The sequence below is a fragment of the Parasteatoda tepidariorum genome, chromosome 4 (assembly GCF_982258835.1).
Source record: "Parasteatoda tepidariorum strain Cologne lab strain chromosome 4, Ptep-v5.0, whole genome shotgun sequence".
Classification (NCBI taxonomy): domain Eukaryota; kingdom Metazoa; phylum Arthropoda; class Arachnida; order Araneae; family Theridiidae; genus Parasteatoda; species Parasteatoda tepidariorum.
In genome coordinates, this window is record NC_141758.1 from 121512304 (window position 1) to 121646286 (window position 133983).

At 30.3% G+C, this 133983-nt stretch overlaps 3 protein-coding genes and 1 long non-coding RNA gene across 16 annotated transcripts; 3 read left to right on the forward strand and 1 right to left on the reverse strand.

The window, feature by feature from the left end:
• The first annotated feature begins 2428 nt into the window (after positions 1 to 2428).
• On the forward strand, positions 2429 to 13536 carry LOC122271793 (uncharacterized). 2 transcript variants are annotated; one of them, XR_015433369.1, is made up of 7 exons: positions 2429 to 6428; positions 6504 to 6903; positions 6979 to 7378; positions 7454 to 7853; positions 7929 to 8328; positions 8404 to 11645; positions 11714 to 13536. It is a non-coding gene; the product is annotated as an uncharacterized LOC122271793 (long non-coding RNA). The 2 variants fall into 2 exon arrangements; XR_015433368.1 differs by having other exon boundaries at positions 11717 to 13536.
• A 5536-nt stretch (positions 13537 to 19072) lies between these two features.
• Positions 19073 to 36399, forward strand: LOC107442029 (uncharacterized). Its single transcript, XM_021145256.4, has 2 exons — positions 19073 to 19369; positions 34076 to 36399. Exons 1-2 carry the CDS (start codon positions 19283 to 19285, stop codon positions 34973 to 34975), a joined length of 987 nt encoding a protein of 328 aa, XP_021000915.1. The 5' UTR covers positions 19073 to 19282; the 3' UTR covers positions 34976 to 36399.
• Positions 36400 to 39623: 3224 nt separating this feature from the next.
• LOC107442033 (RNA-binding protein 48) lies at positions 39624 to 56885 on the reverse strand. 3 transcript variants are annotated; one of them, XM_087162039.1, is made up of 7 exons: positions 56647 to 56885; positions 52654 to 52844; positions 50581 to 50750; positions 47782 to 48134; positions 45935 to 46082; positions 45205 to 45274; positions 39624 to 43634 (listed from the first exon to the last, which is right to left on the reverse strand). In XM_087162039.1, the coding sequence occupies exons 1-5, from the start codon at positions 56758 to 56760 to the stop codon at positions 46032 to 46034; spliced, it is 879 nt and encodes a 292-aa protein (XP_087018165.1). In that variant the 5' UTR covers positions 56761 to 56885; the 3' UTR covers positions 39624 to 43634; positions 45205 to 45274; positions 45935 to 46031. The 3 variants fall into 3 exon arrangements, with proteins under 3 accessions (XP_087018165.1, XP_087018167.1, XP_087018166.1); XM_087162041.1 differs by having other exon boundaries at positions 50608 to 50750; positions 56647 to 56884; XM_087162040.1 differs by lacking the exons at positions 39624 to 43634; positions 45205 to 45274 and having other exon boundaries at positions 45730 to 46082.
• Positions 56886 to 57051: 166 nt separating this feature from the next.
• On the forward strand, positions 57052 to 103868 carry LOC107442031 (uncharacterized). 10 transcript variants are annotated; one of them, XM_087162032.1, is made up of 17 exons: positions 57052 to 57336; positions 63833 to 63951; positions 66977 to 67096; positions 71731 to 71813; positions 71891 to 71943; positions 73793 to 73950; positions 76373 to 76459; positions 78486 to 78610; positions 80888 to 80948; positions 83693 to 83798; positions 88609 to 88698; positions 89514 to 89612; positions 90438 to 90658; positions 91973 to 92154; positions 96862 to 97019; positions 99443 to 99505; positions 103562 to 103868. In XM_087162032.1, exons 2-17 carry the CDS (start codon positions 63844 to 63846, stop codon positions 103630 to 103632), a joined length of 1785 nt encoding a protein of 594 aa, XP_087018158.1. In that variant the 5' UTR covers positions 57052 to 57336; positions 63833 to 63843; the 3' UTR covers positions 103633 to 103868. The 10 variants fall into 10 exon arrangements, 6 of the variants coding, with proteins under 6 accessions (XP_087018158.1, XP_087018164.1, XP_087018162.1 ...); XR_015433370.1 differs by having other exon boundaries at positions 57062 to 57336; positions 96869 to 97019; XR_015433372.1 differs by having other exon boundaries at positions 57062 to 57336; positions 96894 to 97019.
• The last annotated feature ends 30115 nt before the right edge of the window (positions 103869 to 133983 follow it).

Here is a 133983-nt window from a genome sequence, read left to right on the forward strand (position 1 = left end):
TAGTGTTATTGTCAAACTTTTTCTATTTTAAGCATTGTGAATCTAGCAATCAGTTTACTACATTAATGATAGTTTCTACTAAGCAAATTAATTATAGTTTCTATGAAGCAGAAAATACCATGAAACAAATAATTCATACTGGTACTTGTTCAATAGTCTTATTGTAAAACTTTTTCTATTTTACGCATTGTGAATCTTGCAATCAGTTTAGCAAATTAATTATAGATTCTATGAAGCAGAAAATACCACGAAGCAAATATTTCATACTGGTACTTGTTCAATAGTGTTATTGTCAAACTTTTTCTATTTTACGCATTGTGAATCTAGCAATCAGTTTACTACATTAATGATAGTTTCTATTAAGCAAATTAATTATAGTTTCTATTAAGCAAATTAATTATAGTTTCTATTAAGCAAATTAATTATAGTTTCTATTAAGCAAATTAATTATAGTTTCTATTAAGCAAATTAATTATAGTTTCTATGAAGCAGAAAATACCATGAAACAAATAATTCATACTGGTACTTGTTCAATAGTCTTATTGTCAAACTTTTTCTATTTTACGCATTGTGAATCTAGCAATCAGTTTACTACACTGATACGCTGGAGTTTATGACAATTGAAACCTGCATTTAAAAACTCAGACTAGTTAGAGCATTGATAGCTCTAGGGCTCAAAGTCCAATGACAATGTAATTCTAAATAGTTTCTTGACCTATTCAAGGAGAATTTATCACCCTATAATCACGAAAGCGATTTAATCTTCAGTGTACATTTGACTCTATTTCTACATAAGCTAGAGTTCTTAACTAAATCACAGTGCTTGTTGACAATACAGAATTTCTAGGGTTTCAGGACTATCAAATTGTTGACAATTTTTTTCACCAAATTAAAATTGTTTAATCTAAATTTAGAACACATTGCGAACACCTGGAGTGCTCAAATTTCAACTGTGCCTAATAAAAAGCTGAACTTTCCTATACTAGAAAAAACTGGTAGAAAAATTTCTAAATTTTACAGCTGTTCAAATCAAATAGTTCCTTCAATTTATTTCTATTTGTACTGATTAACCCTATTAAAGTACACATCAATCAGCACCCGTTCTTTCATTTTATGCAATTACATCAGTTGAATATTATCGTAAATTAAAGTTATGCGGCTTAAATTATTTTTACAAATTGTTCACTTCTCTGCAAGAAATGTTGGTTAATATCTGTGTTCTATGGTACAAAGAACAAATATATAGAAATTTTCAAATAAAAATTACCCGAAGTCTTAAATTAGAATCTTTTAAATGTCTGTATTAATTTTTTTAAATATCTTACATCTGCAATAGAAAACCTCAATGGATTAGCTTTAACACCACTTTATACACTATTTGAGAATTGTCGTTAACAACTTTTATTTTACATAGTTTGGATACCGCTAGTAGTTTGCTTACATTAAAGTAGGACATAGCTTAAATTTCTTCCATGCTGCTGAAATTCTAAGTAAAAAAATTCACTGTTTCAAAATGTGTGTTTTGAGTTACATAATAAGGATAATTATAATTTTCGAACAGCTGTAAATTTTATTCATTATATAACTTCCTGTTAAGCTTAATTCGAATTCATATCTGTATGCAGGCCTCATTTCTAAAATTGTAAATTTTTAAATTGTGTGTTTGCCTCCTATGCTATTATTTTAAGTTGATAAATTTGAGTAATGTGCATCTTATCATACTGTCGTAAGTTTTAGTATTTACTTAACAGCTAAGTTGGTGTCAACTACTTTACATCAAAAGTAGAATATCGGAACATTCAAAGTACTTCTTTTAGTAACTTTTAGTGTTGAGATACACTTTAAGGGTTGAGATTTTATGAGTCGTTAAATGGGTTATAACTATTCAGATTAGCTACTCTAAACAATCTACGGCAACACTCTGTGATGCGTTAAAGTGTTTTAGATGCCTGATAGATGTCCTCTTTCTCGCCAAGATGTTGTAACTGTTCCCTTCTATTGCTTTAACGTTTCCATTAATGCAGCCAACCCACGTGAGTCTGGTTCATGTTTCAATCTGTTTAAAATGAGACTCTGGACATTCTCAAACTATATTTGATTTTTTTTGCAGCCGTACTTTTGTGTGCCCCCAAATTTTAGAAATGTTATAGTAAAAAATTATAACTTTTTTATTGCGTGAGCAGATCAAATTAAAGTAAATATACTTTTCCGCGCTTTAAAGGCGTAAACATCTTTATCGGCGATAGTTCTGTCTCTGCCAATATTCAAATATTTAGGAAAGTTAATGACTATTAAAATTACAAATAAACAAAAGCAAGTTAAATAGTAGCTCGAAAAAGGAAATAAATGCTAACTATTGAAATAAACTATGCAATTAATAGTTATGAACAGGATAACTAACGAAAAAGCTAACAATAATTAGAAGAAAACAAGAAATCACAGAAATAATATAAAAAAAACTAACAATTAATAACTATAAAAAACAAGCTAATCTATAAATAGCAAAAAAAATAACAGTTAACCTGTAATTAATCCTTTCATAAACGTACTGTTTGAGTAGTACATATTTAATTTCACATTCTAAATTATAATCATAGACTATTTTATAAGTTTTTAAGTAAGCAAATTTTAAACTTATTTTTTTTCTTTGTGTGCCGTCAATTTTTCGAAATAGTTAAAAGTGTACCGCGACGAAAAAAAGGTTGAGAATTTCACTGCTCTAAATGTTGAGTGAGATAAATCAGATGTACGATTGTTACTTAATGTGCACAGAATCCAACTTATCTCTCGAATATGACTAGCTTACTTTGATTTTCACATAGCCCAGGTTTTTGAGCCACATGCGAGCACATGTCTAATGATATTTTAATCTAACACGATTTCTGTTTTTCAATCATTTGATAAAAAAAAAAAATTCTTTTGGTGGCTCAGGGGATGCCATTCAAATGAGGTGATCGATACGAATTATCCGGCATGCACAAACCCCTGTGTTGACGTTAAATATTCTCAGTGGTAGACGGATCGTGGTTTAGAGCGCCTTTGCCGTCAAGCTAACAGTAGAAGGATTTCGTGATATTCCTCTTGACTTAACTCAAATGCGAGTTAGTTCCATTAAAAAAAAGTCCTCCACGAAAGCAAATTTCACCCGATGATTGATTCAGGAGTTCCCTTGTCTTTCGGGTACAAAACTACAAGGATACGGAGTTGAACATTAGTAGTCGTAAACCCAAAATTAGGTTTACTATTCAACGACGGTTAAGATGTAAAAAGTTATAAAATCCATTTAGAGAACAATTAGCAACAGCAATGCGTTGTCTTATCTCAGTATTTCACTTTCAGTAAATAGTTGAAGTGCCTGCCTACTTATGTCTGTATCTCATCATAATTAAAATTAATAACTATTTGAGTAGCAAGTGCACAACTCCCTTTTTAGGCATTAAGGTTTTTTAGCACTATAAACGTTCTCAATTAAAACTTTCGTGTCTTGCGTTTTTGTCTGATATTTACTAAACTCCTGACTTGGCGATGTCGTTGTAAAACACAGATGAGCGTGTTATGAAACGGAAATATTCAATGGAGTGGCCTGAACAAGTGTGACATCCGAATTGGGAGTGGTAGACGGCCGTTCTGCTCCCTCTTCGAGCTTCACACTTGATCAGCCGTTTCGGAACTTTTCCGTTCTTTCGACTACGGTGCAGTAAGAACCAGGGTGTCAAACGAACTGGGTGGTCCTGGACATGTGATGCTAGCCCACATGTCCGTGACCCTAAGTCACTGAAGAACTCTGGTGCTTACAGCTAAATATATTTGTCTTTAAAATTATCTAAATTATTATCCCGCTCAAATTAAAATCTTAAGAGCTGAGGTAGGATAGAGTAAGGTCCTGGATTGTAACTAAAGATTGCCAATCCGTGCCCTGAAAAACCACCCGGCCCTTTACTAACGTTTAATCTTAGAGAAAAAGAACGTTTATAGGTGCTTCAAATTCATTAATTTCGACGTTCACACTATTTTCCGGTCGAAAGGGATATTTTTTGTTCTTAGATGAGATTAGATAACGGATAGGATGCAACATTTTGAAAATATTAATTATGATTATATTCCAATTTTGAGCTCAACTTGAATCGGACTCTTAAGATTAGCTTTTAAGGGCTTCAGATTTTTATGTGCGGACAACACTTTCTTAATACCGAAATGTTTTTAGTTTAATGTTAGAAAATATAAATATTGAAGATTAAAATTACCAAGAACTTCTATAACCTGTTCTTGTATAGGGTTCAAAATCTTGGGCTATATCAAAATTGTCTGAAAATGTACTAGCTTTTTTTAAAAAAAAAAAAAAAATAGTTGTGAGGATTCTAGACGTAATATATTAATATTAAATGAAATCACGCATGCAATGAGCTATACATGCTGTACAGAGCTGAGTATTCACAACCACGATAAATTGCATACAATTTGCTGGACAAATCTGTCGAATGGACAAATTCTTAATATCCGGAGTCTTTAAACAAATTGGGTCCCGCACTCGACTGATCGTCAAGACACTGTTCCCAGTAGACTATCGAAGTCAAACATCACTCAGGTCAACCTGCAGTCAGTAAGTGGGTGGGTGTTCACTTGGATCAACCTGCAAAAGGATCGAGGGTGCACGGTATCAGACCTCTTTAAGCTGTTCTACCGCAAAGTGCTCGATTTCGCGTGCCGGTTGTTGGTATATCAAAGCAGAGGAGCCATCCCCACTGCAGAGGATCAAAATTGCGATGGCATGTCTTTTGATTATCATCAGGGATTTTCCCCAGTTCGTCGCCATTGTGCAGTTCTATTGCTACGTAAATAAAGTACCCACCTTTTAAAGGAACCCGAACAAGAGGCAGGCCTAGAGAATAAGGTGAGTTGATTGCATTAATGAGGATTTCAAAGCACTTGGAAGAGTAGAACTAAAATAAGATTCGTTAGTACTCGATTCACAAAAAGCTGTCTAGGAATTTTACAATAGATTCACGTTGAGACAAAACAAACTTTGATTAATTTTTACGGAAAAGTTCATTTCTGATTTGTTTTGGGAGACATTTTAGTTTGCCAAGGATTACCGTAAATTACATTTGCTAGAACTCACTATTTCAAGGAGGTATTCAAAAAAAATTTTTTCCCTTTTCCATTGATCAAAAGAATGCATCCAATTTTTTTCAGTAATTTTGTAAAAGTTGAATTCTTAATGTTAAACCATTATATGCCATCAAAATGTTTCAGTTCTGTTAGTGTTTTACTGAACTTAATTTCTTCGTTTCTCATTTTTGTTATTTTATAAAGCATCAAAACATAGTGTAATAATGTGTAGTTTATTTTAAAACTTGTCATATTTACATTTTTAGCATAATATTGGAAGACTTTTGCCTGTGATGAATATAAATTAATCCTAAATTTCTAGATTTATACTAAATATGTATCTAATTAGATTTCATGTAAAATTTCGACTTTTTACGAAAGGAAAAATAAATAATTTAAAAACTCCATTTTTCTCGCATTACAATAAAATATATGAATACTGTTTACATAGAAAGCATTTAGATCTGGTATAAAATTTAAACTTTTAAATCTAATTTAATATTTTATTTTAAAAACTTGTTCCATATAGCTGAAGATAGCCAAATTTCCTTTTAGTAACACCTTAGAATATTAAGTTAATTTTTTATTTTTCGCATGCTAGTACAAAGATACGCATGTTAGCACAAACAATACTTCATCAGGGGACTATTTTTAATTTAACCACTGACTAAAAAAAAAGGCTTCAGCATGTTAGCATGGCTGTCTCCCCTGAGGAAGTACTGTTTTTTGCTAACATGCGCATCTTTAAAATTTGTTTGGTTTTAAGTTCAATTCTCCCATTTTTTTTTTTAAATTAAAATTGTGCACTTTATTTCAAACTATTGGTTTAAATATCTGCAAGTTCCGCGTGATCGGATTAGATGATCTCGATTAATTTATCATTTTTGTTATGTGTTTAGGTGCTGTTTTTTTCTCTTGTAATTTTCAGAATTTTCTTACTAATTGATATGCTTCTGATGAAATTTCAGATAGCTAGAACTGAACGGGATCAATTTTTTGATAATGCCAAGAGCTTGCAGCGCCTCCTAGTGTAGAAAACGCGATCCATAATATCGGCTTTAAATATACTCGTTTATTCTACCCTATTGGTTTATATTGTTTAATTTGTCCTTTTGTTTTGTGCATAGGTACTGCTTTTGTGTCTTGTATTTTTCAGAATTGTCTTGCTATGCTGCTGATGAACACGTTTCGAGGAGATAAAACTGTACAGGATCATTTTTAGATAAAGCCTCACACGAGTCTATGAACGAAAAAATTTGAAGACATTAAATGACTGTTTTACACACAAAGCAATGCTCAATCGCTTTCTTGCTGGCCTAGTAAGTGAGACGATAAGCATTTCTGGTCCTTGTTCTTCTAAGAACTTTTAAATTAATGCACTTTTCATTTTTCAGAGTCTCAAAACATCGTATTGATCAACACATTGTGATCCAAGTGGCTTCAAAGCACTCCAAAAGCAGTAACCAGGAAGTATAGACAGTTGGGAGCTTTCTGCGCTCCCTAGTGTAGAAAACACGATCCATAATATCGGCTTTAAATATACTCGTTTATTCTACCCTATTGGTTTATATTGTTTAATTTGTCCTTTTGTTTTGTGCATAGGTACTGCTTTTGTGTCTTGTATTTTTCAGAATTGTCTTGCTATGCTGCTGATGAACACGTTTCGAGGAGATAAAACTGTACAGGATCATTTTTAGATAAAGTCTCAGACGAGTCTATGAACGGAAAAATTTGAAGACATTAAATGACTGTTTTACACACAAAGCAATGCTCAATCGCTTTCTTGCTGGCCTAGTAAGTGAGACGATAAGCATTTCTGGTCCTTGTTCTTCTAAGAACTTTTAAATTAATGCACTTTTCATTTTTCAGAGTCTCAAAACATCGTATTGATCAACACATTGTGATCCAAGTGGCTTCAAAGCACTCCAAAAGCAGTAACCAGGAAGTATAGACAGTTGGGAGCTTTCTGCGCTCCCTAGTGTAGAAAACACGATCCATAATATCGGCTTTAAATATACTCGTTTATTCTACCCTATTGGTTTATATTGTTTAATTTGTCCTTTTGTTTTGTGCATAGGTACTGCTTTTGTGTCTTGTATTTTTCAGAATTGTCTTGCTATGCTGCTGATGAACACGTTTCGAGGAGATAAAACTGTACAGGATCATTTTTAGATAAAGCCTCTGACGAGTCTATGAACGGAAAAATTTGAAGGCATTAAATGACTGTTTTACACACAAAGCAATGCTCAATCGCTTTCTTGCTGGCCTAGTAAGTGAGACGATAAGCATTTCTGGTCCTTGTTCTTCTAAGAACTTTTAAATTAATGCACTTTTCATTTTTCAGAGTCTCAAAACATCGTATTGATCAACACATTGTGATCCAAGTGGCTTCAAAGCACTCCAAAAGCAGTAACCAGGAAGTATAGACAGTTGGGAGCTTTCTGCGCTCCCTAGTGTAGAAAACACGATCCATAATATCGGCTTTAAATATACTCGTTTATTCTACCCTATTGGTTTATATTGTTTAATTTGTCCTTTTGTTTTGTGCATAGGTACTGCTTTTGTGTCCTGTATTTTTCAGAATTGTCTTGCTATGCTGCTGATGAACACGTTTCGAGGAGATAAAACTGTACAGGATCATTTTTAGATAAAGCCTCAGACGAGTCTATGAACGGAGAAATTTGAAGACATTAAATGACTGTTTTACACACAAAGCAATGCTCAATCGCTTTCTTGCTGGCCTAGTAAGTGAGACGATAAGCATTTCTGGTCCTTGTTCTTCTAAGAACTTTTAAATTAATGCACTTTTCATTTTTCAGAGTCTCAAAACATCGTATTGATCAACACATTGTGATCCAAGTGGCTTCAAAGCACTCCAAAAGCAGTAACCAGGAAGTATAGACAGTTGGGAGCTTTCTGCGCTCCCTAGTGTAGAAAACACGATCCATAATATCGGCTTTAAATATACTCGTTTATTCTACCCTATTGGTTTATATTGTTTAATTTGTCCTTTTGTTTTGTGCATAGGTACTGCTTTTGTGTCTTGTATTTTTCAGAATTGTCTTGCTATGCTGCTGATGAACACGTTTCGAGGAGATAAAACTGTACAGGATCATTTTTAGATAAAGTCTCAGACGAGTCTATGAACGGAAAAATTTGAAGACATTAAATGACTGTTTTACACACAAAGCAATGCTCAATCGCTTTCTTGCTGGCCTAGTAAGTGAGACGATAAGCATTTCTGGTCCTTGTTCTTCTAAGAACTTTTAAATTAATGCACTTTTCATTTTTCAGAGTCTCAAAACATCGTATTGATCAACACATTGTGATCCAAGTGGCTTCAAAGCACTCCAAAAGCAGTAACCAGGAAGTATAGACAGTTGGGAGCTTTCTGCGCTCCCTAGTGTAGAAAACACGATCCATAATATCGGCTTTAAATATACTCGTTTATTCTACCCTATTGGTTTATATTGTTTAATTTGTCCTTTTGTTTTGTGCATAGGTACTGCTTTTGTGTCTTGTATTTTTCAGAATTGATTTGACAGTCTACTTGATATCCTGATGATGGACACGTTTTGGGAAGCTAAAACTGTATAGGAATAAAGAATCAGACGAGTCTAGGAAAGGCTGCACTAATTAAAGATATGAAGGACTTCTTTTCACAAAAAATCTTTTGTTTCCTTGCTGGTCTAGTAGGTGAGACTGTAACCTTTATTTTTATCGTATCCAAAGCCATTTCTATTTAAACTGGAGATTTGACTGAATCCTTGGTTTCATGTAAGGTTGATATTCATTGTGCACAGAATCCTAAACTTTTCTCTCGAATAGGACTAATCTATTTGGTTTTGACGTAGTCCAGGCTTCTGAGCCACACAATAACAAAAGTATAATGATGATTTTATGAAACATTTCCGTTTTTCTTTTTTATTCATTTCGATTGACAGAAAAATTGTTAATCCTTTAAGGCAGGGATGGACAAACTTTTTTGGTCGTGGGCCAAAAATCTAGAAAAAAAAGTTTGGTGGGCTGAGTAAAAACTTCTGAAATAAAATAAAGTCAAATCATCATTGAGTGCATGTCACTCTACATCAATTTTGCGATTTTTAGTTGCCATTTTGGGATAAAAAATGTTTACAAATAACTCAATCAGGCAGTAGCCATTTTATACATTTAATAATTTCACCATTATTTACAATGACGTTGCATGTGAGCAACCTTTCCATACGCAGTAAAATATGCTAGAGCTCGAGCCGACAGAAAAGTCCGTTCGTTGGAACTTAAAACGCGTAGTCAGCCTCATGTGAAGTACAATTCACCTATATTAGATTCCATATGTCTGCTCCTCGAGAAAGACAAATACTTGTTGGAGCTAATCTACAGCTATTCTATAAAGAACTTTTGCTTTTAACATTTTACCAGTTAAAGCTGTTTTTGCTAACTATTTTAATTAATTTATGTTTTGTAGAACAAAAATAGAGAAAGTGGAAAGGTCATCAGTACTTTGTTAAAAAAGAAAGAACAAAAATAGCTTTAAACAAAGTAGATATATTCGCCACTGATCAGCTAGTTAAAATTCTGTCCGCGGGCCGGATAAAATCTTCCGGCGGGCCACAGTTGGCCCGCGGGCCGTAGTTTCCCCATCCCTGCTTTAAGGGAACGATTTCCAGCAACAATGCGTCGTTTTATTTCCAGTAATGTTTAATGCACGCACAATTTGTGTGGGGTCACACTAATAACAGTAAATAAACGAAGAACCTTCTTAAATCGGTTTATTAAATAGTGCATAGCCTTAAAATTAATGTGAGCATGTTAAACTTTTTAAGCATCGAGGATTGTTAACACTATGAACGTTCACAATTAAAACTTTCGTGTCTTGCGTTTTTGTCTGATATTTACTAAAACCTCCTGACTTTTCGCAATTACGTTGCGATGTCGTTGCAAAACACAGATGAACGTGTTATGACTTTCAATGACTGAACAAGTCTGAAATCCGAATTGGGAGTGGTAAACGGCCGTTCTTCTCCCTCTTCGAGCTTCACACTTGCTCAGCCGTTTCGGAACTTTTCCGTTCTTTCGACTACGGTGCAGTAAGAACCAGGGTGTCAAAAGAACTGGGTGGTCCTGGACAGTGATGCTAGCCCACATGTCCGTGACCCTAAGTCACTGAACTCTGGTGCTTACAGCTAAATATATTTGGCTTTAAAATTATTTAAATTATTATCCCGATCAAATTAAAATCTAAAGGGCTGAGGTAGGATAGAGTAAGGTCCTGGACTGTAACTAAAGCTTGCAAGTCCGTGCCCTGAAAAACCACTCAGCTCTTCACTAACGTTTAATCTTAGAGCAAGAACGTTTAATCTTAGAACAAGAACGTTTATAGTGCTTGTAATTTATCAGTTTCGACTTTCATAATATTTTTCTCTCTAAGGGGAAAAGCGTTGCTCTTGTGTTAGATTAGTTAAGTGATAGTTGCATTGTGAGAATGTTAACGATGTTATTTTAAATTTGAATTAACCTTTAATCGGTTTCTTTATATTAACTTCTAAATCTGTACGATATATCTGTACGATTAAGAATTTTTTGACACAGAAATTATTAATTTAAAATCTAGTTTTGAAGATTCTGGAAGCAGTGTAAAGCAACCATTCATGAAAGCACATGTGTACAATGAGCTTCGTAAGCTGTATAAATCTGTTATTAACAACTGCATTGAACTGTATAGAATTTGCGGTATGCATCTGCCAAGTGAACAAATCCTCCTTAATGTTCAGAATATTAAAATAAATTGTAAACTGAACAAGAAGCAGGCCGAGTGAATAATATATAGTTAAATTTAAAACTTGTTCGATTTAAAGAGTATTCAAAGTGTTTACCATTATTTTTATATATTGATTTATACTTCTGATCGTTTCATTTCTAAATTAAAACTAAACTGGATTTCTATCTTTGTTCGCTTTTTTTTGATTTTTGTTAAAATCAACATCTTTTGGAATTGATAAAAGAGTTAAAATATGGATAAAAATTAAAGCGCAAAATAAAAATTTATAATATGTAAGCCAATGAAGCATTTTCTCATATTCTGATAACATAAAAAGTACTTCTTATTATATTTAACATTGTATATATATACTAATATACTAATTAGTATGCTACAAATATATAATATATACTAACTATACTATAACTTGTATTTAACTAATCTACTGTGATACGTTTATTACTGCAGATATTCAAATATTGTTCAATGATTTAATTTATCTCAAACAATATTAGTTTTGAATATAGGTTTTATCTGCCTTATTATTGGATTAGATTGTGTTTAATTTAGCCTTTTTTTTGGAACATCGGTACTGCTTCTGTCTCTGGTATTTTTCAGAATCTTCTTCTTGATATGCTGCTCATGTGGACACGTTTAGGGGAGCTGAAATTGCAAACGATGGAAAGTTTCGAAGAAAGCATCTGACTAATCTCTGAAAACCGGAAGTTGTTTTCAGATGTGTTGCTGCCTACTTTCCATTAACTTGCTGGCCTAGTAGGTGAGATGAACTTTTATTTTTTCTATTGTTCCTCCAAGCCCTTTTTACTTATAATAAATTTAATTTAGCAGAGAATGAATTATGCGCCATTCTCCAGATTCAAGTGTTGCCGAGATTTAAAAGGAAATTGAAAGGGCCATTTTGTATTTGTCAAATGAGATGAGACTGATCTGTTCCTCGAAGATGATTTCATTCCCAAAGATGTGGCTCAAGTTAATCTCAGAACTTTCTGGTCTACGTAAAATATCCTGATTCGTGCGTTAAAATTCCCATACCGTCGAGCTAACCGTGGAAGGTTTTCATGGTTCCCTCTCCATGTAACGCAAATGCGGGTTAGTTGCAGCATAAGTCCTCCATGAAGGCTATTTCGATCCAGGAGTTCTCTCGTCTTCTGGTTTCGTTTCAAGTGTGCGATCGTATGGAGCTGAACAGTCATAATCGTAAACCCAGAAATGGGTCTGCCATCCAACCCTGGTTGAGCAGCAAATTAAATTCAGTTGGATATCTCTTTTTGCACTAAGCTAACTTGTTGAAAGTTTTCGAGAACAGACCTCCGTGGTTCCTACTCTAAACCCTGCAATGACAATTTCTTTCGAATTAAATGTTTACATAATTGTCATACTGACCGTGACCTATTTTTATTGTAGGAAAGTAAAATTATTTTTTAAAGAAACGTAAACATAATCTTGTCAAATGTTTCAAAGTTCATGTATTTCCAGAGATTTTATTTTGTGTTATTCAATGTAATAGCAGTACCTGTTTTTTACTGTTAGAATGAAGCAGTAAAAGCTTTGGTGGCCAAGAACCGACCTGCGCTCACAGAGTGAGGTTATTAAGTGCGGCAATCGGTAATAATGTACGAATAATTTAATGGTTTAAAAGTTTTCTATACTTTTTGTATCTTAAATGTTTTTGGAAATAACTCGTTTCTGTAGTAAAAAAGATAAATGTAGATCCAATCAGTATTTATGAAATTAAAATTTCCGACGAAAATTTCTTAACTTTTATTTTAAAATCCATTTAAAAAGTATTTAATTCATGGAAATATCTTTATTTGCGAGACAAAATGAAATTCCAAATTTATGTTGAATTATACTGTCAAATATTTTTGTATTCACTACTGGTTATAAAAGTCAAATTTTCATTAGAAACCTCAAATCCTTGATATTTTTTCTAACCTTAATTAAAAATGCGTATCTGATAAGTAAACCCTTAAACTCATTTAAAGAATTAATAAGCAATTTTAATTCACTCTTTATAGATACTCCGGCAAATCGAATTTTTCGCACCGAATTTGTTTTAAATGATTTAAACATCTAAAATATATCATTCTCACTTTGTAAGAGCATGAAGGTTATAGTAAATTTATAACAAGTATATTTATTAAACTAAAAAATGAGATTGCTTAAGTTGTCATTTTGTATCAAAATAAATTCAGTCATGATTTCCCGAAGCTTTTACTGTTCCAGTTTTTTGTCTGTTCTTTCAGAAAAAAGTTTCAAGATTTGAATTTCATTTACTGTAATATACTTCCATTCAGAACTAAGCTTTTTAAATCCTTACTTTGTCATTTAAACTTTACAGTTTTTTAAAAATACTTTATTAGTAAACGAGTTGTGTATAAAACCAAAGGTTATAGCTATGTGAAAGTTCTAAAAGTGTGGTGTTTTTTTCTTCATAGTTTGCTGTTTTACTTATTCTACTTTAAAGTGGTAGCAAATATTTGTATTGTATGATGATACTTTTGATAATGTGTTAATTTTTTCGAGCTTGCATTGTAGATGTTGTTCCGTTTTGTTACTTATGTAAGACTTCTTTTACATAATGCATAGTTACATGCAATTCTGTGTCTTGTTCTACTCTTAGCCATGAATAAATAGCTTATTCTTGATATTTGGGTTTCGTCTTTTTCGTTGGCTCTCATTTTTCAAGGATGAATTTAAAGTTGCATTAAAGTTACCCAGTAAGGGTATATAGTTAAACTTCGATAATATGATTGCTTTCAGATTAACCAGATTTCGGAGGTCTTCTATGTTAAGACTCTTACTCAAACACTAGCTTACATATTTTGTGAACGACGCGAAAAGTGTTTCTGTGGCATCTGTTTCAATGCAATTGCGCAAAATGAACTATATCACATTGAGTAACTTTTTGTTCCAGTGTCCGGATTTTCACAAACTGTGTAACAATCTTAATTTCTCAAAAGAATGACTTCATTAGCTAGCAATAACTAAGTATTTGTGACAAATACTGTAGCTGAATAGTTAGCTCCAATTCTCTTATCTGAGGCTCCCCGTTTGAACTGCTACGTTTGGAACTTAGTAAAAATCTGATCTTTAGAAAAAGATATTCAGGACTTTATTTTGAGTACTGCTTTTACTTTTTATACTTAGTTAAATTAAAAGTGCCATTTTAGGCAAAATTGTAATTTTCATTGACATCAAATACAGAGACCTAGTTTCAAATGTAAGTAATATAGCTAGTCTGAAATTAGTCTAATTTTGATTGGTAATAAGGTTTATTTGCAGCATACAAGAAAATGGCAAATTTTATGGTCGCAAGGTAAAGAATACCAGTTGAAAATTAATTACAATTCACTAAATTGTTAGAAATGCGATCGAGGATAAGTTCTATTTAGCGACGCTTTTTTTTTAGTGGAAAAGAATTAGAATTTCTTTTGCATAAAGCTTTAGTGAAATGATATTCGTTGAAGTCGCTAAATTAAATTACAATAAGTGAAAGTTTAAGCACTTGGGCTGCGGCGATAATGTAGGACACATACAATTAGATTCTTGAAAATGTTTGTTCGTTTTTTGGTGATGCTTAACTTGAGATTTTTTTTTCACTATTTTAATTTTTTTTTTCATTAAAAATGTATAACGCATTAACTTTGCTGTTTTAGAATTTTTCCTTTCAAGCACGGATAAATAAATTGCAGAAATAAGGAGAAAAAATAGCAATAACCATACTTTGTTAATACTATTTTATTGCAGAAAAAGGAATTAAATTTTATAAGTTTAGAAATAGAAAACTACTAGGAAACTTCGCCCCCTCGCTCTCGCCAACCCCCGGAACTGTTTTTGCAGTTCATTTCGGATTGCTTCGCAATCCGTTACTCGCTTTGCTCGCTCATTGGATACGTTCTTAGCGTCTAGCTTTTGTATACTTTTTTGAACACTGAAGTTCCGAAAACTTTTCACTGTAGAAAATTCTAAACCTGTGCATTTCAATATTAATTTGAAATTGCAAACAGTTCGCATATTTTTCTTAATCACACTATTCTAAATTTCAGCTGTTGAGAAAAAAAAACTGTAAGTTTTGTTTTAAAGTCTTTCCCACCAGAGGACTAAAACCATGTGTTGTAAAGCAATATGAAATAGTACTGAACGCCGGATGAAAAGCATCGGCTTCGATGAAGATAATTTTGTGAGAATTTTTTTGATAATTCGGTGAGAATTCACCCGATTAGACATATGATGCTCACTACGTGCTCTTGCGGACCGAATCCAATCAATTAAAAATGAAAACTGTTGCCAGCGCGAGAAAAGAAATATCATCGGTTTTATTGATACATACGTATGTATTAGCGTTTTATATAACACAAGTTACAATTTAATCTTCTTTCATGAATTTTAATATTTACTAGGAGGCTTCGCCTCCTGCTCGCTGGCGCTCGCCAACCCCCGAAACTGCTTTCGCAGTTCATTTCGGATTGCTTTGCAATCCGATGCTCGCTTTGCTCGCTCAATGGATACGTTCTTATCGTCTAGCTTTTGTATACTTTTTTTGAACACTGAAGTTCCGAAAACTTTTCACTGTAGAAAATTCTAAACCTGTGCATTTCAATATTAATTAGAAATTGCAAACAGTTCGCATATTTTTCTTAATCACACTATTCTAAATTTCAGTTGTTGAGAAAAGTAACTGTTGTAAGTTTTGTTTTAAAGTCTTTAATAATTTTGCGAGATAATTTTGTGAGAATTTTTTTGATAATTCGGTGAGAATTCACCCGATTAGACATATGATGCTCACTACGTGCTCTTGCGCGCCGAAGCCTATCAATTAAAACGTATTAGCGTTTTATATAATATAGATTAGACATATGATGCTCACTACGTGCTCTTGCGCGCCGAATCCTATCAATTAAAAATGAAAACTGTTGCCAGCGCGAGAAAAGAAATATCATTGGTTTTATTGATACATACGTACGTATTAGCGTTTTATATAATATAGAAGATAGATTTACTCATAATACTGAAGTACTAGAAAAGAATAATAATGACAATAGATATGGGAATTTAAATATTTAATACATAGAAAAAAAACGATGAAATGAACTTTAACTAGTAAATATTACTTAATATAAATATAACTTAACATAATCTAGTAAATATTTACTTAAAAAGAAAATCATTCAACTCTAATTTTTTTTTTTTATCTGAAGGTTTTTTAGCATTGGCACATTGTAACAATAATGAAAAGATATTTTTAAATAGATTATATTTAAGAAAACATTGATTTTTATGATGTAATATCGAATAATAAAATCATCCCCTCTATATCTAGATGTATACTATTTCTATCCAATCTGTGACTGATTTCAATTAAGTTTTAGGCTGTAATTGAGCATTATTTTAACTTAAACATGATGCGTAGCGTTTTTAAAGTGCTTATCCATTTAAATTGTTTCCTTTTTGATAGTTAGGTTGCTACTTCCAGTAGTGCTTTCACATGGTGAGTTTGCCATTTCTTGTTAATGGTTTTCTTTTGCTGTGATAATACTTTTAGTAATCTAATGAGGTTATAACCTATTTTATTTCACCTTAAAGTATTTTTCTTCAAATATTAATCGAGCTATGACATTAGCAGCTAGGTTCTGTCGTTTTAACTCAAAAATAAACCACACAAAGGAACTGACATGTTTTTTTTTTATGATGGAAGGGTTGCTATAATAGGGGTCATATCAAAAAAATTAGACTATTACAATTTATGCAAATTCAATATAGCATTTAATCATATAATTAAACAAATTTAGAAACTTACAATATTTATGAAAAATAACGAATATAGTTTAGTTTTTCTTCATACTTAGAAGATTTTCTTGTTCTTTCTTTACAGAAGTGGAATTAAATTCAGTACTTCCCATTTTTTTTAGTATCTTTTTTTTCCTGATCCAAAGTTCGAATAATTTCCTCGTGGTGGTGAATGCTAGCTATGTAACTTGCTAATTCTTTTTCGACATTCTTTCTCTTTATACATTCTTTCTTGCTTTTATTTAAAAGATAAATACACTTCTAACAATTTTTTTTAAAGAACAAGATATTACTATTTAAGGTTGTTTAAATAAATAGCTACCCTTAGAATGAAAAAAAGAGCCCTATTGACCTTACTCAAGGCCAACATGAACTCAGATTAAGTGAATCAGTTTAACGTAAAATTAATAATGCACCAAGGAAATTTCTATTTTAGGAGACTATAGATTTTACGATTTTAAAACAAAATATACAGAATTACAATCACATATTATGAACCGTTCATATCCAAATCATCATTTGGGTTTTATGCTCCGGTATCCATTGTAATGCGATACGTTAAAAATAAATACAAATAGGAAGTACATCAAAAAGATCTCCTGAATTGAAACCCTTTTACATGTATGTTTAAATATAAAAGTATTGCCTATGCAAAGCATGTCATTATTAAAATACTGAAGTGCGTCTCAAAATTTGATCTAATCATTACAACATACTAATATAATGCTTGATATAATAAATATTCTATATATAATATATCGTCTAATTTAACCCATTGATACACGAACGTAAACAAGTGCAAACCGGTTTCAGTCGCATAAAAACACTAAAGCTGTATAGAGTATCATTAAGATTTTACATAGAGTGCGTCTAATAGTTTGGCCAGGGACAGTAAACTTGTAACTAAATGTAAGGAAAATCACGAATAAATTAAACAAGTCAAACTGGTACGTTGAAAAAAAAATCTGAAAAATGATTTCAGATGAAGTACATTAACGAAGCGACAAATGGCCGTTTTCTTAAAATAAAAAAATAATGACACTGTTCATTAAACGAAGGAATGAAACTCTCGATTGCAGATTCATAAAGGATAAAAACTAATCTACTATTAGTTCACAGGCCTGCATATTACTATCCTTATTTTTCCTGCATATTACTATCCTAAATCTTTTTCATTCTGTTCACCTAAAAATGACTAAAACGTTTTCAACTACATATGGAGGGTGCACTCTTAGCAACCCTACATGAATAAACGAACTGCTAAGGAATCATTTTTACCCTATTTCAGTTTTTAATTGAAATACTATGCTGCTTTCTTAAGTTATGTTAATTTGTCTGAAATAACTAAACAAAATATGAAATATACTTGTTTTTAATTCAAAGTCTAGGAGTCGAACGATTAGTCGTCACTCACTCATTAAAACTGATTATTTCATTCAAGTGACCAAGGTTAAAGGAATACTTTTTTTTAAAGACTATACATTTATGTTTGAAACTTTTTGTTCTAATATTAATGACATACTTTTCAGCGATTTTTTTTTTATTTTTTAAATTGAGTTTTTTTCGAGTAGAGTTCGCACCAAGCGGGAAAAAAACGTCTGCAGTATTTTCTCTTCTGTTTAATATTTCTCAAACAGCCTAAAATGTCTTTAGGTTATTAAAGAAATATGCGAAGAATTAATGAATCACACTAAACTTGTTTGTTACGACAAACCTTTAACAATGAACCAATAAGCCTTCACTGAGTGAACCAATTGGAGGCTTATTGAAGCAATGAATGTATTTTCCAGTTAGTCTAATGGCATATGAACTTACTGTGTCAAAGTGATTCAAAAAATTCTGAAAACTTTTCAAATTTGTCTTATGACACCTTTCTAAATAATGACTCCGAATCATTCAACAAGATTACGAGATATGCGCCAAATTTTTGATTTATTACAATTAGAGTTTTGAATAAAATATTTGCAATTTACAGTTGTAAGAAAAAACCACATCAAGGGACAGGTAGCTGTGTTAGAAAATAGCAAAAATAATTTGTTTTTTTTTTAAGCATGAAAATATTTTTAGTTCAGCTAAAAATAAGACTGTTTTTAAACTATTTATCCACTCTTATTTTCAACACTTTTCTTTTAAAGGCGAGAAGAAATTTGACCCCCTTTCACCCAGTGAGAACAACAATAAGAAAATTCCCGCCCGCCTTTCTATAAAAAAAATTTTATGGACTGTGAGAATCATATTAGAAAGTGAAATTGAAACATCAACGTTCAAAATAATAGTAAAAAAAAAAAATCACCGAAACTATTAAAATTCAAAATAATAAATAAGAAGGAAATGTGCGCATCGGTGGGTGGAGAAACAATCTGGTATATAAAGAGTTTCCTTTCGCATATCTTTGATAGTTTGTTCGAAGTGACTGTTTTAGGAAGATCCGTTATATTCTATGGTGGAAGAATCTAAAGTGGGTCGGCTGTATATTTATTTCGGTGTGTGAGTGTTTCGGTTGAGTTGAGCTCTACTTTTCTTAGCAGATCTAGAGGTCTCTGGCGAAAATCTTAAACTTTCCAAAAATAAAAAGCCATAACGTCAAGAGCAAGGACGATAGTGATGTTGTTCATGGTCTTCATGAAGGACATATTTGCTGTCAACTCGAGCAAACGATTTCTGTGGATGCGTACCATGGCGGATACGCAGGTAAGCGAACTTTTCGGATCGTCTGCTTTTCCGGCCGTCGCTTGATTTCTCTTGGATATTATCTTTAAGATCGTTTGTGTACTTTTATAGACTTCATTAAAAAAAAAAAATTTTTAACTGTAAAAATACACTAACTATGCGTAAAACATTTATGAATATCTGGGTGATATAATATCGATAGTATACTATTATATCGTTATATACTATTATATCGTTTAATTAAGATACAGTAACCTGCGAAAAACGATTTTTCTAACATTAAAGTAAAGACAACTTCGTCCGTAATAAATATATTAAGGTATTTTATTTTGTTGAATAATAATGTCTGAAAGTTATTATTATAACAATAAGGTTCTTTGAGCAAACGATTTTATAATTCTTATTTAGTATATATTTGACTTTACCCCATTACTAATTTTAATTTTTTTTAGACTAAAATAAGGAATGTATCATAAAAATTTCAGCTCGATAATTAATTAGTATTAAAATAATTTAGGTGTACAGTCCGCCAAAAGAAAAAGAAACAGAATATCATTTGATCTAATGCTAGGATTTTTCCCTTTCTAGGACTCAACCTCAAATATGCTAATTAATTAGAATAGTAAGAAGAAAATAAATATTAGTGACACAAAATGAATGTTTCTTTCATATCATTTACTGCAACTGGAGTAATGTTTTCACTGAAACTGAAATAATCATAGATGCAAAATATCTTATAATACTTTATGTTGCATAAAGAAAAATATATTTTTTAAATTAAAAAAATCAAAAATAATAACATTATTCAAGCAGACGAGTACTAAGAAATATTAATTATATAAAATTCCTTTTTCTTAGCTAAAAATATTTTTTGAAATTGACTATGAACAACCGTACTTTTTTTTTTAGCTCTTCTAAAATATTATTTTTTTGTTGGTGCTAATAACTTTTATGATTGTGACAATATTCCTTTTTTTTAATATCATTCAGAAAATTACTTTTAAAGGAAAATATTTTTGATAGAAAACATATCCTGGTACATACTTTCAATATTAGAAAGGACAAAATTATTCCTTTGTAATTTCAAGTCTTTGATATATGCACAATTCTTGAAGGATTCAGTCATTTTTTTTTATTATTTATTGTATAAACATGAGTCAAAAAATTTAATAAAGCAAGAATTTGAACTCGGTAAGATTTCAAAAAATTAAGAAATGAACTAATTTAAACTGATTAAGTTTTAAAATTTAAAAAAAAAATTTGTAAAGAAATTTAAGCATCATTTTAGAATACAATTTAATTTATTAAAATTCGTTTTTATATCATGAAATGTTTTTAAATGAACACATAAAATTTAAAAAATTAATAACCCGGAAAAAAAAAAGAAATCATACTCCTTTTTAAAAATATTTTATTTATTCGCTCATAGCCAATGTAATATTTAATATTTTGCTACAAAAATGATAATTCGTAATACGATATGCATAAAAAAAGAACATTATACTATAATTAAATTTATTCAACATTTAGATAAGTAATTCTACAAGAAGAAAGTCTTATGCGCACATTAAATAAATTGTATTATTTGTAATATTACTGAAAGATAAGTTTTTCCTTTTGTTAATGCTTTCTCCCTTAAATTAGAACATTCGAGAATACTAAAAAAAGTCTCAGATCGTAGTTTTAATTTATCGCTACCATAAGAAAGTTACACATTTGCAAAATTAGTTCTTTTAAATGCACAATTATATATTTTCATTTTAAGTTCTGACAATTATATATTTTAAATTCTAATACAAACATAAATATGTTAAAATAATTTTAATAATATTTCAGAACAATCTATGCGAAAATAAGTGCACTCATATATTTTCCTTTTTTTAAATAATTGGATGGAATTTCATTCAAAATATATTTGAGAATAATTAAATTCTATTTTGGCACAATTTATGAAAAATGTTTTTAAAGATAGAGCAGTAAAAGTACATTCTAATAACTAATTTATGAACATTAGATATGAGTAACAATTAATAGTAATAAGTATTCGAAATATAATTCTGTGTATCAAGTGTTTAAAACTAAAATGCAACTATATATTTTCCTGTTTAAGTGATACACTTTTATGCAACAAAACTTTGATACAATAATGATCTTTAATACAATTTCACCAAAAAACATTTTAAAATAATTGAAATATTATTTCGGAGAAATCGATAAAGAAAATTATAAGAAATGAAACAACAAAAATGCACGTCAGTTCCTCATTTATTATATCTATAACAGTGGTTACCAACTGGCGGCTCGGGGGCCGCATCCGGCTCGCGAAGCCCTTTTTTGTGGCCCGCGAACTAAACCATATTAGTTCTAGTTTTTTGCAGACAATTTTCGAAAAAAATTAATATGGGCTAAAAACACTTTTCTTTCGTTTGAAAAAACTTAATTTCTTCATTTCTGTGAAATTTAGCATACCAACGGTGCAAAAAAAATTATTTCTCAGGTTTTGCATCCAAGAAAATATTTATTCAAATACAAAAATAATCATGTATATTGCTCTTTTTTATTTCGTTTTTTTGTATTTTGTGAATATAATTTATCATGTGTGTATCAGAAATTTTCTCGAAGAAATTCTCCCTTTTAACTTTTTGAAACCACTTATTTTGGACGAAATTTACATTTGTAAATTTTAAAACACATAAAAGAATTTTCGTGATTTTTTTTTTTGTTGCTATAATTCCTAATAAGTCGAAAAAAATCTTAATTTATCACAGAATTAAATTTAGAAGAAGAAAAAAAATCTTGTCACTAAGTTTCTGATTAAGAGAAGATTCAAAATGATACGTAACAAGCATTATTTGTAATGCTTGTTATTTTGCTTTTTAATATTAAAAAAACTTTGATAAAAATCTGACAATAATATTTAATGTTTTTTCAAAAATAAAGGAGTCCTATATAAAATTTTGATAAAGTTGCAGCCCGCCATTTGACTGGCGTTTTCAATTACGGCCCCCACCCACACGTAAGTTGGAAACCCCTGATCAATAACATCCGATAAGAGCTAATTACCATATGAAGTATCAGGCATATAAATCGCTACTACTTTATAGAATTCCTTTTCTAAAAATAATTTGATATAATTTCATTAAAAAATGTGTTAAAATGATAAATATTGCTATAGAATTATTTGTAAAAAAAAAAAAGTTGTGAAACTTAAGCTGTACAAATCAATTTTAATACTTCATTTTCAATTCAACCTAAATTAAAATTCATTCACACTCTAATTCTTAAAAGCAATTTAAATTTTAACTCGAGTTCGTAAGTTAAAATAATTTACATACAATTTCGGTACCTTTTATAAAAAAAAAATTAAAAAAAAAAAAAAAAAATAGGTATTAAAAATACATTTCAATCCTTCATTTTGTATATTAATGTAAGAATCATAGTAAAAATGTATACTTCAAATTATTCTAAATTGTATTACTATGCATCAAGTCGAGTGTTTCATTTAAAATGCAGTTACGCATAGATTTTTCCCTTTTTAAATTGCTTTAAATCAAATGATACGCATTTTTTTTAAGAATATTTTTAAATAATTAAAAACTATTTCAGAATCATTTATTAAAAAAGTAGTATTATAAAATGTGAAAATTTGTTCAAAATACATTATAAAGCTTATTTTACTGTCAACTACTGTGTAAAGTGTCAACATTATCTTTACACGAACAAATGCACAAATACACTCAATTGTTATTACGTCTTTCTCTTTTCAAAATATTTAAAATTTTATGTCCTTTGATCCTTTGTAGAGGTTTGCAAGTATTTTAATAGTTGAAAAAATCGATACAATAAAGTAAAGTATCGCAATTCGTTTTTTTATGGTCATCCCCATATTAATACGGGAAAAAATATGTATGGAGAAGAAAAAATAATAAGAGAGCAGATGAGGTGACCAAGATTCAAATCCCGGCGATGGCTAGTGAGTACGAATTAAGCTGCCGAAAAAAAGTATCCTTAGTGGGTAATAGAGGGTGGTAGGGGGACAATGGGTGAAAATATCCTTGCTCTTTGGCTAACCGTGAGAGATTTTCGTCTTTTTTCTCTCTATGTAGCTTTCGTTCCATCAAAAAGTCATCCACAAAGGATAGTGCTCTTCTGAGTAGCGTTGAAAGGCAAAGGAGTCAACAGAGTGATTGTTATTAAATAGGTTACAACACGTTACCCATTTTCATTTCTTAAAAAAAAAAAAAAAATCTAAATTTTGATTTATTATTTATGCAGATTTTGTTATTTCGTTCATAAAAGAAATTCTATTTCCATTTCTTTGAACAAATATAAAAATAAATCCAATCGACATCACTCTCCCCTAAAGTGAGCAGTTATATCAGTTTTATGACAAACGTCTTAATAAGTTCAAAATTTTGCAAAGCTTTTATTAGCTATTGCAGCCTTTGTTGTTTACTTTCATGGCGACACCGCAGCACTAAAATCGATACCTGTAAAACCTTTTACTTCAAAAAAAAACTAATGAATAAAGGAATATTCCTGAAAGACGAGTTATCTCGCACTGAAAGAATTAAAAAAGGGAGAATTTGATGCATTTCGAATTTTCATATTTGTTTTGAATAAAACAGTTTTCAGGTTGTGAAAACGATTTAACAACAAGAGCGGTGGTAGAAAATTATTTTTGACATTATTTATTCTACAACAACTTTGTTACTACTACTACTTTCCCTTTTAACGTAGTGACTACGAAGTACTTTTGAAATGTACTTCACTTTGCTGGAGAACTTAACTATGTTCAGAATTGTTTTGAATAAAAAGTTAGCTTTTATTAAACGCGAAGAATTTTTAAGAAATATTTATTCGTGCTTACACGAGCCAGCTTATTATTCCAATACACTCTTTTTCGAATTTATTCATCAAACTTTTAATGTCTTTCCCAACAGCGAATATTTAATTTAAGAAATGCTAGAGAATGAATGATCAAATGCTCTTTTATTTCCTCTACTAAATTAAATGCATCGAAAATATGTTCTTTTGAAATAGCATTCATTTTTCAGAAGTGTATATTCGCAGTGAGACCAGAGAGATACATTATCTATTATATAAAAATATAATATAACAATATAATAGTGTTCCCTTGTCCTCTGTATTGGGTTCAAAATGACAAGACTACGGAGTTGAACATTAGTAGTTGTAAACCCACAAATTAGGCCGGCTGTTCATCGACGAATATATAAAATTAAAAAAAAGGTAGTATTGCTTGATTAAAAACTTGATTCGCTTCGAGTTTAGTAATTGCATTAAATGTATTTCATCAAACAGGTACTGAAATTCAAAAATAAATAACACGATTTTATTAAATTAAACTTAAAATTTGCATTTTTATGGAATAATAATGTAAAGTAAAATGATTGTTTTGATAAAAAGCAAAAAAAGAGAGCAAAATTCAATTTTTGATCCAAGTGTAAGAAAAAAAGAGAAACTTAAAAAAAGATTCAGTTGGTTTTGAAAATAAAGGCAACAAATACTCAAAATAATAATAAATGTTCATTCAAAAACCTAATTTTATTGGAAATGTCTATGTTTAGAATTAAAAATGAACCCTCCGCTTGATTATTCGAGCGAAACGGGAATCATTTTTTTTTTTCGCTCGATATACGTTCAAGTACTTTTGCAACTCAATTACTCTCCTAACAATTATGTCTCATTTTCGAAATCGAATTCAATAACCTAAAAAACAAAAGTCATAAAAATTAATTTATCTGTATAACTTATGACAAAAAAGGGTTAAATTCTGATTAGTTTCTCCTTCATGCTCATTTAATCCATCATAAATCAAACTAATAACATTCAGGTAATCATAAATGCTTATCATCTGAAGTAAAATAAATGACTCGTTTGTTTACGACACTTTCTGAATTTTTTGTCTCTTACATGCTCACGCTCTGCTCTCATTTTTTAAGGGGGTCGATCACGAAAGTTACGAACAAAACAGGAGATCCCCACCACCATGACCGTCAAAGTCAACTGATCATCGCATTCTTTTGACTATTAATGGCTGAGATGAGAAAAAACCCACGGCGCTCATCTCCGACGTTTAGTAAACAACCGAAATTTACTCGCTATTTAATTATGGGCTATCCATATTTTTTTCCTTCAAAATTTTCGACTCCTTCCACTTTTTTGTCTGAACACCCTTTGTCTCCCTACATATGCATGAGAGTTCAGAAACACTAAAAGATCCTATTTCAATCCTTCATTTTTAAATGACATTCGTTTGCATAACAACAACAATACTGGTTGTGTGATAAAAATACCTCAAACTAATTGCTTAATGAGTTGAAAACAAAATGTGTGATATTCTCAGTCCTTGGTAACCCCCAGCAATTTTAAAAACTATTTTCCTTTTTGTAACATGCAGATTATTTTTATCTTTTTGGATAAGAAGTGCCTCTCATAAATATGTGAGCCGCTCACGGGATTCGTTTTCCAATGAGAAGAACCCGGGTTTGAATCCCGGCTTGCACCCACCACAGTGCGGACGTAAAATATCCTCAGTGGATCATGACTTGCCTAACAATGGAAGCTTATGTGGTTTTCCTCTCCGCGTAACGCAAATCGGTTAGTTCCATCAAAAAGTCCTCCACGTAGGCACATTTCTCCCAATACTTGATCCACGAGTTCCCTTGTCTTCTGGATTGGGTTCAAAATGACAAGGCTACGGAGTTGAACGTAAGTAGTCGTAAACCCATGAAATTGGGTCGGCTGTTCAACGACGGTTATAAAATAAAATATAATTCAATTCAGATTAACTTGACTCAATTGAAATTCTTTTCTTCGCTTCTTCTTGTTTTTTGCTTCCGGCCGAGTATAAACGTGCTGACACATTCTGCTACGCCCCGAGTTATCTCGGGATAATAAATATTTACAATATCTACATACCCGAGTTCACTCGGGATTCTCAAAGCATAGTGGAATAATGACCAAAAAATGAAACTTTTGATAACTATCAACTTGAACGTTCTCTAAATCTAGAAGCGTCAACACAGATATCGATTTTCTGGAAGATTAAAAAAAAAAAAAATTATATTTTTTGAAAGAACGTCTAAGAACATGAACTATGAGACAATTGTTTATCGATTTTCAATAATAAAATGATACTCTAAGAAAGGCTTTTGTTTTACCATCATTGTCTGAATGTCGTCGCCTATGAAAATGTATCGTCGATTTACTACGGAAGAGCACGCTCTGATTGCAGGTTTGTTTCTGAAATAAGATACATTTTGGTGGAATTTCGCATGAATTATTATTGTTCAGTGGAGCGTGGATACTTCTGATAACATTGTAACCTATAAAAATGAATACATCCGACTGGATGAGCAATGGTTTAATGTGTCATTCGGTTTTTTCCCCCCAACATCTTTTGCAAATTTGTGAGATAATTCATTCGAATTATCAGTGGTAACCCGAATTATAGATATTTTCCTCCATTCTTCGCAGTTTTGTACACTCCCTGGCCATATTCGATAATGATCAGGTGACAGCAGTATTGTTTTCAACTCGGATGAAACTAGTTTGCATTCCTGCATCCATGGGGTTAACATTGCAATGCAATACGTTAAAACTAAATACAAATAGGAGGTATATATAAAAACCCATTACGTGTGTGTTTAAATATAAAAGTATGGCCTATAAACTCGTACAAAACATGTCATTATCAAAACACTTCAGTGAGTCTAATTATTATAATATACTATAATATAATGCTCGATATTATAAATATTCTATATTTATATAATATATATATTCTAATTTAACCTATCGTCAAACTTGTATTATATATATTGTCTCATTTAACCAATGAATTCAGGAGCAAGTGCAAACCGCGTAAAAATAATAAAGCTATCGTGTCATTAGTCGCGAATTGTAGAGCTTTGACTTCTATGACTCCCCCCAAACCTACTACGGGCTGCAGAGCAAATGCTTTACTTTTTACACGATAAGCTCTTCAATGACCAAAGTCGTTCAGTTTCACAATCACCATTATGTAGAATCTTTGTTTAAATCGAAAAACTTCCATACATCAATTTTTAATAATAAGCTAAAAGAAAGAAGAACTGCATCTTTTAATCTAATCTGACAGATTACTGTTTTTTATGGGTCTACACGCTAAACATATTTTTTTTCACTTTTTTTTTAATTAAATTACGTTAAAATAAGGAAAAAATATTTAGCATTTTAATAGTTTATGGTTAAGAAATACAGCAAGAAACATCGTTGTCTTTTTCTGCGTTAAGAGTGAAAATTTTCAAACACGGCTCACTTTCGAACAATAATTTTTCTTATTTGCAGGGAAACAGTTATTCATCGTTGAAATTTCTTTCATTTACAAAATCATTTACTGCTAAATTTATGAATGGGAATGGAAAAAAAATTTAAAGCTTTCTTTTTTTCTTTTTTTTGATTTTATATTTTAGTACAAATATAATTCCGATAATCTAACAGATTTTTTTAGTTTAGGCTGTTATTTAAAATTGCCAAAATATATTTTTGCTCGTAATTAGAAAGACAGAAAAAAATATATATCAGATGGACCCATGTGCATCAAAGGGTTGTTTGGTAATGATACAAACGAGTACAACGTTAAATACATTTGAATAGTAAAATAATTGCATCAAATTATCTATTTTGAGCATATGTCTGGTACAACCAATACATCTTGTGCCACAAAATTAAAAATTTGCAAAGAGACTATCGAAGGTTGCTATCGGCAACCCTCGGAACTCCGAAGTTCGAGCTCGAATCGTTGACTTATGTTAGGCCAACTTTGAATTTCAATACTACTTGAAAATAATATTTGGAACAAATAATTCGCGAATTTTTTCTAAATTTCATGAATGATTACAATTATTAAATTTCCCGAATATTACAATTACAAATTCAGTGATTGGAGACAGCTTTAAGCCATTTTTCCTAATATAAATTCATAAAATATATAAAAACCAAAACATGGGAGAAGTATGCTAGACTTATAAAAAATTTTTTTAAAAAAAGTAGGTTGAATTAATGAGCAGCGTATTTCTGCCTCACCTTCGTTGATAAAATGCATTTTTCGCATTGCTCTTAATGATTGTATTACTTGCGAAAATTAATAAAAATATATTAACTTTTAATTTATCACGGCAACCACATTGATTTTTTTAACTATCGATAGTGCTTTCCTTCGCTTAAATATCAATTTGTGATCACTAACATACATATATATATAAAGTGTCCCCCCGAATAACTTTTGATCTAATGAACGGGTCTTAATGTACAGGAACTCAAGCTTAATGGCTCGAGGGGGTGACCCAAATATCCTAATTTGCAGACGATATTGAATGTGCAGACGATATTTGAAATCAGACGCAAAATCGTACTTACTCAGAATAGACATACTTTTTTTAGACGGATTTTGATTATTGACCCCAAAACTAATAAAACGCTTGAAAGAAACAATCTGCTCTAAATTAATTAAAAAAATATATTTATCTTATTTATACATACAAAAGAAAATATTTCGTTTATATTCTTTATGAATTTTTGTTATTCAATTTACTAATGATTAAAATAAAAATTGAATTCTAAGGTATGAAAATTTTATACCACAATTATAAAAAAAAAATCTACAAGATAAAATTTAAAATTTTATGTAATTTTACAAGACTTGAAAAGAAATGGGTCGAATGATTGTTGAGCATTAAAAATAACACCTTCTTTGGAATGATAAAATAGCCCCCAAAAAATACATGAATTCTTCCGCCCTAAACTAAGGTATTTTGAAGGCAATTCAAAAGAATGTTCTGATATTTCGTAACTTAAAATATCATTTGCACACATCCTATTTAAGGCTAGCCATTCGTTGTAAAACGTGAAAATCCGATGATCGAATCAAAAGTTATTAAGCTGTCTGCTTTTTTATTCCATGAGCAAAAAAAATAAGCGGACCTGAATAACTTTTGTCCCACTGTTCAGGGACTCAGTCTTACTGTTTCGACCACAAATATGCTAATGCAAACAATATTTTTTTTTAAGTTACGAAATCATACACCCAGACGTTCTTTTCCCGAATAAACATACCTTTTTTTTCTTCTTTCTCCTCCAGACGGATTTTTGACTTTCAAAATATCTGGGAAATAGGCTCTCTCCCCCCCCCCCCATACTTTGATTCTTAGTTGGAACCCCTTATCGGTCTCGAAAACTTTTTAAGAGAAATGTCTGCGCACACATTTATGAAATTCGTTTATCCAAAGATAATCGTAGCTTTTAGCATTTTTTAAAATTTTATTATCTTTTTTAACAATAGTCGAAAAAGTTTTTAATGGTAAGATATAAAAATTTTTTTATACATTTTAAAGAATGTATTTTTAAATGGCAAAATACAAAATGGGAGCAAAATCGATCGAATAGTTCCTGCGAAAACGAATTTTAAAAATACCGTCTCTTTCGAACTCGATGTTTTAATACATATCTGAAAGGAGAATGATCCTATTTTGAATTAATCCTTCAATAAAACCCACATTTATGGGTTAGAAAAAAGCTATGAATTGAAAATGAATTATTCATAATTATGATCATAGTAGTCAATATGTACATTCCGGGCATTAAAACAAAGAGATTTTGTGTAGTGAATCCTAATATTAGTAACGGACGACCGGCGGCGGCACCGATAAGCTCAAAACGTCGGCTAACCGCTAGAGTGGATTTGAGGGTCACTCAGAAAACGTTACTTTTAAAGCACTCCATTTATTTCTACTCTCCCCCCCTTCTTTTTTTAAAGCATTTTTGGATGAGACTGGGTTTTTTTTTTATTTGTTACTAAATGGAGATGGATCCGTGCCTTCTGGCGACATGCATGGAGGATACGCAGATTTGATCATCTGAGCTAGAATAATGTCACTTTTTCGGATGAAAGTGGGGAAGAACATTGATCCTTTTTTTTTAAAGGTATGAAATAACTTTTTTTGTTTTAAGTAAACGGCGAGTAAATAAGGAAAATGAACTCTTTTAACTTTCATTTAAAAACAGTAGAATTACTTTTAATGTTTTTTTTGTTTATTTAACGTAAGGGCTCAAAAAAAATATGAATACATTTAAAACTAAATAATGGTAAAATTATTCTAGTTTTTATGAGAAACGTGCAAGAAGGAAGTTGAAGGGAACTTCGACCTGCAGGCATTCAGACTAAGAAAGCTTCCAAGCTATACAACAACAACAAAAAAAAAAGGGGGGGGGGGCAGGGCTCGATAAAACTCAGAAATTTTACCCGTCCCCGAGGACGGCTTGTCCAACAATGTACCCGTCCTCCTTTGAAACTAACCCGTCGCTTCTAAATAAATAAAAATATTATTTTTTCTTATTTATTACAAACATTTATATAAATTACACAATGAGTTAGTAGCTACTAGGATTACATTATACAGTAATAAAAGAAATACTAGGTTACTAATAGTAAAACCTAGTATTTCTTTTATGAAATAATTTAAATGACAAAGGTCAAGTTATCTGGAATGTCAATTTATCCGAGGGTACTGCGTTTTTTAAATTAATCAAATATGGCGTTTCAAGCCTATGATTGCCAATCAAGCCTATGATTTACGGAGGTTTCTGTAAATCATAGGCTTAAAGGGAAATCAGAAGTCACAAGGGGGTTTTCCATTTAGGTACATGTTCGTAATTGCGTTTAACGCTTAGTCCCGCAGTGGACTCATCGTTAAGACACGGTTCCCAGCAGATCACCGAAGTCAAGCATTACTCACTACGGTCAGTGTGCGGGTGGGTGACCACTTGGATCAGTCTGCGTAGGGACCGAGGGTGTGCGGTGTTGGCTCTCGTAAAACTGTGCTACCGTAAAGTGCTCTACTTCGCGCAGGTCGTCGGGCTACCGAAGCGGGGGTGCATCCCCTCCGCAGAGGATCAAAATTGTGATGGCATGTCCTCGGATCATCCTCCGGGATGTTTCCCAGACCGTCGCCAATAGCCCATTGTGTAGCTCTAGTGCGACGTAAATTAACAACAACAGCGTTTAACGCTTACGTAATGTGTTTTTTTTTTTGTAAGTTCATTGCTGAAAAGTCCCTTTCAACTGCTGCAGTACTCCCAGACGGAAAAAACATCAATCCACCATGCGCAGTATGTTGCTGTACGGGATTTCTAGATTGGAGGATCATTTTAGAAGTGAGGCGCTAGACTCTTGTAAGATAACAAAAATTGAAAGTGTATCACGAACATTAACGGGAAAACGACCGTCCGCGCGGACATCCGATTCGAGAAATTCGTTGTCCGCGGGAAATTTTTGACCACCGAGGAAGGGCGGTTTTTCGAGCCCTGGGGGGGGGGTGCTTTTATTTTTAATTCAAATTTTCTTTTCCTTATGAAATTAAATTGTACTCACTATTTGACTCCAGTAAAGTACTTCTAAATAAATTGGATGACGACGTCTTTAAGAATTAAAATACAGTCGGGCTTCTATTTAACGAACTGCCATTGTACGAATTTCTCTATTATGCGAATTTTTTCCGATGAACCAAGAACATTTTGGAAATTTCTTCGTAAAATAACTTCCAAATAGCGAAGTGAATTTTCTATTGAACGAACTTTTTCATTGAGATCCACTTTTGAGATCCACATTTCAAACTTGTTAACGCATTTTACGGCGGAAATGACCTGGAATTAAATTTCCAAACCACTTAACTTTTAGAGAGAGCAGTAAAATCTCTTTCCCTTTTTGTTTGCATTTCAAACGAAAAATCCGACAAAATCAATCGATTTTATCAGTAGCCATTAAACTTAAGAACGCATGTAATAATGTATGTTTAAAAGTGCTCGATTCTCGGGCCGGGCAAGGTTGTCTCAGCCTTTCATCCCTTCAGTGGGTCGATAAATGAGTACCAAGCATGCTTGGGAACTAAACACTGGGGGTTCCGGGTTCGGCCGACCACCTGACCGGAACATCTGCTCCTGCACCCCAGAAAACTGAGATGGGCACAGTAGGCCTTGGCCCTCTAGGGCTGTCGCGCCACTGAGTTTAGTTTATTAAACTTAAGAACGCATGTTTAAAATTACTTTGCAGTCATAATTTTATACATAAATTTAGCTTTTTTTAGTTGAAAAAGTATGTAGCATGTAGTGGATAATGTTTTGCTCTATTCTTATGCACATTTCTTTTATGGCTAAGATTTATAAAATGAATAGTAGATACTAGTTTACAATATAAAGTTGTATCCATTGCTGTTTTAATTATGTCTAGTGTTTATGAATTTAAAACCTGCTTTGTGTCGTTTAAGCATTTTTAAAGGTGATTTTCTATTTAGCGAATTTTCCCTATAACGAACTTATTACCGGGATTTATCAACTTCGTTAAATAGAGGTCCGACTGCATGTACTGAAGGAAGATCAACAATAACATTATTATATATATATATTTATTTATTTGAAGGGGAAGAAACTTATATTTTTGGAAATTATAATTTTATGTACCTTAGCATAATTTATGCTAACATCCACTATGAAAAATAATTAAAAATGATAGATTCAGATTTTAATAAATGCATATTTTTCCAGTTTTGTCTTTTTGACAATAATTTGGTGTTAAATGAAGAAAGAAAAAAAAAACGTGTTCATTGTAAAGCTGGTCGAAAACGTAATACTGTGATTTAAATATTTTTCTTCATTTAAAGAAAAGTATAGTTAATAAGTTTCACAACTAGGCTACTCATTTAAAATATGCGATCATTTTGATTCTATAGATGCTTGCAAAATAATAACAGGGTATTTGCTAAAATTTAGATTTTCAAAGCCATGATTTTTCATGAATAATTCCATGACTTGCCGAAGTGACTATTTTATCCGACAAAAACAAGACACTAAATTTAAAAAAGCATTATAATAACATTCATGGAAATGATAGATATAACCAAAACTGTTGTACTCTGCATCTTCATATGTATTGATTTTCCACTAAAAAAAAAGAGTTGAAGCAATAAAATAGCTGGGGAAAAAAATACAAAAGCAAATAATTAAATACAGTCAGATATATGTTATTTAAAATTTTTTTATTTCTTCTTAAAACTAAGTGTACTATAAAAAGCCTAAACTAGAATTTTAAATTGACAAAATAAAAAAGCAATAAACAAATAAAATAATTCTGAAATCAGGGAAGTTTAAAACCTAAATTTAAAAGATAATTCGCTCTAGAAATGATTTTCTTTCCTTCAATTTTTGAAAGAACACCCTAATTTTTAAAGAACAGGTTAAAAACATTTTATATTTTAATAAAATATGACTGTGAGTGGGGATTTTGTTACCAATTCAGATATTCGGAACACTGCAGTGGCGTAGTTTTAATGTATTTTCGAGGGGAAGTATCGGCTATCTCCTTCATATATATATTCATTCTAACCGTTTAAATTACAAAAAACGAAAACTTTTTTCATAAATAAATCCTACTTACCTTACAACACTTCATTCATCAAGTAGTATATATAATTTCAGAGGGGGTTTTGTCCCCCCAAAACTACTCCACTAGAACACTGTGAAATTGGGAGGGGGGGGCAAATTCCATTTTAAAAATGATATTTTTAGGCGACCTAAATCCATGATTTTCTTTAAAAAAAATATTTATAATCATGATAAATTTTGTTCAATAGCGAATGTAAGCCTAATCAAAATTTCAATTCTTTTTTTCAGTTGTTGTGTTGTTTCCTCCTCCTGAGTGCGTGTGTTGTTGCAACAAATGGCCACCTCAACAGATTCAAAGTGGCTCGTCACAGAGTGGGTACTTCAAAATTCTCTCTGAATCCATTAAAGCCTTTCATCAATTTGATGAGGCCCGATCCAATGAAGGCAGCCGCCCAAAGGCATCATCCAAAATATCTACCTCCACCCCCTGGCATGTACCACCCTCCCATGCACCATCATCCAGCCAGAGCATCTTCTGTAGGCTATGGGATGCACCCATACCGACCCTATCCATCGCAGTACACTCGTTACCTACCCCCTTCCACCATGTCCCTTGTACCCCCCTTATCAGCAGCACCTTCCACTCTCATGTACTCCACTCTCATGAATGATCATCATCATCATTCATACAGACCTATGGCATCTGATCTGCAGATTAAGGCTGTGAGGATACCTTCCAAAAATCGCAGGCCGACAGCGGATTCTTTGAACATAGCGGACAGTGTCGTTCGCCAGTTGCTGGACTTCCCCCATCAGCAGCAGCAACAACCGCTGGACCAGAATTACCCGTCCGTTCTCGTCATTGAAGACCCGGACGTGACGTCCTCCAGCGCTCAAACCGAAATGGTGAGTGATTCGTTGTCACAATCCTCACCCAAACTGGTGATATCTCCACCCGTTCATGCAGATTTCGCATCTGACTCGTCCGTGGACTCTTCCAGCAGCGCGTCCAACAACCCGGAAGTATTCGTCATCGTGTCAAAAAATAAGAACAAAAATAATTATTACGTGGATGAGAAAAAATCGTCCGATATGATGACGTCTTCAGGTGGTTCCAAGTTAAAGAAATATAAAATAACGTCGGCTTATGACGAGAATGGTGGACGACAGGTTTGGATCATAAAGTGAAAAAGTCTTTTTGGATGTTTTAAATATGGAGTTGCTTGATGCAATTGTTTTATAAGAATCCCCTATGGGTGAACAAACATTCAGTACACTCCTGGTGAGAGGTGCTGCAAACATGAGAGGTGCTGGTACATTTCTACAAAAAGTTCATTCACTAGATAGGCCAACACAGCCAAAAATAAAAAAAATCTACAAATGTTTATGGAGTGAAAATTATAAGGAGATGAATATATTTAAATCTGAACATTAATCTTTATGGAGTATATTGGCAAACGACACAAGCAAAGTGAAGAGGACGCCATACCAAGGGAGAAACTCAACGTCGACAATTCTCTTTCACCTCCATTACTAATTTGAAATTTAAAAGTAAGCTCAGGCAATTCTAAAGTAAGCCATGAATTTTCAATGGCTGAAAATATAATTTCAAAATGCAAGCAAATGATAGGAAGAGAACTTTTCCTTGTCATTTATTTTCATTTTCAGAATTTTAAAAATTTCTTTTCAATGTTTGAATCTTTCTCTAAGTTAGCCTGAACTCACTTTATCTATACTTTAAATGAGTTATTGAGGTAAACGAGAGCTTGCGACGAAACGTTACTACCGCGGTGTCCTCTTAATAGTTTCGTTGGAGAAATAATTTCCTTTTTTATACAAAAAATGAATTAGCAAGAAAATTTTGGAACCATAACTTAAAATAGATATTTTTAAAGCAATTTCAAATTTAAAAAATCTAATTTGTTAAAAATACTTTTAAAAAAAAAGAAAATAGTTTATATAAGATTTTTTTTGCTTAAGACATTTTTTGTGTAATTCCCTTTCATAGTTTTTGTTTATGACAATGTTGTAAATTTAACAAGTTGATAAATTATTGAACATCAAGTAATTAAGGATCATTAATAAAACAAATAATTAATAAGACAATTCAAAGTGAAAGTTTTTCTTTTTTTTAAAAATAAAAGTCATATTTTACTGAATTACAATGCATAACATAAGAAACTTTCTTTTAATTAAAATTTTTTACAGAAGAGATAATTCGAAATAATAAATTATAATTTAAATATAATTCTTTTTAATTGAAATGTATTTCTATTTAATCGATATAATTTAATTGAATGAAATAAAATTCCTTTATTACAAAAGTTTTCTTTATTTTATAAAACACATTCCCAAAAACTTTGTTAATACAATATGATGTGATAGATGTTTTATTTTCCTTTCTTTTTATCTTCAATAAGCTAAATTACATATTATTTCTTTGTTTCCATTGTATTGCACACCTTGTGAAGGTGCCAAACATTTTTATATTTATTTTGCTCAGTGCAATGAAATAAACAACTTATTTTTGTAGCAACATGTTTTATGTAAAACTGTTAAATGCTTTGAAGAAAATTTGTAAATTTTAATAAATATTTTTTTTAAATATAAAATAATGTTTATTTATATAGTTATAAAAGATATAATCATTTATTTTTATACCAACAAAAATGGGAAAAGAAACATAAAATTCATTTTAAGAATAAAAATTTTCTAAAAATAAAAATGCTAAACAAAAACATGACATCTAAAATCACAAAATAATTACAATATGTGTGACTTTTCAGATTGTGTTTTCTACTAAAAATGTATTTAGTTATTTTTTTTTTTTTTTAATTTTTCAAAATGAAAACAAAAAATTGACACATAATTTTTAAATAAAAAAATTTCTGCATTCACATTTCCATCAAGAATAAAGAAAACACCCTAAAACAGGGGTGATTGTGAGCCCAAGTCAAAGTTCCGGAAAAATTTCAAAAAAAAAAAGAAGTTTTAATTGAAAAATTAAAAAATAATTTAAACAAGTTTTTTTTCCCTTTTCTCAGTATTTCTTAGTTTGATTAAAATATATTTAAAATTTTACGCATACCTATACCATTTACACATACCTATGATGACCTGGAGAAGTAATTAATATTTACAAATATGTCTTTCTTTCTTGAGTTTATGATTATAACAACTACTTACTGATAAAAAATGAATATTAATCATGAATATAAGCTTATTAAGTATCTCTCTGGCTCTCCCTTACAAACAAATAAAATAAACTGTGTTTTTAAGTTCCACCTTTGAAAATTTGATTTCCGGAAGCTTTTGTGATCAAGGATTTTTTGAAACGTCTGAACCTTCGATCTCCGGAAACTTCCGGATGACTGTTAGCAAAAATTCCGGAAATCCGGATTTTTTCCGGAGCACAATCAGCCCTGCTAAAAAGAAATTTAACACTGAACTTTTTGGAGTCATTAACAAGGTCTAGCTTTGTTTAGAAGAAATGAATAGCTCACCGATTGCATATTTCCACAAGAATGACCCACACATTATACGAATGACTTGTTTTCTTTCTTCCAATTCCTACTGTTATTTCGTATTAAAATTTTCAGTTGTCAAAATAATATTTTTTATTCATCCACTCAGAAGTTCAAATACAATTTTTAACACTTGTAGTGACGTTAACACGCTTTTTTCAAATATTAATTACTTCATTAAATTTAATTAACTAAATTTAGTTTTATATGAGAGAAAAAACTTTAATTATTTAATAAAAAAGTAACTAAAATAAAAATTTTCTTTGCTGACCTAAGTAGGAATTGACTTTTTTTTAATATTATTTGTTTTAAAAAAAGAAAATATTTCTTTTTTTTTTTCATTTTATTAGAAACAGTTAACTTATTATAACCATATTACAATAATCACTGAATAAATACACTTTATGGGAGTCATTTATATCTTTACTTACTTTTCACTTCATCATCATTCATTTCTTTTTTTTTAATCTCAACTCTATAAATTTCATTTAAAAAAAAATCAACCTTAATTGAACTTTTCAAAACATCAGGTCGGGAATACTGTGAAAAATAATTAAAATATATGTTGTTTTTTAAGAAAAAACTTTTCCCTGAAAAATTTATTTAAAAAACAAATTTAAAATAGATATCACAGAGTCCGTAGTCAAGTCTTTCAACAAAAGAATAAGCACCTTTTAGGTACTCAAAAAATATTTTTTTAAGTACTATGTACATTAACAAAATAATTTTCAAAGACTTTACATGATCATGATAAAATAACTAGTTTTTGACATAAAGAAATCCTTTCTTGATTATATTAGCCATCATAAAATAGATCGAAAGATTTTTTGGTTCGATATCAGAGTGTGGCAAATGGAGAATATCTTGCAAAATGTAGCAGAGTTGCACACGAGATTGAAATAATCTCACCGAACCCAGCTCAGCACCTTTAAGGGCTTTTAAAAAACGAAAATCAGCACCTCCAAACACTTTTTAAAAACGCTACGCACCATGTATGAATTAGAGGTCTAAATTTAAACCACTGACTTTTCTAAAGACTGATTTCAGTCCCGAGGACTGAAAAGTTGCAGTCATGAAAGTAGTTGTTGACCAACAGCCAGTTGATGGTCAAGGGAGGTTGAGACTTTCTTTTTAAGCTCCTGGGGAAAATTGAACAGAAATTCCACTGCCAGGCACTTCTCCCCTATTGAATAACCAGGGAGAAAACATTTCTTTTTATGCAGGAAAGCTTGTAGATAAAAATTCAGAAAAGGCCAGGACTATTACTCAGAGAGTTAAACTATATAAAAATAAATTAGCTATATTCTAATTGAGTTAAAAATAAATAAAACAAAAATACTCGAGAGAGAAAGAATCCTCTATTTTTTCAGTTTGCATGTTCATGGGATAAATGGCACTTTTTGGAAATCAATTTTTAATTTTAGAATAGTAATTAATAGAATCATAATTAAAAATTTTGCTCAATTATATACAGGAAAAGTTATTTTTAATTTTTTAGAAGAAAAAAAAATTACTCTTAAATAAGGTCAAAATATTTTACTTCGGCCAAATTTTTAAAATTGAATTGGCTTATGATAAAAACTATATTCTAATTCCGAACTTGCATTTCTTAATAAAATATGTAACTTTTTATTGCTCCAAAAGTTAAATTATCAAAACAACTTGTCAATTATACATAAGAAGCGTTAAACTATGCATACAAGAAAAAAAATACTTTCTGGCAGATTTTTATATTATTTTACTTAGGCCAATTTTCTTATAATAGGCATGTGATCAAAATTATTTTCTTACATTTTTATTTTAATTAAAATAAATAACTTTTTGTCACTTCAAGAATAAACTTGTCAGTTTGACATAAATCTCAGTAAATTATACATGCGTTAAAAAGATAATACTTTAAATTAAAAGCAGAATTTTCAATTTTTGTCCACTTTTCTTTATAAAGGACAGAAATCATTTTCTTATTCTTAAACTTAATATTTTAAGCAGCTTTTTATTGCTAAAAAGTTAAATTGATAAAATAAACTTGTTAAATATACATAAAAAGTGTTAAATCTTACATAAAAAAATGCACTTCTTTAAAGGTGGGAGAATTATTTTTTCTGTAGCGCAAGTTCAAAATGATTTTACAGATTCCTATTAGAACTTTTAATTCCTTTCATTGCCTAGGTGATAAATTATTTTGTATCAAAAGCTCATAAATATTGAAAAAAAATTATCATAGAGAATGAAAAGCAGACTTTTCATACATTTTAACATTAATTAACTTCGAGAAAGAATGCAAAACAAAAATATTAATAAAAACTACAAAATGGAAAAAATACATATTTTATTATAAAAATTCATTTGGTAACAAATGTTTTAACACACTCAAAACATTTTTTATATACATTAAGTAATATAAAAGAGAAAGTTTTTGATTTAAACAAAACCTTAACATTTCCTAAAATTATTTGATTTGTCATATTTATAGATATGGTGAAATCTTAATGGAATGTCTTTCAATTTAAAATTCTTAAAACTTATGCAGTATTTATGAACTTCTATAAAATATTTACAAAAAAACATTGAAAAATTGTATATATATACTTAATAACTACAGGGTATCTGCTACATTTTCAAATCCATGACTAATTCCAAGAGATTTTCATGACTTGACGAAGTTACTATTTTCTCCGACAAAAACAGAATAAATTTAAAAAATCATTCAAATAACGTTAATTGAAATGATAGGTATAACCAAAACTTATACTCTGCATCCTCATATTTATAGATTTTAAATTTAAAAAACAGAGTAAACAAAGAGTTGAAGCAATAAAATGGCTGAAAAAAATATAAAAGCAAATAATTTTCTTTCTTTCTTTTTTTCTGTAGAATTAATTCTAAAGATACTTTTCTTGTTCATCGAAAAGGAAAGAAATACTCCTGATTTTTCTGTACTCACTTCGGAATAAAAAAAATTTGCCAATGACTGGCTTGCTTCAGTCAGAATTTTAAATTTATAAAATGAAAAAAATAAATAATAAAAATTCTAAAATCACAGAAGTTTAAAAGATAATTTGCTCTAGAAATAATGTTTTTTCTTTCATTTTTTTAAAGAACACCATAATTTTTAAAGATCATGATAAAAACATTTTATATTCTAATAAAATATGACTGCAAGTGGGGATTTTATTACAAATTCAGATATTCGGAACACCATGAAATTGGGAGGGGGGAGGTAAATGCCATTTTAAAAATTAGATTTTTTGGCTGCCTTAATCCATGACTTTCCATGAATTTTTTTTTTTTTTTTTTAAAGTTGAAATCATGACATTTCATGACAAATTTTGTTCAGTGGCGAAATTCATCACTTCCCAGGTGCACAGATACCCTGTAATTAAAATCAACTAATTCAAGTAAGAGAGAAAAACTGTAAAACTATATAAATGTGTTTTAAGACATTAACAAAAGTTTTGATAATAAATAATTCTAAAAAATAAGGAAAAACTACATACAAAAAATATTAACCACAATAAATATTCATATGAGGCACTGTGACTATTCACCAATTTTTAAGACTAGTTGAAAAAGGAGGGTAAAGATAATATGCAAAACAGGTTTATTAAACTTGCATAAAAATACATACATAGTCAATGAATAATGATAGAAATGAAATCATGTGTATAAAGAAAATCCTTTTAACAATTTCAAAACCACTAAAATAAGAGAGACCATTTGCTGACCCTATAAATATTTACAACATTTTAATTTTATTGAAGAGTTACATACACTTCAAGAAGTGGTAAAAAAAAATTCTTTGCACATAACTTTAAAGACTTAGAATTTGTTTTTAGAAAAGGGAAAAATCATTTATTTAATGACTTTCATATTAACTAAACATTTATTAAACAACCTTTTACCAGTTTTGCGGATTATGAATGTTACGGTAGCACTTTGTGATCTTTTAAAGATTGTCATTTCTAAATTGCCTGAAATAAATAAAGGCAGAGATTTAATCAATGACCCATGGGTCAAAAGTGGCCACCAAAGCATTTTAGTTTGGCCCTGCATAAAGTATTATGCAACTCAATAAGATAAAGAAAAAACAATTATGATTTTAACATTCAAGAAACAGTCATCAAAACTAATACTGGATTAGTAATGAATTCTGTTTTCTGAATAACAATGAAAGTTAACTTCCAGGACAAATGTAAATTTAAGTTATATTCTTTGCTTGATGCCTATAAATTTACCATAATTTACCTTGTAATCTAATAAGTATGTTTAGTTTTATTTACATTGTTTTTATTATCTATACAGGATCAATTATACATTTAAGTTTCAAACAGAATCTAGAGCAATTTCATGATTACATATTAATGTTGGCCCCTATAATTGAAAGTTTTTATGGTCTATTGCCTAAAAATGGTCGTGCATTCTTGTTAAAGGAAATAACATAACTTTTAATTTATAGTCTAAGAGTAAAATTATTAGCCACAGAGTAACACTGATATAAGTTATTTAGGGTTAAATAATTCCTAATATTAAATATTTCAGGTTTTCAATAGATTTTGATTGGACACATCTACTTAAAATTTTTAAAAAATTAACACGATAATATACGATAGTGCCGTCTGATCATCAATACTTTTGTTTGATACAAAGTACAATTTAAGTTAAGTTATAAAATACCATTTAAGTTGCAATTATCAAAACGTTCACTTGACAAAAAAGCTTTAAAATTTATTATTTCAAATTATATTAGTCATATGCTTGATTGTTTCAGTCGAAAAAAAATTTATTTACATAAATAAATACTTACACGAATTTAAGAATGTAATCACGTTTAAAAATAATAACTTCCAAGAAAAGCTCATACAATTCACTTTTGAACGAGAAATTTAACTTGCCTGAGAAATTTTAAAAAATGCTTAACGGTAGACTTTTGAGTCGATACTCATGACACAAATCACATATTATTTATAGATAAAAATTATAAAAAGGAAAGAAGCAGAGAAATTCTGGGAGGCGACAGCCTATAAAAGACTTTTGAAAATAACCAATCAAACAATAACGCTTCGGATACCCAACAATAGAGATTATGTTTTTAAAAAAATATACTGTCTTAAAGAACAGTTAGTTTGATTAAATTTTGCATAGCTTGAATAAAATTATACACCTCAAACTAGCTCAGGGGTAATTGTGACAACAAAAACAAAAAAAACCTGAAAATTTGAGGGGCAAAAAATGAATATCAATTTATATACAATACAAGTTTTACATTTAACATAATTTTGAGAACTAACGCTCATAATTAAATGACCTACGAATGAAGAATATCACACCTTTATAGTAACTCATTGAAGAAAAAAACTGACTTCTAACAAGAATCACGATATTGAATTGTAAAATCGCTTGAATACGAATCGAGAAACTAGATTTTAAAATCGGGTGAACATGAATTTCGATAACGGATTTCAAACTCGCGGAAAAACAAATTACGATATTGAATTTTTGAACGGTGTAAATACGCATCGAGGAGCAAAATGTTTTGATCACAAGAATAGGAATAGCAATGCGTAGTGCTTGAGTCACATACAAATATGAAAATTGATATTAAAACCGTTTGAATACAAATCGCAATATTAGATTTTAAAAGAGCATGAATATAAATAGCGACATTGGATTTTAAACCAGCGTGAATACGAATCGCAAGAATGGGCTTTATAAACGCGTACATACAAGTCGCAATATTGTATTTTCAAATCACGCAAATATGAAACGCACCACATAACTTCAAGATAAGGTTCACGCGAAATTCAATGTTCGGTAGTAAAATTGCATGAATGAGAATCGCAATACTAACGTATTCCAAATGACAAGAATCTGCAGAACCAAAAAAAAATATTTATTTGAAGAAGATGTCTTGTTAATGGGTTTTAGCAAAAGTTTTACAATTTTGTCAGATTATATGTTTTTGATGTGTATAAGTCAAAAAATCACCTGCCCTGCTTTTTTCAGACCCTAAATACAATCACCCCCTGCTAGTTATAAGTAAAATCACATCCAATTATAAAAATGTTCAGTGAGTGTTATTTGGTACGACTCTGTGAGATTTTTTGTGCCTGGCCAAACTGCTACTGTGACGGAAACTTTTGTAACACATTGGACATCTGTAGTGTGCAACTGCGTCATGAGAGTGTAAATGACTCTGCAAATGATGACGTTCTTTGAAAACTCTTGGGCAATGAGAACACTTGAAAGGATCTTTCTCAAAGTGAAGGTTTTCGTGTCGGCCGAGAGCTATTTTGCTGGGAGTAGAAAATCCACAGAATCTGCAACTGAATGATGAACATAAATCAATATTTGATTGTGACAACACAAGGTGAAAATTCCTAAAAATTTTATAAGTGAAATCACGATATCAATTTATATACTATTTATGTTTAATATAATTTTGTGAACTAACATTTATAACTAAATTAACAACTAATGAAGAACATCACACTTTTATAGTAACTAATTTAAGAAAAAACGTACATTTTACAAGAATTGCGACATAGGATTTTAAAATTGCGAAAATACAAATCATGGTGTTAGATTTTTAAATTACGTTAACATGAAAATCAATGTTCGATATTACAAATGCGTGCGATATTACAAATGCGACTTTAGATTTTAAACTCACGTGAATACAAATCGTGATATGGATTTTAAAAACGCATAAATGCAAATTGTGATATTGGATTTTTAAATCACGTTAACACGATTCACAATGTGTATAACTTTTAAATCTGGTAAATACGAAAACTGATGTTTGATATTAAAATTATGCTCATACGATTTGCGTTATCTGCAGATTCCAATGTAGTTTTAAGTATTAAAAACAATGAAAATCCGACAAATACAAAGAAAAAAATCAAATAAATTGGCAGGAGAATCACATGTATGCAAATAATCTCGTTAAGGCAATTTAGCAAATTTTTCCAAATTTAAATTCCAGTACTCATAATTCATACTTTCAGTCTTGACTCTGACTTTAAATGTTAGATTGCAGTGAAAATTTTGTCAGACTATAAGTTTTGATTTACGGATGTACCCAAAGCAACGGTCTTGAAAAACTAAAATAGAAGTAAAACACAAAGAAAAACTAAATACCATTATGGAAACAATTAAAAACAGCTATTTATTTTATTCTTCTCAATCTCCATTATTCTTTCTTCACTCATCTGAGAGTGTAAAATATATAAGAAAATTAAGACACTTGTCTGTAGGACCAGTAACTAAAGGTCCATCTGTGTTAGATTTATTTTCAAAAAAAAAGTCAATAAAGTGGATTAAAATGAAAAACTACTATACACAGAATGTGTAATGCCACAATTATAGTGAAGTATGCTATTTACTGACAAAAACACAAACCAAAACATGAAAGCTGGTTTAAAGAACCACTCATCATTTTATGATGGTTAGAGTGAAATTTTAGTGGTCTTTAGCCAATGGACTATCATTAATTTCAGGCCCTACTAAACATGAAACGCTTTTTTTTTCTTTTCATTTAAACAATTTATGAACATAATAATTCTATAAAAATGAATCTACGATATGAAACTTGCAAAAAAATTTAAAAGTAACATAAAGTCAAAGCAAACTTTAAACTAATTCTTTACGTAAATAAATTCTTAAATAATTCTCCATACATTAGTATCTATGCTAATGTTTTCACAGAAATTACTTAAAAGAACTTTTCTTCTTCAATTAACTTTTAGAATAATTTTTATTCCTATCTCTTGAGCAATGCGCTTTCTATATGTCAGCAATTTTATTTTATAATCAGCCTGCAAATGAAAGACGTTGATAATGAAATATTAAAATAAATCTACAAAGAAAGACTGAGAAATGTGCGAAACATACCAGTAATTATTAATAGGAACAGTTGGGACTTCCTCCAATACTTCTATCATATCATAAATTGCTATAGTTTCTGAAAAACAAATAACGATAATAAGCTAAATCATCAGAAATGTTGGCAAATAAGTTTTGAAAAAAAATCATTACATGTTTATAGAAGTGAAACATAAACAATAATTCATTGAATTCACAAAAAAAATATGTAAAATTTTTCTAATATTTAAACTAGGAAGGTATAATATTTTTAAAATATAGCATAAAATGTACCAATTTTAGTAAAATTCTCTAGAAATTAATGATAGTTTTAGACTGATTTTACTAGATGCAAAAAAACAGGTGTGAAATAGTATCGACGACAAACATATGAATATTTTAAAATAATAAATACCAACTTAGTGTTTTTAACTAATTATCATAAAATATAACTTAGTAACTAAAACTAATTATTGAAAATAAAAAATGTTGAGATTTAAAACTAATGGTATGCATCAAACAGAACAAAACAAAAAAAAAAGTATATACAGACTGTTTCCAGAAAACACACACAATTTATTTAGCAGCAACATAACATAATAAGAAACAGCACACATAATACTATGAAATGTTATTCTAAGATCTAAAAGAGATGTTAATAAATAAATTGATATGCTTTTCAAAAGTGGGAAATTTAAAAACATAAGAGACATTGTATCGTACATTTGTGTTTACATTTAATATGAAAAGGAAATAATACATTTATAAAATACAGCAGATTTAGATAAAACAGTCTTAGGAGTTAAAACAGTAGCTCCTGGTTGCAGTTTCATCAACACGGAATATTCAAAAAGGTATCAGAGCCGCTTCTTTCTCTTCAGACTAAATCGCACATTTGGAACTGAAACCTAAGTGTATAAAAGGCATTTCATATTTTAAAAATAACAACACAAAGCAAATAAGATAACACTGTTAAAAATTTTAGACATAATTTTAGAATAGTTTAAAAAAAAAAAAAACACTATTAAAATTCTTTTTTTTTTAAAATTTCATGGAAACTATACATTAAAATCTCTTTAAAAGTAAAATGTATAATTTTAATGCTTATTTTTATTTCAATGATTTCAATTACGGATGGACAACTTATGGCACATAGGCCAACCAAGAAATTTAAACTGTTTCTTAAAAAATAATATTTGTCCTTAATTTTACGATTAGGTAATAAAAATTTTAGAAAAATTTAAAATGAAAAATTACTATCAAAAAATATGCATTTAAAAAATTGTGGTTAACTTTAATAAACTGTGGAAAAAGAAAATTATAAAATCAAGGCTATAACAATTTTTTTAAAAAATGAATATCCAGTCATTACATTTATCTAATAATTGTAATGAAAAATTTTGCTTTTAGAAGAGTTACATATTTTTCTACATTAAATACTTAGCTCTAATTAAGTATATTAATACTCTTAATAATTATTAGAATTTATGTGTGGACTAATCGTTAAGACAGGGTTTCCAGCAGATCACAGAAGTCAAGCATCACTGGCTACGGTCAGTGTGCGGGTGGGTGACCACTTGGATCAGTCTGCGTAGGGACCGAGGGTGTGCGGTATGGGTCCTCGTTTAACTGTTCTACCATAAAGTGCTCAACTTCGAGTGCAGGTCGTCGGGCTACCGAAGCGGGGGTGACATCCCCTCTGCAGAGGATCAAAATTGTGATGGCATGTCTTCGGATCATCCTCAGGGATGTTTCCCAGACCGTCGCCAATAGCCCATTCTGCAGCTCTAGTGCGACGTAAATGAACAACAACAACAATAGAATTTAAGTTAAATATGAAACAAATATTTTCATAAAATAATAATTTTTTAAAACTATTACTTTTATCTATGTCTAGGAAAAGGAACAATTCACATATAAGTTAAAAATATTTTAAATAAAAAAACTAAATACATTACTGCATTAGCCCCAACACATTTCCTATTTTTTTTTTTTTTTTTTTTTCTTGTTACCCATTATACAAAAAAGTTTGGGCATGGATGAATTAAACTGATAAATAGAATTTTTTGATGTTTTTCTTTCACAATGATTTGCATTTGATTAGAATCATAGGAAACTAATCTTAATAATTATAAACTGAATTAATTATAGCTGGTAGTTTCTTTCAATGTATACAATTCATTCAACGTTATTATAGCCTAACATATGATCTTTAAAAGTAAAATAAATGAATAACAACAAGACGTAACATGAAAATAATTCAAACTTTTTATAATCTGCACCTCTTTTCAAACAGTTTTTAATTCAATAATAATTTCAAAAAATACTAACAAAACAAAAATATCTTTTAAAAATTTTTTTAATAAAAATTTAAGAGAGATAATTAATAAGTTAAAAATAATCCAAATTATATTGCAATAAGATATTACAATTTGCTTGCTAAATATTTCAATTTAATATTTTTTTTTTTAACCAAAATGATTATTTGTATACAATTTTAATATAATACAAGTTATAAATACGAAAAAGTTTTACAAATACTATTATATTTTTATGAGTAAAAAACAAGTAACATTATATTACATTAATCATTAAAGCTTTACTTACACTCGCAATTTTTGATCTCACTTGTGATATAGTGTTAAGATATGATGAATCTTGTTTAGTCGAAGTTGACATGCCCGAACTAGAGCTTTGACCATAGTGTGACATAGCTTTGTAAGAGTCCCCACTTGACTTACACTGTCGTGGCACAAATAGACCAGTAGATTTTGGTCTGGAATGAGTCTCGATTTCACGGGTCGACGAAGTCGGAGGCATTACAGTGTATTCTTTTCCAGCCCAAACATAAGTCACAGGTTCTTCTTCAGATGGAGAATAACTATGGAATGAAGTATGAGAACCTTCACATTCTCTTCCATGGGAAGAACTTTGCTTTAATGTAGAATTCGATTTTTTACCTAAAACAAGTTTAAACAATGTTATCCGCTTCCCTTACATATTTTTTTTTGAAAGAAAAAAAAATTGACAATTTTTTTCATTTCACTAATCAATACAAAAAACTAAAACAAAACATAATACACAAGTTTTAAGTTGAAATTTTAATTTATTTTATGTATAAAAAACATTTAATTTACCATCCCAATCTATCTTGGCGGCAAATGAAAAAAAGTTAAATATGAGTCTTGGTATGATAGTTTTTTAAGGGATAACACAAAGTTTCCAAATGCCACCGAAAAGATACGCCCCTTTTTTAACTTTTTTTTTCTATGTAAATTCATCAACCATCTATACAATCACACAAACACACGTGTGCAGCCCCACAAATAGCAAAACTCCCAAACAAATATCGGCAAACTGCTAATCACAACAGATTATTATTATTCTTTGCTTCCGACAGAGTTAAAACCTGATAATACAAAACGTACAGACAAATTCTGCAATGCCCGAGTTAACTGGGTATAATCAAAGAAGCGGTTAAGAAAGTGTTCACCAAAACATTGTTGAGTTTGAAAGAGGATAATTATGTCGACATATCATTCGGTCAATCCTTACTCTCGAGGGACATAATCTATTTTGTACCAAGGTTGGGGTTTTGGATGTCCTAAACTGGTTTTGGATAGGGCATTTGGGTTTTATTGTCTTAAACTGACTGAAACAGTCTTTAAGTGTCCAAAACCTTGAACATTGGTAAAAGGTAAAAATTCTACATGTGTAACCATTGTACATATAGTAATTACATACATTAATAAATAATTGATACTTTTTATACAATTTTCTTTAACTAATTAAAAGAAGGAAAAGATTCTTATAACTTTTGAAGCTCCAGAATTCAGTGAACAACAAATATATATTTTTTGCATAAGGATAAATAATGCAATATTAAAAATAATAAACTTTTTTAATAAAATTCAAACTTGTATTTATTTTGTTTCTTGTTCAAAAAATAACATTTTATTTCTCACAATATTTTTTTTAAAATTGTGGCATAATTTGAGTGAATAGGTTTTAGACTGTGATGGTTTAAACTGCGGATTAATCCATTCTGTTCTAAATTTTGCCAACTCTGTTATATGCCTCCAACCATAAAATTAAATGAAGTCTCCAAATCATTTTGATTGAAGAAAAAATCCTCATTAAAAAAAATAAACTAATTGGCAATTTATATAAGAGTAAAAGCTGAATTTTTTGTTTGTAAATTTCTTTAATTAAAAAAATGAAATTTCTACTAACAGTGCTGGTTCAGAAAAGTTTTGTCGGGCATGCTTCTCCTATTCATAAAGCAAAAATAATGGGACAAAACACGATTAAGTTTGCATGTTTTTACTAAAACGCTTAAGTGTTTTGAAATGAAAATATCATGACCTAAAAGCAAAATTAGGTTTTGAGGGTATTTTATGTCAAAGTTTTTTTTTTATTATTTGCTTAATTAAAGTGCAGCATAATTGAAGAAATATCAACATTTGAGAAAAAAATCAAAATTAACAATTTGTAAAGGAGTTAAAGCTAAATTTTTTATACTAACTACATTAAAAAAAAAATTACTACAATTATACAGTTACTATTAAATATTACTAAATTAGCACTATTTCAGAAAAAATTTTACATTTAAAAAAAAATGGGACAAAAAATAATTATTTAAATTTGAATATTTTTTCAGCAAAATGCATATGGTATATTTTGATATAAAAATAAGTTTTTGAGGCACATTACGTCAAAATTTAAGCTATTTTTGAGGTTGTTTAATTCAAGAGCTGCCTAGTTAAGAAAGGTGCTATACAATCTTAATCAGAAAACAGGGTGCATAGCCTAATCTTTCAACAAAAAAATAAGCCCCTTTTAAGTATTTTTTAAGCACTCAAAAAATATTTTTAAGCACTATATACATTAAAAAAACATTCAATTTTCTAAGACTTTATATGATCCTTATAAACTAACTAGTTTTTTTGATTATATTAGTCATTAAAAAATGATTAAGAGATTTTTCGATTTGATTTCAGAGGGTGGAAAATGAAGCTTGAAATTTGGAATATCTTGCAAAATGCAGCAGAGTTGCACACGAGAGAGCAATAATCTCACCGAACCCAGCTCACTACATGCACATGCAGACCCGCAAGTATTTCATCAAACTTGTAAAATGATTTGCACTTTCATAGGCTATGGACCTAAGGTACGCTGAAATTGATCGTAGTGGAATGAATTGTGAAAACAATGAATAGAATAATGTGAAAAGCACGCTTTTGCATAATACGCAGCGAAAAGACACGGTAAAGAAAAAAAATCTCATTTTCGAAAAGGGAAAATGAAGCACCTTTTAAAAACACCCAATGAGAAAAAGCACCTTTAAAGGCTTTTAAAAAAGGAAAATATAATTTAAATCTACTGCTGAAATATGACATTGCATACTTAGTTGCATGCAATGAGAGCACGCACCAGAGTTTGTTTTCCAGGCAACATATTTCCGTCTCTCCTGAAGCTTTGACCGAGTTTCTGTAACTGTTTCAAATTCTGGAGCATAACAACAATGAAGAATACCTCCAAAGAAAGATTTATCATCCAGTTGCTTTTTTGCAATCCTATTAAAAACAGATTTCTTTTAAAATATTATAACAAAGATACTGTGAGATTATGCAATTACAAAATATATATTAAAATTGAAATATCCCTCTATAGTGTACATGGCTTATACTCCTGGATATAGTGAACTAAATGTTCCTTGCTATACACTAATAATACTAATTTCTGTGAATAGAGTGAACCAAAAGAAGAGAGTCTTTGACTGATTTTTTCTTCTTCATTTTTTGGTCATTTTGAAATGTCTACATAAAATACATATATTGATTTTTAAAACCATCTATTGAGGGAAATGTTTTTCTTGTTTGCTTCTTCTATCTCAGCTTCCCATCCCTAAATAAAGACTATCTCTTAATGCTTTGTACACAAGACGAACAGTCATAAAAAATAAAAGTGAACACATTTTTTGTTACTACGTATTGTTTTTTAATCATTTTTATATTTCTTTTTATGGGTCATTTATTTAAATGATGTGTCACATAAAAGGGAGCAGTTTGGAAAAATGAGTTAAAATTGTTTGCAGTGCGGATATAGTGAACTCCCGGTCTACTGAAATTTCGGTCCCCTAAAAGGTTCACTATAGCGGGGTTTGACTGTATTAAACTTAACCTTTTTATTCCTATGAGGGGCAGAAATTAAGAGGATCTAGTCACTGGTTCGAAGAACCAGTAACCACAAGGTATAGATAGTGTCTGTGCATTTATCTTCCCCTGTTTACATAACTATATTAGAATTTTAATTTTATTTAATAAAAACTCGAATTTTAATGAAAAATTAAAATATAAAGAATACATAATGTTCACATTTAAGATGCAATGTGCTATTTTGTGATAATAAGACATGCCAAAATATGAAACTAAAAGTCAAAAAAGCAATCGCTGGTTTTAATTATTTTATGGTGGTTGGAGTCTAATCGTCATCTTGGGTAAACCATTAATATTGGAACGAATAATAACGAATAATAATTCCAAAACCAATTACTTTTAAAATACAAATTTCTGAAACATACTTTTGAACATAAATATAACATATTTCTATAAGCAATGATACCTACACAGTTCTTAGAGTATTATAAAAAATTTGGCAAATGTCAATATAATATAAATACCTCTATATATAATATAAATACAGCAACAACAAAAAATGTGCTTATTAATATAAACTGAACCAAAATCAAGGAACACAAACAGTTTTCAGAGTTAGTATACAGTCTCTCGGGAGTCTGCAATAGCTATAAATCTTTAAAAATTATTTTACTTCTAAAAAGGGTTAATTTTAAAATGTATTAGCCAAATCTTTCAACAAAAAATAAGTATTTTTCAAGCACTCAAAAAATATTTTCAAGCATTATATACATTAACAAAATGCAAAATAATTTTCAAAGACATTACATGATCAGGATAAAATAATTAGTTTTTGACACATAGAACTTTTTTCTAGATTATATTAGCCATTATAAAAAGATTGAGAGGCTTTTTAGTTCGATATCAGAGGGTGGAAAATAAAGTCTGAAATTGAGAATATCTTGCAAAATGCAGCAGAGTTGCATATTGAGATTGCAATAATCTCACCGAACCCAGCTCAGTAGACACATATGCAGACTCACAAGTATTACGCCAAACACGTAAAATGATTAGCACTTTCATATGCTAACGACCGACGGTACACCAAAATAGACTGTGGTTGAATGAATTGTGAAAAAGTTGAATAGAACAATGTGAAAAGCACCCTTTAAAATACTACATGGCGAAGATCGAAATTCTCCATTCGAAAAGGGAAAATTAAGTACTTTATAAAAGCACAATAAAAATAAGTAACTTTAGGACTTTTAAATAATGAAAATAAGCACCTTTACACACTTTTTAAAAACACTATGCACCATGAAAATTATATAAATAATCTTACCTAGCAGGAGAAAGGGCATCATATTTGACTAAATAAACTTCGGTAAATTCTTCAGATGGATATTCATCTAATGGTCGAAAATCTACTACATTTCCATATTGATCACAGATTGCTTGCAATTGTTCTGATGCACCAACTGTTGGCACATTACTTATGATTAAATAAACTGATTCTTGATTTATAGTATAAACCTATTATAAAACATGCAAAATCACTAAATGGTCAAGATAAATAACAAAAAAAAAAATCAATATATATTGTTAGTGAGACATGTGGATCCTGGAATAGCCCATGCTGTGGCAATTTTTTGAAACCTCGCCATACTATGTTTCAGGAAGATATTTAAAAAAAATATGTCAACTTACTACTTTTTGCCTAAACTTTTCAGAGTTCGCTCCAAAATTTTTAAACTTGATTGGTTAATTGATACGTATACCTACGCAAAAGTAAGATTTCGTTAGAAAAGAGGTAAAAAGGTTTATTTTTTCACCATTTATACTCCTGATCTCTTATTGTGTTACCTTTATTATTATTTTTCTTTTTTTAAGTGTGATACTGGTTGAAAATGGAGCGCGAATGGACAAGTGAATTTTTAACTTTATTGAATGCAAGAGGTAAGAAAGCAATGATTGAATGGTGTAGGAATCAAAATTTAATTTCGAAAACGTATGAATGCCCTAAATGTGAAGAACAAATGAGTTTGATAGATTGAAAGGATAGGTTGGATAGTTTTTAATGGAGATGTTGAAAGCGTGGATTGAACGAAGTTGCGCATGACTTTTGTTGAAGTGTTGAAAGAGGAGCCATCAGAGTATAAGGTAAGTTATTTTTTATTAAAAAAGTTGTAATCAATTTTGATAATTCAATTTTTTTTTGGTAATAAAAAAACAACGTTCAGTCAAGTAATAATCGCCAACTTGACGAGATTTCAAAAAGTCCCCGAGGGGTGGGCTATTCTAGGATTTTACCTTGTGTAACTGTCATAGCGTAAATCCTAAAAAAACAGAAAAGTTGAAAAATCACTTAAAGAAAAATAGAAATTGTTAGTAATGTACAGCTTATTGCTTTCTACCAAAAAAACCAGGTTTTTTTCCTGAACAAGTTTGCCAATTGATGGAACTAGAAAAAGTATTAATCAATGTTTTCTGCTGTATGTCAGACCATTCAAGTTAAAATGTTTATATTAGTGCCCACATTCTGATATAAATATCGCTTAATTTAACATTTTGTTTTATAATTTTCTCAACAGTGCCATCTGTTAATGCATTTTTAACTCATTTATTATTTTTAATACTTCCTAAGAATAAAATCTTAGTTTCTTAAACAGAAAGTAGAAAATTTTACTTTTCCAGAGCATTTTATTTTTTTAAATCAATATTTTGAATTATCATTCATTTTTGGGACACATGTCAACAGAGTTACAGGAGGCATTTTTGACCGGAATGTCGTAAAATAAAATTTGATATCACTTGAACTGAACATAAATATTTTTTTAAAAAATTAAAGTTATTGACATAATTAATTTAGAAATAATTAATTTCATTTAGAAATCTCATTGTTGTGTATAAGTGAGTACATGATGTGATTAGGTGCTTGCTGTTTTAAAACAGAACAATACAGATGAACAAACTTGAAGGCTATAATTCATAACAGTAAAACTCTAGTTAAACCGTGTCCTAGATGCCATTGTGAAAGTTGCCAATTAAGTATGTTTTTGCTGAAGTGAGCAAGTTCACATTGTAAATCAAAAATCTATATTTCCACATCGTGATTTGTTGCACCCGTTACAAACACCAAGGCACTAAAATGGATTTTAAACTTCCAATTAAAAAAAAAACAACAAAAAAACATGAATGGGTGACCTGGGGTAGTTCCTGATCAAAAAATACAAACATCTATTTTGTAAGAAAACTATTCAAGATAGAATTATAATATTTACTGGAAGTTTGAGGCTATATGAGATGAGTCCTTGGCTACCTTGTTTTGTTTGAAAATCTAATTAGAATTTAAAATATTTTAAATTTTTAGTGATCAGGAATTACCCCTTCTCTTGATCCTTTCTGGGGTAATTCCTGATCACTTCTTCATTAAGGGAGAGTGTAAAGTTAAGTAAGGTATGTCAACAGCTCTGGCAGCAGCTCTCATACTGAAATTTTCATTTTTAATCATTAAAAGAAATTCACTAATTAAGAAATTTTAATTACTTGAACTAATTTTGCTTTCTAGAAGCTTAGTATCCTTTTTAGGCTTATAATTTCTCACCATATTTATATTAGGCTAATTTATAAATCTAAAAATTATTCTAACAATGTACACACATAAAATTAAGGTAGAAGCAAGGTAAGACAAATCGGAACACATTTGTCTAGCATTCGGTTAAAAACAAATTTCGTGATTAAATTGAGTTAAAATATATTTTATAGTGTTTCCACTTGATAAATATGAACTGTTACTTAAAAGACAATTAGCTATTTATTAGCTTATTTTAATACTATTTATGAAGAGAAATGACAATGATCAGGAATTACCCCAGTGATCAATAATTACCCCATCTGTAGGGGGCAACATTTGATATAGTTTCCTATAATCAATTCTAATGTTTACAGTAGATGTGAAACAATTAAACAACAGCTTACACTATTTTCATATCAAAGAAAAAGAAAGTTACTCAAAATATTTATTATTAAGAGAAGGAGGGAGATCTTTGCAGAAATGTGCACTTTTTGAAACCCATCTTTGAAATGGAAAATATAGAAAGCAGTTTAAAAGATACTTATTTTGTTAGATTAAACAAAAAACTATTATTAAGTAAATGTAGTTATATTTTAGTAAAATGTACAAGCATTCTTGTCCATGCCTCAAATTTAGAAAAAAAAACATTTTTTTAAAATAATACTTAGGTGATCATTATTTACCCCAGAAACAGAGAGATCGTGAATTACCCCGGGTCACCCTAAATGTTTGCCAGTGGGTTGTTAAGAGTTATACCCTTTGAGTTGGTCCCCTTCTGTGTACTTATTTAATTTTATTCTCTACAAGCCATTGACCGGAAGTTGCCAAGTTTTATCCATTATTCGGTTGCATATCATAATACGGAAACCTTTTCAATCAAAACAACTAAACAGAAAATTATTCCAAAATTATAAAAATTAATAAATGACTAAGAAAACCTTTTTAAATCTAAGTAACTAAACAAAAGATTAATAATATTTTATGTCAAAAAAGAAAATAAAACTTACCTATTTTGAAAGTTAATTAATTAGAAAAATAATAAGAACATTTTGAAAATGAGAAGTTTTTCATATCATGATCTGCAGCAAAATAATTGTCAAGTCTTGGCAACTTCCTGCACACGCTGTAAGAAACTTTAATAAAAAACATCACAAAAGGAAACGAATTCAAAGGGCATAACTCATAGCTACCCCTGAGCAAACCTCAACAAGCTTTTTAAAAAAAAAATTCAAGCTTGAAATCCCTTTGGCACCTTAGAGATTGCAATTGGAGAAACCGATCCACAAATATACCCTTGCAAAACAAAATAACTCTAGTTTAGATTTACACACAACATCAATGAATAAAAATATTTTTGTCGCTAAGGGTGAGGTTAAAAGAAACTACAGTTCAACCCTCATAGCAAACCAAAAAAAAAAAATTCCCTTAAAAAATAAATAAATTTAGTGCGTACAATATATTCTTGGAGATAGTAATTGGCACCAACAGATTAATATTAAAATGTAAATTAGAACTTTTACCAGCAATTACATTTACAGCAACAACAAAAAATGGAAAAAACATAATCGCAATTAATTAGAATGAGAAATCCTGTTCTGAAGAAATATCTGCTCCTGTTTTGAAGCAGCTAGAGGAAAATTTTTATTTCGGAGAACAATTTAGGTACATTTGATCAAATATTAAGTACAATATGGATAATTATTGTTCGACGAATGAATTTTATAAGCTATAGCTAAAAATAGTAAGTATAAATGGTCTTACTTTAACAGCGGTATCTTTTCGTCCATCTCGATACTTAGCACGGGTTCCACAAATACTTTTTTTAATATGATGAGGATAAACATTTATAGTTTGAAATGCATAGTTACAACTCATAATCAATAAATTAATCGTTAGTAACTAATCAATATTAAGAGCGAACAACAGACAATTACAATCGAAAACTTACGGAAACCAGGACACAACAACAACATCAACAACCATAAAGGATCACTTCCGTTCAGTTTCTGAGAACTAACGGACCAGAAATAAAAATAAATTTTTAACAAATTCAGCTGAATTAAGGGATTAAGCATCCATTTTTTATAGGTTTCTTCAATCCTCATTATTCTCAAAATTTTCATAAGTTACAATTTTTAAAAGAAATTATGTCATTTCTTAGCTCTTGTCTGCAGGTGGCAACAAAAAATAACCGATCTCGTCCCTTGTAGTAGTGTGGATAAAATTTTCCTTAAATTTCAAAATTTTAGAATTATTACTGTAAAAGTCAATCAAAATTGTGGAAAGAAAATTTTTAAAAGAATGCAATGATTCTCTGGGAACTTTGTTTAAGATTTCATTTCATCACTAAAAGCATATTGTTAGTATCTCATTCATTATGTTTAGACAACGCGACATCAAGGATTTGAATTTTTATGAATGAACACAATTGTTTTGATGTGTGATTTATAGGTAATGGAAAAAAATATTTATTTTTAAAAAAGCAAAGTACAAAATTGTTGTTGCCGTGTAAGAATTATTTCCATTTGCGATTATTTTTTATTCTTTGTAAACATATAATAATAGCAGTTTTTTATTATTAAATGTTAATAAAGCTATGGCGGAAGTTAATGTTTCGAACTCGTAGTTAGTTATAATTTTAATCTATTAAACACAGTATAGAATTAAATAGTTATTAAAATAATTGAATTTAGTCACCTTACTTTTATTTAGTTTTTCTCCCATCGTATTTTTGCAACCCTTTTTTAAAATAAAATACGCATTGAATTGATCGAACCGAGTTCCTTGTTAAGAAAATGTAATCATTTAGTTGCAAGTCCTGTTTCAGAAATTTTTTTATTAGATTGGCCCGAAGGTGAGACAGTATTATTTGATATATTTATTTTTGTCTGGTATTTTCGAAGTACACTCAAAACAAATTTTTTATTCTGGATCCTTAGTCAGATATTAAAATAACTGAAAGCAAGAAAAATTATTTATTTATTTTGATTACTAATTTTATCCTGTGTATGGCCTCTGCCAAATTAATAGCTAAATTTCTGCAACTTCGAAGTAGTACCCCATGAAAACTAATAAAAAAATATCGGACCAACTTGAAAAGTAAAACTTGTACACACTCCTAGGTAAACCTATAAATCTTCTTTTTTTTTTTTTTTAATTCTAGCGATTTAAAATCTCTTTTGCATCATGTTGATTGTAGTTAGTATGAACAGGTATTCGGAAATATGGCCCGCTGTGTTGACATACTTATATTTTATTGAAAGAGCAGTCGGTGATTGAATATAAATTTAGAATCTTGTTTCTTATTTAGAAAATATGATTCATTTTGTGTTAAGTCCTAAAGTAGAAATATTCCCATTATTTTTATGAATAGTTGAAAATTAGATCATTTGTTTAGTCTAATATGTTCAAAGAACATTATCTTATTTTCATTAGAATAGCAGATTGATATAATAATAGCTGAAAAGGATATAACTTATTTGTTCTATTTATTTTTTAATATTGGCGATCAAAATAGGCGACAGGTGGCGTATAGAAGAACTCTCTACCTATTGGCAACACTTTGCATGCTTTCACCATTAGCATGTTTGAAGTCATAGGAAGAAGGAAGTACATTAGTTTCTTTCTTGATTTTCAAATAGATTAAAATCTATTAAGTTGGGAAACCAGAGGTCTGTGCAGAGTATATTTACTGCCATTTAGCGGTACCTTCACATATTCAACTGTTGGAAAAATGCTATTTTCACAAAATACTTTTAATAAACCAAGTTCTCATGAAGACCCCATTCTCGTTGTAATCTAGGGATTTTTGCCAGATGTCTTTTACAAAAAAGTAGCACATGTTTGGTCAGCGTCAGATGCTGCTATATGGTAAACCTGAACCGTCGCTCACACCATATCAAAGCGAGCTTTTGTTTTTTAGCTGAATTTTTTTAAATGAAACAACAATGGTCTCCTTTTGTAAACTCTACTGAAAGTCAAAATTTGAACAATATTCTAAACGTTCGAACATTATCTTAAACCCTATTAAAAATTTATTCTTACAGACCTACATTTTTTATGAAACATTTTTTTTTCTCTGTGAAACTTTTTTCTGTATAACCTAGTCGAAAATGTTCTCACAATGAAAATAACTTTTTGTGCTAGTACTGTTGAATGCATGTTTTGTTTTTTTTTAATTCAAGTTGAAATTTAATTTAACTATCAGTGTTTTCACTACAGCACGAGAACGTGAGAATCTCGCATATTTTTTTCCTTTCTCGCATTAAAAAATGGTTAACGCGAGAATTTCTCACACTCTATTAATCAATTTTAAAATGCTCGAATTCTGGAAACAATTTCGTCTTCCGCCATTCTGAAAAAGACGTGTTAGAAAAGAACAACTTCGACAAGTGTTGAGAAAAAAAAGTGAGTCCTTTATATTAAGTTGTTTAAAGTTGCTCTATTTTTAGTTGTTAATGAATTACCAAACTCACTCATCTACAATTTACAGCAATTTGTAAAAGTTGAAGTCTGTGAAAACTATGCTGGAAGACCTAACAAGAAGTATGAACATGGAAATAACTTCAACGAACCTCATTATTCTAGAGCAGAAATAACTGAAAAGCCTATGCTGGCAGTTGTAGAGGATAGGAAAGTGTGTGCACAATGCTACAAATTTAATTAGTGATTCCGAATAGTTCAGCATCTGTTGTAAGGTCATTTAGCACCCAAAACCGTATTAAGACAAAATATTGTAACAGATTGACTGATAAGCATTTGAGCAACCTAATGAGAATAGCTGATGAAAAAGTAGATATAGAACCTTTTCCATGTGATAATGCAGCAAAAATATTCAATGCTTTAAAAATTAGAAGATGTTAAAAATTTATTATAATTAAAGAAATATTTTTTTTTCCCAAGTCTATTCGTGTTTTTCTTAATTTTTAAAAATCTCACCCAGTTTTTGAGAAATTCTGTCTCGTTTTTTTTTTTTTTTTTTTTCTGTAATGAAAACACTAACTATGGACAATAATTTTTATGGAATTCTAAAATTGGAGATAATTTTAAGCCTATAATTTTACAATAGCAAAATGATCTTTTTTATATGGGGAAAGCCAGAGTATGACCCGAGCAATAGGATTTAATCGCACTGCAGTTAAGCAGTTTTTTTTTAAATTCTCTGTTAAGTAAATGTAAGATTACTGCAAATCATATTTATAATGTTGATGAAACAGGAATTCTAACAGTGCCAAACAAGCCTTCAAAAGTGTTGAGTCTACGAGGCAAAAAGCAAGTGGGTAGTTCACCCGAGTTTTGGTCACTGTTGAGACATGCAGCTGGGGTATTCGTCCCTCCTATGTTTGTATTTTCTCGAGTGAAGGAAAACCAAAGACTCATGGATAGTTTGAAGTGTATCACTAAGAAGACCTTCATTGTTAGGTTTTAAAAGTTCGTAGAATTTTCCAACACTAGGCCAGTGCTGTTGCTGCTTGATGGAACAACAGTCACACCAAAGTTTGGTGTAACTTGTGAATTTAGCAAGAGAAAATAATGTCCCCACATACAACTCATCGCCTTCAGCCCCTGGATGTCAGTTTCATGGCTCCGCTGAGCACGTATTATATACAAGGAGTTCGAAAGTGGCTGTTCAACCATCCAGGTAGGTGCGTTGCAATTTACGAGGTTACAAAGCTGTTCAACGCAACCTACTCACTGGCAGCCGTTGCAGAAACTACCATTAAAGGGTTTAGCAAAACTGGTATAAGTCCTTACAATCCTGACGTCTTCCCAGATCACCTGTTTGCATTGTCTGTCACCACTGATCTAACAGCAAGAACCTCCAGGCATTTTACACCAGACTGATGTGTGCAGTTTTAGGATTATTACTCTCTTGTTATCGACCTAAGCGACCCTTTTCCATCCTTCCAAAGTGTGTTCTACCTGTACCTCAAGTAAAAGTACCGCTCCCAGAAAAAATGGCTGATAAGAGAAAGAAGAAAACTGTAGTAATAACACCATCTCCATATTAAAGTGAATTATAAATGGAAGAAAAAGAAAGGGCTAGAGCTACAAGAATTAACCAAGAGAATCGAAGAAAGGACTGCTAAGAAATCCCTCTTAAGGGCACCAGGCATATTTTGACAGTGAAAATTATGGAATAAGCGTTCATGTTTAAAAACTCATAAAATCTTTAAAAACATATGTAGCATCGTAATTTTTGTGTGCTTAATTATAAAACAACAGTCTATATAAAAATGTTAGAAGCAATAAAATCCCATAAATACAGTTTTTAGAAATTTGGCTTTACAGTTTTCTGTCAGTTAATTATGTTTTTTAGTTAGTTTTACACAAAAAATTAAACATTGTAAACCCTATCCCGTTTTGTCCAACCCAGGTATTCTAAAACGGAATGTATAAGAGTTTGGAAAATGAAATTTTTTTCTATTCACAGTCATTAAATTTAGTTTAAAATATGTTTCTTCTGTGCTTCAATAAGTAATATAGCTATTAAAAAAAAAACGTGGTTCTCTTTAACAGATTTTCCGTAATAAATAAAAACAATAATGGTGTCCCGTTTTGTCCAACTTTCCCCTACATTTCTGCAGGAAAGAAAACTAAAAAATTTTTCAAAGGAAAATTTTTTCTGCAAGAACTCTGTAATGTTCTGCGACAATGACCCCATGTCGCTGCTATTTTTCCCATTGGGCAGAAAGTATTTCAATTGAGATTTTGTGTTTGCAGAAAGTTTTTCATTTTATCGAAGTCTGTGTCAGTAAATATCAGTTATTTAATTGAGCATGTTAAACAAAAACTAGGTTCTATGAAATTGTCAGAGATACTCATGCTTTACTTTTAACTTTCATCCTCATCATAGTCCTAGAAGCAGAAAGTGCCTAAAACTGTGACGTACGTCGCAGAACAAACGGAAGTCCTGCAGAACAATTTGTATCTTGAATACTTCTGTAACCATTTTGATCAAGAGAGCTTCTAAAGCAAGCCGTAAATGAATTAAATTCAGAGATTTCAAATTTCATAAAGTTTATGTCTTTTTATATTTTAAATTCCCACTTCAGAAGCAATTTGTGAATCGTGGGGATCCATGATTGAGAGAATTGCTTCTAAAAGACCAAATGCTTTCGATGGAGAGGAAGAAGCTGTTGGAACAACAGACCAAGGAATGTTTGTATTTGCAAATGGTACACCATCCTTGCACCTTTGTCCCTTCGAAATATTTTTAAGGCAGCCCTTATTTTAATGTTTGGACCTTCATATCATAGGCATTTTATTAATAATTCATCATCACCGTCATTAACAAAATTTTTTACTTCAAAAGTGATTGAAAAAGTAACAAATCAAGAATGTTCGCCTTGGTTTAAAAAATAATGTAGTGTATCTGTGTATGATCCTATAATTGAATAAATGAAAATATAGTATTTTAACATAAAGTTGGCTTTTTTTTCGATGTGAAATGCTTGCAGAACATTTGTTTAAATTGATAAGTCCTGTTGCAGAACATTTGAAAATATTCAGCTTCTGGGATCATAGTTAGCCAGACAGTCCAATGTGGGTCAATGCCTTCCTCTGAAGATTTTTCTCCATAATGACGTCAGATTTATCTTTGATCTCCAATTCTTTGCATTAATTGCAAGAAACTCAGACTCCACCAATTCAGCCCTTCTCAACCGCGACCTTACCAGCTTTCTTGTTCCAGTAGGTTTAAAAAGCAGCATCTTTTTTATTGTATTTTCATCACTCATTCGAATCATGTGGGCCATACACAGTTCAAAGTTATTTTGTATAATCTCCTTCTCTAGTTATTGTTTTCATTTACACCACCAAGTATACTCCGCAAAATCTTTCTCTCAAATATTGTGATACAATTTTCCTCCAGTTTTGTCATTGCCCAAGTTTCAGAAGCATATGTCAAAACTGGCCTGACAAAAGTTTTGTAGATTAAGAATTTTGTTTTTCTTGAACGAAACGCAGATTTGATAAATCTTCGCAGCCCATAGAGAGCCCTATTTGCCAGATAGTTGATTTTTTTGTTTCAGGAGTCATTCTGTTGTCAATAGTAATAATTGATCCTAAGTAAGTAAAACTCCTTACTGTTTCAAATCTGTAAGAATTTATTTCAAGATAGGGGTCTGGGGCTCTGTTTCTTGAGATCAACATATATTTTGTTTTCTCTCCATTAATGACTAAGCCCATTTGTTATTTAACTTTATTATTTTATAAATAGCCTTTTTTTAAATTTACTTTAAATACTTAGCTTTTTGAGAATGAAAAAAAAAAAGAAAACACTTGCCTTTGAAATTTAAAAATCCAAAAGAAAACTTAGTAAAAAAAATTGCTGATTCTTACTATTTTTACAAGAAAATATTCTGCAAATTTCAAAAAGAAAAACAAACTAAGAGTAAATCATTTTAAGGCATCAAATAGATGGCAAGAAAAATTATTTTGAAAGGTGTAACATCGTAAATTTATATTTTCATTTTAAGAAGAAAAAACTGAGGTTTTTTTCTAATCTTAATTTTACAGGTAATAAATTGTGGGTTAGTCTTTTTGTTTGTAATTTTTTAACTTATCGTTTCATATTGTTTCTGTTTCTAATATTATTTGAACACCCAATTCATTTATAATTATGAATAGCGGCCACTCCTTAACATCTGTCACATTCGCACAGTCCCGCAATGAACTGAGGTTTCCCTCTATTTAATGTATAAAATTGTTTTAATAATTCAGGATGGGATGGGAAATTTTGATATTAGTCTTATAAGGTATAGATAATTAAAAAAAATTTTCAATGATTGAAGCTGATGGAATTATCTTAATTTTTATTTTATTTTTTAGTGTTGTATTAGTAATGTGAGTTTTATAATTCTTGATCAAAGTTAATTTGAGCCTAAAATTTGTTGCCTAAAATTATTTTTGTTTAATTTTCTTTCTGTTTATGTCTTTATTTAAGGTACTTAAAATATGAGTAAAAGCAGTTTAGAAGCTGCTGCTGAGGCCGCAGCAAAAGTGAATGCCATGCTGATTGCTAAAGGAAAATTAAAATTGTCAACTTCACAAATAAAACCTAAAGTAAGTTCTCTTGTTTTGTTTTTTAATTTTGATAAAAAATTATGATCTTTCTCCTTTTAATTTCAAATCTTTATACTAAGATGAAACATACTTTTAAGAAAATCTAAAAAAAATTATAATGATAACAATTCAAAGAAATTAATTATAGGTTGTGCATTTGTATAACTTACTGTGATATAGCAGATCTTAAAAATTTTTTTAAAAAAACACGGAAAGTCATGGGTTTTGGTCATCGCGAAATCTAATTTTTTAAATGGAATCCCCCCCCCTTAATTTCACACTGTTCCGAGTATCTGAATTTGTGACAAAATCTCCACTCACAGTAATATTTTATTAAAATATGAATTGTTTATATACTGTTCTTTAGAAATTAAGGTGCTCTTTCAAAAAATGAAAGAAAGAATGTCATTTCTAGAGCGAATTGTCTTTTAAACTTCTCTGATTTCAGAATTTTTTTTTATTTATTTATTAGTTTTTTTTTATTCTATTAATTTAAAATTCTAGCTGAAACAAGCCAGTCATTGGCTAATTTTTGCTTTAATTCTGAAAGGCGAACAAAAAAATCGGGAGTATTTCTTTCCTTTCCCATGAAAAAGAAAACTATCTTTAGAATATAATTCTACAGAAAAATATTTTTAAAAAAATTTATTTGCTTTTGTAATTTTTTAGCTATTTTATTGCTTCAACTCTTTCTATACTCGTTTTTTGAATTTAAATCTATAAATATGAAGATGCAGAGTATAACAGATTTGATTTACTTATCATTTCAATTAATGTTATTTTAATGTTTTTTTTTAAATTTGTTCTTGTGTTTTTTGTCTGAGAAAATAGTAACTTCGTTCAGTCAGGAAAAGTCATGGATTTGAAAATCTAAATTTTAGCAGATACCTTGTATTTATAATTAATCTTGAAATGTGTTCATTAAATTATTGTTAATTAAATTATTTAACCTTGTTGACCTTTTAATTGAATGGTTATTTGTTTTCCAGATAAATTAGGTAGCTTTTAGGTTAAAAGCATGTTTAACATAGCCCTTTATTATTTAATATGTTTGTTAATTAGTGTTAAGATATAGAGATACCTCAAATTTGGTGTGCTTTTAAATAAAATAAAAGGTATGACTTTAAAATAAACGGTATGACTTTGAAATAAATGGTATGACCAAAATCAAGATACTAAACTTTCTTCTATTCTAAATAGCTTAATTTCTAATTATGCCTCAGCCACTGACCTAGATTTCGGGGAATCATTTCATATTTTAAAAAATTCTATTAATTTAGTCAATGATCTTTCTAGTATCTATTTTTTTCATCTTTCAACATCTGGGGTACTCATTTGTGGAACACACCCTTTTTTTTTTTTTTTTTTTTTTTTTTTTTTTCAGTTTACTTATGCTTGATTAAATTATTCTATCTTGTTTTCCTACCCTATTGGCTAATTAATTTTTTTTTCCCTTGTGAATTACTCTGCATCTCTGTTGTTTCTCACTTTTATTTAATGTTTCAGCACTGAACAAGTTTCTTCATTATAGTACCATATCATATGTCTGTTTATGTGATATTTCTTTTTGTTTCCTGTTATAAATTTATTCATTCAGAGCAATGTATCTAAAAGCAGCACAGTAATTGTTGAACTTCTATTTTGTAAGTTTGTGTAGACAGATCAACTGGTCGTACCTGATAAGTGGTGAATAAGTACCTGAATATTTAGGTACTTATTCTGAGGTATATATTAAATTTGACACTAGTCCACAGGGCATAACAGATATAACTAGTATGTTTGCATGCATCTATTTGACTTTTTCTTTTAAAAAATGTTAAAGTGAATTTTAATGATAATTTAATGTACGGAAAATGTGAAATGTTTAAAATTATTATGAAACAGGGTGCATAGCTTTTTTTTAAAAGTGCTTACAGGTGTTTACTTTTGATTTTCGTTTTTTAAAAGCCGTTAAAGGTGCTTTTTTTTTATTCAAGGTTTGTAAAAAGTGCTTAATTGTCTATATTTTTAAAAAATATTTTTTCTTTGTGGTGGTTGTCTTTTTAAATTACAAAAAATGCATGGTTTTCACAATTTTCTCAGAAACAGGTTCTTTTATCATAATTATGTAAAGTATTGAAAAAGGTTTTGATTTTATCTTTATAAATTAGGAACTTCAAATGATAAAAAAATATTTTTTATTATTGCACAGGTCCTAATTATAATATTTTTTTTTTTTTTTTTAGAAAGTGATTATAAATATTTTTTGAGTGCTTGAAAAGTACTTAAAGGGTGCTTATTTTTTTTGGGTGAGAAATCTGGCTATGTGCCCTGCAAAATATGCTGTTTCGTGACAATAACTCAGACCAAAACAGAAAACTAAAAATTAGTTGCCAAAAAAGCACCTTTTTTTTAGTGCTTGATTTTCCCTTTTTGAAAATTAGATCTTTTTTTTTTTCATTACACTGTCAATTTTTGCCTTGTATTGTGCAAAAGCGTGCTTTTCACATTGTTCTATTCATTCAACCGTGATCGATTTCACCCTACTGTAGTCGTAGTGTATGAATGTGCTAATTATTTTACATGTTTAATGAATTACTTGCAGGTTTGCATGTGCGTCTACTGAGCCGAGTTCGGTGACATTCTAGCATTCTCTCATGCAACTCTACTGCATTTTAATGATAGTCTCAATTTAAGGCTCCATTTTCCACTTTCTGAAATCGAACCAAAAAATCTCTCTATTTTTTTATGGTGGCTAATATAATCAGGAAAAGAGTTCTTTGTCAGAAACTAGTTATTTTATCATGGTCATGTAAAGTCTTTGAAAATAATTTTTCATTTTATTAATGTATATAGTGTTTAGAAAGTACTTGAATGGTGCTTATTTTTTGTTGAGAGATATGGCTATGCACCCTGTAAAAGCGAATTTTAAAAACTTATTTTAAATTTATGTTCTGATGAAGTTTATTTATCTTTCATTCATTTTCCCCACTTATATCGTTATTGAAAAAGAGAGAGTAATAATGCAGCATTTATTACTTAATAGATTGGGAACAACGTACTGGGGAGAGCCAAAGGTGGAGATTTAGTTACAGCAGAAATTGATATAAATGATGCTCCTCTTAGTGCAAGAAATTTACTGACTAGAGGACATATGCAAGATGAGGTAAATCACAATTCATTAGCTTGTTTTTTTTTTTTTTTTTTTTTTTTAATATTAATGAAGTTCGGTTTTGCTTTTTATATTTAACTTTTTATTATTATTGATAGGCATTATGTGTGGTGAATTTTAATAAAATATTTGCAACTCTTAAATATCTCAATTCTTATTTTAATAAATAATTATTAAAAATTGCTTATAAACAAATTATTTTTTAATTCTGTGTAAGTATTTTACAGTTTGCTTAAACAGTTCTTGAAATATCGTATTATATGCAAAATTAATAGTATGAGGATAAAGTACTTTTCTAGCTAATATATTTTGACCAGAGAGAATACTTCTTTTGTCTACTGCTTGTTGAGTGAGTTACTTATCTTTGTTCTTTATAAAACACAAAAATGTTTAAACAACAAATTTCTGAGAAAGTAAAATAAAATGAATAAGCAATACCTTTTACGGTCATTGTAAGCAATGATTTTTAATTTTAATATTAAGTTGTTAATAAAGGAAATAATAGAGTATGATATGTAATCAACGGAAGAGGCATTCTTTTGAAGTGCATGGTAAGAATTTTTTAAAAAAATGTCAGTATTTTTATTTTATTTTATTGATTTTTTTTTTTAAAGTGCACATGCTGGTGTACTTGCACTTTACATAAAAATTAGGGGTTAAAATAAAAATATCTTCTTTTTTTTATTTTATGTTGTAACCAGAAATAAATAACAATGTCTTCTATCTAAGCCTAATATTAAGATTTTGAACGTGACTTGGAAACGGATTTAATAACGAATCTCTTGTAAAATATGCTATATTCCGCAAGGCATTTTCGAGGTGACATTGTAGCAGAATGTTTCAGAGCTCTTGCAGAAAGAATTTCCCTTCAGAAAGTAAAAAAAAAAAAAAATTGTTTTCTTTTCTGGAAAAATTTTTACACTTTTTTTTTCTTCTCTAAAATTATATTTAAAAGACGCCTTTTTTACACATCGGTGGGAAGGAAATCTTCTTAATTTTTAGCTTCTTATTTGAGAAGAATGAAAAATGAGGAATATTGAAGCAAACAATTTCTTTTCTGCAGAAATGTTTGAAAGTTTTTTTCCCCTCCACAATTATACTCAAGAGATACCTTTTTCACTCATTGGGGGGGGGGGGAGAAATGCTCTTGATTTTTTTTTATTCCCTTTTGGACAGGAAAAATATTTGGTTTTCTTTTCTTTCACTGATTTTATAATTTTTAATTATTATTTTTTTATGTGATAATGATGATTTACGAAATGCGAAAAAAGAAATAATGAGTGTGTTTTCCTCTTACAAAATGTGAGATTATCGCCCATGATATTAGAATAAAAAAATATCACATATTCATTTGAAAAAATGCATACAATTTTAATTTATCCAGAAAAGCTTTTCTTTGTAAATTCAATGTTTCTGTTACTTTAAATTTAATTAATAACAACATTTATATTATTATCAAAAGTATCTTGCAGAAAGATATAAGTGCTAGAGAAGTTTGCCTCTTGAATAATCAATGAGTCACTGAGATAGTACTTTCAGGCATGAAAATATAATCATTAGATAAATAAATAATTTAGAGTAATATGTTTTTAATTTTGTTTCGAAATTATTTTTTACAAATCTCATACTCTAAAGAAGCTCCAGTTTCTCAAAGTTACAGGTTTTCTTCATATGTGATCACTAAATTCAGCAACTTTTCTTTTTTTGAATTCAAAAAATAATGATTGTAAAAAAAACCTAAAAATATGTCATAGGGAATTATTAAATTTAAAAAACTAAATCTGAACAATCTGGAATATTTTCAACAGTAAGGGTAGGGTTGTGATTAAAATATTATATATTTTCTCTAGACAAATTTGTTATACAAATATTTTGCTTAACCAAGATAAATGCTAATTAAAATAAATATTTTACAACCAATGCGTATCTTTTCCTAGAAATTATTATTATTCTGGGTGCAACAATTCTTTTCATATTTAGTTTGCATTTGAGGACAATACAAGAGGTAGTCTTCATAAACAGACTTTTTTAATCAAAACTGAAAGAGATTGTTCTCCTGGTGAATTGAAATGGGGCGAGTTGTGTCTGAGGTGAATTTTGTGAGATAAATTGTCCAACATTAACACTAAAGATACTATCACTTAATATATACCTATTTCTACCCTTAGCCAGTCAAATGACCGGACTTTATGATTCTTGATTGAATGTATGAAATTTGGATGTTAGGAAGGAAATAAACTAAAAAAATAACTTCACTATAATTAAGCAAAATTGTATATTGCCAATTTGTAAGTATTACAAACACAAGGAATAAGAATTTTTAATTCATTGCTCAACGCATTTTTACGTATACAGAGTGTTTCCACTGTACATTTTCCGTAAACATATTTCTTCCAATTATTATTGTTTCTATGATTCTTATAAGAATTATAATTATCCTTATAATTAATATTATTTTTTCTAAGAACTTGTGCTGTCTCGATTGTTTTTGACATTTTTCTGGGTAAAAACTAACACTTAGTTTGAAATGAAGTGAAGCTATCAAAATAAAATATAAGCTTCTTACCAAAACATTTAGTTTTTGTCTCTTTTTCTGAGACAAAAATGCCAATGTAAAATGTTAGGTACTTTCTTGAAGTTTGAATTCACAGTTATTCTGATTGAACTCACTTTGCAACAGTCTTAGCAGAAATGTGCAACTCAAGGAATGCAATACATTGAACACGCATGACATTGTAATTTCTGATCCGATAACCTTATAAGGCAATAAATTGTTCACCAGGTTAAATGACCGGTTGTGGTAGAAATAGGTATACCACATGTATTATTCGAAATAAATAAAATACAAAAAAAAAAAACAATAATAATAGATTATTAGCTGTATATAATTTTTAGAAAAAGTCATGAAGTCAAATGTGCAAAGATGATAATCACATTTTCGAAGAAATAGTTCTTAAAGGGTCATTCGACCGGTTATTGTATGTTTAGTGTTAAATTAACATAACACTCTACCATTCTAATCTGTATACCCATCAACTGATTCTTTTCTTTTTCCTGGGTGAGAAAGACAAAAATCAGTCTCTAGAAGGTTTTTTTTTTTTTTTTTTAAACCTTTAAAAATTGAAGGTAAGTATTTATATTTTGGCTATAAAGTCACAAAATGAAAAGAAAAATCCAGCTTTGTCTTTTACCACCTTTCCAGGGGTCTATCTAGGTTTTTTTTTATAAGGTACCTATTTTGTGAAAATTGTATTAAAAATTCAACACAAAAAAAGTATTTATATTTTGGCTATAAAGTCACAAAATGAAAAGAAAAATCCAGCTTTGTCTTTTACCACCTTTCCAGGGGTCTATCTAGGTTTTTTTTTATAAGGTACCTATTTTGTGAAAATTGTATTAAAAATTCAACACAAAAATATGGTAAAATAAGAAAATATTTTCATAAATTGTCTCTACAAATAAAAATCATTTATGACTGGTAAATTTCTATACTTATTTCTCCCATATGTTCAAAAACAATTATGCTATTGTAAAATTGGTTTTAGCTGCCTAGTGCGCTGTTCCAGTTTGAATTATTGTAGTAATGGTTATTTATTTTTCCTACCTCCTGTTTAATATTTTTTACTTAAGAATTTGAATTTATATTTAGAATAATGTTTAAATAATAGTTCGAATTTAGACTTCCTGTGAACTTTATAGAGCTCTACATTTTAAAAAAACTCTGGGGGGAAAAAAGGTCACTATAATATACCATAAGCGACCCGTTAGGCTTACCACACTGCGCTATCTGACAGGGCTCCCACAGGTCAAGGAAAACCTGGAATTGTCAGGGAATTTTAATTTAATTACAAAAATCAAGCAATAGTCCGGGAAAGTTGCAATTTTTTACAAAAACCTGGAATATTTTGATATCATACCTGGAAAATAACCAGTCTTAAAATTGTCTGTAACAGCAATCAGTTATTGAGATTTAGAGTTAATTCTAGCATCTATTTCAATTATTTGTTTTAAAAGTTTCACATTTTAGTCAAACTGAAATGTTCCCTTCCTGATTTAATATTTTTTTACGCAGAAAATCTAACAAATTAGAAATAAAATAATCAAAGTTTTCTGATGAAAATATGGTTTCAATTTTCATTGAAATTTACCTAGTATACCTGGAAAAGTCAGGGAATATTTTTTTCTGAAATTGAGTGGGATCCTTGTATCTGACCAAACACATGCTACGTATTTGTAGAGCTCTTTTTTCCTCAGAAAAGCAATCATAATAGCAATCCACGGGAGTGATCCATTGCAAATCAAAATGGGTAATTAAGCCCAGGGCTTATCATTTTTACAGGAATACAACAACAAATTTTAAAAGGCAGAGGGAGAGAATCTTAGAACTTCTGCTTTTTTGAAAGTTTATTGTGAAACTATTATTTTTCAATAGGTTGAATTTGTGAAGGTACCGCTAAACGGTAGTAAATTTTCCCTACACAGACACCTGCATTAGAAATATTTATGTCACTTGACTTATAAGATTGGAAAACCAATTAGAAGAGTACATTTATTATTTGAATAATTATTCTGATTTATTATGTTGCTGCTCTCCCTTACTTAGAATCATCTAAAATGTGTCTTTATAGATCTGTAAAGATAGTGGGGCTGCTATTTCTACAAGAGGGAGGTATATGACCCCTGAAGAACGTCAAAATATTGCTACCCCTGAGTATGTATACTTAATTATGAAATTTTGTATAAATAGTTTTTATTGCTCTTTCATGATCTGATTGTTTTTTTATTCAGGTGTCGTCCTTTATATTTAAATCTACAAGCTTCAGACTATCGTGCTGTTAAAAGTGAGTAGACTATTGTTTGATTATGTTTGTGGTGCATAGTGTTTTTAAAAAGTGATTGTATTTGATTTTTGTTTCCTAAAAGCCCTTTACCGTATTGATTTTCGGCACGTATCGTGCAAAAGCGTGGTTTTCACATTGTTCTCTTCTACATTTTTACAATTCATTCAAACACTGCATTTCGTCTTGACGGCGATCCGTAGCATACGAAAACGCCTATTGATAACGTACGTTTGATGAAATACTTGTGGCTCCACAAAAGCCGTATACTGTGCTGGGTTCTGTGAGATTCTAACAGTCTCATCTGCAACTCCGCTGCATTTTGCAAGATATTCTCCAACATTTCTGGCTTCATTTTCCACCCTCTGAAATTGTACCGAAAAATCTCTGTATCTTCTTACGGTATCTAATATAATCAAGAAAAAGAGTTCTTTGTCAGAAAGTAGTTATTTTATCATGATCATGATAAAATAACTTTTAAAATTATTTTACATTTTGTTATTGTATATAGTGCTTGAAAGGTGGTTGTTTTTTTTGTAGATAGATTTGGCTATGCATCCTGATATTGTACGCAGATAACAACTTAATTATAACTGCATATTTAGGATTAATTAATTGTATGGGGCTTGAAATCCACTCTAATGATTATGACCCTTTTCAGATCTTGAAAAGTCAGTGCACAATCGGGCTGTTGGGGAGCGTGGTGCAAAAGCTAGGAGATAACTGCCAGCCTATGACCGCCTCCTCTTAGTTGTGGTGGTGTAGTGTACACGTGCACCACTATTGTCTTTGGATCATTATTAAGGTTAAATCCCACACAGTCATTAGTTGTGGGAAGTTTACAGCTGAACCGAAAGAAAAAAATCACCTTCCGAAAGAAAACCAGTTATGACCTAGATCAGTGTTCCCCAATCCTCGGTCCGGGGATCAAATGATACCGGGCTGCCCATTTCATTGAAACTGAATTTAAATTCCTAGGTTTATACCGCAAATTAAAAATATCTGTGTTCCATTAAAATTTTGGCAGTAACAGCAACCAAAACATAGCAACAGAATAAACTGGACATAAGCAACACACTTTCAGTGTCATTGTCTCCGATGACCCCCAGATGGAACCGTCTCATTACAAGGAAACAAGCTCAGGGTTCTCATTGATGTAACGTTCTAGTAAGTTAAAACGTTAAATCACTTTATATTTATTTTTTGGTGTAACAGTATTTTATTTTGAAGGCTTGTTTAAATGCAATTAAATTAAAATTTATAAATCAAAATAATCTAAAATATAAACAATCAACGTCCCCTCCCCTATCTGGCCACGGTAAAATTATCAAACGTTGACAGATGATAAAAAGGTTGGGGAACACAGACCTAGATCATAAACTTGACTGTCACTTGAAAGTTTATTAAATTTTATCGAAATAAAACTACATTAAATTATTTTAAAAAGGCACTTTAGCTTTGATCTAATTAAGGGTGTGGGGAGTGGATGGTTATCGACCCTGTCGACCTTCGTCTACGTAAAGGTACCCCGTCATAGAATCGAGTTAACGTGTCTTATGTGCTAGTGAATTGGAATTGTATTCTTGTAGTGGTAGACACACTACAAGGCATTAGTTTTGATTCCTCAGTCTGGCTGCTGTTATTTATAATATTGATCTTCCACTACATTGTTCAATAGTAAGTGTTTGTTTTTTTTTCTGTTAATGATCCTATACAAAGTTGTTTGTTGCTTATATTGCTCAAAAAGCTAATCACACACTTGGTTTCCTCTGTAACAAACTAACTAATTTAGGAGAAAATTTTATGTCAACAGTTTTGTCTTTTACTTAAGAGAGTTTTATTTTATTTTCAGTTGCTGTAAGAAAAATCTTGGAAATTATTGATCACCATGTAACTCTTTCTGGTAAACCTAAAAGTCCAACTGTAGGTGTTGTTACATATCCTTCTACTGGTGCTAACGGTATTGTCAACGCTGTACCCAATCATCAAAATAGCCACATCCCCTCAGGGGTAAGCGGCATTTGTTTTATTAAGGTTAAATTAAAAATTATTCTGCTGATTTTGGTAGGAAGTAGCATCGGCATGAAATTAAATAGGTAAATAATATTGCCTGTACAGGGGTCTGTCCAACATTTTGTGAAAGGTCCTGTTTTTGCAAAATTGTGAAAAAACTACCCTGCCCATAATTTGTAAATCTAAAATAAATGTGAAGTCACATTCTTTCAACCAGGGTTTTGCTTTGGTGAATTTGTGCAAATAGGATCCTGTCATTGCAAAAAACACTTTTCAAGGAGTTTTTAAATTATAAATAGATACAATATTATACTCAGCACTATAAAATTGTAATAAAAAAAATTTTATTTTCAAAAAGAAATGCTAATTGCTGCCTCTAAATTAGAAATGAAACAGACTAATATTCTGTATTTAGCCTATACTGCTCAAATGACGAATATTTGTCTTGAACGAATATTGAAAACAAAATCACTTAAATTTTTAATTATTTCAATTGATATATTTTAACTAAATTTTAATATTTTAACAGCTAATGGATGTTTTTACACACTTCAACACTTTTAATGTGTTCATATTAAGTAAATTTATAACATTTATTTTTAAAGAAATTGGTATAAAATAGTTCTTTTTTTTTAATAATATTTTATTAATAAATTTTATGAATAAATATAAATTATTTATTTACTAAAAAAATTACTTATCTTATGTAATATTAATAAAAATGTACTGAGTGAAAAAAAAAACGGAACACCCTGAATAACTTTTGATCGTATCTTTAGGTTCTAGAACTTAATCTTAATGACTTGAGGGGGTTAACTCAAATATGCAATTAATAAGTGCAGACTATATTTTCAGTTAAAAAGTCAAACACAAAAAAGGAACTTTCTCTGAATGAACATACCCTTTTTTTTTTCCCCGACGGTTTCGGATTTCTGACCCCCCACCCTTCCTCAAAAAGTCGTATTGTTAAAATTCGACTTCTCAGGATCTATTCGACCAATTTTGATCAAATTTTCTGTATTACCATGTAACGAATTTTAGAATTATATGCAAAAAATTTTCACTTCGCATGGTTAAAAAGTTCTCAAGATATAGTGAAATAGACAAGAAGTAAAATTAACATTAGGGGATCCAAACTTTAGAACGCTCTCCTAACGAAACTATTGAGACCATATTTGCCAGATTGCAGATTAGAATTTATAAATTTACTATTTGAGTATAAAGGAGTTAAGCTACTAAATAAAAGACAATAGCAAGAAAGATAAATTTGCAAAATCAGGGAAATAAATAAAATGTGATGGGACGAGCATTGCCTGTTCTGCTACATGCTGAGTCAGAGTGCCGATGACTGAAGTAATCCGCTTCCGCATGGTCTTGAAGAGAGGAAAGGTCGGCGGAGGAGAAGAAATGGTGGGGAGAGAGGGAAGAAGGGTGCGGGCAGAGACTTCACAAAAACTTAGTGGTTCTTTTAGATCCGTCTTCCTTTTTTTATTATTATTTTCGATCTACAAAACATTAATCATGAAGATAAACAAATTTGGGAACAGTGTGAATAAAAACTAAAATATTTTGTGAAGAGTCCGTTTTTAAGTTAAAATATATCGTCGAGGGTCTGTTTTTATAAAAAAGTATTTTCTGAAGGTTTCATTAATGAACCCAAATTTCTTTTAAACAGACCCCTGCTGTACATCACATACATGGTCACTGTTAGATATATACATATATTATAGCTTTCTATTTAAAAATGTATTCAAAACAAATTATAAGTGTTCAAAACAATATTTGGAAAGTGAAAGAATCTTATATTTCTTGCGATATTTATTTAAATGTGACAATCTAAAATCTCTCGATCGTCTACGAGAAATTAAAAACTTTTTTTTTATTACTGTCTAACTTTTTAATATATGGTTATAGAAAATCTTTATAATGGAAACTAGAGGCTTTGCCATTTATAGTATTTTCTGTTATATAGCTTATTTCACATATCATTAAATAAACTTACCTACCAGTATGGCATTATCTATTTGTATCAGTTTAATATTAATACTATAAAATAGTTTTTTAAGTCAAATAGTTTAGATTATAAAAATGTGCACTTAAGTATTTTTTTTATTTACAAAACAAATTTAAACTATCAAGAACATTTGATCTAAAAACAAGTAAATTTATCAATTTTGATTTGCTTTAGAGATTGGAAAGTTATCAAGAAATTCAGTTTATAGAATTGTTCTGATGACACAATTAACTCTGCTTATGCACTCTAATGCGTCAAATAGAGAGAACGTGGCAATTAAGTTAAGATTTGTTCCGTGTGACACTACTTCTCCAGGGCATGAAAAAAAAAGTTTATGTTGTTAAAATTGTACCCAAACTGTTAATATTTATAAAAATCAAACTAATAAATTTATTTTCATTTTAGACTCATTTTGTTCAAGACAAAGTATTTGTTGGTCTAGAACAAGCTCCTCCTGATTATCCTGTTAGAGACAAAATTTTAGGACCTGCTGTAAGTCTTCATTTTAATTTCCCTGCTTAAGAGTATGTTGTACACATTATGGAATGAAATAACTAGTGCAATTTGCTTGGAAATCAGTGTAGTTGAGTCTTTTTTTCCTGATTTTGTAAATTTTAATGGATTTGTTCATTTTCTTTCTAGTTTTTGAAGGAAGAAAAATTTTAAAATTTTTCCAGTCATTTTTGGTAATCATCTTCTTAGGCTCATCTATTTTGCACTATATTTCTCCATCTGTTAACTCCCAAATCCTTTAACCATTTCTCTACTCTATCTAACTTACTTATTTTAGATTTTCCTCTTTTTCCCTCTGGTGTTTGGAAGGTTAATTTTTTTAACAGAATTTTCATCGCGACATCAAAATATCTAGCCACCTTGTTTGAGAAAACTAAATAACTTTTACTATGTTGTGTTTTTTTTTTTTTTTTTTATATTATGATTGTAATTCATAGTTGTAATGAATTCTCCAGGTTCCATTTTCTCTTACTCTACCAAAAAAATTTTCTTAATATTTTTCTCTCATTCGTTTCTCTTTGTCTGCCTCGTTTTGTTAATTGCCTACAATTCCCTTTCACGTAAAAGTTTTCGTCTCACTAGTGTCAACTGTATTTTTGTTTCGCAACTTATGTATTTAGATTTGAACTGGTTTCTCAATCCATAATAATATCTATTAGCCATTTTTGATTTCAATTTTCATATCTTTATTATTATTGATTATTGTGCCTAAATATTTAAATGGAACTGCTTGTTCAAACTCACATTTATTAATTTTCAGTGATTGCAGATTTGTCATTCTGTTTGTTATTGCTGTGAATTTAGTTTTTTAATTGATTTTTGACAATCCTGTTGTATCTTAAATTCCAGTGATGACTGCAAATTTTTGTATAGGATTAATAACATTATTGATAAATAAATAGTAATTATTATCCAGGTTAATTTGATCAAAATTCATTTAGGCCAAAAATCATTTGAATTGCGTTGCGTCAAAATTGAGTTTTAATTTTTAGAAAAAAAAATATATTTTAGTTAATTAGATTATTATAATATTAGCAATCAATCACCCACTAACAATGCAACAGTCTTTGCAGAAATTTGCAACTCATCGAATGCAATACGTTGAACACGCATTGCATCGTCATTTCTGATCCAATAACCTTATAAAGCAATAAATTATTCACCCAGTCAAATGGTCTAATACGTGGTAGAAATGGGTATACGACAAGTATTATTCAAAACAAACAAAATACAAAGGAAAAAAATAATAATAGAATATTAACTGTATATAATTCAGGATGCGTAGTGTTTTTAAAATGTGCTTAAAGGTAATTATTTTCATTTCTTAAAACCCTTAAAGGTGCTTTTTTCTATGGGTGTTTTTAAAAAGTGCTTAATTTTCCCTTTTTCAAAATTAGATTTTTCCTTTATCATGTTGATTTTCGCTATGCATTACGCAAAAAGACACAGTTCACATTGTTCTATTCAACGTTTTCACAATTAATTCGACCCTAATCTATTTTAGCGTATTGTCAGTTTGTAGCGTACGAAAACGCCATTCATTTTACATGATTTAAAATCTCATGATTTTTGACAATTGTCAAAAACAATGCCTAAAGTTTTTTTTTTTAGCATGACAGTAAAACAAAATAAACCGTCAATTGTCAATAACTTACCAACCCTGCCTGATTATGATATTTTTTTAAAGTGCTTAATTTTTGTTGAATAATTTGGCTACGCACCCTGATAATTGTTAGAAAAAGTCAGGAAGTCAAATGTGCAAAAACGATAAGATGATAAACATATTTTCGATGCAAAAGTTCTTAAACGGTCATTTGACCGGCTATGGTATGTTTAGTGTTGAAAATATTTTTTGAGCGCTTAAGAAGTACTCAGAAGGTGCTTATTTTTTGTTGAAATATTTGGCTAGGCACCCTGAATAAGTAAATTTGAGTTGTCTAAATGTGTATTTGATATATTTTAATGATTTTACAAATGAAGAAAGTTAATGTATTGAAATCTACAGGGCTCATTCCTTCAGCACATTAGAACAGAAACAGGAGCTACTGTGACACTTCGTGGCAAAGGCTCAGGTTTCATCGAGCCTACTTCAGGTCGAGAAGCATTTGAACCCCTCTACATTCACATAACGTAAGATATGTTGTTTCATTGCAGTATTTTGGTATATTTGAAAAGGTGCTGCACTATTAAATTCAGGGTGGCCACCCACCTGGAAAACCTGGAATTATCAGGGAATTTTTTTATACTGGAAAAAACCTGGAAATATCAGGGAAATTTGGATAAAAACCTGGAAAAATCAGGGAATTTTAAAGAAAAGCTGGAAATTTTTCTTTGATAATTTTTTTAATTTCACTAATTTAAATTATTTACTAATTTTCTTAATTTAAATTATTTCATCCATTATACCCACTTTTTTTTTAACGAAAATGTATCGGCAAACAGTTGAAATATCATCAACTTAGCGATACTTTGCTTGCATCAAAATTTGCTCCATTATAGTTCTGTTAAACTAGAATGCCATATAAAATTCTCCCACGGTTGCTAAACAAATGTGGAAACCTTTGACCGCTATGGGAATTTAGGAAAGATTCTGGTGGAAAAAGGGATTAGGATATGAGCTTCTGTTTTTAAATTTTGTCCTTGGGCTGAATCCATTTATGGCTCAACTTTGTTCCAATGCTTTGGTGGTAAATTTTTTTTCTATTTTGACAAAATGTTTTTGTATTTTTAACTTTATAAAATTCTCCAAAAATTAGTTGGTTATAATTTAATAATAGATTTTATATCGCAGTCTTTTTCTGAAAGCTTTTCTACTCCCAATCAAAGAAATCTGAATTATTTTTCTCAGCAAACCAACCAATCACACATTTTTTTACAATCGCTAACAGCAATGTTTGTCGACAAATCGTTACAATTGTTGCATTAATGCTAATTTTTTCTATTTCATTTTAACCTTTTATAACATATTTTAATTTTAAAAAAATGTTTTTTTGAGAACCAACTATATATTTATATTTAATTTTACTCTTTTGTTGGTCAATATGATTTTTGATTCGATATTTTGTACCAAAACATTAAAAAATAAATTTTAAAAAATCTTGAAAATTGTCAAAAAAAATTATTTTTTTCAAGACGATATGTTAAAAAAATAACATTTTGAATAAAATATTTTATAATATCGACACTTTTCTTGAACACATCCTATACTTAATATGAAAAAAGAAACAAAAACCTGGAAATTTTATGATTTTTATCTGGAAAACATGGAAAAATCAGGGAAATTTGAAATCGGATTTGAGTGGCCACCCTGTAAATTAGACAGCAAAGAAATAATAATGTAACTATCTGCTACCTTCTTTATTTAATCTAATAGTGTTATATTTGATGAAAATAAACTCACATAACTGACTCCACCACAAAACATTACTTTTTACTGCACCCCATGACGTGGCGACATTGTCGCAAAACTTTAGAATTCTTGCAGAAATATTTTGCGAGGTAAAAAGAATTTGGATTGCTTTTCTGAAGAAATTTACTCATACAATTTGAAGTGCTCAATTTATGCCTATATCGTAAATCCATTTTGATTGTATTTTTGACAGTTATTGACAAAGATTTTTATGTGGCGTTTTAGATATCCCGATACATTAAAGTCTATGTGGGAAATTCGAATTGTGCATTTGATCGTTTACTTTTTAAGGCAATGATTCTATCGATTTTTTTTTTGTCAGTTATTGCTTTTGATTTCCACATAGTCTTTAAAACCCGATGTTTTCAATACAGTATTATTTATTGCGACAATCAAATCTGGAAACGAAACACGCATTCGAGTAACAGCTTTCTGAATGTTCATGTTTTTTTTTTTTTTTTTTTTTTTTTTTTTTTTTTTTTGTTTATGTGATGAGGATTTGTAAAATGCGCTAAAGGAAATAATTGGTGCTCCCCCCAACAAAATGCGAGATATTTCTCATAATATTAGAATTTTAAAAAATACTGCATATTCGAGTAAAAAAATTACATTGATTTTGTAAACACAGTGTATTTGTTATCTTAAATTAGTAACATACATATTTGTTGTTGAAAATATCTTGCAGAAAAATATTAGTGCTAGAGAGTTTTGTCGCAGAAAGCCACAGGGTTACTGAATTCGTATACTTACTATTGTATTAAATATTGTTGTAGCAATTGTTTACTTTAAAATGAAAATAAAATAATCGATTCTGCATTGTATACATTTTAAAGTTTTATTTTAAACGAATTATTTATATTTTATTAACCTTACTTGCATTTTTTTATATTTTAAAAAAAATTTCTAAATTACTTTTAAGCTATGCCTTAATCATACTTAATTAATGGTGCTAATATTCATTTCCAATTTGAATAAAATATTGAAAAACTTTATTTTAGACATCCAAAGCCTGAGGGATTGCAAGCAGCCAAAGCATTAGCTATCAACTTAGTTGAAACAGTAAGTTTCAAGTACTTATATTCTTTATTTAAAATAAGATAAACTCTTTTGAATATACTTTTTTTTCTTCATAATTACTTTTTTGATTTAGGTTTCAATCGCTAATTTAAATTAGAAAATTTGATGAACATTGTGCTGGAAACATGAGATCCCAAATCAATAATTTATATTCAGACAAAATTTTCTATGAGTTGTGCTAATATAAAATTTAAATCTTCTTAATTCTTGGAAACAAGACGTTTTTTAAGCCCTTACCAGGATTTCCTTTTTTTTTTTTTTTCTTAAGTTTTCATTCACGCACGGTAACAATTTTTTATGCAGATCTATTTGAGAAAAACTTCGTAAACATGAGGCTGAAAAAAAATTCCATGATCACTTCATCTAGAATGGATGAACTACCGAAATAAGTGCTAATGTATAAGATTCATAATCTGAAAAGTAATTTCGGAATGGTGAACATTTAAAAAAATTTGGTTCATTAGAAAAAAAAATTTTATTTTTCCTCATTTTTTTAAAATTTTATATTTTAATGATTAGCAATTTTGTTGTTAACTACCGAAGAATTATTTAATCAGTATTATATATGTTTCCCTCCTATTTTATTTGCCTACAATTCTATTGAATAAATGTTTGATACCATTCTTAGTTATGGAAATTTAAAAACCACACAATTCATTGATCACTTTTCAATGTGCTCGATGTCATTGTAAATCCTTGTCTATAAGTTCTATAATTTTATTTATATTATTGTTTAGAGACGCAAAATTTAATTTGTGTTTATTATTTGTCACTTTTTGATATGACGATGTTACTTTTTTTGCCGATTGACTTTTTCACAGTTATTGTTACTCAAATCCTCATGATGTCTTAAATTTGATATTTTCATACGATATTATTAAGAATTAAGAAATTCAAATTGTGCTTATGAGTAGTAAATACTTTTTGACACGATCAATTTGCTCTAAATCCATAAAGCTTTTTGTTTTAAAAAAAAAATTATTTTTTTTTGTTAGTTAATGTTGTTAATTTACTCGTGATATTTTAAAAATCCTGATATTCTTACGGTACGAGAAATTAAAATAGCGCACTTGTTTTTTCATTATTTGACATAATTTTATCATTGTTTTAATCAATTGTTTGGCAGTTATTACTTTTTTGCGTCTTTTTTTATTTATGCTTCTTTTTCTTTTTAAATCTCAATATTTTTTATACAATATTATTAATTATAGTATGTGAATCTCAAAAACACATTTAACTAACCCCTTTTTGACTTGTCTGATTCGTGCAATTACGTTGTAAATGCACTTGGTTTTACCATTAATCTTTTTTAAATTATTTCAGGTTTTAAAATCTTCTTTTTTTTTTCTATGTGATGATGAAATTGCCAAGTGCAAAAAAAGAGGAATATGCAGTTTTTTTTTTTAATATATGTATTCTTTTATGTACACATAAAAATGAGTCTTTTATTTATCTTCTTTGTGCAGAAAGATAAATAAAAAACATGAAACAAAAATATTAGTAATAAAACAACTAAATTGTTAAAAAAAAATTCATATAATTTCTTCTCTGTGCAATCACATACATGTTTACAGAATAGTTTGTATTATTATCTCTATTTTCTTCAGATTTTTTTTACTTTATCTTTGCTACTTTTAATATCAGAAACGATGCTATTTTTGAGCCTGTGGTCTAATAAAGCAACTATTTTTGAGTGCTAACTTCTTCAGTAGAGGTTCTTGACCTAAAAAATAAATTTCATCTTGATCATTTTGTACAAAAAAATAATTATAAACTATGGTTTTATTTAAATAAAATATTCTGGAGAGAGATTTTACATGTGAAATTTAATAGAATGTTAAGTTATTATCCTAATTCAATTGAAAAGTCATAATTTTACTTTAAATATATGTTTTAAAGATAAAATTTATTTATTACCCATTGGCGAAATGGATCTTGGTTTAGATTGCATGGCGTCCTCACTTTTCAACAACAGTAATCAAAAGTACATAGTGTGTGTGCGTTACTATGGCGACCGTTGCTGTTAGATATTTTTTTTAGAATTCTCTTTTTCACTTTTAATTTTGTTATGCATTAAGTTGGTGAGTTTATTTTTGAGATATGGGACCAGAGAGATCCCATACATACTTCTTGAATTGTGAATAAAAGAGAATTACATCATTTGACCGATATGTTTGTTTTTATTTTTAATAATTGTTCTTTTTAATAACTGTCTTTTTAATAATTGTTTTAATAATTGTTGTTCTTTAAATTTAATAATTTTTAATAATTGTTCTTTATTTTTAATAACTGTAATCGATTTTATCATTTAAATTATAAAAAAAATAAATATTAAGCCATCGAGTTCATAGCCTACAACTACAGTGTGATATTTGTTTATAAAATCTGAGGTCTTTGATTTAATAATCATTTTTAACCATTTACAGTTATAAATAAATCTAAAATAATATAAACAAAAATGTCTACGTGTGAAAAAAATTATAAACGGCTGTTGATTTCAATCATAATTTCAAGATGCTGAACAACATGAATTTAAAATGGAACAAAATTGCTTCAAAACCTAACATGTATTACAATTTTAAAAAAATATTCATGGTAGACGCTTTAAAGACACACAAAAAAACAATATGATTAAAACTGTAAGACACAAAGTAACGTTTTCAAGAATTTAAATCTTAAGTCAAAATTTCTAGTTTAAAATAATGAAGTATTTTATTTTTATTTAGGCGCATGTGGAATTTGCGACATGGCAGCAAACTCAACAATCTGTTTTGCAACCTTTAACCTCAGTTGTCTTACCTCAACCTGCCCCCGTTGCTTATCAAAATCAAGGTAAGTGGATCTGACTGATTAGTGATTTGTTCTAATATGTATAATTTTCATTAAAATTCTTATTTATAAAGAAATTTTGCAAATGAGAGTTGATTGCTTTTAGTATAAAATAGTTATTTTGCTATTCTTAAAAAAAATTGTATTTTTAAACTTCATACAAAGATAGTGTATTTGTCATAGTTTAATTTTGTTCTTTACTTTAATTCATGGAAAGATAAGTAGGGGACACATGTGTTAGTTTCCTACATTATGTAACATGTCTTAGAGAACATGTTTATCAATTAAAGTTTGTTGTGGAATCCATACATTCAAGGCAACAAAATTATTTATGTTGAGTCTCTTTTAGAAATTTGGTTTGGCAAATACTAGTTTAATTTTACTTGAAACAGTCTGTTGGTACTTGGTTAGTTTCTGCTGTCATATTAATGTAAACTTATCTTACTCAGTACTTAATATTTGTATTTATTTATTTTAAGTTAAGTGATAAAACAATGTTGGTTTTGAAACCATTTTTGTTTGTTTTTTGTATTGTATCTATTATCAAAATGCATTTTATTTGTATAAAACAGCTCCCTTCCAAACAAAGTCAGTATATATGAAAATGTTATGTTTTAGACCTTGTTTGTATCTGAAAATTTAAGGCCTATGAATTTAGTAAAATATGTTCCAGAGTTTTTGAAGTAATTCTAAGTAGATGAAGTTATGTAGGTGACACATTGAATTTCTTTTTTTTTTTTTGTAATTAGTTTTACAAACCTAGCCTAGAACTTCTGTATTTCTATTGATTGTTTTTTTTAATGTTTTTAGTTTCAGTTTCAAGTAAAATTTAAAAGAAAAATAAGTACAGAAATAGTATTACAGTAATTTATAACATTAAAAATTACTAATAAGAGATTTGTAATAGTTTTAAAAAAAATTATTGTATAGATTAACTTCATTAGGGTTATTTTTCTGCTCAAACTTGTTTTTTAATTTTTTTCATATGTTGAAATTTATCTATTGTTTGTTTTATTTAGGAGCTCTTCTAAATTGTTATTTATAGAGATGCAATTCATCCTATTTACTTTAAAAACCAGCCCAACATCACTCTAATTGTGTTACAGTCATATTTTAAAACATTCCAACTATATTTTAAATTGTTGTAGCTCAGTGGTTTCCAACTTACACGAGGCCGGGAGCCGCAGTTAAAAAACACCAGTCAAATAGCGGGCGGCAACTTAACCAAAATTTTATACTTTTTATGTTTGAAGGGAAATTAAATATTACTGTCAGATTTTTATCAAGTTGTACAAAACAAAAGTATTGAATTACAAATTAAAATAAGAAGTAGATTTTTAAAAATATTTTATAGCATATTAAAAAATTCTGGCTACAATAACTTTAATGTGCACCTATGTATTAAACAATTAATGTGCAACAGACATCAAACTGTCAAGATATAAAACTTAAAAGTATTTAAAACCCATATAGATTTTTTACAAAAATTGTCCACAAAAAATGACAACTAATATATTTTAGTTCGATGGCTGCACCCAGCCCATGGGCCGATAGTTGGTAACCACTGTTCTAGCTGTAACAATTTTCAAAAATTGGGCTCAATTTTTTTTTTTTTTTTCTTAATATGGAATTTTCTATGAAACTGTTAGATTTGTCCCAAATAAATGTGTCTGTTTGTCAAAGGTAAGAGATTACGTCGTAATTAAAATTCCAAGTTGTTTAAAAATTATTATTTTTAATGCTTAAAGTTCAGGGCTTTTTTTTTTTTTATCTAGTTTGCTGTTCCATCTTGTTCATAATACCACTGTCAACAAGCCTTGATTGCATTAATAATTTTTTATAAGTTTTTTATTTCTTCATGGAAAGATAAGAAGAAAGTGCATGTATAGGTTTTGCACTTTCGATACAGCTTTCCTAAATTAAATGAGTCTCGAAGAACATGTTTATCCATTAAAGTTTGTTGTTGAACCTACATTCGAGACAACAAAATCTTTTATTATAATATTAAAACGTTAGTGTTTTATGAAATCAAATAAATAAGTGGTTCTTTGTGGAACTTTAAACATGGAATCTAGCATTTTTAAAAAGTGCTTATTTTTGATTTTGGTTTTTTAAAAGCACTTAAAGGTGCTTTTGTCATTGGGTGTGTTTAAAAAGGACTTAATTTTCCAGTTTTGAAAATATCTTTTTCTTTCCCATGTTGATTTTCGCCATGTATTATGCAAAAGCGAGCTTTTCACAATTCATTCGTCCACAATCGATTTCGGCTCACCATCGGTCCATAGTGTTTGACAGTGCCCATCATTTTACATGTTTGATGAAATACTTGCGAGTCCGCATGGGCGTCTACTTAACTGAGTTCGATGAGATTATTGCACTCTCGTGTGCTACTCTACTGCATTTTCCAAGATATTCTCAATTTCAAACTTAATTTCCACCCTCCGATATCGAACCAAAAATTCTCTCGATCATTTTATAACGGCTAATATAATCAAGAAAAGAGTTATTTGTCAGAAACTTTTTATTTTATCATGATCATGTACATTCTTTGAGAATTATTTTGCATTTTGTTAATGTACATAGTGCTTAAAAATATTTTTTGAGTGCTTATAAAGTACTTCAAAGGTGCTTATTTTTTGTTGAAAGATTTGACTACTCACCGTGTTCTTTTGGCGGCACCCCCACATTACTAAGGAAAAGTTCATTATCAGCTGTAAATGTATTGACCCATAAAAGAAAATACTACTAATTGTTTTGAGATTATTTAATGCGAAAAATTAAATACATTAAATTTTTCTTGATGCTTGTTTATGCTCAACGTGAATGAAATAGACTATATTATAGTTTTCAAAAAAGAACTTTTATAATATTTGTTGAGAATAGTTAGTTATCAGAGAAACGTAATTGTTTATTCTTGAATTTAATTTTGAATGGAAAAGCTTGATGGAAATGCTTTTTAAATCTTTTATAAATTACGTATCTTTTCTAATATTTACATATCTATTTATGACCATTTCATATTTCTTTCTATGTATTGTTATAGAGAAAAAAAAATTAATTTTACATTTACACAAATAACATAATCATGTAAACCAGTGTTTCCCAAACTTTTGACTTTTGTGTACTCCTTCTAAATTTTTTTGTTACGCTGTGTACCACTAATAAAAAAATGAATGTATTTTATACTATTAAAAAAATTACACTAAAGTTAAAAATCACAACTGGCTGTTGAAACAACTAATTATTAACTGTTAACTCTGCAAAAACTAGCCAATTGAAAAATACGCAATCGTAGATTTTCCTTTCTAGCTTTGTTTTTGTTTTTTTTTTTTTTTTAAATTGAAATTTTCGTTTGTGGCAAGATATTTCGCATAAGAACGCGTACCCCCACTAAACTGTTCCCGTACCCCTGGGGGTACGGGAACCACACTTTGGGAAACACTAATTTAGACTATATTATTAAATTATACTATATTATATAATTATTGTTGACTATATTATATAATTATTGTTTATATTATAAACAATCAAATATTAAATGAATTATGAATTATTGGTTTGCTATAAATAATAAATATAAATATTACTAGTTCAACAAAAAGAAATCCCTGTAATCCTTCCATGGAACCCTTTCACAGAACGCCTTTTGGGAATTGTTGCATAAATCATTATTGTAGGAACTCCAACTGCTACACATTATCTCAAGTTTCAAAAGAGAATTCCCCCCCCCCTGCCCACTAAGCACAAGTAATTCGAGCAGTGAGTTCATATAGGCAAAAAGCTTCAGATCCTAAATTCTAATAATTATTTTTAAAAAAATCTGTTGTTTTTAAAAAAAATTCTACTTTAGTTCATTACCACTGAAAAAAAATAATTTGCAACAGCCTCAAATAATTCAAGCATGCCTGCCAAGTCTCCTGTTTTTTAACGAAAAGTCCTATATTTTATGACTATCTTCTGTTTTCCTGTATATTCTCTAATTTCTCCTTACATGTTGAAGAATTTTTTTTAAAAAAAATGGCGACAAAATATCTGCTAATGGCAAAAATGCTTCTCTTATTCCTCAACTTATGGTGCTATTGCCGGTACTACAGTATGTTGAGTGTTCACAGTTTGAGTAGGCCAAGATAGCCTGGTTGGTAGGGCATTGGGCCCATCTCGAAGAGATAGTGGGTTTGATTCTCGCCGGCCAAAAACCCCTGTGTTCCCGTAACAAATCAATACCTCTGGGGGTACTAATCCAGGAGTTCTCTTATCTTCTGGATTGGGAGCAAAATTACAAGGATACTGAGTCGGACATGGGTCGTAAACCCAGAATTGGGTCGGCTACTCGACGACGGTTGTAATACAGTTTGAGTCATTATAAATGATCATTTTAATAAACAATGATAATGACAAGAATCTTAATTAGATTAAGATTTATATACATACTTTTTACTTCACACTAAATGTAAGTGCTTATATTATTTCCAATTTTGTCTTTCTCTTTTTAACTTACATGATTATGCATGATGTAGCAAAACTCTAAGTGTAGCCCATAAAATGTTGCTAGTAAAATAAAAGTTATTTTATTTCTCCTATCTTGGCAGGTCTGGTTCAAGTCATTGTGATTATATTAATTTTTTTATCTATAAAAAAGAAAGCAAACTTATGTTTTTGTGCGTTAAATACAATTTTCCTGCATTGAATTAAGAACATGTCATGTTGAAAAGTTTTCTTCAACCTCCATAAACAGCTCTCATTAAATAATTTTGAAGTGCAAAAATTATCATATTTCTTAATAATGTCTTGTTTTTGTCCATTTTCTTTTAAGTGGTTGTTACTCCTACTGTTTTACCTGGAGCTTTGCCTGCGGGTACTGGAGTAGTTGCTACTGGTATACAAATTCCTTCTTCTGTACCAGGTAATTTTATTTCCTAATATATATACAGTAGAGAACCAATTATCCAGGATGCTCGGTACCATCGCTATCCCGAATGTCTGAATTTCCCGGTTTTCTGGATCGACCAAAAAGTGTCGTTAATCTATGTTTTATCGAACCCGAATTGCAAGGAAAAAGTGTAATGCATAAAGTAAGAGAAAAAAGAAAGGCTCTCCTAAATTTAAAAAAAAAAAAGAAAAGAAAAGAAAAGCGATAGAAAAATAACATTTAAAAGAATAAAAAAAAGTTCAAGTTTAGACAAGAAAAACAAGTTTAAAAAAATTCAAAGCTTTCATATTTATTTTTTAAAAATAATTACAATTCCTAAATTAACTAATATAAACAAAGCCAATAATTAAACAACGCAATATATTTCATACCTAATTATATGGAGGGAAACGATAAAATAAAAGGAAAACTTATTAATCTAAATAAAAACACTTGAAAATTATCGAAACGATAGTTATAAAAGGCACTAGCATAAATATTAAAACCCGAAACAAGGCAAGATCAAATATAAGCAGCCCCAAATTTCACAAATAATTCGCAGTAATAGGCTGAGATTGCTGGGGCCATCTGTTAAGAAGCTCTGAAAATAGCACCATGAAAATTGTCACCTTTAAGAACCCAAAGGGCTCACGCCCCCAGAGGCAGAGCCCCTACTACATGATGAAACTGATTTGAAAACCCTAAAGATTAGAAACTGGAAGAGAGTCATTATCGTAACCATGATTTTATTCTATTCTTGTGAATGGTTGATCAAAATTTAAGTTTCTTTTTTTTCTTCTTCTGGTTAGGTACTATGACAGCTGGTATCCCAAGCTTAATGCATGCAAATGTACCTACACTTGTATCTCCTGTCTCAGTTGCATCCATTGTACCTGTATCAGTGCAAGGTAAAATATTTTTTTAAGTAGTTAATGATTCAAAGCACATTAAAATTCAAAAATATACCTGCTTTTATATTTAAGATCTATTAAACAGGGTATCTGCGCGCCTAGAAAGTCATGGATTTTGGTATTGAATAAAATTTTTCATGATTTTAACTATTTTTTTTTTAAAAAAAATCATAGAAAGTCATTGATTTAGGTTGCCGAATAATTAAATTTGTGAAATGAAATTTACCCTCCTCCGCCCCAATTTCATGGTGCTCCGAATATCTGAATTTGTAGCAAAATCCACACTCACGGTCATATTTTATTAAAATAGGAAATGCTTTTATCATGTTCTTTCAAGAAATGAAAGAAAAAAACATTTCTAGAGCAAATTATCGTTTAAACTTCGGTGATTTCGGAATTTTTGTTTTCATTGTATCAATTTAAAGTTCTAGCTGAAGCAAGCCAGCCATTGGGGAATTATTTTTTTATGCCGAAATGAGAACCGAAAAATCCGGAGTATTTGTTTCCTTTCCGATGAACAAGAAAGGAATCTTAGGAATATAATTCTGCAGTAAAAAGGGGGGAGAGAATTCGCTTTTGTATTTTTTTCAGCTACTTTAGCTAATTCCACTCTTTCTTTACTCTGTTTTCTAAATTTAAAAATCTATAAATATGAAGATAAAGAGTATAAAAGTTTTCGATTATACCTATTATTTCAATGATTTTTTTAATGTGTTTTTGTCAGAAAAATTGTTGGAATGAATCATGAAAATGTAACAGATACCCTGATTAAATCGTGTTACAAGTGTGCTATTAATTTTTTTTTCCTTTTTAAATTTTTAGCAATTCCTTCCCAAACAGTTATTACATATCCTACCTATGTAGCCAGTACTGCACCTGTCATTGCTCGATCAGCCGCACCCGTCCTCACGCGTCAAGCTGCTCCTGCAGTTAGCATTTTTGGTGTTGTACCCACCCTCCCGGCAGCTGCTGCTTACACTGCTGCAAGACCTAGGACACCCTTTCAAATACAACCTGTTGTATATACAAATCTTACTCCACAGGTAAATTAAATATTTCCACTATATAATTAAAATTTTCGACTCGTCTGATGCAAAAGTGTTGTTTTCACATTGTTCCATTTGACATTTTTACGATTCATTCAAACTATGCGTTTCGGTGTACCGTCAGTCCGTAGCATATGAAGGCGACAATCATTTTGCGTGTTTGAAGAAATACTTTCGTGTCCCGATGTGCATATACTGAGCTGGGTTCGAGGAGATTCTTGCAGTCTTATGTGCGTCTTTTTTTGCATTTTGCAAGATATTCTCCCTTTCAGGCTTCATTTTCCACCCTCTGAAATCGAACCGAAAAATCTCTCGATCTTTCTATGGTGGCTAATATAATCGAGAAAGGAGCTCTTTGTCAGAAATTAGTTATTTTATCATGATCATGTAAAGTCTTTAAAAATCATTTTGCATTTTGATATTGTATATAGTGCTTAAAAAGTACTTATTTTTTGTTGAAAGATTTGGCTATGCATCCTGCTTTTAATTAATTTGCAATGATTTCTCGATGTGTAACTTCTTAGGTAGCAAGCTAACATGTTATCAAAAAATTAACTATGTACTTGGCATAATATATTTTGTGTTACCTGAGGAATGTGAAAAGTAAAGTGTCATCTAATTTTTTGAAACGTTAATTTTAGCACAAAATGTGTGCTTTTGTAACCAGGGTTCTGTCAAGGCCACATTTACTACCGTTTATCGGTACCTTCACAAATTCAACTTTACGAAAAACAATAGTTTCACAAAAATATTTTTTCTTAAAATTTTATTTTTGTATCCTGTTAGAAACAATAAATCCATATTTTTGTATTGGTTTTTTAATTTTCACAAATTATGTCTACATTTTCACGAAATAGGTACCTCTCAGAAAAACCTAGACAGGCCCCTGGTAACATTAATTTTCCATATGAGTGATGCTTTTTGTAAAAGCAAGGGAAAAAAAGATAACATCAGTATAATTTTAACATTCCGACGGATAAAAACAGACTTAACATAGATCAAATTACAATATAAAGTGAAGGAAAATTTTATTTTTTGAAATTTTATCTCACGTATTGTTACTTGTACTGTCGTCCCCAGTTAATTGCATATTGGATAATCAAATAACCCGCTTATACGATTAAAATTTAATGGAGTTAAATAATTTTACATTAAATTAATGTTAAACTTCCCCGCCTAGTTGCATAAAGAAGGGGTACTGACATGAAAAAATTTTTTTATTGTAATGGAAGTTCGTTGAAGAGAGGTCCGACTGTTTTTCAAACCTCTGATATTTATAGTTTATTGTTATAGTTTATTATTTCTCTGTAGACTCATTTGGCTCAACCTGTTCAACAAACTCCAACTTCAATGGTGATGACCATTACTGAGCCAACAAACTATCCAATAACATCCCGATATATGCAGCTTTCTCAAATGCAATCTGAAATGGCTAAACATAGATATTATGGAAGCATAGATGTTTCTGCTGTTAACAGGATACAGCCAAATTGGTGAGCCCTTTTAAATTAGGCTTAATACTTTTTATATGAATCAATTTAATTATTTCAGATCCCATTTATTAGCTCAGTGGCTACTAAACATTTCTGCTTTTCGTAATGGTTTTCCAATTTTTTTTTTCCTTTTGGTTTCTTTAGATTTGCATCAAAGCAGTAAATTTGTATTAATTGGGTTTTATCTGTTGATGAATTGCAGTTTTCCAAGTTTTAATTTTGAAGTATCTGATATTCTTTATTCTGTTCCTTCAGTTCCAACAATTCAAGAAATCTTTGCTGTGGACTTTTTAGCTCTGATTTCTTGCTCGCGTTCAACCTGCATTTTTTTTAATGACTTTAAATATTTTCACCATTTAAGTGAAGTGATAACATATTTTCTAAGATATCAAAGCTTCCATTGATATGCATTTGCAGAAGCTAATCTAAACCTAAGAGGATGCACACAAAAAATTCTCTTTTTCCTTCATTACTGAATTTTAGAGTAGAAAAAGTGACTTCAGACAAACCTAGAGTAAGCCATGAAGTTTCAAATACCGGAAAGAAAATTAATTATGAGAAGGTAACTCAGGTTCCCTGTGATAGAATTGTGACAACATAATCACAGAAAGATTTTTTCCTTAGGGAAGTAAAAAATTTTGCTTTTATTTAGCTGCATAAATTTTCAAAAGATGTTTATCTTTTATTCGAAATTATATTAAAAAGATAACTTTCTTGCCCATCGGAGTGGGAGAAAAATGCTTGTGATTTTTTCATTTGAGAATAATTAAAAATAAAGAGTAATAAAGTAAAAAATTTATTTTTCTTTTTCGTCGAAATTGTTCTATTTTTTATCCAGTTTTTACTATTGATTTCCTCATAGCTTTTAAAATCAGAAATTTTTAAAACGGTATTATTTATTACAACAACTGAATCTCGAAATGTAAACGCGCATTTAGTAACCCCTTTTCGAAGAGTCCGATTAGCTCGATTTCATCGTCAATCTTCTTTTTTTTTTATTTGGTAGTGACTGCTAAGGATTTCATTATTTTTTTTAACTTATTTTTTTATGTGATGATGAATTACAAAATGCAAAAAGGAAATAATTAGTGTGTTATTCCCCTACAAAAAGTGAGAATATCACAAAAAATATTAGAATAAAGAAATATTACATATTCAATTAAAATCTTATTATTTGATCTTTTTTTTTTATTAAGTTGATGCTTTTGTTAATTTAAATTAGTAACGTGCATATTTGTTATTTTTGTAAGCATCTTGTAAAAAGATATGAGCATTGGAGAGGTATGTTGCAGAATGCTTGAAAAAATTCTGACACATGGCTTAGGATTATGCAAATGTGAAGTACTCTTCCAATAATTTGTTAGCAGTTTAATATTTTGAAGTTTTTTTTTTTTTTTTTTTTCATCAATTGAAATTTCATGACTTACTCTAGGTTTGCCTAAACTTTTTTTGTGTGTTTTAAATTAGTAATGAAGAAACAAGAATTTGCGACTAAATTTTTCTTCCTCTCTATGGCTTCCTCTTAATAAAGATCATTTAATGGAAAACATTCTCTTTATGGATTCCAAATTATTATCAATTTAAGGAGATTTCACCTTAACTGTAACCAATTCTGAAACAACTAATTACAGAATTTCAATTTAACATTAAAAAAAAACCTGTTATTAATAAAAATGTACAGTGGGCAAAAAACAAAAAAAGACCATCCTGAATAACTTTTGATCCAATGATCGTATTTTAACCTTCTGGGACTCAATCTTAACCCCTTACCTGGTTATCCCGAGAAAACTCGAATGTAGGGCGAAGCCACGAACTGATAAATGTAGTCCAAAGTGTGCTCAAATGAGCACTCCAAGACCCCGTAATGTTAATCTTCCTTTTGGGGGTATTTCGCTGTATCTCAACTATTAAAGCGAAAAATTTTTGCACTCAATTATAAAATTCGTTTATCAAGAGATAATTCCATGCAAGAAATGACTTTTAGTAAATATATATTATTTTTTATCATTTTTTTCAACAATGGCCGAAAAGGTATGCATTTTTTTGCATAATTTTAAAGAATGTCATTTTACATGGGAAAATACAAAATTTGAACCAGATCGGTCTATTAGTTCCTGAGACATTGAATATCAAAAAAAAATACGCTACTTGATTTCTCAGAAACTATTATACCTATTTTGCACCAATTTTGTGTTTTGCCATGTAAAATGACATTCTTTAAAATGATACAAAAAACTGTGCACCTTACAATTCAAAATTTTTCTGTCCATTATTGAATAAAATGCTTTTAAAACAAAATATGTTTTAATTGTGCGTTAAAAATTTTCATTTTTCTTAAAAAGTTCTTGAGATATTACAAAATACACAAAAAAATAACATTAACATTAAATGGTTTAAACTTTAGGCCGCTCTCCCGACTTAACTGTTGGAACCATATTTCCCAGATTGTGCCCCCCCCCCCAAGTCAGAAAATTTCATTGTTATTTAGAGAAGTATGTTTTTTTTTTTTTTTTTGTCTGATTTCGTAACATAAGATATCATGTGTACATATTAATTATCATATTTGAGGTCACCCCCTCGAGCCATTGAGATTGAGTCCTAGAACGTGAAGATCCAATCATTTGATCAAAAGTTAGTTCAGGGTGGCTCTTTTTTTGCACTCTGTACTTTAGATATCTTATCTGCAATTAACTTTTAAAATTTGTGTCGTAAAAGTTGTAGTTTCATTTTGAGGTAGTTGTGCAACTTTGCGAAAGGTGCAAAAGTTTTGAATTCTATTTTCTTCCTCCACAAAATGCCTTCGGCATTTGTAGGAACAACGTTTGCAGGCTCTTTTTCTAAATTTCTATTATATGAAAATTATTTCACTCCAAACCGCTTCAGTGGCTGAAACAATTTTATTAATAACACATCTATGCCCACTCAATACAAACAAAAAACATAATATTAAAATAAAGAAACAATTGTAATTCACATCGTGACCGCCAGCTCCACGACTACTAAACCATTTTCATTATGCATTTTTTTTCCCATGCTAGTCCCCTTCAATTGTTTTGTTTTTTAGCTCGCTCGTGGCACCGTCTAGATGTGGCAAACCTTACAGTACGTTATTGATGATTCAATAAGTGACTGTGAGTTTGCTTAATTTACAAACCTGTAGCGGTTTTTTTTTTTTTTTTTTGTTTTTTTTTTTTTGTTGAAAGGTGTCATAAAAAGTTCTTTTTAGATTTTTCTCATTAGATTATATTTTACCATAATCTTGTTTATTTTAATCTTCAGTTATGAAACTGAAAAATTAAATGTCTTCTATATTTCGGTTGATGGCTATTGAATAGAAATGCATTTCAAGCATTGACTTAAATACAATTACTTCGTTGAATTTTAAATATACTTAAAATTATTGAATTTTATATATTAAGTGGATGATAAAAATTCCAATATGTTTCTAGCGACTGCAAATAAATCATTATAATAAACAGATATTAATTTTTCAGAGTGTAGAAATTTGTAAAACATTTATTTTTTTCTGAAATGTGTAATTTATTTTTTTTCTAATTTATCTAGCACATTAAAACATGAATAGTCTCTTTAGACTTAAATCTTGATTGTTTTTAAAAATTAATTTACTTCTATTCCATTATTTTAAAGTTATTACCCTCTGAAACTCTCTATTAATTTTAAATTATTATTGACAGTTTAACTATGTATAAAGTAACAGTTAATATGATCCTAGGTCACATAATTAAGATACTTAAAGATCTTTCACCACTTTGACAAAATACAAATATTCCATCTACGCAATACTACCTATGAAAACTGTAAAAATTAGCTTTTAACATTTACAGTCACTGAGTTATTATTATAATTTTTCTGAATAAAAAAAAGTGTGTTAACATGCTTTATTTAACATGGTGCATAGCATCATTTAAAAGTGCTTATATTCGATTTTCACCACGTATTATGCAAAAGCGTGTGTTCAACATTTTCATTCAACCGCAATCGATTTCGGCTCATCGTCGGTCCATAGTGTGCGAAAGCGCCAATCGTTTTACATGTTTAATGAAATACTTGCGAGACCGCGCAGGTGTCGACTGAGCTGGGTTCGATGAGATTATTGCACTCTCGTGTGCGACTCTGCTGCATGTTGCAAGATATTCTCCATTTCAGACTTCATTTTCCACCCTCGATGTCAGACCGAAAAATATCGCGATCTTTTTATGGTGTCTAATATAATCAAGAAAAGGAGTTCTTTGTCAGAAACTAGTTATTTTATTATGATCATGTAAAGTCTTTGAAAATTATTTTGCCTTTTGTTAATGTATATAGTGCTTAAAAGGTACTTATTCTTTGTTGAAAGATTTGGCTAAGCACCCTGTTTATGTATATGTAAGAAGAAATAAAAACAACCGACTTTTCTATCAACATAATACTGTTCTACAGCATTAAATCATGATTAATGTAGAATTTGAAAGCTAATTTTTACATATTTCATGTAAAAAGTGTAAAGTTGAAAGCTAATTTTTACATATTTCATGTAAAAAGTGTAAAGTTTAAAATTTCCTTGGGATAATAACAACATTTTTTTAATTAATTATTAAATGTGAGAAGAATGTCGGTTGTAGGGGGAACATCTGTAAGCAAGGTATTAGATTCGGTTTCTTGGATGGTGTTAACACCTTTTTTCTGTTTGTTGTACTAACACTCTAGCTTGCAGGAGTCTAATGTAAACCATCCAACAGAGTTACAGTCCAGAGAAGAAGCCGGTCGACATCCCTCAGAAGTGCCCCTCAAAGATCGGGAACTGATGCCGCCACCCCTTTCCATGCCAGCCACTAGTCCACCTCATCATAGTATAGTTAGAAAAAGTAAGATGTTCTTAACTTGGATGGTTTTTGAGGAGATGCTTTTTGAAATGAATTAAATTAGTTTTACGAACCAAACTTCTCTATTTCTTTCCTATTTCTGTTGATAGTTCTTTTTATGTTTTTAGTTTCAATTTGAAATAAAATGGTAGCTTTGTAGAATTACTTTTTAATAAGTACAGAAATAGTAAATACTTCTTTTTTTTTTTGAATTTATACTATTAAAAATTACTAATACAAGATTGCCACTCCACAGGTAGAACAGGGAAAATACAAGAAATTTGATCTTTTCTTTACAAACTGGGAAAATAAAGGGAATTTTGTTTCTTATTTTTGACTTTTAAAAAATGGTGACCACTCAGAGCGTCACCTATCCTATGGAATATTTAAGCATGATATTTCAAATGTACTATAGCATTTAAGTATGTCCTGTTGTTTTTATATCAAATAAAACTAATAAATATAGTTAGCCCACTATGGCTCACACAAGAGCACAGTCATTGTTGTTTCCCTCTTAATATATTGCGTTTAATATGTGCAGGGAAAACAGAGACTTTTTTTTCCAGATTTGAGTGGCAACTCTAATAAGATACTTGATTTTAGTTAAAATAATTTATTGAACAGAAACAAAGTTATTTTTCTGCTCAAATTTGTTTTTTTTTTTTTTTTTTTTTTTTTCATGATGGAAGTTAATTTATTTTTTGTTTTATTTACAGAGATGCAATTCATCCTAATTACTTTAAAAAACCAGCCCAACATCGCTCTAAACATGTTACAGTCATATTCTGAAAAGCATTCCAGCTATATTTTAAATTGTTCTAGCTGTGACATTTTTCAAAAATTGGGCTTCATCTTTTTTTTTTTTTTTTTTTAATATGGAATTTTCTATGACACTATTAGTTTTGTCCAAAAAAAATATGTCTGGTTGTCATAAGTGAGAATTTCGTAATTACAATTTCAAGTTGTTTAAAAATTATTGTTTGTAATGCTTAAAGTTCAAGACTGTATCTTTAACTAGTTTTGCTGTTCCATCTTGTTTGTAATACCACTGTCAACAAGTCTTGATTGTGTTAATATTCTTTTATTTCTTCATGGAAAGATAAGAAGAAAGTGCATGTATAGGTTTTGCTCTTTCGATACAGCTTTCCTAAATTAAATGAGTCTCGAAGAACATGTTTATCCATTAAAGTTTGTTGTTGAACCTACATTCGAGACAACAAAATCTTTTATTATAATATTAAAAAGTTGGTCTTATTTATGAAACAGACATGATAATATTCTGGAAAAAATCAAGATTTTTCGCTAACCATGATCCGGAAGTTTACGGAAATCCAAGGTCCTGAAATTTCGAGAAATCATGGATCAGATTTATGTATAAAAATTCTTTGGTATTTTATTAAAAAATATTAGAACTAGATTTTATACTTGGCATCTCTTTCATTTGTAAATATTTTTTCTGGTAGAATAATAAATTTGTTTAGAGATAAAAGTGAACTTATACATAATTATTCATTTAAATTATACTGTATATAATTTATTTAGAATTTCATGTTTCGAAAACATAGACGATTTAAATTTATAAAGACGTTAATATTTTGAAATACATCATTAATGATTTTATTCAAGATTCTTGAGTTGGGCTCACAATTACCCCTGATGAAATCAAATATAAATCAATGGTTCTTTGTGGAACTTTAAATGATCTGTCTTCTTTTGGCGGCACCCCCACATTACTAAAGAAAAGTCCATTGTGAGCTGTAAATGTACTAACCCATAAAAGAAAAGACTACTGATTGTTTTGTGACTATTTAATGTGAAAAACTAACATTAAATTTTCCTTGATGCGTGCATATGCTTAAGGTGAATAAAATAGACTAAGAGTTTTTTTTTTAAAGGGGATGCTTTTTGAAGTAAATTAAATTAGATTGAATGAACCTGTTGCATATAACGCAGGTTTTGTGTCCAAAGTTTTATAAAGCTTATTTCAAACAAATTTAATGTTTAATAAACGATCGGTAGTACTTAAAAATGTTAGTTTCTTCTTTGGAGCACTATTCGTTTGTTTTCTGAAAAAGAATACAAAGATGAAACAGTTCCCATATTCTAAAATTTTTTATAAAAATATGATCGAAACTCTCTCAATTGTATAAGGAGAAAAGATTAAATTGCTATATGTGTATCACCATGTTTTCTTTAACCTTAAAAATTGTGATTAAATGCACTATATTATAGCAGAAGGCTTTATGGCAGTAAGAAGACACCTTAAATTTTGTTCTATTAAACCAAAAGCTGAATAGCTTAAGTTATTTGTACCATAAAAAGTTGCATGCAATCTGTTACTGCAAGAAATAGGTAATTTAAAAAAGTGAATATGAGGTTGAGTCCTAATGAAAAGGAAACTTTCATCTGAATTCTTATGTTTACAGATGTTCCAAATGATGAGGGACCACAGAAGAAGAAATTAAAAGGTGCTCTTGTTGGCCTTGCTTGTAAGTTTATCTTTTATTCCTTTCTATAATTGGGCCCTCAATTAAATTCTTTAGTTGAGAAATTATATAATGGGTGTGATCACTTTACTGACTTGAAAGCAAAACATTTTATGTCGTATCCATATTTAACAAAGAGCCCCAGAAACAAAAAAAATGTTCAATAAATTGGGTTGTTTACCAATCCAAGTGCGTCTAAAAAAATTGAATACATAAACAATAAGAATACACATTCATTAAAATAAGTGTAACAGTAAACGAAAACAGTGAATATTAAATTAATAAAAATAATAAGATTTTTTTTAAATTAGTTTTTTTCTTTTCATGGAGAGATTTAGATTTCTAACCTATAACTATTATTTTGGTTATTATATGCTATAACTGTACGAAATTTCGAAATCTACATTAAATATTTATATGGATATTAACATTTTTATAGAAAAAAATTAATTTGTCTTATGTTTCTTTGTAAACATTGATTAAAATGAAACAAAACTTTTGGATACATTTAAAATGGATTCCAAAATAATTTCTTTATAATTTGAGAAAAGAATCGTTAAAAACGGCTCAAGATACGAGTCATTAAAAGAGTTTTTATACTGAGCAATAAAAATTTAAAATAAATTTTCTTAATTTTGTACCGAATTTTATTTTTCGACTCATAAAGTCCGATTTGAATATCTTAAAAAGTTTCAAACAACTTCTTATTTTTTAAAAGAAAGCTCAAAATGATAATAATAAGGGATAAAATGATAAGGGATTTTCCGATAGTATTATTTTGAACTTTTAAACAAGATTTAGCAAATGTATTAGCATTTTTAAAATGACACTGGCATTGTTGGGAGATAATCCCCCATAAAAGTATCTTTTCTTTTGCATGTTTTATTTCTTAATAGCATCAGTGGAAGGGCATTGTTTGGTATAGGGTGTTCAAAAGCACTATTTCATGTTTGTGATTTATTATTGTCAATCCGTCAAACCTCTAAAAGCTTTAAAACTTCATTGATAATTATGAGACATCACATAACCTAAACACTTCTGAATTTAGAAAATGATTCTCTAAGTGCTGTTTAAATTAGATCACAAAATGTGTTTCCGTTATTTTGTGCAACCCATATATATATATACATACACAGCGAAACCTCGGTTAAGTGGACACTCTTGGGGCCGAAAAAAATTTCCGTTTGCGGGAATGGTACCCTAATAACGAAGTTTAACACCATAAATTGTTTTTAGAATATTTTCAAAGATAAAGAAACAATTAAATAATCTACAGTAACTATCTACAAGGATATTTATTTAAAGTTTGATATAAATACATAATTCTAGATGTAGCTACAGATAAATGAATATAATTTTTCTTATTAGTGCAGATACTCAAGTTAAACATATGATACTGAATAGGAGCTTTTAGTCCAAAGTCAGTTTCAGTTATTAGGTTTACATCCCCTAACACTTACCTATCATTTGATAAGGAACATGGTGGTCAATACTTCCTTGAAAGTAAACCTCCCACTATTCACAGAAAGAAGAAAAAAAAGCAATGCATACCTGTAAGCCACGAGGATGTATGTAGTTGATTATTCACAACTCATCATCTATCGGGTGTCTGAATAAATGTTTCCTTTATATAAACACCTCAAAGATTATACTTCTGTTCTCTCTGTTATACTTCTGTGTTAAATACAGTCTTCAAATTTCTAAAAAAATGAAGAAATTTTCAATGGGGAAGACGCATTGAGAGCATTTAAGACTTCATTTCAACTTGAGGTTCTTATTTATAACCTGAGTCGTCCAGATGAAAAGATCAAAAGATGCTGCTGTCCGAATTATTTCACAAGAGCAGTATCATTTTTCCTCCTTTCTTTACAAAAATAAGGTAAGGTGACAGAAGAAAGATTGATTCTTTAGTACTGAAGTAGCTTAACAATATTTTTAGTTATGGGTAAAAAATTTACATTCTTTAAAAATGGTGAAAAGTTGCATTTTTTTCTTCCTGCAATTCTGAGCAGAAATAGTTTTTTTTTTTTTTCCAAACTTATAAAAAGTGGTGATTGGTTTGAAGAGATAGAAAATAATGTTTCAGGGCAAAAATGACTGTCCACGTCGGGTTGCGGAAGTGTCTGCTTTGCGGAGAATGTACATAATGGTTTATTTATAGAAGATTCCTGGGGAATTAAAAATATGTTCGCATTTTGAGGTGTCCGTTTTGCAGGAGTGTCCATAACAGGAGATTTCACTGCATATGGGTGATTCTCACGAAACATGACAATTCGGACCAAAAAATTTCTTCAAATTTAAAGTCTTCAAAATATTCTAAACTTTTTTTGTATACTTCTTTATTAATATTTTATAGACAGCACTGTAGTTTATTGACATTTGCTCGAGAAAAAAAATAAAATAGAAATTCACCAAATCTTAAATGCCAGGAAAATGACACATTACCTTAGAAGTTTAAAAAACAGTCATTTTAAGTTAATAGTAAGTAACTCAACTTAAGCCTTTATGTTAGATGGACCATAAGTTGCTTAAATTAATTCTTTTTATCTACTGTAGAACGAAACAAAAAAAAAATTTGTTGCTCATATGTACAGAATAAAATTTTGTATAATAATCAATCATTAAATAAATAAATAACTTAGATTACATCCAAGCATATTACAATCATACATAAACTTGGTATTAGGTTAATATTTGCTTTCCCTCTTTACAGTATTAGCAGTTAAAAAGAATTTCTGGTAACACTTCAATGTCCTGGCATTCATAAGCCAGGAAAATGACAGCCAGGATAATGACAAATATATTTTATAGCATATAACTCTACTTTAGTTTAATATTTTGGCCGAAGACGTTTATATTCTGCAGAAAACAACAGTATTTCTTAAAATAACTCAGATAAATCTATGTAGTTTATGTTATTAATGATTTCAAGAAGCCAGAAAAATGACAGCATAAAAACCTACTCATTTTGAAAAAATTTTTGAAATAGATTTTGAGCCAGAAAATTGGTTCTTTATTCATGCAACAAGACATGTTCATATAGGAGGGTATCTAATCAATCTATTAACATAAGATATTGATTCCTGGCATTATCTATTTTGGTTATAAATCACTAAATAAAAGTAGCCAGGAAAATGGGCAGATTTTCATGGGACAAACAAACTATTGACAGAAAAAATTATTTTAAACGAAGTTTTAGTAAACAATACGCTCTGCGTATATTCTAGAAATGCTTACATAGGATAAGATTTAAAAAAAAAAAAATTTGATTTTGAAAAATGTATGGGAAGTTTTGAAACTAGTTATTATTGGAAACATTGTTTGGGACATGCCAGGAAAATGACATTTTGATATTCAATTAAATTTTTTAAGTATACAAAACAGTCAAAGCTGTGCAAAGTCATTTTAAAATGCTAACAGCAATGCTATTTATTAATTTTTTTTAAAAAAAAAAGTTCGCTTAGTATTATAGTATTAGATCTTGGAGCAAGGGACTGTGAATTGTCATGTTTCGTGAGAATCACCCATATATATGTTTAAAAAAAAATTGTAATTTAATGTCTATTTCTCAATAAGCTTTAAACTTTATTGATATGTATGAGATTTAAAAAGTGATTCTTTAAGTACTTTTTTAGAAATATCAAAGTATGTGTTAGTATCGAAGTCAAAGTGTTAACATTATTTTGTCTAACCCATGTGTATGTATGTATATATATATATATTTACATTTAAGGTGAATTAGTAGGTAAAAAAATATATATATTTTGTTAATTTCAAAATTTAATGTCATTTGAATTTCAATCAAGTGTTTTTAACAAGCTAAGAAATCAGTCGGAAAAAAAGTTTTTTAAATTCTGTCTAGTAATTCCTTTAAAAAAAAACTACCTCCAAAGTAAATCTGTTTTACACTTTCAAGATTTTTGTGATCACGCTTTATTATCCTTTAATGTTTCCTATTTGATTTATAAGTTATTAGATAATAAGTTTATTATCTAATAAATTATAAACCTAATTAGATAATAAGATTTTCAATGAATGAATAAATGTTCCTATTTGTAGCTATGTATGGCTCTGATGACTCTGATGATAATGAGGATGAAGGCCAAGGCATGCCAACATCTCGCCAATAGCTGTTGAACACCTCAAGTCTAGTTTCTCAGTGCCATAGAACTTTCGAATTTTACTTATTGGAAGTGCCTTTTGTGTGTACATAGCTTTGTAAATAATTCCAAAATATTTCCCATTGTATATATATTGTAAATAGCTATGCTGTTAATGACCAGCAAATTTTGAGCTTTGTTTTGTTATGGAAGGAGATGATTGTGTGCCTATGTTTATCTGAAAATAAATAATTTTTTTTATGACATTCAACTTTTTAATTCTGCTAATAGGATTACTTTTATGTATGCTTTAAATATATATATATATCTAATTGGGAACCAATGGTGTTGGGTAATTTCAAAAAGATTCTGGAATCTTTTCGTAATTCAAAATAAAAATTCAGTTCATTAAATTTTCATGTCTTCCATGCTTTGTTTAAATTGAACTGATTATAAATATAAATCATCTTTTGCTCAATTGGTAAAATAGAACTATTTTAAAAAGATCGAGCTCGGTAATTTATTTATTTATTTATTTTTTTTAATTATTTGAAAATGTGTTTGAAGTTGAAAAAATTATTTGTTTTATGTGGATCTAAAGTTCTCGTAAGAGCTAACGCGAAAGGTCAATTTTCCACTTGCGGAAATTGTGCTCTCGATCAGAAAAATGATTGGTTGATTCCTCTGAATGGCTTAGAAAAAAAATATTATTTGTTAATAAGTATAGCCTCAAACTGTTACAGTTATTAATAAGGGTTTTTAAAAAGCACTTCAAGGTGCTTGTTTTCATTTTTTTAAAAACCTTTAAAGGTGCTTTTTTCCTTGGGCGCTTTTAAAAAGTGCTTGATTTCTTTTTATTTGAAATAATATTTTTTTTACTATGTCAATTTTCGTTACTAATTATACAAAAAGCGTGGTTTTCACATTGTTCCTTTTAACATTTTCACAATTCATTTAACCACGATCCATTTCGGCAAGCTGTCGAATGAAAAGTCCCATTTATTTTACATGTTTGGAAAGAAAAAAAATTTTTTTCAGGCCCACATGTGCTTGCACTGAGCTGGTGCGGTGTAAAGGATTTTTGCACTCTCACATGCAACTCTGCTTCATTTTGCAGGAGATTTTCAATTTTAGGTTTCATTTTCTACCCTCGAACCGAAAAATCTGTCTTTTTCTTGATAGTGGGGATCGACTAAGTGTTGCCAAATATTTTCCCTAATAGCAAAATAAAATTTTATTTCTCTTGTTGATTTCATCGCTGGTAAAGTGCCATCGTTTTTGTCATTGGCAAACCATTGACCTTCTTCTGCTATTCTATTTATAGATCCCTATCATTAATACTTGAACTTAACTTGGGGATCATTCACTAATTATGCATTTTCGTGTGGGTGCATAGTGGTTGAGAATCACAAATCTCCGTCACCTCAAAATTACCATCTCGGTTTTATTCATTAAATATAAGAACTAGTTGAGATTTCTAATTGTAGGATTTTTTGCCTGTGGGGACCGTCTACGAATTGCATTAAAAAAAATTTACATTTATTATTGTATTTCATTATTTTTAAAATTTTCAGTTCTCTTAAATTATATTATGAAAAAACTCGATAATATTTAAAGGCAAGATTTTAAAAGAGGTATGAAGTGAGGGGATTTTCATTATTTTATCATTTAGCTAATGCAGTAAAAATTCTTATGTTAATTCAGATTTGTCATTCCAAAAAACTTTTAATTTGATTTTAATACAATTGAAATAATAAATTCAATTATCTCGGATTTGTTAAACTTTATAATGTAGGAACCATATAATGATTTATTGCTGACAAGAATGTTTTGCTTCCTTATTGTATTACATTTCAAAATTATTGAATGTTTTTTTTTTTTGTTTCATTGAGGAAATACTAGACAAAGTAACAAATTTTGCTAAAAAAATATTAGGCCTCTCAATAATTTACATTAGTAATATGAATTTATTAAACTTTCTTAGTCTGATTATTCTTTACTTTATAAATTCAGTATGACCAATAATATTAATTCTGTTAATGTTTTGTTGAATATACTTTTATAAATAGCTTTTATTTAAATTTTAAGAAATACACCCGATAACTTTTTTAAATTATAGTTTGACTAATTATAATTTGGAATTAAAACTTGTCTCTTTCACATATTCAATTAAAGTAATTATTAATTTCAAAATAGAATTATGGACTCAATATTGAATATATTTAAAATTTTACATAAGTTATTTCTATGGTGAATAATATAATAAAAAAAATAGTTCTCTGTCAGAAACTAGCTATTTTATTAAGATCATGTGAAGTTTTTAAAAAAATTTTGGCATTTTGTAAATATGTATGTGTATTTACATATGAATTTTCAACAATAGGAAGGAAATTTTTGGCTGCTCAGATTTTCTTTTTAAAAAATTACTTAAAAATATTTTTTGAGTGCTTTAAATGTACCTATTTTTTTGTTTAAAAATTTAGTTATGCGCCTTGTCAAGATTAAGTATCTGAACCAAAAAAAAAGGAAAAAATAATTCATAAGCGAAGTTTGGAAAAAATTGTAAAGTAAGCATTTAATAAGTTTTCTCTTATAAATTTTTTTTTATTTGATTTGAAAATTATTATATACATTATAAATTACCCTTACATTAAATTATATAAATGTGCATGTGTATGTCTAATACATTTTAAAGTACATAATGCAACAAGATTGAAAAAGAAAATAAGCCATAAACAATTCCAAGTAAACCACCAACTGAAGGTGTGGTAATGCCTTTTGCTGACCTTGCCACGTTGGTCAGTATTTCCATTTTGTGTTCTTTGGTTTTTGGAAATTTTTATTTTGTGTAGTGTTTAGATGCTTAGTTATTTGCGTACCTGCCAAGTCTCTTTTTTTTTATTATTGAAGACTCCTGTGTTTTACCACTATCTTCTCTTTACCCGTATATTCTCCAATTTATCCTTATTTGTTGAAGAAATTTTTTAAACAAAAATTTTTCCCGTTAAAATAACCGTTTGTGGCGAAAATACTTCTCGTATTCCTCAACAGATGATGCTGTTGCCAGTACTGTAGTATGTTGAGTGTTTTATAGTTTAAGTAATTATATATATAATGGTTTAAAAAAATCTTCTTTAGATTAAGATTTATATACATAATTGTTACTTAAGTAAATATAAGTGCTTATATTATTTTGAATTTCTCTTTTTGACTTACGTGATTATGCATAATGTATCAAAACTTTACTCATAACCTAAAAAATGTTACTAGTAAAATCTCCTGATCCTGGGTTAGAGTCCCTTTGTTGTCAGGCTAACCATGGGACGACTTTGTGGTTTTCTTGTCCTTGTAACGCAAATGCGGGTTAGTTCCTTCAAGAAGTCCTCCACAAAGGTGCATTTCTCCTAATACTTGATCCAGAAGTTCACTTGTCTTCTGGATTCAAAATGACAAGGCTGGGGATTTGAACATTGGTAGTCGTGAAAAGGGTCGGCTGTTCGACGACAGTTATAAAATAAAATATTTTATGTTATTATAAATAATGTTTCTTTACATTAAGATTTATATACATATTTTTTACTTCGCTAAATGTAAGTGCTTACATTATTTCTGGTTTTAAATATCTTTTTTTTTTTTTTTTTTTGACAATCAAATGATGTTCATCATGATGTATCAAAACTTTACTCGTAGCCCACAAAATTTTGCTAATAAAATCTCCATTATTTCAGTTTAAAAAAATGTTGCTACCACTTTAAATATGTAATGTAAAATCTTTGGAATATTGGGAGGAATTGACAGTTATGGAAAATATAATTGAATTATTTTTATAACTATCTGTGTGCTGGATGACAATCGGCGATCGAAAAGGGCTACAGGTGGCGTTCTCTCTGCCCATAGCAACACTTTACATGCTTTCACCATTAGAGTCATAGAAGAAGGAAGTACGTTATTTTCTGTCTTGATTTTCATGTAAATATTAAAATCTTTTAAGTTGGATATTGAAAAGAGAAGGGCCAATGGCGTATTCGAGCGTTGCGATCGCCTATCAGGGATGAGATTCTTTCGCGGATTTCAGCCTTTTCTCAGATTTTTCCGCTAATTTCCGCTGAAATTGTTATTTGCACAAGTTAAAATATTTTATTAGAAATTTAATTTTCCGCGGAGCGAAATTATTGAAGTCTTCATTCCTCCATCTGAAGTTTCTCTAAAAATCATTTCCTTGGGATAAAACTGGTTGACCTTTATACAGGGATGAGGTTTTTTTCGCTTTTGTCTCTCGAATTTCAGCCTTTTTATCAAAAACTCAGATTCTCTAAAAGTTTCGTTTTTTTTTTATTTATTTATAAATATCCCGTTTTTTTTTTTTTAATTCAGTCGTTGAAGTCAAATAATTATATTTATTTACGATTTTCAACGAAAAACAGAAAATTCAAACTACGTCCTAGCTGCTAACCCTTCCGCATGTTTACTTATATTAGCTATTTTCTCTGATTTCACGTACAGAAAATAAGATTTTCCGTATTTTTTATCCATCAGCGGGATAGCTCGTATTTTCGTAATTTAGACGTCGCTGCTTCTTGTATTCTGGAGTGAAAGCAAACAAAAAAAGCGAAAAAAAATAGAGGTGAATTTGCGGTGAAAATATTTATTTGCTCATTCAATTAATCTTGTAAATTTTTATTTATTGTGTAAACAAAAAACAATTCAAACAAGCCTTTTAGAAATCCAAAGTCCAGACTCTGCAAATATCTCGGATTTTTATTCACGCGATTTTAATATCAATCATCGATTTGTCATCTCTCCCACGATTGTATGACGGCGCGTCTCATTATTTGTTTTATATTTTACTTCTTATAGCTTTCCCAGTCGGAGGAAAATTCTCCTTTCCATCAATTTTGCTTGATTATTTTGGGGAAAATAGTCATTTTTTATCAGTCTGACTTACTTTGCTGTAGGAACTTAGTGATTTACAAGTTAAAATATCGTTTAATATGAAATTTTTTATTTTATTTACCGATTTGATTTATAAAAACACAAAATAAATAGAACATATTTAATACTGAAGTCCCGCAGTTGACTGATCGTTAAGACACGGTTCCCAGCAGATCACCGAAGTCAAGCATCACTGGCTGCGGTCAGTGTGCGGGTGGGTGACCCAATTGGATTAGTCTGCGTAGGCACCGAGGGTGTGCGGTATTAATCCTCGTTAAACTGTGCTACCGTGAAGTGCTCGACTTCGCGCGCAGGTCGTCGGGCTACCGAAGCGGGGGTGCCATCCCCTCTGCAGAGGATCAAAATTGTGATGGCATGTCTTCGGATCCTCCTCAGGGATGTTTCCCAGACCGTCGCCAATAGCCCATTGCGCAGCTCTAGTGCGACGTAAATGAACAAAACAGACAAACAAACAATGTAATACTCAAAGAGGGTCTGCGTATTTTCTTCTTCCTTATTCAGAAATTTATGCGGTGTGGGAAATTTTGATGAGTCAAAAGTGTTCAGTTTTTTGTATATCAAAGAAAATTAACATGAAATATCTTCTTTTGTCAAAATAAATGAAATGCAACTGATTAATTATCTCTTACTTAATATGCATGATATGATAAATGTAGGAAATTTAATGATAACAAAATATTTTTTTTTAAAAAAATCGTTTAATGAATGTAGAAATTCCAAACATATTTTTTAATGCACAACAACAAATAAATATTATGATTATCATAACAATTAGTATATGACAAGTGCATTTGTACAAATCAGATATGCCATAATTATATTAGGTATTTTGTTAATATATAAAAATATTATCTGTATAATAACCATTAGTGAATAATACAAAACAGATATACCATAATTAAATCAACTATTTCGTCAATACATAAACAAATGATATTTATAGGTATAATAACCACCAGTGAATACGTAACATATTTAACATGAAGGAATTAGCGAAACAATCTTCATTCAAATAAATGACTTCCTCGTCAGATAGGCTCCTTTCTCTGAAATATAAGAGGAAATTTTTGTGTGCGTACTTGCGTATATTGAATGAAATTTTATGCATATACATATGAATTGTATGTACATACATATTGTACGTACAGGAATACATGCCTACATTATATGTATACAGGTGCATGCACACGTATAAATAAAAATGCATGCATACACACGCAGTATATAATTATATATCTGTGGTTACTTTAAATATCGTTGTATGAATAACATTGTTATTAGACAGTACATGCATATAGTACATGCACACGTGAGTGCATTGTAGATCATATGGACGTAGAATGAATAAATTACTTGTTGAAAACAAAAAGCAGACTACTCTGAAAATTTTTTGATCTAATGATCAGTTGTTTTTGTTGGTCTATGTTGTACTAACGATGAACAATGGGCTAATGGTGTAGAGTTGGGAAACATTCCTGAGGATGATCCGAAGACATGTCAACACAATTTTGTTCCTCTGCAGAGGGGATAGATCTCCTCCTTGACGACCTGCGCTTGAAGTCGAGCTCTTAATGGTGGAAAAGCTTAATTAGGATAGATACCGCACACCTTTGGTTCCTTTGTAGGTTGATCAAAGTGATCACCCATCCACACACTGACCGTAGCCAGTGATCCTTGACTTCGGTGTTCTACTGGGAACCGTGTCTTAAAGTTCACTCTACTGCGAGTTGATCTAATGAGCGGATATTTACGTTTTTGAACTCAATCTTAAGGGAAGGATCTCAAATATGTTAATTAATTAATGCAAACCATATTTTAAGTTATGAAATTAGACAAAAATAAAACGTACTTTCTCTGAAAAACCTACCTTTTCTCGACGGATGCACATTTCTGACCCAGAAAATATAGGGGGTAGCCGCACTCTGGGAAATATGGTCCTAATAATAGGTTGGTCAAAAGAGCCGTCCAACGGGTATTCGCAATCCGAAATAAATCGTCCCAATAGTGAGGTCTGAGTCCAAAGCTTAGACTCCTTAATGTTAATTTTACTTTTTGCGTATTTCACCATGTCCTGAGAACTTTTAAAACGAATTAAAGTTATTTTGCATACAAATATAAATTTCGTTTATCCAAAGATAATTCTTTGTAAAATATAACTTTCAGTAAATATTTACTTTTTTTAAATTTTATTTTGTAATAGTTAAAAATTTTTGATTATTAAGTATACAATTTTTATAACATTTTAAAGTAGGAAATTTTAAATGGCAAAATACAACATTTGAGTAAAATGGATCGAATAGTTCCTGAAAAATTGAATTTTGAAAAAGTCGCATTTTTAAGAGCTATTCGATTGATTTCGTTCAAATTTTGCGCTTTGCCATTTAAAATTGTTTAACTTAAATTCTAAATTTTTTAGACAATCATTGAATAAAATAATAAAAAATGATTATTTTGACTAAAATTTATATTTTGCACGGAATTAGCTTTTGACAAATGAATTTTTTTATTGAGTGCAAAAATTTTTTCAATTCACTTAAGATGCTCTCAAGATGTGGTCTCATACGTAAAAAATATTAACATTAAGGGAACCACTCTTCTGACTACAACTATTGGGATTATTTTTTTCCAGATTGCGGCCATCCTTATAATTTGAGAGACAAAAACCCAAGTAACACCATTAAACAGGATGTTTATTCAGAGAAAGTATGTTTTTGTGTCTGATTTTAAAACTTAAAATATCGTGGGCACAAATTAATTAGCATATATGTCATCCTCTCGAACCTTTAAGATTGAGTCCTTGAATGTGAAGATACGATCATTAGATGAAAAGTTATTTAGAATGGACCATTTATTTTATGCGTATCGTACATACGTATCTATACTTTAAGTAGTACATATAAGTATGCATAATCTTATGTACGTTAAATCACATATATGTAGATACACACATACTTTATTGTTGTTGTTGTAGTTAATTAACGTCGCACTAGAGCTGCAAGATGGGCCATTGGCGACGGTCTGGGAAACACCCCTGAGGATGATCCGAAGACATGCCATTACAATTTTGATCCTCTGCAGAGGGGATGGCACCCCCGCTTCGGTAGCCCGACGACCTGCACGGGAAGTTGAGCATTTTACGGTAGAACAGTTTAACGAGGACCCATACCGCACACTCTCGGGCCCTACGCAGACTGATCCAAGCGGTCACCCATCCGCACACTGACCGTAGCCAGTGATGCTTGTCCACTGCGTTACATACAAATATGGTATCAACAGTTTATGAAGGAGAGCGGTAGAAAGTTTGAATCACTTAATGTTAAAATTCCTTTTTGCAAAGTTCGCCTTGTATAACTTTTAAAGCAAATTTAAAATTTGAATGAAATCAATCGAAGAGTTCTTCAGAAATCGAATTTTAAATAAATAACTTTTTTTTAAATTGGACTAATTGGAGACTAGTAGTCCGATTTCATTCAAATTTCTCATTTTGACTTTAAAATTACTTTCTTAAAAATTATGAAATTTTTTTTCTATATTTTGCAATGCAAAGTGTTTTCGACAATTAGCAAATAAAATAAAAAATAATATTTATTTAAGGTAATTTTTTGCATAGAATTATCTTTGGATGAACGAATCTTATAATAGTGTGCAAAAACTTCATGATTCGCTTAAAAAATTTTTTCAAATCTAGCGAAATGCTCAAAAGGTTTTGTTAACATTAAGAGATCCAAACATTCAATCGCTCTCCTGCCTAAACAACTTTGGCAATATTTTCAGGCTGGAAAACTTTTAAAGTATTGACTACCTTCCATATGTTGAGGATCGAAAATTCAAATCCATCGGAGAAGGAAAAAAAATCGTTTTTTTTTTTTCTGGTTTTGTAACTTAAAATATCGTTTGTATCAATTAATTAGCATGTACAAGATTATGTCCTCGAACAAAAAAAAAAAAAAAAAATTGAGACTCAAGACGTAAAAAATTTACATATTAGATTGAAAGTTATTTAAGCGGAGTAATTTTGTTTCGCACTATACATAAATATGAAGTCGAATCAATAGATAAACTACATTCAAGTTCCAAAAATTTTGTGGTAGAAGCAATCCATCAATTAGTACCCATGAGCCGCTACAATCGATCACGTGATCTTCCATGTTGAACCCGAACTATCACCTAAAACAAACTGAACTAGGGTGTCTTAGAACTGGTCACAAAAGTTTTTATGGACATTATTCGAAACTTGACAGTATTCGACGATTTTTGATCAATTATAAAGATCAAATTTCTCAAATGAATTCCAATTTCAAAATGAATCCCAATTATTCCTATAAGCAATCAATTCTACTTATGGTGATTAAAAAAACGAATCACTCTTGCAAAGAAGGGACTAGACCATCCAGTTCCCTCCACCTCAGAGCTTACATACCTTGAACTTTTTGCAATGCAAAAGACCCAGAACAAACAAAAGTGGCTGCTTCCACCTATTCACTACTGGTATAAAGCAGAAAGACCAGGACTCTCTCTATCTCTCCCTGGTGATAGGCAAACCAACACCTGCTTATCCCGACTGGCCAGTGGACACCTAAAAAGTCTCACATTTTCTGCAAATCAAAAAATCTTTCCTCTTTGCCCTAAATGCCAACAAAACCAGGCATCACCTGAGCACATCTTGAACTGTTTAGGGCTGGACTGGAATGACATTCATTCCTCTCCCATTCTGGTTTCGGATTTTCTGAATGTCAAAGGATTCATTGATCTGGTCTGACCCCGTCAGACCAGATGGGAATTAGCAACAACAACAACAACAACAAAAAACGAATAAAACATATATTATCCTGTCTTGAAATTAAAATTGCTTAAGCTAATCGGAAAGTTACCGAAATTGCAAGTACAATCTTCTAGCCATAGATACACTCGAAAGTGGGTTAAGAAAATATTATAAATGCTACGTTTGGCATTTATAATATATTATAATTTATCCGTTTTTCAGCTATTATTCCCTCTTTCCCAAAGAAAAAATCATTATTTTTATATATATAACACTTTATTCACGTTGAAATATCGAAAAATAAATTTTAAAAAATAAAATAAAGTAAATTGAAAAAAAAATCGAAAATTAATTCGTGACCAGGACCGAACCCCTGACCACCGAGTCTACAAACTTCTTTACCCATGGCGCTAACAACCACACCACGACTCACACGTTGCTTCCACGAATATATAGCTTAAAGAACTTCCTTCCGGTTATTTAACAAAATCTATTTTGGCCCATTATGTGCCCCTAATTAGCGTATAAAAATTTACTTTGGTGCGATTGTTTGGTATATAAAACTCTAATTTCTGGCAGAGTTTAAAAATTATAAGTTAATATTAACGGGAGTTACGGACTGAGTCGTGTGCATAGCTCCGGAGTCGAAATTTATCCGTTTTTCAGCTATTATTCCCTCTTTCCCAAAAAAAAAATCATTATTTTTATATATATAACACTTTATTCACGTTGAAATATCGAAAAATAAATTTTAAAAAATAAAATAAAGTAAGCAGAAACAAAAATTAAAAATTAACCTGGCCACCGAGTCTACAAACTTCTTGACCCATGGCGCTAACAACCACACCACGACTCAGACGTTGCTTCCACGAATATATAGCTTAAAGAACTTCCTTCCGGTTAATTAACAAAATCTATTTTGGCCCATTATGTGCCCCCTAATTAGCGTATAAAAATTTACCTTCGTACGATTGTTTGGTATATAAAACTCTAATTTCTGGCAGAGTTTGAAAATTATAAGTTGATATTAAAGGGAGTTACGGAGTTAGTTATGTGCGTAGCTCCGGAGTAGAAATGTATCCGTTTTTCAGCTATTATTCCCTCTTTGCCAAAGAAAAATAATTATTTATATATATATGACACTTTATTCACGTTGCAATATCGAAAAATAAATTTTAAAAAATAAAATAAAGTAAATAGAGAAATAAAATTAAAAAACCACGACTCACACGTTGCTTCCACGTATATATAGAAGAAAGAACTTCCTTCCGGTTAATTAACAAAATCTATTTTTGCCCATTATGTGCCCCCTAATGAGCGTATAAAAATTTACTTTGGTACGATTGTTGGGTATATAAAACTCTAATTACTGGCAGAGTTTGAAAATTATAAGTTAATATTAAAGGGTGTTACGGAGTGAGTCGTGTGCGTAGCTCCGGAGTCGAAATTTATCCGTTTTTCAGCTATTATTCCCTCTTTACCAAAGAAAAATAATTATTTTTATATATATAACACTTTATTCACGTTGAAATATCAAAAAATAAATTTTAAAAAATAAAATAAAGTAAGTGGAAACAAAAATTTAAAATTAATCCGTGACCAGGACCGAACCCCTGACCACCGAGTCTACAAACTTTTTTACCCATGGCGCTAACAACCACACCACGACTCACACGTTGCTTCCACGAATATATAGCTTAAAGAACTTCCTTCCGGTTAATTAACAAAATCTATTTTGGCCCATTATGTGCCCCCTAATGAGCGTATAAAAATTTACTTTGGTACGATTGTTGGGTATATAAAACTCTAATTACTGGCAAAGTTTGAAAATTATAAGTTAATATTAAAGGGAGTTACGGAGTGAGTCGTGTGCGTAGCTCCGGAGTCGAAATTCATCCGTTTTTCAGCAATTATTCCCTCTTTACCAAAGAAAAATAATTATTTTTATATATATAACACTTTATTCACGTTGAAATATCGAAAAATAAATTTTAAAAAATAAAATAAAGTAAATAGAAAGAAAATTTAAAAATTAATCCTCAAGCAGGACCCAACACCTGACCACTGAGTCTACTTACTTCTTTACCCATGGCGCTAACAACCACACCACGACTCACACGTTGCTTCCACGAATATATAGCTTAAAGAACTTCCTTCCGGTTAATTAACAAAATCTGTTTTATCCCATTATGTGCCCCCTAAGTAGCGTATAAAAATTTACTTTGGTGCGATTGTTTGGTATATAAAACTCTAATTTCTGGCAAAGTTTAAAAATTATAAGTTAATATTAAAGGGAGTTACGGACTGAGTCGTGTGCGTAGCTCCGGAGCCGAAATTTATCCGTTTTTCAGCTATTATTCCCTCTTTCCCAAAGAAAAAAATAATTATTTTTATATATATAGCACTTTATTCACGTTGAAATATCGAAAAATAAATTTTGAAAAATAAAATAAAGTAAGCAGAAACAAAAATTAAAAATTACTCCGTGATCAGGACCGAACCCCTGGCCACCGAGTCTACAAACTTCTTTACCCATGGCGCTAACAACCACACCACGACTCACACGTTGCTTCCACGAATATATAGCTTAAAGAACTTCCTTCCGGTTAATTAGCAAAATCTATTTTGGCCCATTATGTGCCCCCTAATTAGCGTATAAAACTTTACTTTGGTACGATTGTTTGGTATATAAAACTCTAACTTCTGGCAGAGTTTGAAAATTATAAGTTAATATTAAAGGGAGTTACGGATTGAGGCGCGTGCGTAGCTCCGGAGTTGAAATTTATCCGTTTTTCAGCTATTATTCCCTCTTTCCCAAAGAAAAAATAATTATTTTTATATATATAACACTTTATTCACGTTGAAATATCAAAAAATAAATTTTAAAAAATATAATAAAGTAAATTGAAAAAAAATCGAAAATTAATTCGTGACCAGGACCGAACCCCTGACCACCGAGTCTACAAACTTCTTTACCCATGGCGCTAACAACCACACCACGACTCACACGTTGCTTCCACGAATATATATAGCTTAAAGAACTTCCTTCCGGTTAATTAACAAAATCTATTTTTGCCCATTATGTGCCCCCTAATTAGCGTATAAAAATTTACCTTGGTACGATTGTATGGTATATAAAACTCTAATTTCTGGCAGAGTTTGAAAATTATAAGTTGATATTAAAGGAAGTTACGGAGTGAGTAATGTGCTTAGCTCCGGAGTAGAAATGTATCCGTTTTTCAGCTATTATTCCCTCTTTGCCAAAGAAAAATAATTATTTTTATATATATAACACTTTATTCACGTTGAAATATCGAAAAATAAGTTTTAAAAAATAAAATAAAGTAAATAGAAAAAATTTTTTTCAATTAATCCATGACCAGGACCGAACACCTGATCACCGAGTCTTCACACTTCGTTACCCATGGCGCTAACAACCACACCACGACTCACACGTTGCTTCCACGAATATATAGCTTAAAGAACTTCCTTCCGGTTAATTAGCAAAATCTATTTTGGCCCATTATGTGCCCCCTAATTAGCGTATAAAACTTTACTTTGGTATGATTGTTTGGTATATAAAACTCTAACTTCTGGCAGAGTTTGAAAATTATAAGTTAATATTAAAGGGAGTTACGGATTGAGGCGCGTGCGTAGCTCCGGAGTCGAAATTTATCCGTTTTTCAGCTATTATTCCCTCTTTCCCAAAGAAAAAATAATTATTTTTATATATATAACACTTTATTCACGTTGAAATATCAAAAAATAAATTTTAAAAAATAAAATAAAGTAAATTGAAAAAAAAATCGAAAATTAATTCATGACCAGGACCGAACCCCTGACCACCGAGTCTACAAACTTCTTTTCCCATGGCGCTAACAACCACACAACGACTCACACGTTGCTTCCACGAATATATAGCTTAAAGAACGTCCTTCCGGTTAATTAACGAAATCTATTTTGGCCCATTATGTGCCCCCTAATAAGTGTATAAAAATTTCCTTTGGTACGATTGTTTGGTATATAAAACTCTAATTTCTGGCAGAGTTTGAAAATTATAAGTTCATATTAAAGGGAGTTACGGAGTGAGTCGTGTGCGTTGCTCCGGAGTCGAAATTTATCCGTTTTTCAGCTATTATTCCCTCTTTGCCAAAGAAAAATAATTATTTTTATATATATAACACTTTATTCACGTTGAAATATCGAAAAATAAATTTTAAAAAATAAAATAAAGTAAATTGAAAAAAAAATCGAAAATTAATTCATGACCAGGACCGAACCCCTGACCTCCGAGTCTACAAACTTCTTTTCCCATGGCGCTAACAACCACACCAGGACTCACACGTTGCTTCCACGAATATATAGCTTAAAGAACGTCCTTCCGGTTAATTAACAAAATCTATTTTGGCCCATTATGTGCCCCCTAATAAGTGTATAAAAATTTCCTTTCGTACGATTGTTTGGTATATAAAACTCTAATTTCTGGCAGAGTTTGAAAATTATAAGTTCATATTAAAGGGAGTTACGGAGTGAGTCGTGTGCGTTGCTCCGGAGTCGAAATTTATCCGTTTTTCAGCTATTATTCCCTCTTTGCCAAAGAAAAATAATTATTTTTATATATATAACACTTTATTCACGTTGAAATATCGAAAAATAAATTTTAAAAAATAAAATAAAGTAAATTGAAAAAAAAATCGAAAATTAATCCTCAACTAGGACCGAACACTTGACCACTGAGTCTACTTGCTTATATTCCCATGGCGCTAACAACCACACCACGACTCACACGTTGCTTCCACGAATATATAGCTTAAAGAACTTCCTTCCGGTTAATTAACAAAATCTATTTTGGCCCATTATGTGCCCCCTAATAAGTGTATAAAAATTTCCTTTGGTACGATAGTTTGGTATATAAAACTCTAATTTCTGGCAGAGTTTGAAAATTATAAGTTCATATTAAAGGGAGTTACGGAGTGAGTCGTGTGCGTTGCTCCGGAGTCGAAATTTATCCGTTTTTCAGCTATTATTCCCTCTTTGCCAAAGAAAAATAATTATTTTTATATATATATAACACTTTATTCACGTTGAAATATCGAAAAATAAATTTTAAAAAATAAAATAAAGTAAATTGAAAAAAAAATCGAAAATTAATCCTCAAGGAGGACCGAACACCTGACCACTGAGTCTACTTGCTTCTTTTCCCATGGCGCTAACAACCACACCACGACTCACACGTTGCTTCCACGAATATATAGCTTAAAGAACTTCCTTCCGGTTTATTAACAAAATCTATTTTGGCCCATTATGTGCCCCCTAATAAGTGTATAAAAATTTCCTTTGGTACGATTGTTTGGTATATAAAACTCTAATTTCTGGCAGAGTTTGAAAATTATAAGTTCATATTAAAGGGAGTTACGGAGTGAGTCGTGTGCGTTGCTCCGGAGTCGAAATTTATCCGTTTTTCAGCTATTATTCCCTCTTTGCCAAAGAAAAATAATTATTTTTATATATATAACACTTTATTCACGTTGAAATATCGAAAAGAAAATTTTAAAAAATAAAATAAAGTAAATTGAAAAAAAAATCGAAAATTAATCCTCAACTAGGACCGAACACCTGACCACTGAGTCTACTTGCTTATTTTCCCATGGCGCTAACAACCACACCACGACTCACACGTTGCTTCCACGAATATATAGCTTAAAGAACTTCCTTCCGGTTAATTAACAAAATCTATTTTGGCCCATTATGTGCCCCCTAATAAGTGTATAAAAATTTCCTTTGGTACGATTGTTTGGTATATAAAACTCTAATTTCTGGCAGAGTTTGAAAATTATAAGTTCATATTAAAGGGAGTTACGGAGTGAGTCGTGTGCGTTGCTCCGGAGTCGAAATTTATCCGTTTTTCAGCTATTATTCCCTCTTTGCCAAAGAAAAATTATTATTTTTATATATATAACACTTTATTCACGTTGAAATATCGAAAAATAAATTTTAAAAAATAAAATAAAGTAAATTGAAAAAAAAAATCGAAAATTAATCCTCAAGGAGGACCGAACACCTGACCACTGAGTCTACTTGCTTCTTTTCCCATGGCGCTAACAACCACACCACGACTCACACGTTGCTTCCACGAATATATAGCTTAAAGAACTTCCTTCCGGTTATTTAACAAAATCTATTTTGGCCCATTATGTGCCCCTAATTAGCGTATAAAAATTTACTTTGGTGCGATTGTTTGGTATATAAAACTCTAATTTCTGGCAGAGTTTAAAAATTATAAGTTAATATTAACGGGAGTTACGGACTGAGTCGTGTGCATAGCTCCGGAGTCGAAATTTATCCGTTTTTCAGCTATTATTCCCTCTTTCCCAAAAAAAAAATCATTATTTTTATATATATAACACTTTATTCACGTTGAAATATCGAAAAATAAATTTTAAAAAATAAAATAAAGTAAGCAGAAACAAAAATTAAAAATTAACCTGGCCACCGAGTCTACAAACTTCTTGACCCATGGCGCTAACAACCACACCACGACTCAGACGTTGCTTCCACGAATATATAGCTTAAAGAACTTCCTTCCGGTTAATTAACAAAATCTATTTTGGCCCATTATGTGCCCCCTAATTAGCGTATAAAAATTTACCTTCGTACGATTGTTTGGTATATAAAACTCTAATTTCTGGCAGAGTTTGAAAATTATAAGTTGATATTAAAGGGAGTTACGGAGTTAGTTATGTGCGTAGCTCCGGAGTAGAAATGTATCCGTTTTTCAGCTATTATTCCCTCTTTGCCAAAGAAAAATAATTATTTATATATATATGACACTTTATTCACGTTGCAATATCGAAAAATAAATTTTAAAAAATAAAATAAAGTAAATAGAGAAATAAAATTAAAAAACCACGACTCACACGTTGCTTCCACGTATATATAGAAGAAAGAACTTCCTTCCGGTTAATTAACAAAATCTATTTTTGCCCATTATGTGCCCCCTAATGAGCGTATAAAAATTTACTTTGGTACGATTGTTGGGTATATAAAACTCTAATTACTGGCAGAGTTTGAAAATTATAAATTAATATTAAAGGGTGTTACGGAGTGAGTCGTGTGCGTAGCTCCGGAGTCGAAATTTATCCGTTTTTCAGCTATTATTCCCTCTTTACCAAAGAAAAATAATTATTTTTATATATATAACACTTTATTCACGTTGAAATATCAAAAAATAAATTTTAAAAAATAAAATAAAGTAAGTGGAAACAAAAATTTAAAATTAATCCGTGACCAGGACCGAACCCCTGACCACCGAGTCTACAAACTTTTTTACCCATGGCGCTAACAACCACACCACGACTCACACGTTGCTTCCACGAATATATAGCTTAAAGAACTTCCTTCCGGTTAATTAACAAAATCTATTTTGGCCCATTATGTGCCCCCTAATGAGCGTATAAAAATTTACTTTGGTACGATTGTTGGGTATATAAAACTCTAATTACTGGCAAAGTTTGAAAATTATAAGTTAATATTAAACGGAGTTACGGAGTGAGTCGTGTGCGTAGCTCCGGAGTCGAAATTCATCCGTTTTTCAGCTATTATTCCCTCTTTACCAAAGAAAAATAATTATTTTTATATATATAACACTTTATTCACGTTGAAATATCGAAAAATAAATTTTAAAAAATAAAATAAAGTAAATAGAAAGAAAATTTAAAAATTAATCCTCAAGCAGGACCCAACACCTGACCACTGAGTCTACTTACTTCTTTACCCATGGCGCTAACAACCACACCACGACTCACACGTTGCTTCCACGAATATATAGCTTAAAGAACTTCCTTCCGGTTAATTAACAAAATCTGTTTTATCCCATTATGTGCCCCCTAAGTAGCGTATAAAAATTTACTTTGGTGCGATTGTTTGGTATATAAAACTCTAATTTCTGGCAAAGTTTAAAAATTATAAGTTAATATTAAAGGGAGTTACGGACTGAGTCGTGTGCGTAGCTCCGGAGCCGAAATTTATCCGTTTTTCAGCTATTATTCCCTCTTTCCCAAAGAAAAAAATAATTATTTTTATATATATAGCACTTTATTCACGTTGAAATATCGAAAAATAAATTTTGAAAAATAAAATAAAGTAAGCAGAAACAAAAATTAAAAATTACTCCGTGATCAGGACCGAACCCCTGGCCACCGAGTCTACAAACTTCTTTACCCATGGCGCTAACAACCACACCACGACTCACACGTTGCTTCCACGAATATATAGCTTAAAGAACTTCCTTCCGGTTAATTAGCAAAATCTATTTTGGCCCATTATGTGCCCCCTAATTAGCGTATAAAACTTTACTTTGGTACGATTGTTTGGTATATAAAACTCTAACTTCTGGCAGAGTTTGAAAATTATAAGTTAATATTAAAGGGAGTTACGGATTGAGGCGCGTGCGTAGCTCCGGAGTCGAAATTTATCCGTTTTTCAGCTATTATTCCCTCTTTCCCAAAGAAAAAATAATTATTTTTATATATATAACACTTTATTCACGTTGAAATATCAAAAAATAAATTTTAAAAAATATAATAAAGTAAATTGAAAAAAAATCGAAAATTAATTCGTGACCAGGACCGAACCCCTGACCACCGAGTCTACAAACTTCTTTACCCATGGCGCTAACAACCACACCACGACTCACACGTTGCTTCCACGAATATATATAGCTTAAAGAACTTCCTTCCGGTTAATTAACAAAATCTATTTTTGCCCATTATGTGCCCCCTAATTAGCGTATAAAAATTTACCTTGGTACGATTGTTTGGTATATAAAACTCTAATTTCTGGCAGAGTTTGAAAATTATAAGTTGATATTAAAGGAAGTTACGGAGTGAGTAATGTGCTTAGCTCCGGAGTAGAAATGTATCCGTTTTTCAGCTATTATTCCCTCTTTGCCAAAGAAAAATAATTATTTTTATATATATAACACTTTATTCACGTTGAAATATCGAAAAATAAGTTTTAAAAAATAAAATAAAGTAAATAGAAAAAATTTTTTTCAATTAATCCATGACCAGGACCGAACACCTGATCACCGAGTCTTCACACTTCGTTACCCATGGCGCTAACAACCACACCACGACTCACACGTTGCTTCCACGAATATATAGCTTAAAGAACTTCCTTCCGGTTAATTAGCAAAATCTATTTTGGCCCATTATGTGCCCCCTAATTAGCGTATAAAACTTTACTTTGGTATGATTGTTTGGTATATAAAACTCTAACTTCTGGCAGAGTTTGAAAATTATAAGTTAATATTAAAGGGAGTTACGGATTGAGGCGCGTGCGTAGCTCCGGAGTCGAAATTTATCCGTTTTTCAGCTATTATTCCCTCTTTCCCAAAGAAAAAATAATTATTTTTATATATATAACACTTTATTCACGTTGAAATATCAAAAAATAAATTTTAAAAAATAAAATAAAGTAAATTGAAAAAAAAATCGAAAATTAATTCATGACCAGGACCGAACCCCTGACCACCGAGTCTACAAACTTCTTTTCCCATGGCGCTAACAACCACACAACGACTCACACGTTGCTTCCACGAATATATAGCTTAAAGAACGTCCTTCCGGTTAATTAACGAAATCTATTTTGGCCCATTATGTGCCCCCTAATAAGTGTATAAAAATTTCCTTTGGTACGATTGTTTGGTATATAAAACTCTAATTTCTGGCAGAGTTTGAAAATTATAAGTTCATATTAAAGGGAGTTACGGAGTGAGTCGTGTGCGTTGCTCCGGAGTCGAAATTTATCCGTTTTTCAGCTATTATTCCCTCTTTGCCAAAGAAAAATAATTATTTTTATATATATAGCACTTTATTCACGTTGAAATATCGAAAAATAAATTTTAAAAAATAAAATAAAGTAAATTGAAAAAAAAATCGAAAATTAATTCATGACCAGGACCGAACCCCTGACCTCCGAGTCTACAAACTTCTTTTCCCATGGCGCTAACAACCACACCAGGACTCACACGTTGCTTCCACGAATATATAGCTTAAAGAACGTCCTTCCGGTTAATTAACAAAATCTATTTTGGCCCATTATGTGCCCCCTAATAAGTGTATAAAAATTTCCTTTCGTACGATTGTTTGGTATATAAAACTCTAATTTCTGGCAGAGTTTGAAAATTATAAGTTCATATTAAAGGGAGTTACGGAGTGAGTCGTGTGCGTTGCTCCGGAGTCGAAATTTATCCGTTTTTCAGCTATTATTCCCTCTTTGCCAAAGAAAAATAATTATTTTTATATATATAACACTTTATTCACGTTGAAATATCGAAAAATAAATTTTAAAAAATAAAATAAAGTAAATTGAAAAAAAAATCGAAAATTAATCCTCAACTAGGACCGAACACTTGACCACTGAGTCTACTTGCTTATTTTCCCATGGCGCTAACAACCACACCACGACTCACACGTTGCTTCCACGAATATATAGCTTAAAGAACTTCCTTCCGGTTAATTAACAAAATCTATTTTGGCCCATTATGTGCCCCCTAATAAGTGTATAAAAATTTCCTTTGGTACGATAGTTTGGTATATAAAACTCTAATTTCTGGCAGAGTTTGAAAATTATAAGTTCATATTAAAGGGAGTTACGGAGTGAGTCGTGTGCGTTGCTCCGGAGTCGAAATTTATCCGTTTTTCAGCTATTATTCCCTCTTTGCCAAAGAAAAATAATTATTTTTATATATATATAACACTTTATTCACGTTGAAATATCGAAAAATAAATTTTAAAAAATAAAATAAAGTAAATTGAAAAAAAAATCGAAAATTAATCCTCAAGGAGGACCGAACACCTGACCACTGAGTCTACTTGCTTCTTTTCCCATGGCGCTAACAACCACACCACGACTCACACGTTGCTTCCACGAATATATAGCTTAAAGAACTTCCTTCCGGTTTATTAACAAAATCTATTTTGGCCCATTATGTGCCCCCTAATAAGTGTATAAAAATTTCCTTTGGTACGATTGTTTGGTATATAAAACTCTAATTTCTGGCAGAGTTTGAAAATTATAAGTTCATATTAAAGGGAGTTACGGAGTGAGTCGTGTGCGTTGCTCCGGAGTCGAAATTTATCCGTTTTTCAGCTATTATTCCCTCTTTGCCAAAGAAAAATAATTATTTTTATATATATAACACTTTATTCACGTTGAAATATCGAAAAGAAAATTTTAAAAAATAAAATAAAGTAAATTGAAAAAAAAATCGAAAATTAATCCTCAACTAGGACCGAACACCTGACCACTGAGTCTACTTGCTTATTTTCCCATGGCGCTAACAACCACACCACGACTCACACGTTGCTTCCACGAATATATAGCTTAAAGAACTTCCTTCCGGTTAATTAACAAAATCTATTTTGGCCCATTATGTGCCCCCTAATAAGTGTATAAAAATTTCCTTTGGTACGATTGTTTGGTATATAAAACTCTAATTTCTGGCAGAGTTTGAAAATTATAAGTTCATATTAAAGGGAGTTACGGAGTGAGTCGTGTGCGTTGCTCCGGAGTCGAAATTTATCCGTTTTTCAGCTATTATTCCCTCTTTGCCAAAGAAAAATTATTATTTTTATATATATAACACTTTATTCACGTTGAAATATCGAAAAATAAATTTTAAAAAATAAAATAAAGTAAATTGAAAAAAAAAATCGAAAATTAATCCTCAAGGAGGACCGAACACCTGACCACTGAGTCTACTTGCTTCTTTTCCCATGGCGCTAACAACCACACCACGACTCACACGTTGCTTCCACGAATATATAGCTTAAAGAACTTCCTTCCGGTTAATTAACAAAATCTATTTTGGCCCATTATGTGCCCCCTAATAAGTGTATAAAAATTTCCTTTAGTACGATTGTTTGGTATATAAAACTCTAATTTCTGGCAGAGTTTGAAAATTATAAGTTCATATTAAAGGGAGTTACGGAGTGAGTCGTGTGCGTTGCTCCGGAGTCGAAATTTATCCGTTTTTCAGCTATTATTCCCTCTTTGCCAAAGAAAAAAAATTATTTTTATATATATAACACTTTATTCACGTTGAAATATCGAAAAATAAATTTTAAAAAATAAAATAAAGTAAATTGAAAAAAAAATCGAAAATTAATTCATGACCAGGACCGAACACCTGACCACTGAGTCTACTTGCTTCTTTTCCCATGGCGCTAACAACCACACCACGACTCACACGTTGCTTCCACGAATATATAGCTTAAAGAACTTCCTTCCGGTTTATTAACAAAATCTATTTTGGCCCATTATGTGCCCCCTAATAAGTGTATAAAAATTTCCTTTGGTACGATTGTTTGGTATATAAAACTCTAATTTCTGGCAGAGTTTGAAAATTATAAGTTCATATTAAAGGGAGTTACGGAGTGAGTCGTGTGCGTTGCTCCGGAGTCGAAATTTATCCGTTTTTCAGCTATTATTCCCTCTTTGCCAAAGAAAAATAATTATTTTTATATATATAACACTTTATTCACGTTGAAATATCAAAAAATAAATTTTAAAAAATAAAATAAAGTAAATTGAAAAAAAAATCGAAAATTAGTTCGTGACCAGGACCGAACCCCTGACCACCGAGTCTACAAACTTCTTTACCCATGGCGCTAACAACCACACCACGACTCACACGTTGCTTCCACGAATATATAGCTTAAAGAACTTCCTTCCGGTTTTTTAACAAAATCTATTTTGGCCCATTATGTGCCCCCTAATTAGCGTATAAAAATTTACTTTGGTGCGATTGTTTGGTATATAAAACTCTAATTTCTGGCAGAGTTTAAAAATTATAAGTTAATATTAACGGGAGTTACAGACTGAGTTGTGTGCATAGCTCCGGAGTCGAAATTTATCCGTTTTTCAGCTATTATTCCCTCTTTCCCAAAAAAAAAATCATTATTTTTATATATATAACACTTTATTCACGTTGAAATATCGAAAAATAAATTTTAAAAAATAAAATAAAGTAAGTAGAAACAAAAATTAAAAACTAATCCGTGACCAGGACCGAACCCCTGACCTACGAGTCTACAAACTTCTTTACCCATGGCGCTAACAATCACACCACGCCTCACACGTTGCTTCCACGAATATATAGCTTAAAGAACTTCCTTCCGGTTAATTAACAAAATCTATTTTGGCCCATTATGTGCCCCCTAATTAGCGTATAAAACTTTACTTTGGTACGATTGTTTGGTATATAAAACTCTAACTTCTGGCAGAGTTTGAAAATTATAAGTTAATATTAAAGGGAGTTACGGATTGAGGCGCGTGCGTAGCTCCGGAGTCGAAATTTATCCGTTTTTCAGCTATTATTCCCTCTTTCCCAAAGAAAAAATAATTATTTTTATATATATAACACTTTATTCACGTTGAAATATCAAAAAATAAATTTTAAAAAATATAATAAAGTAAATTGAAAAAAAATCGAAAATTAATTCGTGACCAGGACCGAACCCCTGACCACCGAGTCTACAAACTTCTTTACCCATGGCGCTAACAACCACACCACGACTCACACGTTGCTTCCACGAATATATATAGCTTAAAGAACTTCCTTCCGGTTAATTAACGAAATCTATTTTGGCCCATTATGTGCCCCCTAATAAGTGTATAAAAATTTCCTTTGGTACGATTGTTTGGTATATAAAACTCTAATTTCTGGCAGAGTTTGAAAATTATAAGTTCATATTAAAGGGAGTTACGGAGTGAGTCGTGTGCGTTGCTCCGGAGTCGAAATTTATCCGTTTTTCAGCTATTATTCCCTCTTTGCCAAAGAAAAATAATTATTTTTATATATATAACACTTTATTCACGTTGAAATATCGAAAAATAAATTTTAAAAAATAAAATAAAGTAAATTGAAAAAAAAATCGAAAATTAATTCATGACCAGGACCGAACCCCTGACCTCCGAGTCTACAAACTTCTTTTCCCATGGCGCTAACAACCACACCAGGACTCACACGTTGCTTCCACGAATATATAGCTTAAAGAACGTCCTTCCGGTTAATTAACAAAATCTATTTTGGCCCATTATGTGCCCCCTAATAAGTGTATAAAAATTTCCTTTCGTACGATTGTTTGGTATATAAAACTCTAATTTCTGGCAGAGTTTGAAAATTATAAGTTCATATTAAAGGGAGTTACGGAGTGAGTCGTGTGCGTTGCTCCGGAGTCGAAATTTATCCGTTTTTCAGCTATTATTCCCTCTTTGCCAAAGAAAAATAATTATTTTTATATATATAACACTTTATTCACGTTGAAATATCGAAAAATAAATTTTAAAAAATAAAATAAAGTAAATTGAAAAAAAAATCGAAAATTAATCCTCAACTAGGACCGAACACTTGACCACTGAGTCTACTTGCTTATTTTCCCATGGCGCTAACAACCACACCACGACTCACACGTTGCTTCCACGAATATATAGCTTAAAGAACTTCCTTCCGGTTAATTAACAAAATCTATTTTGGCCCATTATGTGCCCCCTAATAAGTGTATAAAAATTTCCTTTGGTACGATAGTTTGGTATATAAAACTCTAATTTCTGGCAGAGTTTGAAAATTATAAGTTCATATTAAAGGGAGTTACGGAGTGAGTCGTGTGCGTTGCTCCGGAGTCGAAATTTATCCGTTTTTCAGCTATTATTCCCTCTTTGCCAAAGAAAAATAATTATTTTTATATATATATAACACTTTATTCACGTTGAAATATCGAAAAATAAATTTTAAAAAATAAAATAAAGTAAATTGAAAAAAAAATCGAAAATTAATCCTCAAGGAGGACCGAACACCTGACCACTGAGTCTACTTGCTTCTTTTCCCATGGCGCTAACAACCACACCACGACTCACACGTTGCTTCCACGAATATATAGCTTAAAGAACTTCCTTCCGGTTTATTAACAAAATCTATTTTGGCCCATTATGTGCCCCCTAATAAGTGTATAAAAATTTCCTTTGGTACGATTGTTTGGTATATAAAACTCTAATTTCTGGCAGAGTTTGAAAATTATAAGTTCATATTAAAGGGAGTTACGGAGTGAGTCGTGTGCGTTGCTCCGGAGTCGAAATTTATCCGTTTTTCAGCTATTATTCCCTCTTTGCCAAAGAAAAATAATTATTTTTATATATATAACACTTTATTCACGTTGAAATATCGAAAAGAAAATTTTAAAAAATAAAATAAAGTAAATTGAAAAAAAAATCGAAAATTAATCCTCAACTAGGACCGAACACCTGACCACTGAGTCTACTTGCTTATTTTCCCATGGCGCTAACAACCACACCACGACTCACACGTTGCTTCCACGAATATATAGCTTAAAGAACTTCCTTCCGGTTAATTAACAAAATCTATTTTGGCCCATTATGTGCCCCCTAATAAGTGTATAAAAATTTCCTTTGGTACGATTGTTTGGTATATAAAACTCTAATTTCTGGCAGAGTTTGAAAATTATAAGTTCATATTAAAGGGAGTTACGGAGTGAGTCGTGTGCGTTGCTCCGGAGTCGAAATTTATCCGTTTTTCAGCTATTATTCCCTCTTTGCCAAAGAAAAATTATTATTTTTATATATATAACACTTTATTCACGTTGAAATATCGAAAAATAAATTTTAAAAAATAAAATAAAGTAAATTGAAAAAAAAAATCGAAAATTAATCCTCAAGGAGGACCGAACACCTGACCACTGAGTCTACTTGCTTCTTTTCCCATGGCGCTAACAACCACACCACGACTCACACGTTGCTTCCACGAATATATAGCTTAAAGAACTTCCTTCCGGTTAATTAACAAAATCTATTTTGGCCCATTATGTGCCCCCTAATAAGTGTATAAAAATTTCCTTTAGTACGATTGTTTGGTATATAAAACTCTAATTTCTGGCAGAGTTTGAAAATTATAAGTTCATATTAAAGGGAGTTACGGAGTGAGTCGTGTGCGTTGCTCCGGAGTCGAAATTTATCCGTTTTTCAGCTATTATTCCCTCTTTGCCAAAGAAAAATAATTATTTTTATATATATATAACACTTTATTCACGTTGAAATATCGAAAAATAAATTTTAAAAAATAAAATAAAGTAAATTGAAAAAAAAATCGAAAATTAATTCATGACCAGGACCGAACACCTGACCACTGAGTCTACTTGCTTCTTTTCCCATGGCGCTAACAACCACACCACGACTCACACGTTGCTTCCACGAATATATAGCTTAAAGAACTTCCTTCCGGTTTATTAACAAAATCTATTTTGGCCCATTATGTGCCCCCTAATAAGTGTATAAAAATTTCCTTTGGTACGATTGTTTGGTATATAAAACTCTAATTTCTGGCAGAGTTTGAAAATTATAAGTTCATATTAAAGGGAGTTACGGAGTGAGTCGTGTGCGTTGCTCCGGAGTCGAAATTTATCCGTTTTTCAGCTATTATTCCCTCTTTGCCAAAGAAAAATAATTATTTTTATATATATAACACTTTATTCACGTTGAAATATCAAAAAATAAATTTTAAAAAATAAAATAAAGTAAATTGAAAAAAAAATCGAAAATTAGTTCGTGACCAGGACCGAACCCCTGACCACCGAGTCTACAAACTTCTTTACCCATGGCGCTAACAACCACACCACGACTCACACGTTGCTTCCACGAATATATAGCTTAAAGAACTTCCTTCCGGTTTTTTAACAAAATCTATTTTGGCCCATTATGTGCCCCCTAATTAGCGTATAAAAATTTACCTTGGTGCGATTGTTTGGTATATAAAACTCTAATTTCTGGCAGAGTTTAAAAATTATAAGTTAATATTAACGGGAGTTACAGACTGAGTTGTGTGCATAGCTCCGGAGTCGAAATTTATCCGTTTTTCAGCTATTATTCCCTCTTTCCCAAAAAAAAAATCATTATTTTTATATATATAACACTTTATTCACGTTGAAATATCGAAAAATAAATTTTAAAAAATAAAATAAAGTAAGTAGAAACAAAAATTAAAAACTAATCCGTGACCAGGACCGAACCCCTGACCTACGAGTCTACAAACTTCTTTACCCATGGCGCTAACAATCACACCACGCCTCACACGTTGCTTCCACGAATATATAGCTTAAAGAACTTCCTTCCGGTTAATTAACAAAATCTGTTTTGGCCCATTATAGGCCACCTAATTAGCGTATAAAAATTTACTTTGGTGCGATTGTTTTGTATATAAAACTCTAATTTCTGGCAGAGTTTAAAAATTATAAGTTAATATTAAAGGGAGTTACGGACTGAGTCGTGTGCGTAGCTCCGGAGTCGAAATTTATCCGTTTTTCAGCTATTATTCCCTCTTTCCCAAAGAAAAAATAATTATTTTTATATATATAACACTTTATTCACGTTGAAATATCAAAAAATAAATTTTAAAAAATAAAATAAAGTAAATTGAAAAAAAAATCGAAAATTAATTCATGACCAGGACCGAACCCCTGACCACCGAGTCTACAAACTTCTTTTCCCATGGCGCTAACAACCACACCACGACTCACACGTTGCTTCCACGAATATATAGCTTAAAGAACTTCCTTCCGGTTAATTAACAAAATCTGTTTTGGCCCATTATAGGCCACCTAATTAGCGTATAAAAATTTACTTTGGTGCGATTGTTTGGTATATAAAACTCTAATTTCTGGCAGAGTTTAAAAATTATAAGTTAATATTAAAGGGAGTTACGGACTGAGTCGTGTGCGTAGCTCCGGAGTCGAAATTTATCCGTTTTTCAGCTATTATTCCCTCTTTCCCAAAGAAAAAATAATTATTTTTATATATATAACACTTTATTCACGTTGAAATATCAAAAAATAAATTTTAAAAAATAAAATAAAGTAAATTGAGAAAAAAAATCGAAAATTAATTCATGACCAGGACCGAACCCCTGACCATCGAGTCTATAAACTTCTTTTCCCATGGCGCTAACAACCACACCACGACTCACACGTTGCTTCCACGAATATATAGCTTAAAGAACTTCCTTCCGGTTAATTAACAAAATCTATTTTGGCCCATTATGTGCCCCCTGAATAGTGTATTTAAATTCCCTTTGGTACGATTGTTTGGTATATTAAGATTGAGTTATAAAATTTGAAAATTCAATCATTAGAGTAAAATCTAATCAGGATGGTCTGTCTTTTATTTTGTACACTATACATCGAGTTCTGTGAACAAAATGTTCTTAAATTCACTCCAAAGATATGATGAAAAAAACTGTGGGTCTAGGTTTTGAATCCACCCAGCTGTAGAGCGGGTACCAGCTTGTCAGGGAAATAAAGGCGGTAGGTGCACAATGCTGATTTTATTTTCACCATCACTCCTCGTTAGTCATAAATCGGGGAGTCTTAATATCGATGACCCTCTAGCTCACAATAGACTGTTGGACGAATTTTTTCTGCATATAAATATTTTAAATAAAATTCTCTTCGCGCGAATATTTTATTGCTATATCATAATTAGGTTTGCAATAAGGTAAAATGAACGAGAGAAGGCCACACACTTTAAAGGAACCGCAACGTATAGGACCCCTATAGCCAAATTCGAGAAGGAAAAAAAAATATGTGAAAAAGTATTGAAGAGTCAATTTTTAACTCCAGATTCAAATTTTATTTATTATATTAATGAGATTGTTCGAATGAAAAGTTTCTAAAAAAGAACTATTAGTTACACTTGCGTCGAGAAACCTTTAAAAGAAAGTTTTCGTATTGTACTTTCGCAGACTTTAAAAAAACAATCCAAAATCATGGTCTTATGCTCGTTTATTTGCTTTCCTTTAAATGAGGCCCTTTGAAAAATATTTTCTTATTATTTATTAATATTTTCGCTGAAAAGGTCAATATTTGCTTTATTTCGTTTCCATTGAAAAAGGTTTTCGCTTAATATTTCTGCTAACCTAATCATGACAGCAAACAAAAATGCAAAAAATAAGGTTTACAATTTGCTTGTTTTTTAACCTAAATAACAATATTTTTAAAAAAGATTTAAAAATCATTTAGTTTTCCTTTAAGGAGGAAAGGTTGGAAATAGCAATATTTTTACGTCATTGAAAAAAGGTTTTTACCGCTAACCTTTTCGTGATAATGAAAATAAAGTTAAAACTCAAGGTTGTCGTAAGGTTACTTGCTTTCTGGGTAGGTCTCCCAACGCGTGATGTCTTGTTAAAAAAAGACTTCTTAGGCGGTTCGTCAGAAAATGTCACTCTTTTCTTCTTGATATTTGAAGCAGCAATTTTTGGAAGGACTGAAGGTGTGCCGACTGTAGGCATTGAACTGAAGGAAGAGGCGTTGTTCTTCAAGTCTGCAGACTGTTATATGAAGCATGGTTTTAAACGATTAATAGAGATATTTCGTGATTTTTCCTTTATTGATAGTGTGTAGTAATCTTTGTTTCTGGAAAGTACTTTAAAAGGTCCTTCATATGGGGGTTAAAGTGGTGGACGAACGGCGTCAGTTCGTACGAATACATGAGAAGTAGTGTTAAGATCTTTCGTCACAAAAATGGGAGATTTTCCATGACGTGAAGGTGGAGCAGGCCTAACTTGAGAGAAATATTTTCTTAGTTGAACAGCGAAAGTAGAAATGTCAGTAGATGCTTGTGTCTCATGAAGAAAATCACTATTCGCATCTTAAATATTTGATGCCGCATTTAAACTAAACGAATTATGTATAAATTGTAAATAAATGTAAATATTAATTATTTAATGTTTCTGTTCTTCAAACCATTCATTACGCTTCAATATATATATATTCTTGGATTTCCTCTTTTTTACTTTCTGACTACTCTCATCCCTGGCCTATACAAGTTACTATCATTTCCTGTAAAGTTGCGATCAAAATTCATATCGTCCATCGAAATTTCTACCTCGATCTGACTGGTTAGATAGTATTTCGAACTTCAACTAGAGCGTTTTACCCGAGTTGCAATTGTTTCCTAAATTGTACAAACCTAAGTGATCGCCCGCCCATCGTCTGCTAACTAAAGTAAAAAATTTTTTTTACTTTAGTTAGCAGACACCAAACGAGAAAAAATTAAATAATACAAAAAAGTTAAATGCTACGACGTCTTTCAAATTTGCCACATAACAGAAATCTATTTTCTAGCATACAGAGGTGTGTATGATGAATTTGATTGGATGCCCCTGAAAAAAGTGCTGGAAGAAAGTGCAAATTTAAGAAGGAAAAAAAAAACCTAAAAAGTGAATTGCTTATGTAAATCTAAACTCATTTTTATGTAAATGGAGGAAGAAAAATTATTTCCAGTTAAGTATTTTATTTATTTGAAAAAAATAGAAATAATTAAATTTTAATAAAATAATAATGAATTTTAATTTTCTTTAAATTCAAATTTTAATGAATAAAAATGGGTTCTAAATCACAAAAAAAAAAAAAAATGAAAAACATGATTTTCACCATTTTCTCTGCGCAATTTATCAGAAAGTAGTTATTTTATCACGATGATGATTCGAAATTGATTTTGAATTTTATTGATTTTACGTTTACAAAAAAAGAACTTTAAACGGATAGAAAAAAAAATATATTATCACTGCACAGATCCTAATTACGATTTTTTTTTTC

What these genes read in the sequence shown, in the direction of transcription:
- LOC107442033 (XM_087162039.1), bottom strand. Translation starts at nt 56,760, where the DNA reads ATGAGTTGTAACTATGCATTTCAAACTATAAATGTTTATCCTCATCAT. An exon ending in GATGCCCTTTCTCCTGCTAG is followed by an intron (nt 50,751 to 52,653) that starts GTAAGATTATTT and finishes TGTTTTTAATAG; the next exon opens with GATTGCAAAAAAGCAACTGG. An exon ending in TGAGATCAAAAATTGCGAGT is followed by an intron (nt 46,083 to 47,781) that starts GTAAGTAAAGCT and finishes TTATACACTTAG; the next exon opens with GTTTCAGTTCCAAATGTGCG.
- LOC107442029 (XM_021145256.4), top strand. Translation starts at nt 19,283, where the DNA reads ATGTTGTTCATGGTCTTCATGAAGGACATATTTGCTGTCAACTCGAGC. An exon ending in GTACCATGGCGGATACGCAG is followed by an intron (nt 19,370 to 34,075) that starts GTAAGCGAACTT and finishes TCTTTTTTTCAG; the next exon opens with TTGTTGTGTTGTTTCCTCCT.
- LOC107442031 (XM_087162032.1), top strand. Translation starts at nt 63,844, where the DNA reads ATGAGTAAAAGCAGTTTAGAAGCTGCTGCTGAGGCCGCAGCAAAAGTG. An exon ending in CCCCTCTACATTCACATAAC is followed by an intron (nt 78,611 to 80,887) that starts GTAAGATATGTT and finishes ACTTTATTTTAG; the next exon opens with ACATCCAAAGCCTGAGGGAT. An exon ending in TCATAGTATAGTTAGAAAAA is followed by an intron (nt 97,020 to 99,442) that starts GTAAGATGTTCT and finishes TTATGTTTACAG; the next exon opens with ATGTTCCAAATGATGAGGGA.